The 144179-nt window shown below is 38.9% G+C and overlaps 2 protein-coding genes across 10 annotated transcripts; one reads left to right on the plus strand and one right to left on the minus strand.

Moving 5' to 3' along the window:
- Positions 1 to 15641: 15641 nt before the first annotated feature.
- Positions 15642 to 16803, minus strand: LEA14 (Late embryogenesis abundant protein). Its single transcript, XM_006843439.4, has 2 exons — positions 16460 to 16803; positions 15642 to 16144 (listed from the first exon to the last, which is right to left on the minus strand). Exons 1-2 carry the CDS (start codon positions 16663 to 16665, stop codon positions 15895 to 15897), a joined length of 456 nt encoding a protein of 151 aa, XP_006843502.1. The 5' UTR covers positions 16666 to 16803; the 3' UTR covers positions 15642 to 15894.
- Positions 16804 to 42855: 26052 nt separating this feature from the next.
- LOC18433344 (uncharacterized) lies at positions 42856 to 115523 on the plus strand. Of its 9 annotated transcripts, none has more exons than XR_016052635.1 (16): positions 42856 to 43072; positions 54142 to 54214; positions 62132 to 62197; positions 62420 to 62485; positions 62581 to 62663; positions 78865 to 78916; positions 79851 to 79922; positions 80255 to 80322; positions 80403 to 80451; positions 80570 to 80654; positions 80837 to 80938; positions 95011 to 95062; positions 105687 to 105738; positions 105887 to 105965; positions 106531 to 107724; positions 114309 to 115523. XR_016052635.1 is itself a non-coding variant. In XM_011624679.3 (16 exons), exons 1-16 carry the CDS (start codon positions 42894 to 42896, stop codon positions 115071 to 115073), a joined length of 3075 nt encoding a protein of 1024 aa, XP_011622981.2. In that variant the 5' UTR covers positions 42856 to 42893; the 3' UTR covers positions 115074 to 115523. The 9 variants fall into 9 exon arrangements, 8 of the variants coding, with proteins under 8 accessions (XP_011622981.2, XP_088718731.1, XP_088718755.1 ...); XM_011624679.3 differs by having other exon boundaries at positions 105849 to 105965; XM_088862605.1 differs by having other exon boundaries at positions 62420 to 62476; positions 105849 to 105965.
- Positions 115524 to 144179: the final 28656 nt, after the last annotated feature.

Raw genomic sequence — 144179 nt, forward strand, 5'->3', positions numbered from 1 at the left:
TTCGTCTCTCACTGTTCACTCTCCTCTCTCTACTTTCCTTTCTTCTTTCTCTTCCCTAAACCCTCTTTCGTCCTCTCTGTCTTTCTTTCTGTCACTCTTTTATTTCTTTTCTCTCTCCTCTCCGGTCATGCACGGCGATACCGATCGCCGGGCAGGACATTCTCATGCTTCCCTTATCCTCTGGAGACCTGCATAGTGAGTCAGACCTTAACACAAGTGGCGGGCAAGGCCTCTGTCAAAGTTTCCACTTTCCCATGTTGTGCACGGTGATGCTCACCGCCACACATGACATTCCTCTCCTCATTCTTTAATAAAGACACCGAACCGGGCCCGTTCCGGGTCGTGTCTGAGTCCCTTTCAACTATAGTTAGCAAGTCAGGGACTTTCAATAAATCGGCTTAGCTTAAAATCAGGAATAAATCATTTTTATTTTAGAAAGTTGGATGAAAAATTCAATTATAAAATACGGATTGGCAAAAATACTTCATGTAAAGGTATCGCCAATATATCGGACTAGGCTCTAAAAATTGAAGTCAAAAAATCGGATAAATTAAAATGTTAGAAATTTTGAAATTCTGAAAATAAAAATTGCAATACAATTTATGGCATCTTTCTTCACAATACTCCCAAAATGGATCTTTTGACCTAACCATGGTATCTTCTTTCCTGTATTTTAATAAAATAAAAATATTTCTTCACAATACTCCCAAAATGGATCTTTTGACCTAACCATGGTATCTTCTTTCCTGTATTTTAATAAAATAAATATATTTCTTCACAATAGTCCCAAAATGGATCTTTTGACCTAACCATGGTATCTTCTTTCCTGTATTTTAATAAAATAAAAATCTTTCTTCACAATACTCCCAAAATGGATCTTTTGACCTAACCATGGTATCTTCTTTCATGTATTTTAATAAAATAAAAAATATAGATTATATAAGTCTACACATATTAGGGGTTCATGCTCTTTATAAAAAATAAAATAATAAGTTCATGGTAAATGCACCATATGAATTTCTTCATTAAATGTTTTAACAAACATTACACCTACTTAGTACATACCAAAAAAATAAAAATAAATTTTTACATTAAATACTTTAAAAAATATCATATGTACTTAAATACATAGTAAAAAATAGACCATATATTTTTTCACATTAAAATCAAGTAGATCTATAAACATATGGAAATCTTGAAAGTAGACGATGTAGATAATATGTTGGAAAATGCATTATTTCTGAGACTTAAAATCTTTTTATTTATCATAGTCATACATCTCGATGTCGAGATGACCAATCAAAGGGTTTTTCAGTATTAAAACTACCTTTGTTGATGATTTTTGAGGTGCATCCTTACAAAAACTTTTTCCAAAATGTAAACATAAAAGGGAAGGTAAAGTGTAAATCGAGAAAGAACACAAGGTAGAGGTCGTAGCTCTACAATATAAGGTTGCATCCTTACAAAAACGTTTTCCAAAATGTAACCATAAAAGGGAAGGCAAAGTGTAAATCGAGAGAACAAAGGTAGAACAGCGAACTCATCTCCCCTGTTTTTTTAAGGTAATCACAGTTTTTCAAAGAAGGTAAACAATATATGGTTGCATATCTCTCTCTATCTCCCTTGTTTTTCAAATAAGGTAAACCCTAAATCGAATGACGAACTCTACGAATTGGAAGAAAAAACCCAGAAGGTAAACCCTAAATCGAAAGGGCAAATGAAGCATTTAGTCTGATAAGGCATTTGTAAGACAAATGGTTTTCTTTACTCATTATTTTCTTTGCAAAATCAAACTGCACACTGTATTTTATTTTCTTGATGTACACAGTATTTTCTTGCTGCACACAATTTTTGTAGGGCATTGAAGTCATGCTGCACACAGTATTTTTTTTGCAAAATAACCACTGAAATATGCATCATGTTGAAGTTAAAAAGAAAAATAAATAAAAATCATATCTTTCATTTTTTGGATTTTTTTTTGTGGAAATAATTTGTTCTTTTAGAAATTAGATAAATTAGGAAAATAGTTGCTTTTCTTTCTAAAAAATGGCAAATAAAAAAAAAACCCACTTTTTTATCTCCTTTTTTTAGTTCCTCATAAAAACGTGTTTTTAACGGTTTTATGAAAAACCGTGTTTTTTTAGCGAACTTTTCAAAAAGGCGGTGTTTAAAATTTTTAAAAAAAATCTCCGATTTTTTGAAAAATTCGGCGATTAATTGTCGAATTGCTAAGTATGCTTTCGACACGAGCGGCGATGCCTAGCGCAACGCGTGCCTTTTCTCTTTCTCGTTCCTCTCTTTCTCTCTCATCATGGACAGTAGAACCCATCGTCGTCCATGTTCTTTCTCTCTCCTCTTTCCTCTATCATGGGCCGCGAAACCCATCGCCATCCATATTCTTTCTCTCTCCTCTTTCCTCTGTCATGGGCGGCGAAACCCATCACTATCCATATTCCTTCCTCTCTCCTATTTCCTCTTTCATGGACGGTAGAATCCATCGTCGTCGATATTCTTTCTCTCTCCTCTTTCTTCTGTCATGGGCGGCAGAACCCATCATCTTCTATGTTCTTTCTCTCCCTTCTTTCCTTTGTCATGGGCAGCGTCGTCCATATTCATTCTCTCTCCTTTTTCTCCTTTGTCTTCTTTCACCTTTCTTCTTTTCTCCCTTCTCTTCTCTCACTCACTTCTTCTCTCTCCCCCTTTCTTTTTGTCTCTCCTTTCTTTTTCCTCTCCCTTCTCTCTCTTTCCTCTTCTTTCTCTCCACATTCCTCTCTTCTCTTTTTTTCTCTCTTATCTTCTCTCTCCTTTCTCTTTTATCTCTTCTCTTTCTTTTCTTCTAATTTCCTTCTTTTTTCTCCTATCTCTTTTCTAGCACTGTCACGGTAGTCTCGTCGTCTAGCAGTATTGTCGCTGCACCAGTCTAAGTTAATGTGCCAGTCTTGTTGCCATGTCGAACTCACCGTTGTGTCAGACTGGTTGGTGTTGATGTTCTGTCGTCGAGTAATATTACCATCATGCCGGTATGCGTTACCGTGCCTGTCTGTCTTACTACCACATCAGGTCAATCATCATGCCAATCTAGCCATTGTGCTAGACTAGCCACCTAGTCAAATGTCTCTTTCTTTTCTCTCTCTTCTTCCTTCTCTGAATCCTCATCTCATTATTTCTTCTCCTTTCTCCATTGAATGTGCAAGCCTGTGTGCAATTGCCAAACGACAAGGTGGGGTCCCTCGGCCCACTTGTCTTGTAAATTAACCATCTGTGTGTGGTTGCAGAAACAGGAGAATGCAGGCCAACGGAGACGATTCTGAACCAGTTATATGACTGGTGGGCTTTCTTCGTGATCGAAGAGGGCACCCACATGAGCCAGCCCGAGTAAGTCCCGAACCCACCTTAAATTCCTCTCTCATCAGTTGGTATACCTATCCTTGCTCTTGAGCAAGGTTCCCGAGAGAGCAATCTCAAGTCCCGAGTTCCCTTTGAAACCCGAGACGTGTGTCACCAAATAATCCAGATCCGGGGGCGAGATCGAGACACCTAACCAATGAATTCATACAAAGTGGGAAGAGGGGAAGAAGGGGAAAGAATGTTTCTTCAATCGGCCTTTGGGGTCACTTTGTTTTTCAGCATTGAGCTTTTGAAGGCTGTTTACTCTTCTTCTTTTTCTTAACAGGTATGGTCCTACGTGTTTGTGGCATAGATACCACGTTTGCTTGTCGAATGGCCTCCCTCTTGTGGTGTTTTATCTTACCACGACCATGGTGCTCCTACAATATCTTGGGGATTTTTAGGGACTTGGGAGCAGGAGCTTCCGGGGTTTCATGACTAAGAGCATGAACCTGCTCAGCTATCTTATGCAACAAACCTTCAAATTCTTGAGCAACCTTTTGAGGTGGAGGTGGTGTGTTTCTATGAACACTTCGCCATTACTTATAAGCTTTTATAAGATAGCTCAAAATCCCCATGTCCCTTCATTTGATGGTACTGGCACCATAAAAATTTACATTCTTCTTTCAAGGACGTTGGCTTCTTAGGTAGGCAAGGCTTAATCATCTCTTGTTGTACAAGCATATCAAAGATGATAGGAAACATGTCTAGGGACATTTCATCCACACGGACACTGCAAGGCATTTACTCTTGAACTGTGATCATGTGCGATGCCTCCATTGTTTCACCGACCTTCTGGAACTTATCTGATTGAACTCTCTCTTCTTCCTTCTCACTGTGAGAAGTTGAAGGTGCCTTGGTGGCATTTTCAGGGGGTTACTGAATTAGGTGGTTCACGAGTTTGGACTGATACATTCACAATAATCCGTCTATCAACTATGACTCTTATATAAATATCCTGAAAATCGAACACTGAGATATCTCATGGCCCCATACTTAGTGGAATGGACACTAGAGATTTTTTGCTCCCTGAACCAAATGCTTGGATTGTCTTGATGAGAGGGGAGTAATCAACCCTTGTAATGCCAACATTGCAAAAACATCTGGAAGAAGGTTAGATGGTACTTCTTCGGGTCGTAAGGTCTACACTCGTACTTCTTCCACGGTGATCACATGCGAGGTTTTTGCAGTCTCAAACGCTTTTTGCACAGAATGACTCAAAATCCGATGATAGACACACTAATTCTTATGATTTGTGAGTCCCACCTGGTCTGGTCTCCTTAGTTCAAGGAGAACTATCATACCTTGTTCCAACAACATTTTCAACAAAACTGGTACCCAAGCTTTGCTAAAGCTATACTGCTTGTTCAACCTTTGCTTAAAAGGATTAGATTAGTATATGTTTGGTGGTGGAGGCGCCTTGTTATAGGCTTGAGGTTGGAACTGCTGTTGTTGGGGTTCCCCTTGACCCATGAATGGTATTACTCCCTGCGAAGCATCCAATGTATTAAGAGGTACATTGGCAGTAGGAGGTTTGCAAAGAATGGGTGTGGTAGCAACCACTACGTTGGCTGTGTCTTTTTACTTGCCAGGGTGAGGGTTCGACCTGTTATTAGTGAAATTCCGACTTTGACCTCCCCCTGAGGTCTGAGCCTAAGTTCCACCATGGAGCTTAAGTAAACTCTCGATCAGTGTTTTAAAATGTGAGATGAGCCCAAATGCGGTGGGGGGCTGATGCGCCGATGCGGCCCTGATGCGGGTGCATCGCGATGATGCGGTCAATAAATGTAAAAAATTCTAAAAAATCTAAAAAAATAAGTTGATGCATAGAAAAAATATGAAGGTGATATATATGATAGTAGGTATTTTAGTTTAATGATTAACTTCAAAACTATTAGCTGTCAGAGATTCTGTATCTAGTTATCCACTATCCCCTGATATAAACTATAAACTTGAAACCAGCTTCATAAAGCATTCAAAAATCAACAACCATAAGCACAAATTTGCACCATAAGCACAACCATCAACAATCATAAGTACAACCATAAGAACAAAATAGTGATATTACAAAATACAAACCAAAACTCAAGCTCAAGAAGAGTTAATAGTTAATAACTTAATACATTCATCCATTTGAGAGTCAATTTTGAAATTGGAACTTCATTTTTTCAACTATTAATCAGACAAGTTATCTTGAGAATCGTCATGTGCACCATCAATATCATCCTTGACAGCCTCCATGTATTCTTCTTCATCGGTCTCCTCTGAGTCAGCTTCTTCCTCGACCTCTGAAGCTAATGTACGAGTGCGACTAGACCCAGCAGCTCTCTACTCCTTTGTGCTCTAGTGTTAGGTCGATCTTCTTCGTTAACCCCTGTTGCTAGCTCGACATCAAGCCATGTAAGATACACACCATCAAACACACGCTCTTGTCTTGGATCCACGGTCTACTCACTAATGGAATCACCATCAGCTTCATATAATTGAATAGGGTTGAGCTTCGTGCGATTTTCATACCTCTCCCTAAGCCACCCGTTATACCGCACATAAACTAAATCATTCAACTTTTTCTGCTCCAACCTATTTCTTTTTTTTGTATGGAGCTGTGGTAGAAATTTGAAATCAGATAAATTAGATTTTAGATTAGAAAATTGAAATTTAAGAAATAAGGATTAAGGAATAAGGAGTAAAAGACTTACATGCTCAAATGCACTTCAATTGTGCTCCCAACTAGATGAGCTACATGTGAGATTCAACACTCAAATAGCAAGACGTTGTAGATTTGGTGTCTCGCTTCCATATAATGCCCACCATGCAGCTGTATAATATTTAATAATTTAGAATATAGTTAAAAATTAAGGGTATAAAATAAACAATGGAACTATAGATAAAGTAAGAGACAAGTAAGATTATTTTTGGGCTTTTGGCCTTTACCTGGATCTGTAGTGTCCCTATTTCGAGTGACAATATCTCTCAAAGTTTCCCAAGGCTAACTTGAATTTAATCAATTCATGGCTCTAGATCTCATCCTGGATATCTTTGTTTGGCACCAACCTCTCCAGCACATCCAAGAACCCACCATTTATTACACGATCTGACTCAATGGATGGGTGCTTGTAGTGAAAAGATGGGTTTAGAAAATAACCGACTGAATGGAGGTGCTTGTGAAGCTGGGTATCACATCTCCTATCAATAATTTCAAGCATAGCCATACACATCTTTTCATCATCCTTTAAAACATCTTTTATTTCATTTCCTACCCTAGTCATTGCCTCATGTATGTAGCTCATGGTGGGCTTCGCATCACCATCAACCAGTTGAAGCAATTCTCACTAAAGGGTGAGCCACCTCCAATGCAATAATTATTTGACTCCAAAAAGATGTATTCAAAATAATTTTTTCAGCCTTTCTCCCATCCTTATGCTTTGACCATTTGCTTTGACTCCATTGCTCTGAAGCAAAAATGGTCCTCAAGGCACTTTTTTGCTTGGCTAGGCTTCGAAGAGTGAGAAATGACGTGGAAAATCTAGTGATACCCGGTCTCACTAATTCTCTCTTCTTTGTAAAATACCTCATCATGCTTAGGACTATGGTGTGATTGTAAATAAAGCCAACAACAAACATAGCTCTTGAAATCACCCCACTAAATAAAGATATTGTACCCATTTCCTTAAGCATAAGATTAACACAGTGAGCTGCACAAGGTGTCCAAAACATATACTTCCTTTTCAAAGTCAAGAAATGGCCAGCTGCAGCATAGTTAGCACCATTGTCAGTGATAATTTGTACCACATTTTGCTCCCCAACAAAATCGACAATCTCATCCATCAAGCCAGATAAGTATATACCATCATGCGACTTGTCTGATGCAAACAAAAAAAGTACATGTTAGGCAGTTAACCAAAAAATTAATGAATGCCATTGATTTCCCATCGGACCAACCATCACACATAATAGTAGCCCCATATTTTTCCCACCCTTCTCTCTGAGAAATCAAAATTTTATTCACATCAAATATAGCATCCTTCAACAAGGGCTTTCAAACCTCATGTAGTGAAGGAGGAATAAATCATGGGCCATATTGCCCAATTACCTGAACCATACATGCAAAATTATCCAGAGTTATAGTATTAAAAGAAATGTCGACCATGTAAATCCACATTGCAATCCACTTACATACCGACTTCCTTTGTTCTTTCTTATATTTATTGTCAATTGTGGTTTGTTTTGTTTTTTTTTTTCTCCTGAACCACAATTTGCTGGCTAGGGGTGAAAAAAAAATCCATTGGCCCCTTAGATAGAGGTGTTCTCTCAGCACTACCGCCAATATTTATAACCCTCTCTCCTGAGGTGAGAGTATGAGTACCCCTTTGCCTCATAGCAACTTCAAACATATCATCATCATCATCATCATCAACATCATCAAATAATTGCATATCATCAAGTAATTTCCTTCTTTTCTTTTCTTTTTCCTCTTTATCTTTTTTCAATCTATCCAAATATTCTCTAATCTCCTTTTTTATATCATCTGTAGCTTGTGGGCATGCTCTTACATTCCCAAAAATTTCGGCTAAATGCTTTTTTTGTCAAAAAATACCACCCATATAAGTATTTCCACATAGCAAGCATATCACACAATTTCTATCTTTCGGATTTTTTAGTTTAGCACATTTTCAAGCCGGATCCTTGTTACTAGAAGATTGGGAAGAAGACATTACCCCAAAAATAAATATAATAGTATTATTGTATAAGAAGGAATAAAAAGTTACCGACTCTGTGAAGTAGTGCTCGATTTCTTCACGGCCTCATAAATCTCCAATTTCTTATCACAAATTCGCCTTAACATCCCCAAATCAACAATAAAAGGCATCATATCAACATCCAAGTATCAAACAACAGCCAAATTAAAGATTTGGATGAAAAAAAACCGTTCGTCAATTTTTTTTTTTCCTTCTATTTGATGCAAAAAAAGCCACAAAAGTGGCTGGAAATCTTCGATTATGGGGTATAGTAACCCCCCAAATAGTTTCCCTAAACATTGAAACAAAAAAAAGACCATTTTGCCCCTCCCCGAGGAGCAAAATCGATAATAAATTTTGTGGAAACAGCTGCGGGCGAGATGCGGTCTGATGCGGCCATGATGCGGCCTGATGCGGCACATACGCGGCCGCATCTGTCAAAAGCGCATATGCGCCTGAACGGGATGCGGATGCGAGCGCATCCGGCATGATGCGGCCATATATGCGGCGATGCGACCACATTTTAAAACACTGCTCTCTATTTTTACTGCCTTTGAAATCATGTCTGAGAAAGTCGTAAGATTAGAAGCGTCGACATGAAGGGAGATTTCCTTCTTCATGTTCCTAATGCATGTTTGCACATCATCGATCTCAGGCATGGGGTTACTTTGGTATATCGCAAGATCCCTCCATCTCTAGATGTATTCATTTACTGGTTCATTCACCCCTTGAAATTCTCATTCGACTTCATAAAAGCGCTTAGAGAACAGGTGTTTCATCTCTTCCCAGGAGTGAACAGAATTCAGAGGTAAACACGCATACCGTTTAAAAGCAGGACTGGCTAGAGTTTCCACAATCTGTCGAAGAAGCAGTCTGGGATCAAATGAGGACCCTTTCCATGCAAGACATAAAGTGTGCCACATGTTGTTGGGGTGAGCCGGTGTCATCAAAGACATGCAATCTTCCCTTTTGATAACCTGGGGGAAAAAGGACTCGATCAATGAAGGGCAGGTAAGGCTTCTTATAATGAGCATTTTCATTGGCCTTTGAGACTTGTAAGACTTGAATGCTTCGATTGATAATGTTTTGAATATCTTCATGGGTAACCGCTAAGGAAATAGCTTGAGAAGTTGCATTGAGTTGACCATCAGGAAAGACTGGGGGAATGGGAGGTCTCGAAGTCTGAGCTATAGGGGAGGTGGAGGTCTTCACTCTTCTTCTTCAAACTGGAGATCAAGAGGATAATTTGCTTCTCGGTGCGAAGATACCCCGATTGACCGAGCATTTTCTAGCTCTTGAGGCATGTTTAGTATGTTGTTTGGGGTTTCGTTGAAACGCGCTATTGGGTCTTAAGGGCCATCTCTATCTTGGCTGGCCACCATCACGTCAACTCGTTCCTCAAAGTCGAGTGATTCTGGGTTGGAAGTAGTCCTGGTCCTCTTTGTGCCCCGATCCGGCAATCTTGGTAATAAGGGTTCAAACTACACTGACTGGATCTGGGATTGCCTTAATGCTCGAGTAACCCTCTGCTCTTGACGGCCTTGGGGCCGTACTTCAGGTAAACATGGCATGCGATGGCCTTGGGGCCATGGCTCAATTCAGATGGGCTTGTGACGGCCTTGGGCTTCTATCTCCTTTTGTTGTGGCTCGAGACGACCTTAGGGCTGCGATTCAAACGAGTTTGGTTCCTTCTCTCGCACCTCAATGACTGAGCACTAAACAGTGCCACTCATTTCGGGTTCCACTGCACTTTACAGTGGGTAAAATGGGTTCTCCCTTAATAAGTCTCTGGAAGTTGAAGACTCTGACTTCTTCTTTATAAGTGGCACTTTCATGCCCTTTTGCTACTTGATTCGTAAACTCTAGTAAATTCGCTCCCAGGACTAGAATTGGTTGATTGCCCTGTCTCAAGGAGACTAGAGTGAAGTCAATCAATTCAGGTAAAGTATGGTGCCCTGCGAGTAGGGAGCTCAGGGTCAACCTTGGAAGCTTAGTTTTGTTTGAAGAAGTGAAGGACTGCTTCATTGGCTTCGGAGGCGCAATCTTGCCCCATGTCCAACCACAAGGGCCAGCTCGTGCATATGAAGAAGGAGGAGTGGACAAGAGTGTACTCAAAGGGAACTTCTTCAAATGCCACATTATCATGGGCTTTGGGGTAGAAGAGGGCATGTGTCGCCGACCTTTTCCCTTTCCCTTGAAGCCAGCGACAACATTGGACCTGCATGTGTGTGAGCGATCCGTAGAAGTGTTGGGGGTGGCTTGGGAGCCAACCCATAGTGAAGGCAGATGGAATGCCAACCTTTGTAGTTGTAGTAGCCTTAGGACTACTTTGGTTTGCATGCATGTGGATAGTTCTTCGTGACCTTTGACTGAGTCGTAGGTAGTGTGCTCTCCTGGGTGCAGTATTTAGACTGCCCCGAACTGAGTGAATATTATGCAATGCAGTATGAGTGGCTTGATTACCGCTCTTAGTGGGTCTAGGTCCTAAAAGATCCGAAGCAGGTGGGGTGACAACAATGAGCTTCTGCTTGCCCCGATTCATCACAGCGATCGCTGAGCCATTTTTTGTGACATGCGTAAGTGTGTCAATTGGCTTTGGAGCCATTCGAATTAGATGGTCTGGCGACGGAACCGCCAGCATGATGTGTGTGGGGCATCATACCAACATGCGTAGTGCCCATGTCGAGTAGAGACGGGGTGCCCCTAGGGTTACCCGCTGAAGCAATGGTCTTAGAGGAACCAGTTGCGAGAAAAGAGGGAGTGGTTTTAGAACCACTCTTGAGCTTATAACTGGTGGAGGGTCTACCAGTAGTAGTGTGAGCATGAAGGGTGGCGATTTTAGAACCGCTCAAGCAGTTGACACCAATGGAGTTGCCATTAATGCTTGTAGAGACGGAACAAGGGGTTTGAGTACCCTTTCCCAAGTTGTCATGTGCCAGAGCCCGAGTGTGAAAGTCTGAAAGACAACTCAAGAGATAAATGGGAGTAGCAGATTGAAGAATCTTACTTACCATAAGTACATTCACGAATGTGTGGATGATGAAATCCTGAATTCAGATGAGAGATGACTAATTGGACTTCATAGTAGTTTTTAAGAAAGAATGAGATGAGATACTGGTTTGAGAGCAGACCGAACCAACTATAGGGTGGCTCATCCCCAGTGGAGTCACGAGTTGGTTGGGTCTGGATCTACCTCGCTCGAGCTCCCTCGGGGAACCAGGTTCGATTGACCCCCTCTCGAACAACCGCCTGACCTCACGAACGCGTGTGCGGCTCGTGTGTCATGTGCTGATGGGTATGTCCAACTATGAGAGGATTTTAAAGCGATGAAGGGATGGACTCGAGCACCTACCTCACCACGGTTTGAGTTCGTGGGATAAGCCCAGATGTGATGCTGCTGAAATTTTGTCGACCTATTCTTGAGAAAGGTCAGCCCAAGGTTCACACACGGGAAAGAGAGGGGGTGACTTTAGATCCGAATTACTTTTCTTAAAATCCAAAATACCCAAAATACACTCAGAAATTAGTAAATCCCAGAAAAATTATAAAAAAACTCTTATAAACCCTAAGAAATCAAAATAACCAAACTACCATTAGGAATTCTCAGTTCCAAAAACCAAAAACTTCCAAAACCCAAGGGAAAACTCAGACTGCCCATATCTAGACCAGAAAGTTCATGAGCTCGTCGTCGGGAATTTGAAGGTTACACGAGTCTCTCGTGAGCGGTCAACTTCTTTAGTTATTTGAGGTTCCGCTTCATTTTGAACTAGTAGCATGACCAAGTCTGGGCGAGAGGGCTGCCCTGAAATCAAGCGTCGGTGGTCTAAGAGGGGCCAAATTTCATTGGATTTGGGAGGGAACATCCCTCCCCCCACCCCCTCCCCATGCATTTGCTTTTTATAAGCAATAAAAAGATTGATGTTTTAATTATATGCTTCTGGTTACAAGTTTTGTCCACGCTATTGAGTCATCCAACGTGCACATACGAACACCTTTTAAGGTGACACAATATTCTGTTTTAGTTTGACTAATTTTTAAATTTTAAAATTTTAAAGTATCCCTCAAAAGTTTTAAAGTACAAAATGCTCCATTTATATGTGGAAATTACAAAGAATGTCGATCAATCCAATTTTTTTTGTATTTATTCCAAAATTACCCTCGGTCCGAGGACATCCCGAGATCGAATTTTAATTTTTTTTTTTATACTTTTCATTAGTAGAGCACTACTCTAAAGTTTGAGGCACACTCTACTAACAAAAAAACTAAAAAACAATTAAAATTAAAATGCAAATTGAGGATTCCATCCTCAGACAGAAGGGTAATTTTGAAAAAAACTATAAAAAAAGAGGCAAGTTGACTGACCGTTGTAATTTCTACCTATAACATATCATTTTGTATTTTAGAAAAAAATGAGGATCCGTACGTAAAGTACTCATTTTTATTTAGGTAATAATCTAATTTCTTGGTATAGCAAAAACCAGACATCACGATCAAAATCAAGTACATAGTAAATATATAGCGCAATGAGTAATGTAATAGCAAAAATTACTTGGTTGCACATGCTTCTTAAGGAAATTGAGGTCTCCTAGAGTGTCTACTATATTGGCCTAGGATAATCGAAGTGCACTGCCACTGACTACGAATCCTATCTTTCATGCCCGCGTAAAATATAGATAAATTAATTATCACTTTATAAGAGGAAACGTCAAATCTAGCAATATTTCTATGAAATCTATTCCTTCACCCATTAGATTGGAGACATGTTCACCAAAGCAATAACAAAATAAAAACATCTTTAGTTAAGAAACTCCTGATGTACAAGAGACATGCTCAGCTTGAGGGAGGTGTTAAGAGAGTGTATTGTGGTTTATCATTATTTTATATTTTCATATTACCCTTAAGGGTAATTTAGCCATTTTTATTTCTTTGCACCACGGAACCATTTAGACAACGCTTATGGGCGAAATGGACAGTGTTTTCGCCCATAAGCTCATCACTGTCTAAAAAACTTAGGCGGCATACGGTTTTCGACCGCCACGGACCTAGCAGATCCATAGTGGTACCCGTCACAAACATACTAAATCTATGGTGGTCAAAACATTCATCAGAAATCACAACGGATGGCGTTATCCGTTGCGGGTCCATTCAATAAACCACCACAAACATAACAAGTCCGTAGCAGTGCTAAAACAAGTCCGTGGCAGTGGCTGTAGCACTTCGAGGTTTCTCCGTATGTATTACCACGTATATGTATGTGAAATCACGGATGGCACGATTTACAAATTTTCGTAATTCAATTGAGTCTCTCCTCATTTTCAATTTAAGACTCCGAACTTCCTCAATTCCTCATCATACGAATTCAATTGAGTGTCCTCATTTTCAATCTAAGGCTCCAAACTTCCTCATTTCTTCATCATTGTTTTTTATATTATTATTAATTCGTACTTTACAATTTAACCAAAGTTATTAGCTTGTGCTTCGTAGTTTAACAAAGATATCTGTGAAGCTAGATTTCAAAATTGGTTTTAGTATTAAGAATTTGTTTATAAATATCTCATATAACACGAAGCCCTTGCGCTAACGCGCATCCTTTTTTCCTGCATCAAGCAAAGCCTAGCACGAAAGTCGTTGCGCGTTTACGCATCCATTTTCTTGCTTGTCTTCACTGACTCGAAACATTCATAACAGTTTTCTTAGTATTTCTATATTCTTCTAGACTTTGATCATTTATATTCCCTTAAAAAGCTTTGTGACATTATAATTTTTTTTCTACTAGCCTTTTGACCCACATCATTCCCTTATCAAATTACATTATTTAAAAGTCTTTTCTCTTTAAATTCTCCTAAAATTTCTTTTGAGATTTTTTAATACAATCAGCTATCTCAATCTGCGTGACATTAACTTCTTCCTCGTAATTCTATTTTCCTTCTTTCATCAATTTATTCTTGAATAAGTCAACTTCTTTTTTAAATTCTACTACCTAATTCTTGAACAACATTAATGTCACTCCTCTTCTATATTTAATACGAACATTTTAATACGAACATTTAAATCATAAACCTGTATCATGTGGAGAAAATCTCTCATGAAATAATCTTAACTAGAAAAAAGTCTATTTGCTTTTAGATTATCCATTTTTGTAAATTATTAAATGTTCATTTTTCTTTTCAAAGATCAAATCATAACAAAATTGTGAATAACACTATCCATCTCATTTTGCCCAAATCCATACACTTGATGTGCTCTTTCATATATTTATTATATTCTCTTGCATAGCCATTTAGGTCTCTAAAAATGCCAGCCGTGGTTGGTGTTTTTTAGACTAGTACATCCAGATCCTCTTAGAATTATCTTTTAATTATATCTTTTAATCCTACCTACAACACATAAAGCATTGATTTCATTAATATCTCCTCTAAATATAAATTTAACTAATTTCATTAATAACTCCTCTCTAAATACAAATTTAATTAATAAAAACCTATCACCTACACTTCATTTTCCTTTAAATTTTGTCAACCATTATCTATCCTCTAATTTTAAATATAAAACATAGGTACCAACTACATCCGTTCTCTTCTCTGAAGTCGAGTCCAATTAATAAGACCGTCATCTATTCTTTTATTTATTACTTTATCTTTTAAATCTTTGTACTTATCTTGTATACTAAAATTTATATCCATCAATTTTCTTCACTTTTGCCTTTCTCTAAATAATTCATTAAATGTTGTGCCTAATTTTTTTAACGTAATATTTTAATTTTTCTGCATCCATATTTATCTCCATCACACGTGCATCCATATTTATCTCCATCACACGTCCGTCAAAAATATTAAAAACATACTTTAAAAAAACCAAAATCCCCTTCAAATATTAGAGTATTCTCCTCACTTTCATTACTTTTAATCTTTTAAAATTTATTTTATGTTTCAATATTTCTTCGTGCAGATTCATATATCTACTATAATATAAATAAAACTCAAAAACGTCACTTTATGGTACCCTCCAACCCAACATGGAGTCCACTGCTATTATTATTTTAATTTTTTTTAAGTCTTTTTTCAGGTAATGAAGTAGGAAAGACATAACCTGACCCCGTTCTTTCTAGGTAGATTAGGCCGTTCTTTCTAGGTAGATTAGGAGTCAGTTTTTTTTGCCGTTCTTTATAAGTAGATTAGGAGATAGCTCTGTTTTTTTTTTTTTCCTTTTTTTTTTTTTTTTTTAAGTATTAGTGGCGGGAATGGAGACTAGGAAGTCAGGTTCCGAAAGGTACACTATAACTGAATGGCACTTTTAATATTTTTTTCTAAAAAATAAACCATAAAAACAATTATTTTTGAATTTATACGATTCAGATAAAATCACCAAATCTGCACCGCTTGAATCTAATGTACAATATCATTAATGCCATTTAATTGAAGAGCATTAGAGCAGTTACATCTTAAATATATTTCACATCTTGAATCCATGAAAAAGCAAAACCAAGGTGGTCTCATGGATCCATGAATTCAGGTATACACAGTAAATCTTTCTATTTCCATTATCATTAAAGGGAGAATGTACCAACTCAAAATACTTCAAAAAGCCAAATAAAATACATACCATCCATTTTAACTCTGGTTACGTACACACTTAGCACAACAAGAAACAACCCTACAAACTAGCAGACCTCATTCTAGTCTAGATCACGACAAGGGTTCAATTACAAACTTTAGGAGAACAAGTGAACTTAAAACAAAGAGCAAAAAATGCAGCAACTTATGATTCCTCAAAATATATCAGACAGTGTAGGTAACTTCAATTCTCCCTTCTTAGAGAGTGGCAAAGTGAATTTCCCAATAATGGGGATGTGCATGGTGAGACCCACATTCCATTCATAGTCCAAGTCCCAATCCCTGCCTATATCCTTGGCTAAACTCACTAAGAAATTGTAAGGCACTTCCACTGGAATATCAATGGTCGTCGACAATTTCGCTGTTATCGGCCCCGGTTCCGGGATTTTACCCGATGCAATCACTCTGCACAACCCACAGAGAGAGAGAGAAAGAGTCCCACAAATTAAGCATTAATATACACCAAGAAGGTTGTCACAAATAAAGTATACACTCTCTGAATGTTTGAGATACATATTTTTCTCCAACTATTTCTCCATGCAAATTCATTTGGTTAACGTAAGAGAAACAATAAATATTGAAAATTTGTCAGCATTTGGGACAATATTTCTCTTCCACTTAATCATATCTTCTCTTCTATTCAATTTCACCATACTTTCATGAGATCCATATTATCTTTTCCTACAGGTAAGTTGGAGGGCAAAAAACAATTAGAGGTACCTGTTTGCACTCTTCAGAGTATAAGAGATCTCACAGATGGGGAGATCATGAGAGTAAGGATTAGTTATGGAGACGGCACCATGAAAAGTGGCCGAGTCCCTGTTAACTTCCTTGAAAGAGACTCCTGTAAGCTCAGCTTCCGGTTTCTTAATATGAGCAACCTTGTCTGCCACAAAACTCTTTGCCTTATCTACCAACTGAGCCATGGCGCCTTTCTCTCTCTCTCTTCTCCCTCTCTGTCTCTCTAGCAACTTCCAGGCCTCTCTAATCCACCAAATTACATGAAAACTGGCTCATGCTCTAGTGGTGGTGGTGGTGTTGTGTTGTCCTCCACAATAAACGTTGGTTTGGACACGAAGATGGCATACAAAGCTACGTGGTGGTGTTGCGTTTGATTAAGGCACGCTTACTTTAGACGTTCACTTCCACGTGCCATGCCCTCGAAGAAATGACCGATTCCCTTGGAAAGAAATGACCTCTTTACCAACTTGGAGCGGGCTTGTTTTATTTTCATTTTTTTCTATAAATCAATTCTGTTATTAAATGTGAAACGTGTTGCAGATTAGAGGGATTGTTTGCAATGAGTTCATTTATTTATTTTTATAAAGCGGTCATAATTCTTTATAATCATTTGATATGAAATTTGATAGTTTGGATGTATCACGAAGTTTTAAAAAATTCCTTTTGAAGTTTGAATTTGGTCAATGAAATAATTGTAGCCACCCAATTTTAAAGGTATATAGTTTCATCCTGGACTTTCCTTTGGAGAACTAATAAAAAAATAACAAAAAATGCCCAAGTTTCATAGGTATTCTTACCGGTTGGTTATTTTAAAGAGTGTGGTTTGTACAAGGTGTCAACCTTAAACCATCCAAGTAAAATGCGCCCCTAAGTTAAACTAAAAGATGTAGTCTTTTTGTCAAAAAACTATGTGCTGACCTGAAAATTTGTTTTTATACTAACTGTAAAATCTAAAGCTCTAGAAATGGTGCATATCAAGTAGATTTATAATAAAAAAAAGTCTTAAAAATGGACGATCCGAAAAATGCTTTGCAAGATACACAATTTTCAATACTTAAAATCAATTTTTTTACTCATATATCTCGATGTCAAGATGATCAGTTGATGAGATTTACAGTGTCCAAATGATCTATTTTGGCTCATTTTCCAGGTGCGCCTTACTTCTACAAGATGAATTAACACTTTATATAAACTTTTTCCAATCTTTAGTCAATGGTATCGTCTTCTTCTTCTTTTTTCAATTTAATTCCGGTGAGCCCTTAGGAGATGTAAACGCACTCCAAATGTTGCTCAAAATAATTTATAAAATAAAATAATTTAAGGTATACTATTTACTGAAAGAAAGACTAATGCGATCTTGCCGGTGATTTTTGTTTTGGGAAAATTTCTCTATATCCCTTATTTTTAAGTTTCATAATTCCATAGACCCAAGATTTCAAAACATATCTTTGGCCATAGATATCCTAAGTTTTATATCTTCTAACCCTTTAAATTAACTTTTTCTTCTTTGATCTTATTTTCTAACCCAAACAAATTATAAAATGACAAATATTTGTTACCCTATATTTTCACTCTCATCCCCAAACTTCTCCCTCTTTCACTCTCCCCAGGCCCCTTCTCTCTTTCTATTCCGTGCATTACCCCAACTCTCTCTCTCTCCCCCTCCGTATTAGCTCTCTCCCCCGTCACTCCTCAAGCCCTCTCTCCCTCTTTCCCTCCCTGTATGGCCCTCTCTCTCTGTGTCCGTATGGCCCTCTCTTTCTCCCTATTACCCCCCCTCTCTCTCTCTCTCTTTGACACTCACTCTCTCTCCCTTGTGTTTCCCCAAACCTCTCTCTCTCCCAAATGCTATAACTTATAACACCCTTATAATTGAAATTTTCGAATTGAAGAAGCATAATAGCCCAAAAAGGATTGATTGCTGATGGGTTCACTTATGGTGCTTTTGTCATGGTCTATGCAAGGAGAAAATGACTTAAGAGGCAAAACAGGTTATGGCAAAACAGGTTATCACTGAAATGCTTGATAATGGACTAAAACCTGACTGTTATATTTATAGTAGTTTGATTGATCGTTTGGTGAGAGTAGAAGAAATTGAAGAGGCTTTTAGTGTAAAAGATAAGATGGTGACCTCGGTTATTCAGCCCAGTGCCATAACATATAACATTCTTATTCATGGGGTATGCAAAAAGGGTTTGGTGAAAGACACTAATAAGCTCTTGGATGAGATGGTGAGGATTGGTTATACCCCAGATTCCATGGCTTATACTTCGGTTATTGAAGGGCATTGTAAGAATCAGAATTTAGCCGAAGCTTTCGATCTTCTTACCAAGATGAAGCAAAGAAGAGTGAAACCATATGTCTGTGGTAACTTATAGCATTTTGATCAATGAGCTTCACAAAGCATGAAATTTCCAGATGGTCTTGACTGAATTTACCAAGCGAACCTTTAATTCTCCACTGTTGTACTTTCAAACCTTAATAAATCCTCAATTCACCATTGAACCTTTTAAGCCCTAGCCAACCTCCTATAAAACCTGAGTATAGCATCAAACAATGAGACAATTGATCACTATTTTAAGCACTAGGCAAAGATGGAAGGTTTTTCTCTTAAATTGAGAAATTTTGAAGTCGTCTAAGATTCCATCGAAAATGGTAGTGCCTCTACAAATGGCGTGAATATCTGCAAATGGAGATCTTTGTGGTTTGGAACCTTTGCAAATCGACTTCTCTCAAAGAGAAGAGGGGTTTCGGGATGGGTTTGGGAAACATGGGTAGAGAGAGAGTGGGGTAATCTAGAGGGAGAGAGAGAGAGAGAGATTTGGGGTAATAATGGAGGAGAGAGCTTGGGGAGAGAAAGAGCGAGAAATTTGGGGATGGGAGAGAAAAAAATAAGTTTAGAAAGGTTTGTCGTTTTATAATTTTTTTGGGTTAAAAAAATAAAATTAAAATAGAAAAAGATCGCCTCGAGGGTTAGAAGATACAAAACTTAGAATTCCTATGGCCCAAAATATGTTTTGAAATCTTGGGTCTATGGAGATATGAAACTTTAAAAATAAGGGACATGAAGATATTTTCCCTTTTTTTTTTTTTTCTTCTTTTCACCCCTTTTCTTCTTTTTTTTTAATTTTCTTTTGGCAAAGTTCACTTACAAGTAGTTTTATAAAACTAACAAATCCAATATCTTAAAAACCTTGATGTCATTAAACTAATTTTTTTAAACAAAGAAAATCTACAATTCTTATGCTTGGGAATACAAAACCAATATAATTAAATATAACAAGAAACAAAAAGAGAGTGTTGGAGATTACCTCAACTGGGTTTATTACACCCCACTCCGAGTCACCACCATCCGATGGCGGGGGATCAATGATCAACCTTCAATCTCAACTAGGAAAGCAAGTTTAGGCCAAGTCACACCAATAGAACATGAACCCATTTAATAACAAACTCAAACCCAAGTGCATTCCCTTAGTAACCTAGTTTGAAAGAGATGGATTCTCCTTCCTTTTTTCTTTTTTTTTTACTACACCCTAAAACCCTTAGTCACAAATTTATAGTTGAGAGATGTAAGAGAGAAGAACCCCATAGCCTAAAACCTTAGCCCTTTTTTACAATCTGGGAGATAGAGATATCAAAGATGAGAGAGTGAGACATGCCCCTTTTGGGCTTTCATGAGAGAGAGAGAAACTTCCTTAGAAGAGAGATAGAAAGAGACCATCCATTTTTTATAGGCTTTGAACAAGATTAGGGTTTCTTAGGGTTTTCCTCGGCTTTCCTCTTCTTGGGAGATTGAATATGAACCATTGATCTTGGATGACTTGTGGGGTGAGAGATTTGAGTCATTCATTCCATAGATGGGCCATCAACATTATGGAAGGTGTATGAACCATTATCCCCCTTTCCTAAACTATTTTCCCATCAATAGAAATTAAATAAATTAAATCTAATCAAAATATTGTACATACCATAAAATAACACAAGTCTACTCAATCTTTCCACAAATCTCTCAAAGATACATCAAGTTAATATTTAGTCAATATCTTCCAACCATATAGCCACTTGTCATATCACCACAAACGATAAGGATAAGAAAGAGAATAAGGATGGAGCGTGCCACCCAAGGGAGGCACTCATGGACCCTACCTTGTAGAAATATGGTGGGCCTATGTGCACAATAAGCCCCCATGATATTTTTATATATTTAAAATTAATAAAAAAATTTATAATATTATTTGAATATTTAAACCATTGTAAAATCAACATCTTTAATTTTACAAATCCAAAAATTATAAATAAAATATCTAGGGGTTCATAAAAAATCAAATAATAATTCTAAAATAATTTTCATCATAAAACAAACACAATTAAATTAATTTGATGGGAAAAAGATCCATATGATTTAGGAATTAAATCAGCAATTATGGGGCACTCCACCTTCAACTGTGGACTATAGACCACACTTGCTTTGTCTAACCGACCTTGTGTTTCCCATGACCCACAGTCCAAGTAAGGGCTCATTAGCGGGTCACTAAAGTTTGGTCGATGAGCCAAAGGATCGCAATCCCAATCTATGGATTTCAGGTCCTCCCTTAGAGAAGAGTCAATGTCACCTAGACATGATGCGACCACAGCTCCTATGGTACATACGGGTATCTCTCGCACATGCATACGCTTCACCCTGAAAGGTGGCTTATTCATTTTCCTGAATGATCTATTAATATACATGCTGTCTGATGGCATATGGATGAGGCTTTGGCCTCCGTCTCTGTAAGCCATCATCACACACAAGGGTCACACAACCCCTCGGTCACTCATCCGAGCATATGCTCTGACCTCATCAAGGGATGACCTATTAGAACCCTTCTTAGTTTGTTCTCTATGCATAGGTAACATGGGTTTTTCCCAACCGACTGGCTTAGATGGTCAAGCACAGCAGCAAACATCATTTGCTTAGTATGGTCCACGAGGGACCACTCTCCCACTGAGTTCGTGTTCCACTATATCATTTCATTTTAAAAGCACTCATAAGACCTTTAAAGGCCACATTAACCGAACAACTAGGTGCATTAACAATTGTGTCAAAATAAATAAAAATAAAAAATGAAAATAAAAAAGAGAGAATTTAGAAATTTTAAAAAAGTTACATAAAATAAAGGGCAAGCTTTCTATGTTTCTTCTACAGCATAAAACTTATATACTTCCCCTTATCCAACCATCCATTCTGAATGGAAGGTTAAGATTGCCCCAATCACAATGTCATGTCTCGACACTATTTTATTTTTAATTTTTTTTCTATAAACTATTTTGGCACCAAATTTTGGACATCCAATCCTCTATTAAACTAGCACTAGTGAAAAAAGATAAAAAAATATTTCCAATAAAATAAAATGACCAATATACCCTTAAAAATTTCAAGGGGTATTTTGATTATTATATTTTATCAAAAATTTACTCATAATATTTTTTATAGGTGTGCCCCAATGAGAAGATGACACGTACCAAATTTCATATTCATATAATTTGTATAAAAAAAACTAAAAAAAAAATACTTTGATACGTCAGATCTAAGATCAAACGGTGAGTGGCTCTCTTGATCAAAATTGGATGGCTGGATGGTAGGGGAGGATAGTTCTTCTATACTGTAGGTGAAGTATAGAAACCTTTCCCTAAAATAAAACCCATAAAAAATCGATGATGTGATGAATAGAACCTGATGATTACATGAATATTGGGCAGATTCTCAATTTCGATAAAGAATCGATAATGTGATGAATAGAACAGATGATTTCATGAATATTGGGCTGATTCTGAATTTTGCTAAAGAACCAACTAGGAAACTTGACGAATCTGATCCAAATTAGCATTTCCTGATTTGAATTGCCGTACTTTTAGACCCTGGTTGCATTCACCCAAAATTTTGAAAATTGTTGGAATTGGATTGTTCAACTTGGGTCTCATGGTCGAAGTCCACTTTTTCGAGATTTTCTACTTAAAATAACTTAAAGAAATTGCAAGAAAAAAGGTATTATTTCCACGACATGGTAATAGTAGTCAGATTGGACTATGGACAGTGATAGAGAAAAGTGGTCGAAAGCTCCCTCTTCCTCGAAGTTCAACCGCCATCGCTTTCATGATAACCCATGGAAGTGGTGACCTCCTAGAAGCAACACCAACTGATGTTGATTTTAAGCCATTAGAACCATCTAAATAGCATGTTCCACCCCAACGTGGGGAGGCTATAGATCATGGAAGCAGCAGGCTCTTGAAGCTGGGGCTTCCACGAAACAAACACACATTGGGTTGTCAAAAAATAATAACTTGCAAAGTTCATTCCCCATGGAAGTAGGGCTAGCAATGGGCCAGCACTGGACTTAGTCAGCCCCAGTTCCCATAGGGCTAAGCCAAGCACGGCCTGATCAGGTATATCTCTGACTAGGCCAAGAGGCCCACTCCTGACCCTGCCAAATAAGTAGAAAAAAAAAAAACGGTTGGACTGGGCTGAACCTGGCCAGCCATGGCCCAAGCCCCGCCTACCCCGCCGGACACTCGGGCGTGGTTGCTTGGCCCTTGAGCCACATTTTGTGACCCAGACCCTAATATTTTGTGGCCAAGATAATTAGGCCGAGCTGAGCTACCCATCCCATTGACACCTCGACATGGATGTTTGCTTATCCAGTTTTTCACATGGTTCGCCTTTTACCTTCTCTCGCTTCCCATGTCCTTCCGATCCATCTTTCTTGACTCAAAAAATAAAAGAAAACTCCTAGACTATGGTAGTCAAACTTAGAAGCTCTAATACCAATGAAATTTGTGGCTATGTGGAATTCTAGGTTATAAAATCAAAAAAAATTCTTTTTTTTCTTATTATTAAATCTGGTCTCACTTTCAAGTGCCACAAAACACTAATGTAAATAAAAATTAAAACCCTAAATACAACTTAGGACGTTTCCATTTACTGTTAAAAATAAAAGACATAATCTAGAAATAAAAACCAAACTTCTACTATCAATTTAAGTACAAATAGTGCTCTTGAAAATTCAGACTAAACAAGCAAATAAAACTTAAAAATAAAACAAAATAACTGGGAAGACTTACCAAATTATACCTAGAGTCACCCCCATAGGACTTATTTCCATACCAAATGTACACTTTCGATCCTATTGGTCTTGCTGAATTTTCAAAGCATAGAATTTTCTTTAGGCAATACCTCTTAAAGTAGGGTTTTAGAAAGTGTCAAAGCATAATTGTGGTTTGTAAAAATTCCTTTTTGAACATCTAGGGTATGCCTCAAAGGCACCTCTCTTTTTTAAGGATAGGCATGCCCCTCTCTCTCTTCAAACCCTAACTAGGGGTTTAACATAACATCAAGAGAGAGAGAGATCTGACGAGAGAGAGAGAGAAAAATTAGGGGTGGGGAAGAGAGAGAATTAGGAGAGAGAAAGAGACTAAGAATTGTGTGCTATGAGAAGGGGTATATAGGCCTCAAGACTCCCTCTAGGTACATATATCTAATGACTCACCTAAACGAATAGGAATTTAGGAAATCTATCAGTTTAGCTAAATAACTCTGAGACATTTATCCTACAAATCAACCATCGTGATTTAGGGAGGTATATTTGGAACATTATCTTCTTAAATCTTTAACCCATATCCACCTCCAATTAAAATAAAATAAGAACAATTTAAAAACAATTTAAAACTTCGTTTTCTATATATTATAAAAAAACATAGGAAGTTCAAATAAAATATTTTAGACTTAACTAATTCCCACAAAAAAATAAGTACACATAATTGCATACACACGAATCCAAGACCGACAAGACTAATAGAAGTCTAATTTGTATGAGATCATATGGAAACTTATTCATTTAAAAGTGTTGATAGAGATGGGTCCCATCGAATTTAGATCTATGAAGAAATCAATCTCAAACGACCTATTCTTTGTGGATATGCAATTGAACGGGCTTAGACAATGTGAAATCCAAAAGAAACACAAACGAACGAAAAATAAACTACTAGAGAAATAAAGAAAGCAAGAAAACAAGAATAGAAGTAAATAAAGATGAATAAAATATAGTAAGAGGTTAATTAAAAGAAATAAAGATGAATAACAATGAAAATAAACAGATTAAAAGAAGAAAATAAGAAGAACGCAACTATCAGAAAATAAAAGGAAATAATTAAAAGGAAGCAGTAAAACAAATCAAATAATAAAAGCCAATAAAGAAAAAGAATAAAGAACTTGGAAGCTGGGCCCTTAGGCCGGCACCCAGAGTTGGGCCCAGATCATACAGCGAAGAGGAAGTAATTTCTCTTCAATCTTTGAATTTGACGACCATGATTGATTGACTGCACTCAGTGGAAGACATTTTGATGACTAAAATAAGTTATTTTTTATCTCTGAAAATTGCCAGAGCAGGCTTCTAGAACTAGGGTTTGAGTTGCCTAAAGCTAGGGTTAGGGGGCTGCAAGGTTTTCTATGATTGAAACTCAAGGTTAGGGTTTATCTTTGGATCTACGTCCACTGAAATAGCTTGAAAATTGACTTATATAGGGTATGATCCAAAAAAACAATGACTTATATAGTATGATAAGCATATAATGGTGTAACAATCCTAAAATTTCAAAAAAAAAAAAAAAAAAAAAAAAAGAAAAAAAAAAGAAAAGAGAAAATATGCTTTTAAATAGGTGATGTTCTGTTTGAGTATGATGGTCCTTGAGGACCATCACTATTTTCAAAAGGTTTTGCTTTTGCCTTTACTTTTTCTTTTGCCTGCTTTTGCCTCCTGCTGCTTGCAGCTGGCAACGTCCTTTAGCGGACGTGGTTTTCGTACGTTAAAAGCAGACTTTTAACGCGACACCTCAGGTATGAGGTAGAGCGTAATAAAATAATATAATAATACATTATAAGAATTTAAATAGGGGATGTGAGCACTCCCACCCTAAAACAAAATTTTGAGATCTCTCTCTCTCTGGTCGAAACACAGTGAACTCCTCTCTCGAACCGAATTTTTTATCGAAAGCTCCCTCTCAAACATTTGTGGGTAAGTGACATCGTCTTCCTGAAAAATAGTCTATTTCTAATAAATAGTGATATTTTCGTCTAGGATCTTTATTTTATCAGTTTTATGTGTAAGTGACCTCATTGTCTCAAAAAATAATTCATTCTTTTTAAAAATAAAATGAAATAATTATTTATGCTTATTATCATGAATTTTAGGCGCGATAAATTTTATGCGCACGTGACCTCATTATCTTGAAAAATAATCTTTTTGATAAAAATTGTGATATTTTATCTATGTTAGAAATTTTGAATGCTGTAAATTAGAAAAATAAATTTATTTATTTTTCTTGTTTATTGTTAGAAATAAATGTGATATTTCTGCTTTTAGTAAAATTGTGATATTTCTTTCTACTGTTTTGAATATTTAGACATTGTAAAATTCATGTGCAAATGACTGCCTTATTATTTAAAAAATTGACATTTTTGCAATTGATTATAGTATTGTTGTCAAATATTTATTTGTGGATTGATATCCCATAAATTGTGATAATTCTGTATTCTTGAATTTCTATAAGAGTTTTTCTATACATATTAAATTGGCACTTATGCTAGAATGCCTTTACAAACTGCTACCTTTCTAAATTTGAGCCTAAAATATTTGATTGGTTATTTTTGAAATGTTATAGAGAGTGACTGTTATTAATGGTTTAAGTGAAATTCATATTAATGATTTCAGTGATATGTTGAGTACATGATATTGCTGCTTTTGAATGTTTAAAGAGATTTAGAAATAATTTAAGTATGCAAGTGGACTCATCCGGTTCGCCGGTGAGGTATAAGTGGACCTATCTAGGACGCCGGTAGGGATTAAGTGGACTCATCCGGTACACCGGTGAGGTATAAGTGGACCTGCAGGGATTAAGTGGACCTATCTGGGACGCCGATAGGGATTAAGTGGACCCATCAGGACGCTGATGGGGTATATAGGTGACCTACTTGGGACGTCAGTAGGGTATTTTGTGAAATCCTTTGAATTATGTACTGCTGTTAAAAGTGTTATAAGTATTTCAATTACTCGGATTATACTTAATTATGCATTTATTGAAAGTGAAACTGTTGATGCATTTCTGTTAATAGATTTCATTGTGAAAAATATTGATATCTTTCAATCATGATTATTTTTAGGATTATGATGATCACTTACTGAGTAGCCAAACTCATCAAACTATGGTAAACATTTTTCAGGATAACTACGGATTCATTTTGAGTGCTAGTCAAGATCAACCTTGGAAGATACTGTTGTTGTGCTAGCTTTCTTTATTTACTATGTAAGACCTCGCCACTGTAAATTTGTCCTATCAATAGATGTATATATGTTTTGTCTGTCACATCTCAGGAATAACAGTACTGTAATTTCTTGGGGTGTGACAATTATGGTATCAGAGCAATAGGTTTAAGATCCTTAGGAAATTGAAAAAAAATGTACTTAAAAAATCATATTTATTGTGTGTACAGACATGGGATAAAGTCAGGATCCAGAATAGTTGAAGCCAATATGGAAGGAATTCACAAAGCCTTGGAAAATATGGTTGCTCTAATGCAACATCAGATGGAAAACAACAATCCACCCAGGCAGTCAGTTACTTAAAATGGTGGGAGCAATATCGAACAATTTAAGAAATTAAACCCACCTTCCTTTAAGGGTGCTGTAAACCCACTGGAAGCCGAGGGATGGATTATGCAATTGGAAAAAATATTCGAGGTTATGGAATGTCCTGATGATAAGAAGGTGGCCTTGGCAGTTTTTATGTTAGAAGGTGAGGCACAACACTGGAGGCGAATGGCAAAAAGAGTATTGGTCAAAGAAAATAAAACCTTGACTTGGGAAGTATTTCTAGAGGCATTTAATGAAAAATATTTCCCAGATTTTATTCGAGACCAAAAAGAAATGGAATTTCTAGAATTAATCCAAGGAAATAGGACAGTAGCACAGTACGAGGCCAAATTTACTGAATTGGCCAGGTTTGCACCACATATGATTAACAATGAGGCAAGAAAGGTGAAGAAATTTGAAAGGGGTCTCAGGCCAGCTATTAGAAGCAGAATATCAGTCTTGAAATTAAGAACTTATGCTGAAATAGTGGATCGTGCCCAAATTGTCGAAAAAGATTTTGAAGATTACCAAAAGACAAAAAATCAGAACAGTCATGTTAGACCTACATCATCTAATCGACAACAGTTTGAAAGGCCAAACAAGAAGCCAAGGCCCTCGCTATTTCAAAACCCAATAGAACCATGTAGAAAATGTGGGAAAAATCATGGATCAAGCCCTTGTTATTGGAATACCGGAGCCTGTTTTAAGTATAAAAAATTGGGACACCAGATTAAACAATGTCCTAGCTTACAGACACAACAGCTTTCAAAGCAAGGAGAGATAGCTCCAAAGCCTCAGATGAAGGGAAGAGTATTTGCGATTACCGAGCAAGACGCTCAGGCCTCAAAATCAGTGATCCAAGGTACTCTTACTATCTTCCAAAAAGTAGCTCATGTTTTGATTGATCCTGGATCTACTCATTCATTTGTGTCACAACACTTTGCATGCCACTTAAAGGTAGAACCAGAACAATTAGAATACATTCTAGAGGTAGCCACACCGATGGGAGATTCAATTAACACCAATATAATGTACAAATCATGTGTAATAAAGATAGAAGAAAAGGAACTATTGGTTGATTTAATACTCCTGGAAATTCAAGATTTTGATGTAATCTTAGGCATGGATTGGCTCTCTGCATATGATGCAAGTATTGATTGTTATAAGAAAATTGTTACCTTTAGTATTCCGAATCAACCAGTATTTTACTTCAATGGTGTCAAAGAAGACTCCCCATCATATTTAATCTCTTGTATTCAAGCTAATCGCCTCCTTCGAAAAGGGTGTCAAGGCTTTCTTGCCTATATCAAAGAAGATAGGAAGAAAGAAATAAATTTGGATACCACTCCGGTTATCCGAGAATTTCCCGACGTATTTCCTGAAGAATTTTCAGGATTACCGCCGGACAGGGAAATTGAATTATCTATTGAATTAGTGCCAGGGGTAGCGCCAATTTCTAAGGCACCTTACAGAATGGCTCTTGCAGAACTTAAAGAACTGAAACAACAATTGGAAGAATTATTAGATAAAGGTTTTATCAGGCCCAGTGCGTCACCTTGGGGTGCTCCAGTACTGTTTGTCAAAAAGAGAGATGGGACTATGAGATTGTGTATTGATTATAGACAGTTGAACCAAGTGACAGTGAAAAATAAGTATCCATTACCTAGAATTGATGATTTATTTGATCAATTACAAGGATCACAAGTGTTTTCAAAATTGATCTTAAATCTGGATACCATCAGCTTAAGATTAAAAGTGAAGATGTACTCAAGACAGCTTTCAGAACAAGGTATGGCCATTATGAATTTTTAGTCATGCATTTTGGATTAACCAATGCACCAGCTGCATTTATGGATTTGATGAATCGGATCTTTAAGCTCTTTTTGGATATATTTATTGTGGTATTCATCGATGATATTTTAATTTATTCCAAGAATCAGAAGGAACATGAGCAGCATGTAAGAATGATATTGCAAATATTAAGAGAGAAGAAATTGTATGCCAAACTTAGTAAATGTGAATTTTGGCTTGAACGTGTGACATTTTTAGGACATGTCATATCAAAGGAAGGTCTATCAGTTGATCCTTCAAAGGTTGACGTCGTTGTTAATTGGAAATAACCAAGTAATGTGACTGAAGTTCGAAGCTTTTTGGGATTGGCAGGATATTATAGAAAATTTGTAGAAGGATTTTCTCGAATCGCAATCCCATTGACTCGATTGACACAGAAAAATGTCAAATTTGAGTGGACAAGTGAATGTGAGGAGAGTTTTCAAGAACTAAAAGTTCGATTAACTTCAGCACCTATTTTAACTATTCCTGAGGGGAGTGGGGGATTTGTGATTTATAGTGATGCTTCACATAAAGGTTTGAGCTATGTATTAATGCAATATGGGAAAGTAGTGGCATATGCATCCAGACAGTTGAAAGAATATGAGAAAAAATATCCAATTCATGATGTGGAGCTAGCTGCAATAGTATTCGCTTTGAAAATATGGAGGCATTATCTATATGGTGAGCAATTCGTAATATACACGGATCATAAGAGTTTGAAATACCTTTTCTCTCAGAATGATTTAAATATGCGGCAGATAAGATGGATGGATTTCTTAAAAGATTATGATTGTACAATCCATTATCATTCAGGAAAAGCTAACATTGTGGCCGACGCTCTAAGTAGAAAATCTACGGGAGTCTTAGCTCATCTAATGATCCAAGAAATGCGATTGTTAGAGGAAATAGTGGATTGGCATCCAACTCCGTCCATTAATGGTGTGGTAAGTATGATTGCCAATATTAAGGCGGAACCCCAATTAATCCAACAGATTCGATTGGCACAAAAGAAAGACCCTCATCTTATAACAATTATAGAAGAGGTGAAGCAAGGAAAGAGAGATGAATTCTCTATATGTAGTGAGGATTTGCTAAGATTCAAAAGTCGGGTTTGTGTCCCGAATGATGAGAGTGTAAAGAAAGCTATCTTAGAAGAAGCACATCATTCTCGTTATACAATACATCCCGGAAGTATTAAAATGTATCAGGACCTGAAGAAAACCTTTTGGTGGAATAATATGAAAAAAGAGGTAGCACTATTTGTGTCTAAATGCCTAACATGCCAGCAAGTAAAAGCTGAACATCAAAGGCCCGCTGGGTTGTTGCAGCCTTTACCGGTGCCAGAATGGAAATGGGAGCACATCTCTATGGATTTTGTCTCTGGCTTGCCTAGAACAAATTCAGGACATGATAGCATTTGGGTCATTGTGGACCGGTTGACCAAAGCTGCCCACTTTCTACCGATTCGCACGACGTACATTTTGGATCGACTGGCTCAATTGTACATTAAGGAAACAGTGCGATTGCATGGAGTTCCTGTCAGTATTGTATCGGACAGGGATACTCGATTTACTTCTAAATTTTGGGCTAGACTACAGTCAGCCATGGAGACAAGACTCACCTTTAGTACTGCCTTTCACCCCCAAACGGATGGACAATCGGAGAGGACCATCCAAACCTTGGAAGATATGCTGAGGGCCTGTGTTATTGACCTTACAGGAAGCTGGGATGACCATTTACCCTTGATTGAGTTTGCTTATAATAATAGCTTCCAAGCCAGTATTCAGATGGCACCATATGAAGCCCTGTATGGAAGAAAATGCAGGTCACCCATATGTTGGGACGAGGTTGGTGAAAGAAAGCTTTTGGGGCCAGAAATTGTCCAGATAACCACAGATAAAATAGCATTAATTCGTGAAAGGCTCAGGACAGCTCAGTGTCGGCAAAAGAGTTATGCCGATAACCGAAGGAGAGATCTTGAATTTGAGGAAGGTGATCGAGTTTTCTTAAAAATCTCACCAATAAAGGGCATTATGAGATTCGGCAAGAAAGGAAAGTTGAGCCCACGTTACATCGGACTATTTGAAATCCTGGAAAGAATCGGAGGTGTCGCTTATAGACTTGCCTTACCACCCGAATTGGCAAATGTCCATAATGTCTTTCATGTATCTTCACTACGAAAATATCAGCCCGACCCGTCCCATATCTTAAAATATGAACCTTTACCGATCAGGAAGGACCTATCCTTCATTGAGCAGCCAATTTTGATACTGGATAGAAGGGTGCAAGTGTTGCGTAACAAGGAGATTCCTTTAGTCCGTGCATTATGGCAGTACCATTCAAGAGAAGAGTCGACATGGGAACGAGAAGACGAAATCAGAGAAAAATACCCCTATCTTTTTCAGTAATCAGGTACACAAATTTAGAGGACTAAATTTCTTTAAGGAGGGAAGAATGTAACAATCCTAAAATTTCAAAAAATAAAAAATAAAAAAATAAAAAAAAGGAGAAAATATGCTTTTAAATAGGTGATGTTCTGTTTGAGTATGATGGTCCTTGAGGACCATCACTATTTTCAAAAGGTTTGCTTTTGCCTTTGCCTTTACTTTTTCTTTTGCCTGCTTTTGCCTCCTGCTGCTTGCAGCTGGCAACGTCCTTTAGCAGACGTGGTTTTCGTACGTTAAAAGCAGACTTTTAACGCGACACCTCAGGTATGAGGTAGAGCGTAATAAAATAATATAATAATACGTTATAAGAATTTAAATAGGGGATGTGAGCACTCCCACCCTAAAACAAAATTTTGAGATCTCTCTCTCTCTGGTCGAAACACAGTGAACTCCTCTCTCGAACCGAATTTTTTATCGGAAGCTCCCTCTCAAACATTTGTGGGTAAGTGACATCGTCTTCCTGAAAAATAGTCTATTTCTAATAAATACTGATATTTTCGTCTAGGATCTTTATTTTATCAGTTTTATGTGTAAGTGACCTCATTGTCTCGAAAAATAATTCATTCTTTTTAAAAATAAAATGAAATAATTATTTATGCTTATTATCATGAATTTTAGGCGCGATAAATTTTATGTGCACGTGACCTCATTATCTTGAAAAATAATCTTTTTGATAAAAATTGTGATATTTTATCTATGTTAGAAATTTTGAATGCTGTAAATTAGAAAAATAAATTTATTTATTTTTCTTGTTTATTGTTAGAAATAAATGTGATATTTCTGCTTTTAGTAAAATTGTGATATTTCTTTCTACTGTTTTGAATATTTAGACATTGTAAAATTCATGTGCAAATGACTGCCTTATTATTTAAAAAATTGACATTTTTGCAATTGATTATAGTATTGTTGTCAAATATTTATTTGTGGATTGATATCCCATAAATTGTGATAATTCCGTATTCTTGAATTTCTATAAGAGTTTTTCTATACATATTAAATTGGCAATTATGCTAGAATGCCTTTACAAACTGCTACCTTTCTAAATTTGAGCCCAAAATATTCGATTGGTTATTTTTGAAATATTATAGAGAGTGACTGTTATTAATGGTTTAAGTGAAATTCATATTAATGATTTTAGTGATATGTTGAGTACATGATATTGCTGCTTTTGAATGTTTAAAGAGATTTAGAAATAATTTAAGTATGCAAGTGAACTCATCCGGTTCGCCGGTGAGGTATAAGTGGACTTATCTGGGACGCCGGTAGGGATTAAGTGGACTCATCCGGTACGCCGGTGAGGTATAAGTGGACCTGCAGGGATTAAGTGGACCTATCTGGGACGCAGATAGGGATTAAGTGGAGCCATCAGGACGCTGATGGGGTGACCTACTTGGGACGCCAGTAGGGTATTTTGTGAAATCCTTTGAATTATGTACTGCCTTTAAAAGTGTTATCAGCATTTCAATTACTCGAATTATACTTAATTATGCATTTATTGAAAGTGAAACTGTTGATGCATTTCTGTTAATAGATTTCATTGTGAAAAATATTGATATCTTTCAATCATGATTATTTTTAGGATTATGATGATCACTTACTGAGTAGCCAAACTCATCAAACTATGGTAAACATTTTTCAAGATAACTACGGATTCATTTTGAGTGCTAGTCAAGATCAACCTTGGAAGATACTGTTGTTGTGCTAGCTTTCTTTATTACTATGTAAGACCTCGCCACTGTAAATTTGTCCTATCAATAGATGTATATAAGTTTTGTCTGTCACATCTCAGGAATAACAGTACTGTAAATTCTTGGGGTGTGACAAATGGTAACCTTAATTTTCATAGAGAGTTGGGCAGAGCATTTGTTGATTGAGAATGCATTTGTGATAAATGCAAAAGCAAGCCTAATTTTTCCTTCAATGCTAAGTTTAAAAGATAGTTTTAGTCTCCAATTAGATATTTGTTTTGTTTCTTTTTTATTTTTATTTTATTTTTTATGTTTTCTATCTTTTTATGAACTATTTTAAATATGTCAATCGATTGATATTGAGCATTTAGGAAGCAGTATTATATATATATTTTCATTTGGAGAGGGAGAGACACTTCCATTTGAAGATAGAGAGGTAGAGACGAGGAGGCTCTCATGGTGGAGAGAGAGAGGTTCACGGGAGCAAGAGTTTCATTGGTGAAAAGAGAGGGGTTCTCACTGTGAAAGTGAGAAGAGTGATTACTCAAGGGAAAGTTTTCTTTTGATTTATTTTTGCTTTTAGACCATATTGGTATTAAAAGAAGGGACTATATACTTTGAGACCGTTATCAACGTTACAAGAAGGTCACAATTACTTGTAGGTACTAGATTTCAAACTTGATGGTTGTTGGAAGAATATGTCTAACGGCTGAAGCGGAAGCAAAAATTAAACAACTGGGAATCAAGTATCATACCTGAGTGCTCGCAAACCAGTTTTAATGACCAAATTTGAAGAGGAATGCTTAACTCGAAACATGCAAGTTTGATAACTAGTTGAGCTGCCAAAATCAAATTCACACCGCAAATATGATGCAAGGTGGAAGCTCATGAATACTCTCACAAATGAGATATGAAAAGCAGTTTGAATTCGACTCTCTCACATACAAGTCTTTATCTCTTAGAGCCAAGTCTCTCCTTAGAACTCAAATGGGAGAGTAATTGTACTCTCTCTATCTCTCAACCTCTCTCTCTCAAGCTGAGCTTTCACACCTTTTGTCGTATATGTTGTTTTGTATGTAGAGACCTCCACCCCTCCCCTTTTAATAGTGAGAAAACGAGTCATCTCATTCATGTGGGAGTAATAACCTCATGAATAGGCACCATTAGAATATATGATGCGTGCCATTCATGAGATGGTAACCCCCTCATGAAGATGTACAACCTCTCCCTACCTCCCTCTCATGAAGTAAAGTAAGTCATGAAGGGAGTGTGGTCCACATGTGTGTGCCTTCTCATTAGGGGCACACCCTCATATTTACTTCTCTCATTCATCTCGTATGTGGGAGGGGTTACAGTCCCAAATAAGAGTTATCGTTCGTTATTGTATTGTGAGTATTCTTTCATACAAAGGGAAAATATGGTGTGCAACCTACTGGAGCGAACATTCTGTTAGTGAGAACTATATCAAGTTTTCAACCAACTAGCATGGAATACCTTATCTCTACAATACCTGCAAAATAAAAAATGCTCCACCTGCCCTAGACCCGATTTGATTACACCAGATTAAGTTCTCAACTAATCCCTTATGAGTCCAGCTCAGAAGATTGCTTAACCCATTCCTACACAATTACTTTCAATGCGCGCCCAATATATAGTGTTTTTTTATAGTACCAAAACATAGTGTAATATCAAATGGTCTTCTCTTATGACATTCATTTTTTACTCTTACCTAACCATTATCTCAGTAATGTCCCAAACGAGTCTCATACTTGACCCTAAGGAGTACATGCCAAAATGAATGATCAAAACAAAGTTTCCTAATGTAGTCTAAGGTTTATGACGAAATTATGGGTCACCTACTTATTAGTCTCGCACAGTAGCAAAAAGGAGCATGGATCATCTTTTTCTATACGATTAAGTGTTTTGGTCGTTAATATAACATATGTAATATAAATCACATGTCATGGTGGATCACATCAATTGTGACTCGGAGTCCACATCATACAGGTTATAATTTTGCCACAAGTCGCCAATTGGTAGACACCTAGTGCCCCACAGTCACATCTATGCGTCAACCTAAACATCCTTGATGCTCAGCTCTGACTACTTACAGGATACATGATTAGAGATATCAATTTGAATAGATCATGGTAATTCCCTTATGGAATCTCATCTCGAACCTTTGGTCAATGACATAAACGCAATATGTATATCTGATCCTCTAACATCCTAAATATTGAGAGTAGCTCGTGCGAGTAGTGAGTTTTAGCCTATCGACAAATTAAATAATAATCTCGCACTACTATGTGCCTGTGTGTATTTAAGTGTACAAATCATCCATTATAACAAAAAATAACATCCATAGTCCATTATAATACGGTATCAATATCCTATAATATGATATAAACTCATAAGGTCATGAGGTCCATAGTTCTTACATGAGTATGATGCGCTGCCCTGACAATTTTCTTAATCAAGGGGATCTACCATTATTTTAGCTGTAAGAATATGAGTTAACACCACATGTCCATGTGCAACAATGTCTCGAACATCTAACACCAATTTGCTTTGACTTTCCATGGTACTTGGGATCTTTTGCAAAAGCAAGTGTCATAGTATTATCACAAAATACAATGACATGCTCATTAACAGTTGTGATTGCACCAAAATTCCTTAAGAATCTCCTCAACTATATGGCTTCTTGTACTACTCTACGAAAAGCAATGTATTCAGACATCATAGTGGAGAGAGCGACAGATGATTGCTTATTGTTACACTATTAAATTGCACCACCTCATACCAAGAAGAAATAATCTGAAGTCGATTTATGCACATCTACGTATGCGTCCAATCAACATCACTATATTCTCGTAATTGCAAATCATTCCTTGGAAATATATATTTTTTTTAAGGTTCCCCAAAGGTATCGAAAAATCCTCTTCACTATTTGTTATAGCTTTGTCCTGGATTACTTTGGTATTGGCTAACGAAACCCATTGCATAAGTAATATCTAGATGCATGCAGAGCATTGCGTACATCAAACTACCGACCACACTTGCATATGGAACACATGAAATTTTGTTCCTCTTAGCTTCTGCCTGTAGACACATAACACGACTGATAGTCTGTCCTTTTTCAGCTGGAGCATTTATGAGTTTTAAGTCTTGCATACAAAATCGCTCAAGAATCATTTGGATATATGTTTCTTGTGACATAGTAAGATACTATTGAAAGTGAACACAATGTATCTTAATATCGAGTATGTAACTCTCTTCACTAATATTATTCATCTCAAGTTTAGAGGACAACTACTCTTTTGTGGCAACAAGTTGCTCCAAGTGATTCCTACCTAATAAAATATTGTTAATGTATAAAGACAATATCTAGACGCTTTTTTTATACTTCTTAATGTATACACAACGGTCTTCTTGAGGCATTTCAAAATCATAAGTTATTATAGCCTTATGAAATTTAATATACCACTGATTTGATGACTGCTTGAGACCATATATGGACTTCTTGAGCTTAGACACTTTGCACTCAAGGTCAAGGGTTACAAAAACTTTAGGTTGCCCCATATAGATCTCTTCCATCAAGTTACCATTTAGAAAAGTAGTCTTTATAACCATTTGAAAGAGTTCTAAGTCCATATATGTGACGATTATTAAGATTAGGCGAATCGAAGTCATTCTCACCGATAATATGTCATCGTAGGTCATTCCCTCAATTTGGGTAAACTTTTTCACCACCAAGCAGGCTTTATACTTATTTATAGTTTCATCTGCCTTCCTCTTGATTTTTAAGATTTACTTGTTTTCAATTGATCTTCTATTAGGTGGTAGATCCACGAGTTCCCGACTTGATTATGCTCTATGAAACTAACATCGTCTTTCATAACAAACATCCACTAATCCACAGTAGGAGAATTCAAGATATCTCAAAATGAGCTAAGCTCATCGGCATCAAGTGAAATGCATGTGAGACCCTCTATTTTGAAGTGTCTGCGAAGGAATTTTTTCTCGTATACTCCTTTGAAGTTCTTGTACAACTTGCGATTCAGTCTTAATAGGTACATCTAGCATGGTTGGTGGCTCAATGTGCGTCATTTGTTCATTATCAGCCTATGACTCACTCCCACTATCATTGAAAATCATGGGAAACTCCCACTATTATCCTCAAGTGACGGAACCACCTAATCTTTGTATGAGTTTTAGGTTCCTCATAGAGCTCTTTTGACAAATGAGGCCGCTTCCTATTAGGGAATTTTGTCTCTATAAAATCTATATTATGAAATTTTGTTTTCTTCTTCCTAGCACCATCACACCATTACGTTATTGATAGAACATATATCCCTTCTAGTGCTAAGAATATGTAATAAAAATATAATCAGCTGACCACATGTCCAGTTTTTCTCTCAACTGAGAAGGTATGTGAACATATGCAGTTGACCCCCAATGACGTACATGAGAAAGATTTGACTTTCTACTTGTTCATAACTCATAAGGGGTCTTAAGAATGGATTTTGATAGCACTTTGTTTAGGACATACATTGCAGTAAGGAGTGGATCTTCTTAAAATGATATTGGGAGGTTGACGTGAGCCATCATATACCTTAATATGTTCAACATAGTATGATTCATTCTTTCTGCAATACTATTATGTTACGAAGTGTATGACATTGTTTCTTATCTATAGATTTCCTTATCCTTATAAAGCTTCATAAATTGGTCAGATAAGTATTCTTGCCCTCGATCAGTGGGAAGAACCTTAATTCTTTTATCCAACTAATGTTCAACCTTTAGCATAAAAGGGTGAAAACAATCTATTGCTTGTGATTTATGTGAGATTAGATATACATACCCATAGCAAAAATATTCATCGATAAATGTGATAAAATAACAGGCAGTATCACATATTATCTCATTAAATAAAACACAAATGTAGGAATGTATTATATCTAGAAGATCAGTTGCTCTCTTCGCTTTAAGAAAGCGATTTCTACTTGATTTTCTGGCTATACATAGTTTACATATAAGTAGGTTTATTTTGGATAAATGTAACAATCATTCTTTGGCTAATTGGATCATCATATCTTTTATTATATGAGCATGACTAGTATGTGTGTGATAGAAGATGTGGGAAAAGATGAAGTTGTCATATAAGAAGAAGGAAGTGAAATATTAACATCATCATTATCCAAAACAAACAAGTCATTCATAATACAACCATAATACTGACAACTATCATGAAATGTAAATATAACATAATTAAGCATACAAATGATAAAGCAACCATATCTAACTAAACATAAAACTGAGAGCAAACGTTTTCTCATTCCGGAAGTATAGAGGATGTCATGGAGAAGAAGCGTCCGTTCATTTCGGAATCGGAGTTGGTAAGTTCCAATCCTTAACACATCCTTTGATGTTAAATCTTCTAGCTTCCAATCGGTAAGGTTTGGAGCTCAATGAACCCTTCTCGATCCCTCACTACATGATTTTTTTGCTTTTGAATCCACAATCCATGCAGTAAATTGTGAATGAGCAACAGGTACTTAAGTGCAAACATTTGTATAGCTAGGGAAATTAGTTTGTAACTTTTTAAGTTCAAGAGATTCAAGTATAAAGTGGTCATTTTTCTCGCAATTGTAGTAAGTTATCTCTTAAATGTGTCCCTTGTCCGCCTCTTGCATTTATGCTTGGCCTTTTTCTTTTAATCGACCTCTTGTTTAGGTTTTTCCTTTTGTTGAGGTGCCCCATTTTTTGACTTACCTCGAGGTTTATGCCCTCGAGGTTTGGTTGTTTGGGCAACTAGAGAAGTTCCAGCTTTAGAAGATGAGCGGCACTCATCGTCTATCTCAAGATGATGGAAAGCTTAGAAAAAAGTTGTTACAACTTCATTGTGTAACATTAATGACTTGATATTTTCTAGGATTCTATAAGAGGCCTAAGCAATCCGAGCATTTGTTGCTCATGACCGAGTTTATTTTCCAACTGCTTCAAGGACATGTATCATTTGAGACATTTTTTGTACATGGTCTGCTATCGACACATTTGGAGGCATTTTATATGTCTAACAAGCCATCATAGATGAGGCTTATAACCTAGGAGTACAAGTATTAACATACTTCTGTCGGAGGGCATCCCACGCAGCCTTCGTTGAAGGGAATCCCCCAAATTCGCGAATGAGGTCACGACCATGGCACTTAACAAAGTAAAGTGCATGTTACGGTCAACATTGTCCTATGCCTCATATTCACCTTTGCAGCACCTCGTTCAGGTTTTTACTTAATGGTAGTTAGATGTTCAAGAGTACCTTGCTCATTTAGAAGGTATTGTATTTTTCTATGCTCTATAGGAAAACCCACTCAAAATTTTATCTTTAGTGAGATCAGCAATCACATTTTTAAAAGTTATTCCAAGTTCAAAACAACAAAATTGCAACTATTAATATGGATGTCTTATGGTTTGTTTGGTCCATGATTGCACTTAGATTATCATTTTAAGCTTGCTCATTGTCTAGCTACTTAAAAGCTTCTGATGTGAAAATTTCGTGTAGCCACATTTGATCTCTTGCTTGTAATCAACACCAAGTTTTTTTTTGAGATCTAGCATCTCAATGCCTCACAATTTGTAAGTGGTTCACCTTCTTAGATACACTCCCACCAAAAAAATAAGTCCTTATATGCGGCTTTAAAACATCAATTTTTTTTTTTTTTTGAATAGGGCGTACCATATATGGCTTAGCATGTGATGTGATGCCTATAAAGATTAGTTAGCCATGACGCTCTTGGTTTAGGAGACATCAACTTGCATAGCCTATACATAAGGCTGACAACTCCTCAATGTGTAAGGTCTGCAGAACTATGTGGTCAATACATAAGGTTGCATAGTACACCTACCCATGGTCTTAATATAACCATCATGTGCACTTTGTAACATCATAGGCTAACTATAGCCAAGCCTTCAAAATTGAAGCAGAAATGATAATGAGAGCACAATCGGGAACCCGGTTCCACGATGACTTTGATATCGATATTGGAAGAATCAGTCCAACAGTCGAAGCGGAAGCAAAAATTAAACAATAGGAACCAAATATCATAGCTGAGTGCTCGCAAACCAGTTTTAATGAAGAAATTTGGAAAATAATGATTAACTCGCATAGGCAAGTTTGACAACTATTAGAGCTGCCACAATCAGTTCCAAACCACAAATATAGAGCGAAGTGGAAACTCACGACTTTCTCACTCATAACTCTTTTTCTCTTAGGTTTGGGTCACTCCTTAAAACTCAAATGAGAGGGTAATTATACTCTCTCTCTCAACCTCTATCTCAAGAGGAGATCTCATACTCTTTATCATGTATGTTGTTTTGTATGTAGAAACTTCCATCCTTTTCCCTTTAATAGTGAGAGAAAGGGCCTCCTCATTCATGTGGGAGTAACCACCTCATGAATAGGCAACATTAAAATGTATATTTCATGTCATTTATGGGAGGGTAACCCCATCATGAAGAAGTGCAATCTCTCCCACCTCCATCCAATAAAGTAAAGTAAGTTATGAAGGGAGTGTGGTCCACGTAGGTGTGCCCTCCTTTTAGAGACGCACCATCATGTCTACAATTATGAAGTTCAAGAAATTTTTTTTCTTTGAACTTTGAATCCATTCAATGACACATTTATAATTATTCAATTTAAAATTTCACGGACAAAAGTGATCGTGACACCTTCTTGTACTAAAAATAAATAGCCTCTTTATATACTTTTCCTTAAAAGAAATAAAATAATAAATTATATAATTTTACCGGAGGAACATATAAGATCAGGTTCTATGTCTAGAATTTTCGAATTAAGTGAATCAACGGGCTTTTTATAGACCCAAGATGGGCCGTGGGACACCTATTACCTATACGGGGTAAATTTCTTTCCCTAGAAAGGCGGGAGATGGTCTCTTACTGTTTGTGTTGATATAAAGGATGGGGTTTCAGTGATAAGCCGACTCGTATGTATAAAATGCCGCCTCCCTCTAAAGTCTATTTTAAAGATGGATTTTTTATCATATTGTTTTATAGATTCAACATCTAGGGCCAAGATGACCATGCATATGAAAAAAATAAAATTTTTAATTATAAATATAATTTTTTTGTAAACCATTCACATATTGTTTACATCAATGTTTTAAAAATAGGGAACCTGATCTAGACTCAGGTGATTCGGATTGGGTATCACCCAACCTGTCCTAGATCTGAGATAAAAACAGGATTTGGCTTAATTGGTTGTGTGACATCATCAACCAGACACATCAGCGAATCTTGAGATCCAGTTTGACACAAAGGGTATCTTCGAAGTTTTTTTGTAAAATAAAGGCTCTTACCACGTTACGATAGGTCGGCGTAGCCAATCAACATCATCCCCCAACCGTCCGTACCCCTACTATGTGTTCATATGTAATATTTAAGTCTATTGTGAGTAATTTATAGTCAATCAAACTTTTCTAACTCTTAGATGTGGGACAAATTGTCCCCCTTTCTCACTCACACTCTCTCGTCTTTGCAGAATTTATCTTGTCTCACTCTCTCTCCCTCTCGCCTTCTCTCCCTCTTGAGAATATGTTCAATGTGGCTTTTATAAAGGCAAAATTTTAACTTTAGGTCTCTTACTCTCTCGCGTTGGCTTCTCTCTCTTACCTAGGTTTCTCTCTCTAATATCCTACTCTATTAATAATATCTTTCTTGTATCTTATTTATTAATTCATTTGCATTATAAGTGCATAATGTATTGATTTTTTTGCTATAGTTGTAAATAAGATTTTTTGAATTAGATGATACGATAAGACAAAAATTAAATTTATTCTAATTTCTATAGTAAAATAATAATAAAATATAAATCAATAATTTCAATTTCAATTTCAATATATAATATTGTAACTAGTTAGGTTGTTATAATTTTGGATGAGAAAAAAGAAGTATTAGATATTTAATGTGATACTAATTCAGTTTAGAAGGGGTATTATTTTTTTAGCCAGCCATATAAAATGGAATTTCTTAAATGCTTTTTGAATCATTTTGATGCAATATTATAATATTGAATTATACAATAAATAATTATATAGACATTCAAACAGGAAAACATCTAAGTAGTCACATATTTATGTAAAAAATGAAAGTACATAATGTAACACCTCCAATTTTTTTTGATACTTAAAAAATAATAAATAATTATTACAAATACTAACAAATAATTTATTGTTAATTTATTATTATTACAATAACTTATTTTATAGTACAATAAAAATTTTATACAATTTTTAATTGTATTAAGTTTTTATATAATTTTTTTAATCATGTTTATTATAATTAATAATTATATATTAATAACTAAATTTTATATTTTATTTATTAATTATACATCCAAACAGAAAAATAACATCTTCGAGTACTCATCTATTTTTACAAAACAATTAAAGTACAGAATGCCCTATTTTTAATTTATTTTAGAAACTAAAATAACACTATTTTTTAAAATTTGTAGTGATTTTTTTTAAAAAAAATTACCCATTTTTCCATCCAATCCACTTATTTTCGGATTCGACTCACGTACGAGTGTGACTGATTCGAGGGACGGATCCATTATTTTGTAAAGCTTGGTTTATGTACACTTTATTCGACGTCCATTTTAGGATGGACGTTTGTGCTGACATATGCAACAGTTTTCCTTATATAAAAGCTGTAAAAGGGGGAAAACGAGAGAGTGGGAGACTTCAAAAACTAGTGTAGAGAGAGAGAAATGGGCGCGGGTACTGCTGTTAGTGCAGCAGGGGTGGCAGCAGCAAGTGGGGTTAAGGGGTCGTCGTTGTCCGCAACGGAGTGGCTGCGGCGCATAATGGATAGGTTGGTTCGCATCCTCAAGGGAGGCCCCATGTCCAACTCCCATGAATTCTTCCAGCTCTGCATCTTGCTCTCTAGGTCCTGCCCTCTCTCTCTCTCTCTACTTTTTTTCTCTCTTTCTCTTTCTCTATCTCTGTCCTCCTTAACTATTTTCCCTTTCTTTCTCTGTTTATGTATATGATTTTATCTTTGCGGTTTGTTTTGAGCCTGGTTTTCTTCTGAGTTTATAACCTCGTGTAATCATGGACTTGTTGATGGTTGTCTTAATTTGTGTTTCCTTTCTTTCTTGCTTCATCTTTAGATCGGTTTCTGTTTTTTGTCCTTTTTTCCCCTGTGGTTAGCTTTTAGAAGTACGGTTGTTTTGGGTCCACAATTTCTGCATTTTTCTTCGGATTTTATTCATGATTTTAGTTTTCGTTTTCCATATCTATGGTCCTATTTCTCTCTCCCTCTTTCTATTGTTTTATTTTTTTCCTATGTACGATGTGAGGAGAGGAGACAATTGAAGAAGAGAAAAAAATGAGATATTTTATTGGCTTGTGGACCTATGTAAATGAATTTTTGGTAGATTTTAAGACTTTGAGATTGTGGATTTGGAACCCACTCTCTTCCCTAAGCAATTGAAGCCTACATAGATGGAGATTAGGACATATCAGTTTGCATTTTGCAGTGAGAAGAGTTTCTGGTTGTTTATATAAGCTAGGGTTGATTTTAGTGAACTTTTTCGTGGGTAATACTGCTTCTTTTGATGGTTATAAAGGCCCAGTTTTTGTAACCTGGGTACATGTTACAGGTTGTAGCGGATAAATTATTTTTGGTAGTACTTCTGATTGGGGAATTGCTCAAAGAGAGAGGGAATAAAGACCTTTGGAGGTTCTATGGTTCAGTTTGTATGAGTTTTTGAAGAGGGAAGTGGAATAACATTTTGTGATTCTTGCTACATTTTTTTTTCCTTTTTTTTTTGTGTGTGTGTGTGTGTGTGTGTGTGTGTTGAAAGCAGTTTGTTTGTAGATTTCTTGAAAATGTGGTATTTTCAGGTGTTTTATGCAATTATGTGGAGTACCAAGTGTTGCAGACATCAAGTTGATGTAAAAATTAAGTTTTTATGTGATTGATCTGAAGTTGGTCTCTTGTCCAGTTACAAGATTGTCCAGGGCATTTGATTTCATGTGTTGGGGGGGTTTAGGTCTTAAGTCTAGTGTCACTTTGACTAGATGCATAATGGGGTCTTAGAATGAGCTCAGTTCTACTTTTCTTCCCTATATAAAAGCAAACAAGGTTTCCTACTGGTTAATTGTGTAAAACGTTTCAACATTGATGTCTTCACTTCTCCTTTATCCACCCAATAACACTCACCTCAACTAGAGGTTCGATAGAAAAATAAAAAGAACTCTGGATTAACCCAAGAAAGAAGTGGGAAGAAGATTGATGGGAGACAGATAGGAGGAAGATTGATTCCTTGAATTCAAGCATATATCTTGCAACACATACCCATGTTTAATGTGAGAGCATCTTAGCTCCCTTTATGTATAGCTAGATGAAGGATATAGAAAAATAGTAAGAGCACCTTAGTGAATGTTTTCCTCATTTCTAGACTAGCAAACATATTCCCCCCCTAATCAAGAGGAATTTGGTAGGTTTGCTACTATCTTTCTATAAGAATTTTTTTGGATGCGCTTCCCTTTGGCTGTATCCCTTTTTAAGTATGGAATCCTATCCTAAATAGTTGGGAAAAGGCTTTGATGATGATGATGAAGAAATATGGAATCAATGTTCGAAAATTCGTTCGCCCAGCTACCTAGGCGGTCGCTAGGCGCAAAAATTTCAAAAATGGCTAGGTGCTAGTTAGGCTATTTGGCATCTTGTGTCTAGGTACCCACCTAGGCGCTACAGTCTAGGTGGCCGCCTAGGCGTTGGCTTGTGACAGTTTGTCAAATGGTAAAAAAAGCCTCGGCGAGGGTCTAAATTTGTCATTTCCCTCTCTAAAAATGGGGCAAAAGGGTTTTGGGGGGATATTCTAAACCCCAAAACCAAAACCTTGTCTTTTAGAGAGAGAAAAACTCCCCAAAAACCTCTTTTGTGATTTATTGAAAGATCGACAAACTTTTGATTTTTTTGATCACTTCTCAAAACAAAGGCAATAGTTCGTGGGTGTTTAAGTATGGAATAATACATAAGAAAGATATGGCGACTTATGGATTCACTAAGGGTATGACCCTTGATAGAGCAGAATGACGGACCAAGATTTGTGTAGCCTACCCTAAATAGTTGGGAAAAGGCTCTGATGATGACGATGAAGAAGTATGGTATCAATGTTCGAAAATTCGTTCGCCCAGCGGCCTAGGAGGTTGCTAGGCACAAAAATTTCAAAATAGCCTAGGTGCTAGTTAGGCTATTAGGCATCTTGCGTCTAGGTACCCGCCTAGGCGCTATAGTCTAGGTGGCTGCCTAGGCATTGCCTTGTGACAGTTTGTCAAATGGTAAAAAAAGCCTCGACGAGGGTCAAAATTTGTCATTTCCCTCTCTAGAAATGGGGGAAAAGGGTTTTGGGGGATATTCTAAACCCCAAAACCAAAACCTTGCCTTTTGGAGAGAGAAAAACTCCCCAAAAACCTCTCTTTTGTGATTTATTAAAAGATCGACGAACTTTCGATTTTTTGATCACTTCTCAAAACAAAGGCAATAGTTCATGGGTGTTTTTGGTGCTTCTAATAGTAAATTTTGAGGTCTTTTGGCGACCCAATAGATAAGGTTTGCACCGACATTGATTTGATTTTGATATTTTTAAAGTATTATCATATTTGAATAAGGGTTTTGATTTGATTTTGTTATAACGTTGTGAATCATTTGTTTTTCTTTTATTTTTTCTTTTGCTTTTTCTTTTACGATATATCTACATGTTAGTGATTTATTGAATTTTCCTCATTTGGACGATGAAATGGGGCTTTTGTGAATGATCATAAATTTTGGATTAAATTGATATTTTGTGAATATTTGACATCCAAAACCAAATCTTATGGATATTAATTAATAAATAATAATTATAATATAACTTTCGTCTTAATTAATAGTCCACCCATTCCTGTTCCTCGTTGGGCGCCCAGCCACCTAGCCACACGCTAGGCGCTAGGCCTCCAAAATGACTATGCGGATGCCTACGCGTTTTTGAGCATTGTATGGAATGGTACATAAGAATACTGGGTTAGGGAGAGTTCCCTTTTTTTTTGAGTAAATAGGGAGAGTTCTCTTGATGAGAGCAATATGACCACCAGACTAATTGACTCTTCCAATAAATTATGTGTCTTTTGTAAAGCTCCACAATAATTGAGGCTTTGTCAAGCTTTCCTATACCCAAAAATGCCAAATGAGCATTAGGGAGAGAGGAAGCCCAATACTCCAATTTGTTGCACATGACCTTCTATTATTGTGCTTTTCCTCATACTAATTAAAACATTCAAGTATGGTTGTTGGAAATGCTTGTGATTCCGATTCGTTTTATGAATCGGGATCGCAGAATCGCATATGCCAAATGATTCCTAATCTCGAAATCGCCGTTCGTACAAGGAAAACCGCCAAAGGTGTGATTCTCAATAATAGGAATCACGATCCAATAAAATAGGAACCATGATTCTTACATGTAGGAATCAGTACCCAACCTTTCAAGAATCGCACATGACCACATAGTTCAATGACTTCCGGAATTACAATTCGACGAAATAGGAATCGTGAGTCCTACATTACTGAAATCATTGCCCCCATAAATTGGGAATTGGGGTTCCCACAATTCAGGAATCGTGCACCCATTCCCTCCGGTATAGGAGAGAAGTATTTTGTGAGAAAGGATTTAAAGTTTTACATAGATGATTGGGGATAGACATAGATGATTCCATAGCTTGACCCAAATTATATATGTAAAACCAAGCAGAGCTTGAAAGACCAAGATGTTGTATTTTCCTCAAAATCCAAAGGCCACAAGTGGCCATGAATTTTGGTCACCGTTAACCTATTTCCTTTTTTTTCTTTTAGAGGTTTAAGTCCATGCCCCCCCAAATATACAATGAGACAATGAGCGATAAGTATTTTACTTAGTACCGTAGATGATCATTAATAAGCATTTTATTGATCACCCACCAAATATGCCTCACAGAATCCTTTACTTGGTAAATGATCAATAATAAGCATTTGGTTATTGCAAGCATCCTATATGAATATACCTTGACGTGGGGCAGCCACCCGAACGTCTTACCTTGAGGTGGGACTGCCACCCACTTCGTGATTTAGAGATACATAATTTGTTGGGTAACTTGATAGAGATTATTATACATGCATTCATCTTCAAAGTTTATTAAGTCTTTTTGGCTCTCACAACATCATAGTATGGAAACCCAGATCATTGGTATTTGACCTTGTACAAAATTGTAACATGGTACGAAAGGATTCCTGGAACTCTCTAGTAACATAGAATCGATTCCTGAAGTTCCTCCTGCAACATACAATTTGTGAACATATTTCATTCAACATTTGCATTTGAATCTTGATTTCGTGTCATTAGAACATGATTTGATGTTGATTGAAATATTGTTCGGTGCATCTAAGAACTGTGCCTTTCGATACTGTGGGACTTGCTTCCAAACAATATGGATTCACGATTCCTAAAAATTGGAATCAATGTCTCGCATATATTGAATCACATTGTTGTGCAACTATGAATTGCAGATTCTGTGATATAAATTCTAGATTCCAACCTTCCAATAATCGAGATTAAGATAATAATATGGAACACGTTCCATGAAACTTAGATGTGATTCCTATATTCCAGATTCATATTTCATCCTGAGAACCACGGAATCGTGACTCCGACCCGGAATCTTGACCTTGGTATGCTATTCGGGTAGACTATACACTTGAGTAGAAACCAAAGGTTGTCAGTCTTAAGAAACCCTTGAAGGACCATCAGGGGTTTCTGTTGGAGTTATGGCCTTTCAAGGGCTTGACCTCATCTTTTTATAGCTCTTGATACTCTTGGGCACAATGGAGTGATTGAAAGCAATGTGATTCTAGCATCTTGGCACACTGGGATCAAGAGTCATATAACTCTGAGTGCCATGAGGCCGGTGCGTATGAGAGGCACTGAGAGGGTTGCCTCAAGTCAGGGTTAGTGTGATTTATGCGTCATAGCTGTGTGATGGCCAGGGCATTGTGTATGAGATTGGTTGTGATTGTTTGGTGTGATATGAGCTCGAGCATTTTGTGTGATTTTAACACTATATAAGAAGGTCAAGGCTTTGGAGGACATAAGTCTCAATCCTTGAGCTCATAACCTTATCATGGCATGTGCATGTACAGTTGTAAATCGGAAGCCACTCTTCCATAGCATGTCCACTATGAATAGATATGCACATGTGCTGGGAGGGGATCCACGCATCTACTCCTCGGGGGTGCACCTGTAATTCAATACAACCTGAGAGCCCCTAGCTACATATTGGATTGACTTTGATAAACCAAGCATGAGCCCCTACCATAGATTGTGGGTCATGGGTTTGTTGGGTCATTTGAGAAGGTGACTTGGATCCGAGTCAGTGTTTTAAAATACGGGATGCAGCCGAAAGCGGTGGGGGGGCCAATGCGACGATGCATCTCAATGTAGTCCGGATGCGGGTGCATCGCGGCCATACGGTCAATAAATATAAAAACTTCTAAGAAATCTAAAAAAATCTAAAAAAATAAGTTAATGCATTGAAAAAAATATGGAGGTGATAAATGTGATAATAGATATTTAGTTTATTCATTAACTCCAAAAGTATTAGCTGTCGGAGATTCTGTATCCACTATCCCCTGATAGAAACTAAAAACTTGAAATTAGCTTCATAAAACATTCAACAATCAACAGTCATAAGCACAAATCTACAACCACAAACTTTCAAGTTACAAAATACTATAAACTAGAAGTTCGTGAAGATTAATGAGTTTTAAGTCAAGCTCAAGAAGGTTCAATCCTAACTTCATCTTCACGGCCCTTGAAACCCTCGATTTATTGGCACAAGTTCCCCTAAACTTCCTCAAATCAACACCCCAAAAGATACAAATCAACAACCAAGTATCAACACATGCACAAATCGAAGAACTTTAACAAATAAAATTTCAGCCCAAGATATTTTTTTGATGCAATTGATCCAATAAAAGCAATGGATGTGGCTGAAAAATGTTGTTTGCGGGGGTACTAACCCCCCCAAAACTCGTTCCCCCCATTTTCAAAGGCCAAAATGACCTTTTTACCCCTGCTCGAGGGGTACAACTTTGAAAAAAGTGGCAGACAAATTATGCAGCCTGATGCGGTGAGATGCAGGATGCGGCTTTGATACGAATAGATGCGGCGCATCTCTCCAAACCTCATATGTGGGAAAGTTCGATTTCCTGGGCAGCACATAATGCATGATGCGACTGCATATGCAGTGATGTGGTCGCATTTCAAAACAATGATTTGGGTCTAGCCGAGTAGAGTGCTCTGATGTCCAATTCGTCTACATAAGATTTTAATTTCCCTCATCAGTGGTCGATGCTAAATTTTGTGATTAAGATGGAGTATGCTTTGGAGGATTTTATGATTTTTTAATAAATTTTATGGATTGGAGCAAAAATTGAGCTTTGATAAATTGTTTTGGAGAAATAACAATGAAGGACTGTGCCCCGTATGGTCTACACGAGACTTCCAAATGGCAAATGGGTGCCACGTGTGGCTGACATGCCTCCATGTTATTGCCACATAGGCATGATATAGAGATGATGCCACCTCCTATGGGGATCTACTTGTCATTTGTGAATTGTTTGAAATTGGAATTTTGAATTATGGATTATTTTGTGAATTTGAGAAATTGCGTTTGAGCACATCTTTAATTTGTGAGATTGGTGGTTGTGTGCATATGGGGAGATCTTCTAGAAGGGGTATAGGGTTTGAAATTATGATTGAAACTTTAAGCGCATATTGAATTATAATATAACTATCTATCATATGTGGCATCATATGATGGGGTGCACATTACACCATAGTGACATGGAATTGGAGGGAATATTCAAATTCAAATTGCTTCTAAGAGTGTATAATTATTACATAAGGGCATACCCCTACTTATGCTTTTTCCATATTAATTCATTGAGTTATCATGGGCAATTATGGAAGCAAGTTGAATGTGATGTGAATATGTATTTAAGATAATAATGGGAAATTTGGAGTGAATTTAGGATAGGAGGATAATGATGTCGACTCTCATCCACTCGTCACGATGACATGATGATCGATGAGTGGTTAGGATCAAGCCCTCTCTCATACCTTGGATGACTTGTGTTAATGGCCAAGATGAACTCATCTATAAGCATCTACTATACAAGCCTATAAAAAGGTATCTTACACACTTATTTGTGGAGAGAATTCTTCTATAAGTGGCGCCCCCCCCCTCCCCCCCCAACACCCCTAGAAATTCTCTCATAGGGTGGCACACCCCATGTAGACCTCTCTCTCTCTCTCTCTCTTTCTCTACATGTGAGTGAGATCTCAGTATGAGAAAGTAAAAAGTAAAGTGTGAGGATTAAGAGGGAGAAGGTGAAATTGAAGCTCCATAAAAGCTTTGTCTCAAGTCTTGAAGGTGAAACCCTAACTCGATTCAAGAATTCATCATCAAGCCATGCATCATTAGACATTTTTGGTGTCTGTAAACTTCTATTTACAACAAGAAAACATAGCCCCTTACCTCCTTGTTTCATGAGATTTTGAGTTCTATTTGATCCTTGAGTATGAACCCTTGATTCCTAGTTCATTGACTCAATTTTAGAGAAATTTTGATTGAGAATTCTTGAGCTTTAATTGATTGATTTCTCTGCAATTTTTGGGTTCAAATCAGTTAATTAATTCACTTTCTAGATGATTTAATTTTGTGAAATTTTAAGGGGAAATTATGCCAAAGTTTTCCATCTATTCTACTTAATTCTTTACCAAATTGAGATTGATTCGAGTCCTTTTCTTCCATGGTTTTTCCCACAAATGGATCCAAATTATTGAGCCTCTCTTCTGTTGAAATGTGCCACAACGTTAAGATTAAATGATGCTTAATTGCAATTTTAAACAATTCACAAATGCAAATGTGCCACAAAGTTGAGATTAATTGTTCTACCGAGATGTAGCTGCTGACGAGTTTGTGAAGAGACAGGGATTGTAACCCTATGTTTTCTTATACGTATGGAACTGAATCTTCATGTTAAGATCAGGGTCTCCACAAGGATAGGGGCGTGATTTGATTATTTAATTGTTTCTAGAGTTGAACACCTGGGAACTGTATTTCATGATCCAATGACACCGTGTACCGGTGTGCTTTGGAGATGCGTATCTGTTTGGTCGTTGGAACCAGTTTAGCACCTTTGATGGGTGGTAGATACGTAAGGCAATGGTGTCCGAAGAAGTCTGCAACATCCTGCATGCTTGAGGCACTTTTGACTCCTTTTTATTTGAAAGGGCATTAGTTGACATTCAAACTTAACGTCAAAGCACCATTTGTCTTTCCAGGACAGAATCACTATTGTGAGTTCCTTGGGTTGTGGTTTCCCCCCTATGTTTTTGGTTGGAAGAATAGCTCCTTGGGTTGTAAGGGCCATAGACCGAGGTTAAAAGACATGTAAATTACATAGTCATCAGGGAGACGTTGATACTCTGTGGAGACTGAGGACTGGCCCCAAATGCCCCTCACTGTGTTCGCTTTCTTCAGCAAACATCGGTTTCATAGCAGCAGAAAATGCCCCTTTGGATGGGCTTTCCACTAAATCTCTATGACAAATATGCCAAATCAAGTTGGGTCGACCTACTTCCAACTTGGGTTCCCAGACCCAAAAAAATGTCTTATCTGGAATTTGCATGAGGTTTTCACTGCCTCTCTTTTTAGCAGTCATCCCCTCATCCCCCTACCTTTCTGCTATCTTCTGGTCTCCTTTGTTCACCTTCTTCTAGTTAACGGAAGAGGACACAGTCACACTTTCTTTTGCGTAAGTGGCACAATCACATCAGTAATGTTAACATACACAAACGTTGATGCTATTGCAAAATCCATTAGTCAAATACATTTTTAACTAATAGAGAACAAAAGAAACCACTTCAATGCTCCCTATGAAAACAAAACACCATGAAATAAGGTCTTCCATAACAAATTACAACGAGATAAAGAATGTATGTGTTGTGTTAAAAGAAAATAACAAAAAAGTGCACACTGCTACATCATCACTATTCATGAAATTTTCTGATAAATTATCAAATATTAATTTTCTGACCTTTAATACAATGTTAGCAGTACAAAAAAAAATCAAATATTAAAAGTTATTTAGCATTAATCATTTTGTTCCTTGAAACATGGAGTACCAATGGAAAACAACAAAATGTGAACTGTAGGGCAATGAAAAGAAAACATAGGTGGTAGAACCTCATCCCTAGCTCTAGCTGGTTATCTGCCTCTTAACTTTTCCATATTCTCTGCATTGGAGTTCAGCCGGGAGATACTGCAGCGTCAACTCCTAAAACTAGAGATGCTAAAGGGCCTGTCTGGCTTGATGCCTGTAGCTTTGGTTTTCTGTTACACACTATGGGGAAGTCATGCTAGTATAAGGCAAATAGTATAAAGTAATATTTCTTTTATCATAGCAAAGAGTTTTAGTATTATTAAAAGAGATGAGGAAGAATGGAAGGGCATCAAAGAGATGTGGAAGTGGCTTCTCAATGGCGAAAGAAGAAGCTCACCCATCAACAATGAAGCTGTGCAATCTTGTACCTTTCCTGACTGAATACAACAGTGAAGCTGTGCAACATTTCCACTGGCCAGTGTATAAGCTTCAGCATTGGCTTTTCTCCTTACCTGCTTAAAAGAGAGGGGTTTGTAGGATCATAAGTGGCTAATTGTCTCAAACAACACCACTAAGCGCTTGGGGGAAGGAAGAGATCCATCAGCCCACGTAATAACACTAAAGGATTAGTTCCCCTTTTTTTTTTAAAAAAAATAGGAAAAAGATTAAAGCATTCCTACATGAGCTCTGGTGCCTACACCCTCTGAATGCTTGGAATAAACCACCAATGGTCTGATTGACTGTTCAAAGAAGGAAGCCCAGACTGTGAATGAAAATGTAGTTCTTCCCTCAAAGGCCATTAGAACACCCTGACCACCGCCCATCTGAATCTAGATTACTCCATTATGATCCTTCCCAATTAAGTTTCATTGTCCTCACTGGGTGTGGGAGTGTCCACCGATCAGAGTGCCGCCATCCACCATCCTTCGATGAAATCCAGTGTTTGGATTCTATGTGATTGTGGTCTCAATAGAGCCTAAACAACCACCCGGTCACAGCACCCCCTATGCAGGATCTTCCGCCTAACACCCTCACCTCTAACGATCTGATTACCTACTGGCTGATGACTGTCATAGTTGCCACTATTGGTAGCCTGACAAGGGATCATAACCAACCTTGAAATCAAGCAGGCCAGCATACCTGCTTTCACCCTAGTCACAGCCTTAAAGAGTTCCAATAATAAGGATGACAAAGTCATCGTGAAAAACCAATGGATGAAGAGGTGGTGCAAGGACTCAGCCTCCTCTCTTGACATACTGAACTATTGGACATGTGATTGCCCCTAGTCTCTGGATGTTACAGTTGGAGTACAGTCCCTGCTGGCTAGCCAGCTAAAAGCAAGGACTGTTATCACACCCTGGATGCTCTACACATGCCAGAAAGGAGGTAAATGTGAATCACATCCTGTAAAGCCAAGTGAAAAAAGCACACAGAGAACTCCCCCAACCAACCTGATCCAAAACCTCATGTCTGCACTCCTAGTGGCATGTGAACCTCCCCCATGGCTGTTGCAATACCTCTTTTCCAAATGAGAGAGAAAACATTGTTTTCCATTTTATGTGTTTATTATTCTTTTCTTATTCTCTATTTAGACATGGATAAAATTTTTTCCTCGCATTAGTCTCAAATTCATGCATAGAAAGTTTTTATGTTTTAATGGAGATGCAGAATGACAGCAATTTCGATATGTTTATGCATGCAATATGTTTATTTATATGTGTGATATCAATCAAACAAATTGACAGGAAGATTGCATTTGTTTGTCTATGCAGGGTTATTGATTCTTCTATTTTGAGCAATGAGATTCCTGCTGTTGTCCATGATTTGCCTCAGCTGGTAAAACAGGTATTTTTGCAACATAATTTTTGGGTTATGTGCTTTTTATGATGCAAGAACCACTTGAAGCACTTTTCCTTACGCATATACATTTAAAGTTTTTTGAAATGGTTTAAATATTTGAACAAATTTTTTATCGAATATGTATTCTTTTGAGGCATGTTGTAGACTGAGGACTCAGAAATCTCGTGGGAAGTTCTCTTAGAAGTTTTTCATTTTACTTGGAGGTCCTTTGAGAGGAATAGTTAAGAAATTCCTATGAGAGAGAATCAATAGTTTCTGGACATAGACCCTTCTGGTCCATTGACATATGCAATCCACAATCATGCTGTGCACCACATCGGATCTATAGGATGGGTTATATATTTTCATTCAATACACGGGTTAGTGTAGCCATAGTTACATGAGTGTCCTTACATGAGATACAAACTATCAACGTTGGCAACTATTCCACATCTCAATCCAAGGTTTGTAGAATTTCTTTTTTTGAGATTCTTATTGAGTATATTAGTGAAAATATCTTTATGTTCCACGAATGGAGTTCTAAGGAAATCCTTCAGATATTTTTCCTTAAGATGATACTTCGCTTCAATTGGTTTGGTTCTTTTGTGAGCTTAAAATTTTCAACAATATAAATGGCACTGATTTTTTTCACGGAATAAGTTAATCAGTCTGATGTTATCAATTCCAAGTCTTCCAAAGGATGCTTTGTGTTCAGCATTTACATTTGATTTTGCAGCACTACTCTCTTTCTTCCTTTTCAATACCACCAAATTCTAAGAATTAAATAATGATTGTTTGTTGCTCTTTGAGAACTCAATTTCTGAAAGCTAATGGAGCTCTAGGATGAAAGATTTATCCTTCATCTACAACGTTACTTGAATGCCTTAGGACTAAATAATGATTGTTTGTGGCTCTTTGACAACTCAATTTCTGAAAGCTAATGAAGCTCTAGGATGAAAGATTTATCCTTCATCTACATTGTTACTTGAATACCTTAGTACTAAATAATGATTCTTTGTGGCTCTTGGACAACTTAATTTCTGAAAGCTAATGAAGCTCTAGGATGAAAGATTTATCCTTCATCTACAACGTTACTTGAATACCTTATGACTTTACAAATGAAAGCATCTAATACTTTATATGACAGCACAATGTTAATTCTAGAGTTCTAGTAATAGTCAAATAAACGAACCTTTCTGAAAGCATCTTATGCAGATTTTTGTCATGAAAATGCTCCTCCTTTTCAGTTTCATTGTCTTAGTTTTTGACCCGATGTGGAAGGGTTGGAATCTTCTTTAAAAATGCTTATTTCCTTTCTTTGAGGTGACAATTTCTAGAGTTTGTCAGAATTGAGGTGCCTGAGGATTTTAAGTGCTTCTTGGAGATCTGCTTATAAGGATGGAGAGACTAACTGTGGACAGAAATATTTGCATCCGTTGAATCCATCAAGCCTCAATTTGAATGTACCTTAACAATCAGACTGTGAACTGTCAATCTGCATGATCATCGGTATTTTCTAGATCTATTTGTAGGTAATTCTTCATTCTCCTGACCTCAATCTAGATTCTAACAGTTCGTGGTTACCAAAGCAATGTGTAGTGTTTCTCTCCCTTTGAGAAAACCACCCTCATTGGGTAATGTAAATATTGCCACCGCCTACTTAATCATTCTCGGTAACATCGGCGATATGTTGTATTATCCCACTATAGGGCTAGTAAGCCTACTGCCGTGAATGTTTGCAACTCTTACTTTTGGGTTTAAAAGAGTCAAAATAGGATTATTTCTGGTAGTTATCCTAGGTTAGCATTGCTGCTGGCCATCATCAAGTTGTCTTTACAAAAGCCCAGAGAATCTTTTAATATGTTGCCAGAATTCATCATGGCCAAGACCCTCTAGGCCTAACTAACACCACACTTAACTCCCCTCTTGGCGAAGGGTCATTGTAAGAAGACCGTGCTGCTACTTTGCATAGACCTTAGGTTTGCCCTGTCCAGGGAAGTTTTGAGTCCCATTTCCAACAGTATGTGTCTGAAGAAACTTACTGCTGCCCCATCAGCGATTTCTCTATCCTCAAATAACCTATTCTAGCATTACTTTTCTAATTTCTACATTTTTGATGGAATACTCTAGCATAACCTTATCTATCACATTCTCTGCACTTAACTATAGGCCAATTTATTAAAGACCGCAGCTTTCATGATCTCTCTATCATGGAATACAGTACTTTTGTGGCCAATTAATCTTCTCTTGTCATAGCTAACCCCCAATAAGAAGCTCTCAAAGTTATTTTATGGCCATGCTCCTCTTCCACGAGCGCTCTTATCTTCTTCTCCGTCAAAATCTCAAAGGCTTGTGAGAAGTGCTGCTTTTCTATTTTCTACTGGGCAGAATAACTTTAAACCTTTAAATTCTGTTTCATCCATTGCAGCTTTTCAAAGGGAAGCCGGAATGTCTCATCTTTGCTTACTGTAATCCACTTGGTCTCAGTTTTATTCTTTTTCAAAAATAGGTGCTTGAACTGTATTGACTCAAATCTAAAGGAGAAAAGGTCCTACCTAACGTATCATTCTTTAGTAGTAGAGGCCAAGGGATAGAGAATTAGGGATAGCTGGATAGGTTTGTCTGGAGATTTTTCGATGTGTTCTGTCACACGTTCTAATTTAATGAAAACTGATGGAGTCTAGTTGTAAAGGAATCCCTTTCATTGTGCATCTCATTCATTGAAAGATCCAATTCATGCCAATCCATAAATTCTGAAACTTCTTCATGGTGGTTTTGGTTCTTGTACCTCTATGCTTCGTGATCCTTGACAAATGGTGTTAACCGTCCTTCTCTAATGCTTGACAACCTTACCCAGAAATTTTCTTCAGGCTTTGCTCTTTTAGGACCATATAGTGTTGTCATAGCCACTGAAACTTCAATCTCTGATGCTCATTGCTTTTACGCAGAGGCTTCTAAATATTTGTGGCTTTCCTCCACCTTCCCAAGAATTCAAAGAACCAGAGACATGGCCATTCTTCCATTTCCATCTGGTACGTGATAGATGGTCTCTCTGGATCTCCAATAGTTGTTCTCAATATCAATAATTGTCCCCTGCACCAGCATATTGTCAAGTGTTTCATATTGAATCCAATCCCTCACATGCCTTCTTTTGTTTAGATTATTCCAACTACCAAATATGCATCTCAAAAGATGTGTTCCTGCCCCTTCCAATATGGTTGCTTGTACACCACTTCCATAATAATTAATAATTTACTTCAACTTGCTGAGCTCCTAATTTTTCTTTATCCTTCAGAGAATTCCTTCCTGGAATCCTTTTGCATGCGATACTGCTTCGTTCTCACTACATTATATTCGCATTTGACGGCTTTCCAGTCTTGAAAATTGTCACTGTTCTGATGCCACCCATAGTTGTTGGAAATGCCTGAGATTCTGAATCGATCTAGGAATTGGAATCGCTTAATCGTGGCTGGTGAGAAGATTCCGGTTGTCAATATCAATGTCTATACATGGGGAATTGCGGGAATCAAGATTTGACCCAAATGGATTCGAGATCCCTACATATATTGAATCGAGGTTCTGTCCTCTTTGGAATTGAGTTTCTGACCTATTTGGAATCAACCCATATGGAATTGGGATTCCTTCATTATATAGAATTGAGATTCCTATATCTTTGGAATCGGGTTTCTGATTTGATGCTTCTCATAGGTTTTGAATTGTTTATTTTATCGTTCATCGCCCTATGTTTGTGTTTCTAATTTGATGGAGAGAGTATAATTATATGTGGAAGGATCTACTTGCTTTGAATTTGGCTTCACATTGGCCGAAAGTGGGAAGAATCCTATGGAAAGCAACAGTGGCAGCAACGCTTTGGATTCTCTGGAAAGAAAGAAATGCTAGAATCTTTCAGGGACAGGCGTGCCTAGCCCCTTCTCTCTTTCACAAGGTTACATCCCTAGTAACCTTCTGGGCGTCAAACCACCACCTATTCAAAGGTATCCCAACGAACTCTTTCCTAACTCAATGGGAGCATATCCTTCTAAACAAACCAAAGAAAAAGAAAATTTCAAGCGCTTGCAAACCCCCCCCCCCCCAAGGAGCAATCAAATTAACCTTTGATGGATGCTCTTTTGGAAACCCTGGCCATGCAGGTGGGGTTTTTAGAGATCACCAACACAACATCCTTTTCACCTACTCTGAATACCTTGGCATCCAAGATTCACAGTATGCTGAATCATTGAACTTCCTAAGAGGCCTGCAAAATTTCGATCGATCTTGGGGACAAAACCTATTAGTGGAGGGGGATGCCTGAAACATCATTTCTTGGGCATCCAGGAAAGCTATTCCCCCTTGTTATCTTGCGCCTCTTTATGATGAGATTGTACACCTTTGCAGGGATATACCTGTCTCACGGATGCATACCTCGAGGACGTTTAAAGAGGAGATTGTACACCTTTGCAGGGATATACCTGTCTCACGGATGCATACCTCGAGGACGTCAAACGGGCTCGTAGATTTGCTGGCCAAGGACGGAGCCAAGGCCCATGATGATGACTAGGCCCATACCACTTTTTTGCATTGGGCCGGCCACAAAGGATGAAGACTAGGAGTACCCCTCTACTGGAATGGGCAAATTTTTGATTCGCCTTTTTTGTAAACTCATTGTATACTTTGTAAGGGGGTAAACTTATAACCGCATTTTGTATAGGGTCAGTTGACCTATTCTTTTTTACCAGGAGTCCTGTCTAGTAAGGCACTCTCGACCTATCCCTAACAATTTGTACTCTCATTCTCAAAGCAATACAAATGTCAACATTTCTAAAAAAAAAGAATTATATGTGGAAGGATCTTGACTCATGGATCTCTTGGTTCGAGAAATAAGAGGATCAAACCGTTTCTTTTGACTCTTTTTCAAATTCAATAAATTCAACAAATGCAAAATCGAGATTCAACAATTGCGAAGTCAAGAATCTCTAAATATTAGAAACGATATTTTGTAAGTTTTGGAATCAAGATTCTGAAAATAAGGAATTGAGATTCTTGACTTTACAAAAATGGATTCTGTCCACATTCATTGTCAGAATCACATAATCGAGATTCCGAATCAGAATCGTGCCTTTAGTTGAGAGGTTGCGCCATTGCGGTAACTTTGGTGTCACCAATCCCTATGCTCTAATGTCTTTCTCCGCATAAATAAGCTTTATTCTCCACACGTTGCAGTTCAGTTCTAATGCTCTCTTCTAAGTCCTGATAGCAAACTTCTTAAGTCCTCCTTGTGGGTCCTTTCTGTTCTTCCCAAAGAGTCACCAAGCAGCCATCAGAATTAATTTTCCTATTTTATGGGAGTGGAAATTTCATCCTCCTGCCTTCTATCACTAATATGAGAGCTACCTATTGGTACTTGATGTTGGTTCCCATTCTCAAATTCTAAGGAGAAACATGCACATTCTTTTTGATAATTAGAGAGCCACATTCATTGAAAGCTTTCTCTGCCTGGATGTATAGAACGAGACCGGCAGCGTTTGTATAAAAGCCCTGTTTGGTTCCATATTCCCCTTGGTGGTCCCTGGGCATTCTGCTCACTTCTCTAATACCTCATGGTAGTTTCTTGCTCAATAACTTTCTTTTGGCTGACTTCAGGTGACTACTTGGATTTTGTTCCCCCCCTTTCCACCCCTTCCCTTCTAATTTACTCTGCAAACATGCACATATATCAACACTAGCCTTTATATATGTTTTATCTGATGTCATATCTTACAACATCCAAATAACCTTGATTGCAAGGAAGGAGAAATATGACGACTTAATAATTTTTTATGTCATTTGGTGTTCATCACTTCATCTTTCATCTAACATCAGATGTGTATGTTCCTATTTATACGCTTATTGGCCCCTTGCTCTCTCTTCATCTTGCACGCCATTGATGATATTCTTCCTTCGGTTTCACCTGCTGTATTGGTGCAACCTGTCCTCTATGTTATCATTTTTATCCCTTTCCTTTCCCCATCTTGTTTTCCTTGTATTCTATGTCTATTTTCTCTTGCCCTTTGTAGTTGTTTGCTTCTAGACCCTTCACTCATTGCCAGATGTAATAATAATACCTTAAAGGTATACCTGTTCCTCACCTGATACAACATTCTTGATGAATAATTTGATGCAATCTTTAAAAAAAAGATTGGTGACCGTGAGGGCCTATCCCAAAAACCAGTCTGGATCGACAGTCCAGATCCATGGATTAGCAGGATCGGCAAGATCTAACAGATCTGTGGATCAGCAGGATCGACAAGATCCGACGTTAAACAAATTTCAAAAAATTCTAAAAATTTCTTAAAAATCTAGTGTTTTGGGTTCCCCCCCAAAAAAATAGTGGTATTGCATTATTATTTTTATTATTTTACAAAAAATACATAAATATTGAGAACTTATCTCATGTCTGAGTATTTGTTATCTATTACACTCGAATCGAAGAGGCAACACATTGCAATAAAATGGATCTCTCTAACTCAAATTTTGAAGCGTACAATAGTTTATCTTTTTTTTTTGATTTAATAGAAAGATTTAATAGATATAGAAAAAAACTATGACCGTTACAATGACCTATCATGCTTTTATTAAAACAAAATAGCAATTGGGGAAAAAGCTTAAACCCTCCATTTCTGCTTTCTCACCACACATGCTTTCACTATTCCAAAGTTTATTTTTTTGAAAGTTTTTTTTATTTGTTGTTAAGTAAACAACTTCAAATATCAGATTAATTAAATCATTTCCAAGGTCTCGCCATATGGTTCCAACAAAACCCTTCCTTTTTTAACCTTAAAACAATAGAAAAAATCCACTGCCCCTATCGATATTTCCATCGTTGGTAGGGGCAAAAGATCAAGAAACATGCCATTGCCATGCATTTCAACCACATCCTTCTTGAGCTCATCGTGAAATGTCTCTCTAAACTGCCCACTACATGAGATTTAGCAAATAATAGTATATGTTGCCATGTAAATTAATCTAAGGTGTAATACTTAGTATACATAGAAATATAGAATTGGGGACCATGAATTTGCAGTCACATTTTAATAAAATTGAAAAAATAAATTATATTGGCAATGAAGAATAATGGATAGTGCAAGGCTTAGGTTTAGAGGTCGAAATCAGCTCTACTTATTGTCCGGTGGTGCGCAAATATTCATACCTCAAAACAAAAGTTTTTTCACCCCAAAACAAAAAGTGGCAGAGAGAAGGTGCAAGAAGAATTGTCCCACATCGGGAACAAGAGGGAAGAAATGGTTGCCATGCTTGTATAAAAGTGGTTCCCACTCACGTTAATAAAACAAATATAAGGTCGTACGCTCGCATGGGGTAAAGTGTATTTATTTGTTTGCAGTGGTTGGGTTAAAAAAATTATCAAATATGGGGTGGTTGCCACCTTTCTTTTAATTAAAATTTTTTTAAAATTTCTAATAAAAATATTAAGAAAATCGAAGAACTGTTGAGTCATCTTGTTTACTTGGTGAGCTGATCAGATCCTTTATAGAACCGGCCAGTTCTGTCAGAGAATGAGATGATTCCCTATAGAATTGGCCATTTCCTGATATACTACGGTGACCAGCATAGTTCTATTGATTTCGGATCTAGATCGGGTGATTCCGATTTAGATCGATGGTTTTTAACACCTTGATTTGATGCAAATACTGGACAGCTGAATCTTTCTCATGTTGTCCTACATTTTCCACAAAGGGGGACCAATATTTTAAAAAAAGAAAAGTCACCACAAAAAGTTGGACCACTTGACTTGAATTTCTGTGATGGCCCTTGGGATATATATAGGAGAAGATTGCTAGAAGAAAACATTAGATTTTCTTCTACTTGAGTATTCTGAAGTAATTGAAATCTTCATTCATTGCTTTAAACACGATTTTTTTTTGGTAGATATGTGACCATAAAGACGATCGTCACCTTCTGCCAGCTATGATGGTGCTTATGTTTTCTGTGAAGGTATTTCTGTTACTTGAGCTATTGTTTGATATAAAGTATAGAATATAATTTCTTATGCATGCCTTGTTAATTTCTTTACTTACATGTTTTTGGTTTTATCCTGTCAGGGAGGTTTTAATTTGAAGTCCGTTTAGTACTCTTCACTTGTTTCTCTATACTATTTACCTTTCTATATGCTGCATGGTAAGAGTTCTTTACTGATGGTTACCTTCATTAGTTCAGAATGCTTGCAGCAAGGGATGGTTCCGTGTTCTGGACACTGAGGAACTACTTGTTTTGGTAAATGAGGTCTGTTAGCTTGCTATATATGCATGCTCTCTCATTTCATAGAGAAACACGTTTGAGAGTTATATTACAAAGTACGGATCTTGTTAATGTTGCAGATTTCAAGTTGCTTTTGTAATGTTGGGAACAACATTTTGCCATCAAGCAGTGCTCTTAATATCATTTCAAAAATTATTCCCAGGTGCGTCTTGCAGTCATTTGAACAATTTTTAAGTCAATAGAATTGCTTTATATATTGTAGAACTCTGGTGAACCTAATAGAATGGCATGAAGTCACTGTGGGTTTTTAGTCATTAATTAATGCTGGATTGCTCATGTTCTTGATTCTTATATATTAATGTATATTGTTGCATGCATGTATACCTACATGTACATGGTGTGATACCATACATATGGCCTGTTTATAAATATAACTTGAAATCTTACCCAAAGATACAATTACAATGGGAAAACAAAGGGTTCTCATAGTAACAAGTACTAGGGCTGTTTTTTTTTTTTTTTTGAGGAAGTGTTAATTTTTATAACTGAAAACAGTAAATTACAGTAAAATATTTAAAGAAGGCATCCTACAAGATGGGGGCTCAGAGTACAAGAGATAGGGGTTGGGAGAATAGACAAAAGATGGAAAAAATATAGAAGAAGTCCAACATAAAGGGGAAGCACAAATGGGTGAGACTCTGCGGAAGACTGGCTGTCTTGATGTAACGACTCTGTGCAAGGTGGCACTGGGAGATGGATACGAGAGAGGAAGGTGCTGCTTGGATGGACCTGCAGGTGAGCTGAGAGTCCATGGAAGTGGAAGTCTTTAGTGAAGAGCCCGTTCGTCTAAGGCCTGCAGAGGTTAGTTAATCTAGACGAAGTGGGGGAGGAAGAGATGGAGACGGGGAAAGAGGGGGGCTGAAAGGAAGGCAAGACGAGCTAGAATGGAATAGAGGTAAGAGGGGGAGAAGCGGTGGTGAAGAGAGGGTTAGAAAAAGCAGATTGAATATGACAAATCAGCCTTTGGTCTGCGCATGGATGATTAAAATTGTGTGATTTCCACAAACTTAAAGTGTGGGCTACATGGTCTCCTACCGCCTCAGCAGTTCCTCTTTCAACATGATTGTGATTCCACTTATACAGAAGGCACTGTCAATAATATTTCTAAGATGCCAAGATGTCTAAGAAGGGTGAGGACCTTAAACTTTCCCTTAACTCGTCCCAAGCTCGGGTAAACGAGGTGGATTGTGTTAGGTTGACAGCCAATGTAAAACTTTGTCAAAACTTTCTATGAATCTTGAATCCACATTATCTGCTTATGCTAGGGCGTTCCCCGTAAGCGACGTGCCGTACTGAAACCCGGGTACAATGAGAATGAGCAACGGTTAGCTAGGGTGTTTCCCGAAAAAGACGTGCTACGATGTCACCCGGTTGCAGTAAAAAATAGGCAAGGGTTCCCGTGACATTTTGGACTAGCGTGGGTAAATAAGCTAGTTTAAGAGAATAGGATTCGCTTAGCACATGGAATGTAGGAATGCTTACGGGTAAGAGTATTAAGTTAGTGGATACAAAGCGACGAATGACAGTAAACATAACTTGTCTACAAGAAATTAAGTAGAGAGGGGAAAAAGCTAAGGAAATATATGGGTATAAACTTTGTTATACAAAAAAAGATAATAATAGATATGGTGTAGGCATAATAATAGGCAAGATTTAAAAGATAGTGATTGGGCAACGATTAAGTCATGAAACGAGTGTATTAGAAAACCAATTTGGTTTATGCTAGAGAGGTCAACAACTGAGGCTATTTTCCTATGTAGGCAATTGATTGAGAAGTTTAGGGTGAAGGAAAAAGACCTGCACATGGTCTCTATTGATCTAGAGAAAACTTATGATAGAGTACTTCAAAACTTGATTTGGTGAGTGTCAAAAAAGAAAGGAGTCTCCAGATACTATATTGACTTGGTCAGAGATACTATATTGACTTGGTCAGAGATATTTACGTGGGAGCGCTATAACTAGTGTGCGAACAGCTAGTGGAGAGACGAGTTTTCAGTGACAGTTTACATAAGGGGAAAGCATTGATTCCACACCTCTTTGTCTTAATAGTGGACAACTTAACTAAGCACCTATAAGATGAGGTACCGTGGTGTATATTTTCACGGATGACATAGTTTTGATTGATGAGACTTGAAATGATATCAACGCAAAGTTAGAATTGTGGAGGAATTCCATAGAATCTCAAGGTTTTAAAATTAGCCGGCTAAGGCAGTATATGGAATGCAAGTTTAGTAATAATTGAAGTAGAAACGAGGAAGTAGTTAAGATGGTGGCTAAGAAATACCAAAAAAAGTGCACTTTCAATATCTTGGGTTGATAATCCAGGAAAATGAAGAGATTAAGAAAGATGTCACGTATAGTATTAGAGCTGAGTGGACTTAGTGGAGATGTGCAACCAGAGTTTTATGTGATCGTAACATACCAATGAAGCTGAAAGATAAGTTCTATAGGACAACTGTGAGACCAGCTTTGCTTTTCGGGGTGGAATGTTGGGCGGTCAAGAAACCACATAACTATAGAATGAGTGTAGCCGAGTTGAAGTTGTTGAGATGGATGAGTAACATGACAAGAAGGGATATATTCAAAATAAATACATTAAGGAAAATTTAGGTATGGCACCAATAGGTGATAGGATGAGAGAAAATAGACTTAGTTGGGTTGGCTATGTGCAGCATAGACCTATTACAACACCTTTTAGGGGGTGCGAGTTAGTTCAAGTGGAAGACTAAAAAAAAACAAGGGGTATGCTCAAAAGGACATAGTTGGAAGTAGTGAGACAAAGATGGAGACTTATGGTTTCATTGAGGTTATGACCCTTAATAGAGTAGAATGACGGACCATGATTCATATAGTCAACCCCAATTAGTTGGGAAAAGACTCTGATGATGTTGATGATGACGATGACTTCCAAGATGCTAAGAACGCAGCCTTATTAGCATTAAACAAACGATCTTGGTGTTGTTACCTTCTATGCTCCTATCAATAAGCTCTCCCGTAGCATTTATCTGATCTCGTTAGCTGAAGTATTTTATAATTCTCTGTTATGCTTATTCTTGGTCATCCTCTTATTTGTTCCTTAGAGCATTGGAGAGAAGTAAATTCACTGAGGTAGTGGGATGAAAAATAATAGAAGATAAGTATTTCATATCTATTGATATTTGTCTTTGACAAGAATGTATCAAAGTCCAAAGTAAAATAGCAAGGAGATAAATTGTAGTTAACCTATTTCTGACACTCCCTTCAAGCTGGGTGTATGCTTGTGCAATGGAAACTTGGAAGAGCAGTTCATGTCGATCTTTCGCTTTTGGTTTATAATGGAAGGAATGTAATATGAATAATCTTCTTAGCGAGCACTTTTTTCCATATAACATTATAGAATCAGCTTTAAAGTGTTCGGTGTTAGCATGAAAGATGGGCTTCTCCACCAAAGATCGTGCAAAATTAATGGTGTAGTGGCTGTGAGGCTTGTACCTCATACAAGAAATGCGGCCAATTATGCTGTATAAAATGCTTCTCAACATTGGAGAAAGCTCCAATCCGATTGTTTCTTTGCTATTTGGGCCAAAATAGTCACAAAAGGTGGTCTAGTCAAACTACCCTAATTAAAATTATAATATGCAAAAACTTGAAGAAGGTTATTTTTAGAATGGTAAAGGCCATGAGATATTATATATTTCAAAGTACCTTATGTGTTATTGCTACAAGATGGGATCATAGCAAATCTAACGAATTGTTATGCAGAGGTCTTGGTGCATAAAATATCTAGTAATGTTGTCTGCTATGTTGGGGTTTTGTGGCCATTTAAAGGCCTTACAAGAGCATGTAAAACTATGACTATGGTGATATGATAACTCCAGTGGGAGTTTGGTCCATAGGGACCAAAGGATTATTGTCCAGAGGAGCCGAAGTTGGTAATATTGATGCCAAGACTCAAACTAGGCTTGACAAGCTAGGCCTGAGTTCTAAAACCCTATGCGACCTTGGCATATAACACAACTTGAGAAGTGTTTGTAGGGTTAGCCTTTGATGAAGTCGGAGAGATGCCCAGGGTAGTTGGCCGAGGGACTTAGTGACCCTTGTGTGTGATTGGTAGGCCAGAAGGGATAAGGGCCAAATCCTCATCACACGGCATATACTTATGATAGCTATATAGGGAAGTAGGTACCATTGAGGGTGTTACAAGTACATGTGCGAGAGATAGCTCCTTGCATCAGTTGTGATGAGTGTGTACATGTCTGTATGACCTAGGCTTGACCCTAGGGGAACCTATATTCCATAAACTAGGATTGTGTTCTCATCACCTAGTGGCTGGCTTTGGTAGTCCAATCATGAATTCCTGTGATGGACTGTGGGTCATGAAAATTACTTGGTCAATTTGAGAAAGCGATCACACTCACTAGTAAAGATGGAATGCTTCAGTTTTTTCGCAGTTTCATTCACAAAGTTGGATCCGATTTCCATCAAAGTAATTTTAGAATAATTAATTTTGTTTTAAATGATTTTTATAATATTAAAATAAGTTTTTAGATATCTCTGGATATTTTATTTTATCAAAATTGATTTCAAATTAGCTAAAACTGAATTTTCATGTATTTAAATATTCATAGAGGAAAATAAAATGCTCAAGTATGTCTAAAAATCATGTTCTTTCTTCTAAAAATTATTTAATGTTGTGGGGGGTCAAAATTTATTATGGCCCACTACATTAGGCCCACTTTGAATGGGGCATGGGCCCCACTATGCTTTCTATAGGTGGGATGCCCCACTTTCACGTACTTTTTATGAGGTGTGGCTCGTTGTATAAGCCACCTAATTGATTTGAGAATAAAATTGAAAGATTGATTGAAATTAAAAAGAATATTGTAGAATATTTTCTCTACACAAAATATTTGATATGATTAGGTTAAGAAAACTGAGGAATAAGGTTCTAACACCTTCCATTTGATCATGCTGGCTAATCTATGGATTGTATGGCTAAGATCTCTCGCCGCACATGTTACCTATGATCAACGACCTTGATCGAATCTCCATAAGGATGTTTAAACGCTAAACCCTAACCCTAGCCTCACTACTATAAATATATCTCAACGGGTCACTATAATAGAATAGCCTAGAGCTCTCTCTGTCCGCCTCATAGGTGGCACTCCACCCTCTCTCTCTCTACTCTCTCTCCCATACTCTCTAAATTAAAAAAGAAAGAAAAGAGGGACACGCCCCTAGGTCCAAGCAGAGGAAGGGGCACACCCCACATAGATGAGAGGTAAGAGAGGCTCCATGTTCCATGTGCATGTTCTCAAGTTCTTAATAGAGGGTTTAGCCGAGCTTTCCATTTGTTGAGATTGAAGAAAGACCAAGATCTCGTATGCTATTGGTGGAGGAGACCCGGTGTGGGCTGTATAAAGTCCATTAGAGGTGATCTTTTGGCTTATTGTCTTGTTTTATGCTTTCTTGTGCTATTCTTGTTGCCAATCTCCTTTAATGTAATTTTACTTTTGTAATGAAGAAGTTACAAAAAGTGGCAGCAAGTGAGAATCGAAATTTGTTTTTGCTTATTTATTTGATCTTTGATTGTAATATTTGAACATATGTAAGCGCTCTAGCCGGTATCGTGAAAGAAAATTTTAAACTCTATAGACCGTGCTTGTTGACATCGTCCATTCACGCGAATCATCCAGAGATAGAGAGAAAGATCAATTAATAAGTGCAGTCTCCTGTTAGACCTTAAAGCTTCTAATTTAGGGCTATTAGTGTGAGCCACCATACGACACGCCATGGAAATCCAATGCACCTCAGATGTATATCTATGTTTTGCCATACGCATCCACTTTTAAAGTATAGAGAATCACTGAGATCTTTCCTTTTTTTTTTTTTGGAATCTGTTGAGGGAAAAAGATCCTTCATTTTGAAGGTCATTTAAAAAAAAAAAATCATTTGATTTCTTGTTTCATCATCCTCAGTGGTACCAAATCGTCTATATAGTGACGAAGTTTGACATCTTGAGTACTGTGATGCGAGAAATGCTAGGAGTCTGCTGAGCTTCTATAATAGCCTTGCGTATAGAAGCCATCCAGAAATGCTCAAACAGATCTCTTAAGAGCTTTGCTTTATGAAGCTGACACGTGCAAAATTTTGTGCATTGAAATCGTCAACATATGCTTTAGTTGTTTGTGTGCTTACCGTTGTACGTATGCTGGGGGATTCTTTTGAAAGTTTTAGGTTTTGAACTTCCTAAGGTCAAGTTAATCCTTCGCAGAAATGCCTGAGACTGTGTTCACTGAAATCATCTAGTTAGAAGGCTGCTGAAGTTACTTGAAACACCTTTGGATGTTTGTGGGAGAGGGAGAGAGTGGGCAAAGAGAATTTTCTGTTAGATTAAGTCTAGGGACATAAAAGGATTCTCTCTAAAGCGATCCCATAATTAGTCGTATCCCTCGTGAACTTCTTAGAAATGAATGTGAATTGAATGAAGCCTTTGGATACCGCAATTCTAGAACTCTCATCCCAATCATTATCATCATCATTTTAACCTTTTCCTAATTAATTGGGGTCGGCTACATGAATCCTGGTTCTCCTTATCAGGATTCATGATGAGTTTTAGCAAAATTTTACGTTGGCTGCCTACCTAACGCAACTATGCCCTTTTTACCCAAGCATGGGATGGGTTAAGGGAAAATTTAAGGTCATCACCCTTCTTTGACTAGAACTCTCATCCCAATAATAAAGGAAATATAAAACTTGGTAAATGATAAATCTACCCCTTGAAAATTAGATAATACATAATAAGTCTAAAATTCATCACTATTTTCGTGTCTATACTTTATAATAAGATTTGAGGTTTGAAATAGAAAAATTATGAAAAGTATCCTACTAGTGACCTTTGTAGGCAATTGTAAAATTTCCAAAATGCAATTTGGGGCACTCATATCCTTGATATGGATGAAAAGTTATGAATCCAGCTACATTTTCATTATTTATGGGTTTATTCTTGATGTTTTCCTCAAAATTCAACTGCTCATCTGAAATTTGTTTTTTGTAAAACCCAATGCTTCATCTGGGTACACATCAATGATTGGTGGTGATCCCAATCCATGTTCATGGTAATCATAGAAACCAATTAATGATTGCGCTCCTCATTGATGAAGCAGAATGCTCGAGGATTTTTCTCCATAACAATCAATCTTGTACTCTTGTATCCAATGCTCAATATCCTTCCACGTTGCTACCAATTGAATCATGTATGAGTTGTCCTAGTTCTTGTGAGTTCTTGGTGACGGTTTGTTACAACTGGGGAAATCCGTCTTGATCTATTGCAAATGTTTGTCTTTGCAATGACATCTTTGATTTGTTACTTAGATGCCTTGGTAAAGCAGTGCTCTGATACCAACAGATGCATGCGCTGATATTTTATTCTTGAAGAGAATTATCGGATTACAAAGTAGTCTGAGAAGGAATTCAACACAAAGAAATCTTGACAAGTTTCAAATTTTCTTCCATGGAAAAATCTCCTAAAAGAATAAATAATCCAAGTCTTCTTACAACTCTTTAAGATGAGTATCTGAGTAACTCTGAGCCTTAAAAACCGTAAAAAAGTTCCTATAAAGTCCTAGGGCTAGGTAATGTTTGTTGGGGTTTTGTGGCCTTTAAAGGCTTAGAGAGCTTGTAAAAAATGATGTATAGTGGAATATGAACTTTAGTGGGAGTGTGTGTTTACTGACCAAAGGTTGGGTGGTTTATGGTCCTAGTCATGTCTAAAACCCTTGGCCCTGGGCATGTGGCACATCCGAAAATGGTTTGAAGTAGGTCATCCCTTGTTGAGGTCGAAGAGATATCAAGAGATCATGTTTGTAGGTCAGGAGAACTTTGTGGTCTCTTGTGTACGGTTGTAGGCTTGTGAGAGCAAGGGTCAAACCCTCAACAAACTTTCGCACAACATGTATATATGACAACCGCATGGGAAACAATCCTTTTTTTTACAGGGACACGTGTACATGTGCATTGAGAGAGCCCCCCTTTGTACTATAGTGACAAGTGCTAGACTTGCTCTTAAATGAGCGAACTGTAATCCACATTCCAGGATCATAGTCCCACTGTTTTATTATCCAACTTTGACAAGCCAATCTTGAGCCCCTGCTAAGAGACTGTGGGTCATGGGACTTTGTTGGGTTGGATAAGAGAATATTTGTGGATCATGGTTTCTGGGGTGAGTGGAGCACCCTTAGTGTCGCTTATTTTGATCCACTGGTACCAGTCCACTCCTAGTATATTTTATTTACGTATTATAAATGTTTCTTTGATTTTTAAATATTTTTTTTAGAATTTGAAACTATTGTTTCTATCCTAAATTTTCACAAAAGGGTACTAATGAAAATTTTAGAACTTTAAAAATAACACATGTGAGACCAAGGATCCAAACCCACATGTGGCACACGGTGCACCCTAAGGACCACGCCCTATTTTTTTATGTCATATTTGGCATGCCTTATTTTTTTGCTTAAGGGGGAGCATGCCACCTTTCTAGCTAAAAGGTGGCCCGCTAAATATTTTAACAAAGTAGGGGCACTCCCTAATTTTTTGGACGAGTTTTTTTAAGGGGGGACACGCCACTATTTTTAGTAAAATAGTGGCACACTATTTGTAGGGGGGACACGTTACTTCCTGTGGCACAATCCCCCCACGCCATTGTTTTGGGAAGTAAGGGAATGCCCCGTTATTTTTTTTAAATTCAAATTTAAACATGATAAATTTAGAGATGAGAAATACATTGAGATATGGTTTCCCAATATTGTGGGAAATAATTTAAACATGATAAATGTAAAGATGAGAAATCCATTGAGCTATGGTTTTCCAATATTGTGTGAAATCTAGATTAGATTTATCTAGAAGTTTAATTTCAAATTTAAAAAGATAAAGTTTGAATTTGATTGGTTTGATTTTAAATAGGAGAGGATTGGGTCAAAGTGTAAATAGATAATGTTCCTAATCTTTACACCCAAAATCATGATGGCTGATTTTTGGGATGGATGGGCTCTAATTAACTCTCTCACCCCGTGGATTTTCTATTTATCCTAAAATGGTGCAGCTGGAAATTAGATTAGGCAAATCCTATTTAAACTAGAAGATTGTTTTCTCTAGATCTCCTTCTATTTATAAATCCTAAAATAAATATAGTAGAACACTATACTGTTATACTCCTCCACAAGTTCCTAGAAGTCCACTTTGATACAATGTACATCCCATGATCCCCTAGGCTTTAAAATCAAAGTTACTTACTACTTGAATAGTTGTACAAAATCCAAGTGAACTATTATACTAAAAAACAAAGTTTCAAATAAAATATCACATCAATTGAAATAAATAACCAATAGTCATCATCTGGATTCCCATCTTTTTCATATTCTTGCTCAGCATTTGACTCCACAATACTGAACTGTAGGACTTTGTCATCCACTTTACCTATAAGAAAGTTTACATATTGCTAAGTATACATGAGATATACTTATCTATATCCTTATATTGTATATGGTTAAAAATGACGAGTTAAAACGTAATATAGTTAAAGTAATCGAATATTAAATTTACCTCATTGTGCTGGTTCTTCCAGCGTCATTCAATTATCTAGTTGGTCTTCAAGACCTTCAAGGGTGGGCTTCTCTTTCTCCTCTACCATTCATCCACAATGTCAGTCTTTTCCAAGTCTATGGGTCCGTTCACATTGGTTTCCCTTGGATCTTGCATCCCATTCGAAATTATATATAATTGTAAATAGAAAACTTGTAAACATAAATATCATAGTTGTTGGAGGTGGGAGCGGGATTGGGATCGGGATCAGTTTGGGATTCACCGAAGCGTGCTCTATAGTGGAAGCTCCGTGGGTTTAGGATCGGCGTTCGTACAATGAACAAGACAAGGAGCGAGATCCTTAGGTGTATGGGGGCGATATCCGATGTCAATGGGTTTAATATTTTGACTAGCGGGAATCTAAGCTCCCCTATATAGAAAAATGAGGTTGTAAGTATAGTTAGTACGAATTGCCTTGGTTAAGGAATCGAGGTTTAAGTATGTCATATAATGGGGTTCCCCCTATTCTAATATTGAGATTCTTAAAGTATAGGAATCAAAGTCCTCAGCTGATTTGCCCCGAGTTCGCAAGTGTGCCATTTACCAGGGATCCCTTATAAAGTGCCTCCTGTCCTTGACAATGGATTTATTTATTTTTGTGTGAATAACAACGGATTAATTATTCAGCTCTATAAGTCGGTCTTTCTTATGACCACTACATCTTCGAGCCATGACACAAGTTTGGCATGCACCATTTCCTTTGATTCCCCAGCAGCCCAGAATTCTATCACTCAAGAGTCATCTTCTTCTAATGTACTCTCTCTCTCTCTCTGATTGATGTAAAAGAAGTTTTTTAAAGCTTGAAATGAAATCATATTTTCTCATCTCACAACTGTAATCAGATTTTAGACTCTAAAACAATAGGACATCATAAATATAAGATTTTAAATGAAAAATATATTCTCTCAACTAAGTGGGGTGGCTTATAGAATAGGACTTAATAAAACAATGGGTCATTGGATTTTAACATCATGGAACTTATGATTCCTAAATAATGGGAACTTTGGACAATGGCAATCTCTAACTTGGTATGATCCGTTAATGAAAGTAGAACCCACAAATATGGAACCCAAGATTTTTATGTACCAAAACCTTGGACCATGGTTGTTAGGAGTGGGGATCTATTTTGAAATGAAACTTCATTCCACTGATGGATGGAACATGGTCCCCTTTTTTTGGGAGCGAGATCCCTTAACAAAAAAACGTGGTCTCTACAAGATCCCTTGCAGGAACCGTGAGATCGAGGTTCCATAGCGGGATCGTCACCCTACCCACAAGGTTCTCTTAACTATGATGAATATCACTATAGAAGTAAGAAGGGATACTAAAATAAAGAAAGTCATATTCCCTCTTTCTCAAGGTTAGGTTGTATTGCATAACGACAACCGTTTAGTCTTTTGTCCTCCAACATGCTTCCTTTATCTGTATTGGCACATTGGAAAACACTCGATTTCTCTGACAACCACAACAATGCTGGCTGAGAATATGGATACCGAAACTCTGAAGGTTTGGAACTTCCCTATCAAATGTGACCACCAATCCGCTGAAATGAAAATTGAATAATATAGAATATTGGGTTACAGATAATCACTTACTCAAGAAATGAACGTAATAGAGAAAATAAATAAAAGAAATTAATTACTTGGGAGGATTTCACCATGTAAGGCAATTGTAAACTATTGTCCTAATAGAGCATCCTAACATGCACACATCTGCTTCCCAATCTTGACTTGTATATTTATATCCGGGTCTAACTTTTTGATAATGATGCACCAGCCCATCAAAACCTGAGGATGGGTTAAAAATTTGGCTTTGCTGTAGAAGTATTTGGGGTTACGATAATAGGCAACTGTCTATCCCATCTATCATCTATAATCTTCTAATATTTCTCATGATGAGTCTTCTTGTCCTTAAAAGTTTTTTAAATGGCTTCTTAGGCTCTGTCTATTGCTTCATATATATAACCCATTGTAGGTTTCATAGTTACCAGGATCTTCAAAGGAGGGGGTCGCTTCCCCTCCGTAAGCACGATCCCGCGCTCCGAGATTTGGGATCTCGATTCTGGGTGATTACTTGATATTCGGGATCTCGATTCGGGAAATCGGGGAACTTGATCCCATCTAATGGGATCCAGATCTCTATGCCAAAGATCATGGTTCCATGAGTAAGCAGAACCGCGATTCCACCAAATTAGAATCAAATATCCTCTAATTTGCGAGCCAGTTTCACCGATTCATTTTTTTGGTTTGTTTACAATCGAGTGTGGACCTCCAAATTTTTACGACCTACAAACTTTCTGAACTCTATGATTTCCAACATATTTTACAATTCACAATTTTACATACCTTGTGAATCGTGATTTATGTCTAGTTTCGGCGAAAGGCAACAAAAAAGAGGACAAGGAGAGTAGAAGAAGATGGAAGGAGCTAATATGCTCAACTTCCTTGGAGTTAGTTCTCTGGGTCTTGTCTACCTCTTGCAGGACTTCTATTGCTAAAGTGTTGATCAACCAAATCGAGCCACTCGCGAGATTGCCTTATGGGTGAAGGAATAATATGTATGCGTGGAAATGTGAGGTCTGTATATGTCTTTGAACCCTTAACAATCTTTGACAAAGGAGAACTATTGAGAACTATATATGGCAATGTCTTTCTTTTTCCTTACTTTGTAAAGGAGAACTTAACTATTGCGGTATTTCTTTGTTGGAAATAATCTATCACAACATTCTTATATTAATCATCAATTGATATTTGAGTGGGAGTTGCCCAATCCAACTGATTGGTGCCAAAACTGAGGATGCGTTCATTTTAGTTAGACCAATGTAGGTAGGTGTGCAGTTTTTTTTAGGGACCCATATGATTACTTTTTTATAGTGATTCTTTCTTAAGTAACTGATTTTATTACCCTCCATTCCCATTCTTAGCATGGGATCGAGGACTTAGGTATTACATCACCATATTGGATTTCTATTATCGCTGTGTATAAAATCATACTCCAATGACCACAAAATGTTAAAAAGAACTGCAATGACATGAATTTTGTTCACATTGATATTGGGTTTGTGAATTTTAAAGAAGTTAAAAATATTGTTCAATGGAATTTGCTCCTAAGTTGCAATACAATTGATAAGTGACTTCGGGAACCTCGGTCCTTATCATGGAGGAAAGCAATCCCATTTAATAAAGAATTCGCTTCTGTGAAGATATGGAATGCGTTCACTAAAAGTCAGCGATCTCGATCCCTTTACCTGACCATGTATGGACCTTGTTCCCCCAACCACGGATCTTCGAGCCTATCCCGTTCCGTGCTTTCGCTCCCGATCTCGAAGCTCTCATCGCTCCCGTTCCCGGTTATTATGGTAGGTTTAGAGCAATGTTTGCCAAATTGAGCGGTTCAAATTGCAATCGCCCGGTTAGATCGGAACTAGTCACTGGTTGGTTCCTATTTTGGCCGGTATTGGTGATTAAGCCAGATATTTTAAAAAAATTCAAAACAAAATTATATAAAATGCCAAAAAATAAGGAATTTGTTTGTAATGCATTTTTTTAAATGTTTTTCATCATTTTGGAAAAGATTGGAAAGTGTTTTGGCCATTAATACTTATTTTTACATTCTTCCCATCTTTTTTGAAAAATATCAAAAATACCCCTGGGCACAAATTGATTTTTTAAAATCTATTTTTATTCACTAATTTTCAACTTCATTTTGATGTGCTTTGTTTAATCATGCTTTAAATGTCCTTTTTATGTTTTTAATTTTTTTTTTATTTTGTTTATTTTTTTTGACTTGTTTTTATCGGTTAGGAGTTTCTTGGTTAGGTCAGTTGAACCGGCTGGTTTACCGGTTACTCGGTACAGGCCCTTGGTCGGTATCCGTGGCCGGTTCGATTTTTCGAACACTGGATTAGAGTCACTGTCTACAACCCTTAAAATCTTCACCAAGAGCTCTGTAATTCGAATTACATTTGGCAACATTGGTAAATTGACTCAGCCACTTTCATCATCTCCTTCCTACTACTCTTGCCAACTATTTGGAATCCTGCTGGTTAGCTGATGTAACCATGGATCTGAGGCCATCCTTTTAAAATTACATACTCTGCAAAGTGAGGAATTTAGTTGCAAATCTAGTAATGACAGGCCTCAATAACTCCGTCCCCTGAGTATGCTTCCTCGTAAGATTGAGGACCAATCCATGGTTGTATATAGATTTTGGTACTTTGCCTTACTTATGGCTTTTATAACATGTTTCATCTTCCCAATCTCCTCTAGCATTAAATCTATACAATGTGCCGCACTTGATGTCCAAAATATATATGGATAATGTGATTGTAGCAACTGCCCCTAAGGCGTAGTTGAGTGTATTATCTGTAATAAATTGGACTATATTCTCTGGCCCCACCTCCTCAATGACCTCCCTAAACAAATCAAATAATGCCACCCTTGTTTTTGTTATCTCAAAGGCAACAGCTGACTTCAAGAAGACCATCCCCTTTGTACAATACACCGAAAGTCAATTAATTGTCTTTGACTTTCATCTTTCTGTCGATCAGCCATGATAGAATATCCTTTACTGGCCCTTATCTCCTTGAATGATTCTGTGTCCTTCCTAATCTTATCCGTATTCTTTTAAGTAGTGCAGTCCTAAATCATGATTAGAGGGGCTTTTATACCTGGACCTATGGATGCCACAACAACAAACTTTGGTTGGAAATCGATGCAGTTTCGGGCATTGAATGTGATAATAGTTATGATAAATCCACTGTACCATACACATGTTCGCCTTTACTACTGCTTTCTACTTGACCACACACTTTGATGGTTGGCTGGGAGCCTAGTTTTGTTCTAGATGGAAACAACTATGTCACCACCTGGAGCCATCCTCTTAGGCTTGCTAGACACATGAGTGGAAGACATGGGCTCTTTCCCAAGTGTCCTCCTTCTAGCTTGAGGAGACTCCTCATCTCCTTCCTCATAATCAATATCATAATGCTCCTCATCTTGGGTAGGGTAACGATCCTTATGTTATCGACAATTTCTTGCCTCCTTTGCTTCTCTACCACATGATATTCGGTGCTTTTTTGGATCTCGAACATTGCATGAGAGGAACCTTGGGGCATATGGCCATGCTCCCTATTTTTGGGCCAACGCTTCATAACCCTATGGATCCGATGTCCCTTTATTTTGTTTATCATAATATATGCACAAAGTTCCCATATTTATCACCTTCTGTAGTCGTATTTACACCTATAGGACCTATTTGCATGGTCCCATGCTGGATCTGATTTTCCATTTGTAGACCTGAAGGTGTTGTTTTCCCCAAACAACAAATAATCAATCACAATGACAACACCCAAACCCCCATTCACAGTTCACAAGTTCACAAGAATTTTAAATTTCATAGCCATACATCAAAAACTAAACGCACAAAAAATCCCATTGAGTCTTGATTTTTGAGTGGAAAAGTAGTTAAAAAACTGAAAATACCTAAAATAGATAGCAATTCATTATTTGTAATTTTGTAAATTTACATACAAAGTGTAAAATCCATTTAAAAATTAAAACTGAAAATGCAAGAAAATTGCTCACAAGAATTTGTTTTATTTTTAAGTTTTTTCTTCTTTTGCATTTTCAGAGAGTAACAAGATAGATGTCGAGAAAGCCTCTAAAAATTGGGTTTGATAAATTTGCATCGATTCCTCAATATATATTAGGATCCATTTCTTGAGAAATTATTTTTACTACAAATAGTATTTGAGTTAACAAAGAAGAAGAAGGTTGAAGAATGCAGTTTTGATGATAAATTCTTCTTAGCTCATTTCAAAACTTGAGGACGAGTTTTCTCCAACTAGGGGAGAATGATGGAGGGAAAAATTATACTTTTTTAATTTCTATTCAATTTTAAAGGATGCATATTTTGATTTTAGTTTTAGGATTTATGCTTAGGATGTTAAGTTGTTTTTGGATTTTAGGGTTTTTTTATATTTACTTTATTTAATATTCACAAGTACTATTCATGGTACTGTTAAAGTTACTGTTCATGCATTATTATTCACACGTTACTGCTCACATGGGTATTTTTGAAATTTTAGTATTATTAAATATTTACTTGGATCGCAAGTTAAATTAAGGTTTCATGTGCTTATATATGTTTGGATTTCATATTTTGTGAGGCATATTATATTGGATGAAATTTTTTTTTATGAAATAAGAAAGTTTTTCTTCTCTTGGCTTTGATTTGCAGCCATGTTCTTTCTCTAGTATTGCTGATTTTACTTGTTTAAGGTTCAAGAAAAATGTGTATTCAATTTCCTACCTTTCCTAGGATGCAGACATTTGACTCCTTTCTATACGTTCCTTACTAGAACACATGTGATTTACATGTTGCGTAAATGTGTTTATAGATCATGTTTCTTTGTTTGTGTGCCTTGGTCACAACATTTGCACTTTTGAAGCTGTGGATTGATTGTAAACTGTCGATAGTAGTTATTCCAATTTTCAGAAAAAAAAGAGAGTAGTTATTCGAACCAATTGAGTTCGTGGGGTTTCCTTACTTCTCTATCTGTTTTACCTGATTTTGGCATGTTCCTCTTTTTTTCTTGTAATTAGTATTCGTTCAATTCAAATATTTTAAAACTTTCACCTGTAATTTAAGTTGTATACATTCTATATGTGATCCTTGAAGCTGTAATAGTGTGTCTGGATCATATTATCATAGATCCTTTTCAGGTATTATCCCTGGTTGAAGTTGGGCAGCATCCTTGTTTCTCTTGAAGCCAAGGTTAGGTGACATTCTATGTTTGCTAATGCTAGTTTTACCTCTCATCGCATTGCTTAACATAATTTGTATATGATTAAGGCTACCTTCCGTGTATCTTCACTTCTTTACATGATCTCGAATTGGAATATGATATCTTTCAATTTATTTCTGTTGCTGGATTGTGTGAGGCATATGCAGAGGCCCTTCTGACACACATATTTTGTGATGTAAATGATATACGGATCATCAGTTATGTAGGCTTCAAAATATTTCCTGGCTAGATTACTCATTAATTGTTAGTTTATTGCATTATATTTCTTGATGTTGATGTGTAACTATTCACAGGCTAGCTTCTGTATGTCTTCACTTCTTTACAGGATCTAGAATTGGAATATGACCTTTTTCAATTTATTTCTGTGCTGGATTGTGTGAGGCATAAGTAGAGGCCCTTCTGACACACATATTTTGTTATATAAATGATAGACGGATGATCTGTTATGTAGGATTATTTTTTCAAAATAATCCCTGGCTAGATTGTGCATTAATTGTTAGTTTAGTGCTTATATTTCTTGATGTTGATGTATTCATCCCTGTACTATTCACAGGCTACCTTCTGCATATCTTCACCTCTTTACATGATCTAGAATTGGAATATGATCTTTTTCAATTTGTTCTTGTGCTGGATTGTGTGAGCCATAAGTAGAGGCCCTTCCGACACACATATTTTGTGATATAAATGATATACGGATCATCTGTTATGTAGGCTTCAATATAATCCCAGGCTAGATTACTCATTAATTTTTAGTTTAGTGCATTGTAGTTCTTGATGTTGATGTATTCATTCCTGTACTATTCACAAGGTATGTGTTGATTATAGTGTCCTTCAAAGAATTCTCTTGCTGTTTTTTTTGTCTTGGAGTATGATGGTTTTCAATGTTTCTGTTCTGTTTTGCAGCCTGGTTATGACGCTCTAGTTTCAGATTTCCATATTCCCAAGAATCCTGTTATGGTTCCACAGGAGAAAATAGTAAGTATGCACTGCAGTTTCAGCTGTAATTCGTTGCTGGGGAGTGTGTTAGTATGCAACCTTTTTAGTCTCACTTATGAATACTTGGTGAGCACATGAAGTGCTGACCAGCCATGTCATTTTCAGGAAAAAATAAATTGTTTAGCACATCTAAATTTTTGGATGATCCGTTGTATGTTTGTTGGGACCCTCTTGTCAAGTATAAAAGCATAAAGCTTTTATTTAGTACAAGTAATTTAATTTCATTAGTAGCTATTTTTGATTGTTTTTGGGAAGCCATGGACTAATTAATTGCTTGCAATTGTGGGGGTCTTTCCTGTTTCTGTCTGCAGCGATTATTTGTAGTCCGGACAGATAATATGGAAACAACATCATGTATTGTAACTCCACCACACGTGAAGTAAGGACTTTTCTTTACTGAATTAATTGAGGGGAATTACCTTATAAATAAATCATTTTTCAATATGCTTGGTTATGCAGTTTCTTGTTGAATGGGAAGGGGGTGGATAAAAGGATTAATTCATCATTGGTAAGCATGTGTTTTTAAGCCTTGTGGTAATCTATGTTCTACACTAATAATTTCCGATATATGGTTGATTCGTTGAAGGAACTCATGTTGTGTATGTCTAACTTGCCTCATCGATTAGGATACCGGCCCACAATTTCCAACTGATGTAACTGCATTGCTAAAAATGGGGACCAATCTTTTGCAGGCTATAGGGGATTTCAATGGTATGTTTCAAATATGCAGGTTGTTTATATCATTTTCCTACTTTTCTTTATTGTATATATAAGGCTATCAATATTATGTTCCTTCTATACATAATGTGTTCCTATTGTTTTGCCAGTGAATATAAATACTAACATAGAAATTTGCATGCATTAAAGGAATAAGTTTGTATCTTATTTTACAGGTAATTATGTTATAGCCATAGCTGTGATGGACGTAGGTCCGTGCTCTGATAGTACCACACTACAAGATTACGTCCAGCCTGCTGTCTCAGCAGTTACTCAAGGTATAGCGAATAAGTTATTCAAAAGGAACACTACCAAAGGGACTTGTTGTGTATGCTTGTCAAAACTGAGTGCCTTTATCATGCAATACTTCTGTGTGTTAGTAATGTTAACATGATATTTGTTTTAGCATGTCGATATTTTTTTATTTTTTTTTTAATTTTTGCTTTTCTAAGTTCTCTCTCAATTCATTTCTTGCATTTGCGCCCTCTAAAATTTTGACCTCTTTTGTAAGTTTATTCTTCAGGTTACTTCACAAAAACTTGTTTGCATTCTCAATATTAAAATGTTATCTGCTCGATGTTCATAAACACAAATGGGGTTTTGAGGGGTTATAGCAGGTTGGTTAAGGTGTATTCTGGAGGGTCTAATTGCTTAGGATGGGATTCGATCAGGAATGTTTTTTCAGCTCAAGATGTGACTTAATTCTGGATCGCTCTTTGAAACAGTGATTCCCCTATTGAATGTGTTTCTTTCAATAAGCAAAGCGATGTTGTGGTATTGGTTTTAGTAACTGGCAGGACAGTCTGGATACCCGGTAGGACAGTCTCGATACCTGTTTTCCCCTATATATTTCAAGTAATGTATATCTATTTCATTTTCAGTTGTTAGTAGTCTTTAGAGAGTTTGAAGTCTGATTTCTTCGAGTTAGAAAGGTTGGGCTTTGATCCAAGAAGAAAAGGTGGGAAATGAAATCCAGCCCCTTTCCGATCCCCAAACAAGTAAAACTTCGCGTAAATCAAACCAAGAGAAGAATAACTTTCTTCTTTCCTAAAATAAATTTTCAGTCCCAAAAATAACATATGCTCCCTAGTGGGGCATTCCACCCTTTTTAATACAAACTGAATGAAAAATAAAACGAAAGTAGTAGAGCCCAAATATATCTTCCACCTTTCTGTCTCACACCTCCTGCAAAATCCCTATAATTTCGGCCTCCAATTGACTTCCTGCAATCCCTATAATTTAGGCCTCCAATTGACTTCCTCTCTTCATTTCTTTTACCCCTATTTTGTCTCCCTTGCTCCATTAGTATAGGACCTCAAATCTCTCTCCATGGCAGTCAAGTGCCTCTCTCATCTTTTCCATTATTTCCTTCGCTTTTAACTATCACCAGTCCCTTCAAAATTGGACCCTTCTTTGAGGATTCAACGTGATCCCCATCTAAAAGAAATAGAATGTCAAGAGAAGGATTACATAATTCCTATTATCTCTTTTCCAAATTCATGCATCCAGTGTTTCAAAAAAACGGACCGCCCAGCACCTGGGCAGCTGCCTAGGCTGATATCCCTGGGCACCTGCCTTAACCCTCCTAGGCGACCGCCCAAGCCTGCGCCCCACCCAGGGGCGAAAATGCGGCTCCTTGAGGGTAATTTTGGATCTTTTTTTAATACTAAAGGGGAAAAATTGTGGGTATTAGGTTCATTTGAAACCTAAAACCCATTAGTGGTTATTTTAGAGAGAGAAAACCCCAAAAAAAAAAAAAAACTTCTATTAGGCCGCCCAGGTTTTGGGCGCCCACTTAGGTGTTGGGCGCTAGGCCACCCCGACCGCCTAGGTGCCACTTAACGCTTTTTGAAACACTATATGCATTCATACTAATTCCCATTAAAATAGGGCCCATAGGATCCCCACATGATCTTCTCCCAATTAAAAACAAGGAAACCAATTAACTAACTAAATCTTAAAGAAAACCTCATCTTAATTCTAACAACTAAGAAATTTACCAGTAATAATAATAAAAAAGTAAGATTTTGAATGAGCCATCTCTTGATTTGCATCAGTCTTGAAACATGTTGTAATATTTCTCCATTAATATTTTTGTACTGCTGCGACATAAGGTTCATGCGTGAAGATGAAAAATTTCCACGTATATTTCAAGTATGTCAAGCTTGATGTCCATGATGAAAGAGGACGATGTGATCTAGCACAGTATATATAGTTTAAAAATTTTATTCTCTTTCTTTTGCAGTACCGGCTAGAACACTTCATATGTCCGAGAATTACAATTTTAAGAACACTTCATATGTCCAAGAATTACAATTTTAATTCAAATAAAGAAGCAAAAACAAGAATAGGATTCTCACTTCCTACCACCATTAGAAAACTTCTTCATTACATAAAGGAAATTACATTAATGGAAATTAAGAGCAGGAAAGCAAAACTATCAAACTAGATGCCAAAGGATTACCTCTAATGGACGTGATATACCCCACACCGAATCTCCTCCAACAATGGCGCACAGGATCTTGGTCCTTCTTTGAACCTTAGTAAATGGGAAGCTTTGGCTAAACCCCTCACACAAAATACGAGAGCACAGGTATGTAGGATGGGCCTCTCTTCTTTCTCTCAAGCTTGGGGCATGCCCCCTTTCCTTGCATATTAAGGGCGTGCCCCCTCTTTTTCTTTCTTATCTTTTGGAGAGGGTGATAGGGAGAGATGAGAGTTGACAGAGGGTGGCGTGCCACCCTAGGAGGAAGAGAGAGAGAGAGAGGGAGAGAGAGAGAGGGAGAGGGTCTAAATTAGGGTGTAGAGAATGACCCCCGATAATATGTATTTATAACACAGAGGCTAGGGTTTTGGGATTTAGGGTTAGCCATTATTGTAGACATTCAATCTTGACCGTTGATCATAGATGACCTGTGGGGTGAGAGATCTTAGCCATACAATCCTTAGATCAACCATCATATTCAAATGGAAGGTACTGGAACCTTATCTCTTAACTTTTTTAACTTAATCCCATAAAATATTTGTGTAGAGAAAAATACTATGTATTTAATTTACACCTTCTCTTAGCTAATTTATTTTTCTCTTGGAATATTTAAATTCTTACAAAATCAATTTTAGCTCTTTAAAAAGTCTCTTTTAATGAAAATAAAATATCTAGAGCCATCTAATATTCTAAAAATCAATAACTTAAAATTAATTATTTTGAAATTATTTTGATGGGAATTGGATCCAACTATGTTAAAGAAAATGTGAATATACTGAGGCACTCCATCTCTATTAGTGATTTTGTCCTACACTCACTTTCTTAAACTGACCCAATAGTTCTATGACCCACTGCCTGTCGCAGGGATGCATGATTGGACTATCAAAGTCAATCAATCGGTGAAGAGAACACAATCCTAGCCCATGGATTACAGGTTCCCCTCAGGGACAAGCCTAGGTCACACACACCTATACACTCTTATCACAATTGGTGCATAGGGGCTACCTTTCACACATGTATATGTCACACCCTTAATGGTGTTTGCTTCCTAATATGGCTATTATATATACATCCTGTGCGATGGTCATGATGAAGATTTGGCCTTGTCCCTTCAGGTCCCCCAATCGCACACAAGGGTCACATAGTCCCTTGGCCAACCACTTTAGGCATTTCTCTGATCTCATCAAGGGCTAACCCTAAACTCTCTACAGTTGTGCCTCATGCCTAGAAATAAAGGGTTTTAAACTCAACCCGGCTTAGCTCATTAAACCTAGGTTGAGTTCCAACATCAATATTCCCATCTTTGGCCCCTCTGGATCCTAATCCGTTGGTTCCTCTGGACTGTACTACCACTAGAGTTATCATATCACTATAGTCATAGTTTTACATGCTTTCGTAAGGCCTTTAAGTGGCCACATAACCCCAACACTTGGAGCCTTCCATTACCCTTATGCCAACTGAGTTGTGGCTAATTTACCCGTCTAGCTTCTATGGTGGAAGAAAGGATATGACATTGGATTTTGATCTTCCGAGGCATAGGTTCCGATCTTATGTAGTACCACGGAGCTCTGGCCGACAAATAGGGGATTTCATAGAGTGGGATTTTATTGTCTCAAAGGGTCTCTCTCTCTCTCTCTCGGGATCAGTCTTATATTAGATATTGGTACCTTTATAGGTTGGCAAAGGAATGTCTGCGGATATCACTTCAATGGAGCTTCACTTTTTGGAGTATATGTTTGATGTGGTGCACTCTAGGATTTGTGCATTGCTTTCTAGTTTTGAAGACTAGATTTTGGCTGTGATAAAAATGTTAGAAGTAGTGTCGCTAAGGATGCTACTACTATGAAGGTCTTGTTTTGTGTTCAAGGGTGTGAATGGAGGATCTCATTTTTGTTTTTGTTTCTATGCTTTGTTTTGCTTATGTGATTATCTTGATGGTGAAGAGGACATAAACTGGGATAGGTTTATTGTTTATTTATATGAGCTTGAAGGGGAATGTTGGAAAGAGAGTGGGGATAAAAATTAAGTCTTGTGGAAACATGCCATGCCTGTACTACTGGCCATCCATCAAGTGGGTCCTTTTAGTAACATCATGAGAGTGGGAACATCATGGGGGATTTCTTGAGGACAAGTGTTTGGGCTGCAATCTGTTGTATGCTATTCCTAAATAAGCAATGGCCGTGATGGTGGTAGTGATGATTTATGTTAGAACATGGTTACCTGGATCCACCTACCAAGGGGTTGATTCCTCTCTGGAATCCCAATCGGGCATGCTAAGGAAGTGAATCATGCCCCTCTGCGATTATTAATTTTGGAATCTCGATCCTTGGTATTATGGATCGAGGTCTTGAGCTACATGGAATCATGGTTTTTTTACTTTGTAGTATAGTATAGCAGTGTAGTATGGTGTAGTAGTATAGTATAGCAGTATGGTATAATAGTATATATTAGAGTATAATATATATTATATTATATATAGTTCTATATAGTAGATTTAAATCTAGTAAGTAGCATTTAGAATAATATAGTAGATTTAAATATAGTAAGTAGCATTTAGTATAGTATAGTAGAATATAGTATATAGCATAGTATTATAGTATAGTATAGCAGTATGGTATCGTATGATAGTGTGGTATGTTATTGTAGTATACGCTATACTGCCGGTTAAATGCTCTTGTGGGCCTCGTTTTTAACCAGATGGAGCTGGGTTCTTTATAATTTATCATTTGATCCCGATTAAGTTTGGATTGAAATCCCCCGCATATTGGGATCTAGATCCCTAAATTTTAGGGTGTGTGGACTGCAATCCTTACCATAGGGAGCTGTTTGCTTGTCATGATCTTGCGGTCCTATTCCCGATCGCAGATCTGATTCAAACCCGTTGCTAGTAACTATGTGTAAGAGATTTATGATCCATGCATAATATCTTTGTACTTGTCCATTGGCTGGTAAGAAACTTCAAGCACCTTTACATGTGGATTATCTGTTTGATGAGATTATGAATGCCATTCCCTCCCTCATCCCCTTGATACTGTCTTCCCCTAGAAATGACTTCCAGGCTATGATAAATACTGCACAGAACGGGCTGTGCGAGTGCGTACTCCTTCCCCTGTGTCATGTCGCAGGCCACGTAGAATATGTCGGGACGAATGACGTCTGCCCCTCCCGGTAGGGCAAATTTACATATGAAGAGCACCAAGTAAGCCGCCATGAAGATATGCTCATTCTCCTTCCCCAACTCAAAAATTGGTGGGGTTTCCTTCTCCCCTTTTCTCGGGGACGGACCAACTTCATTTGTAAAGTCGTCGTAGAAGAATGTTATCCATTTGGCGAAGGTGACTCGCCCACTTTTGGGCTCATCATAGAGTTGTTGGTAGATCTCGAACAATTCTTGAAGCCCAGCCGGTGGGGCTTCGTTTCCTACCTTTTCATACACAACACTAAGGAGTGGCAGCCCACCAACGAAGTGTAGGTTCATCAGTGATATCCCTTCCTCCCCATGACCAAGCAGCCATGTGTTGCTAACATGGCTCCAAGTTTCCAACAACATTTTGACCGTGTTTGAGCAACGATCATAGTAGCCTGCCGAGCACTGGAGGGCGGTCGGCAAGGAAGCCCGTCTCAAAGAATTTCGAAAATGCCTCAGCATTTTCATGGTCCATGAGGAGTACCCCTTCAGGTATTGGTGTTTAACTTGACCCGCATGCCAGCGGAAGACCACTCCTTGCTCGGCGTTTGTACCATCCGCTTGCCTAGAGTCGGCAAGTTCCCATTAGAGGTTACGTTTCGGTGCAGGCAGTGCAGGAGGCCTACCCCATCCTCTACACTCACATTGCCATCATTATCGTCCCTTGTCACCAGCCGGACAGGGTCACTAACAAAAGTGACGCTCAAGGGCCACCTCGGTTCACATAAGCTGTCTGTGAGCCAGATTGGCTCACCTCTCACCAAGCTGTTGCCGGTGAATTCATCAGTGCCAAGCTTCCTCGCTTGCAGGAGGTTCTTCACGTTTGGAATAGCGCCTGAAGGCCCGGCCATTAGGTTGAAAGCTTCACGGTCAAAGGACACTAAGTGGTCGCGAAGAACTGCTCACAAAGGCTGAAGGCAGAAGAGGATGCTCTCATGCATGGAAGGGGATTTTACTTGGCTTATTTCATTTGAGAGGCAATGTACAGTGGAATATTGGAAATGGTCAGTTGGTAGATTTCTGGATGGACCCATGGCTAGTAGGTCAGCCACTTTCAGACCTCCACGATGATAACATTCAGGAGTATATGGGGGTTGCTATAGGGAGGAGGGTGTCTGACTTATCAGAGGAGTTCCTCTAGCTTGGGTTTTACCGCATCCCGCATCTGATTTTTTGAGGATTATATGGAGAGAAGTTGAGAATTATACTCTTCCTCTACAGCTCAAGACGGATTTACTGGTCTGGATTCATTTTGCTGATGAATTATTATCTATTAAAAGGGTATGGGATTTTATTAGGCATCAAAGTTCATCACAGCCTATCTTTCGTGCACTTTGGTCCTCCAAATGCCACCCAAAGGCGAAATGGTTTTCATGGTTGGCCTTGCATAATCGATTACCCACTTCATTCTTACTAAAGCAATGAAGCATGCAACTGAATTCTTTATGTCCCGTTTGTAGTAACCATGATGACAATCTTTTCAATCTATTATTCCATTGTGCCTTTGCGCAGGGTGTCTGGAGATAACTCGCTTGGAGATGTGGAAAAGGCCTTGTCCTTGGTACCTCTGTCCCTGATTTACTTAGGTGGTGGTTGCTTTTCAGGTTTAAATCATATGGACTTCGTAATATTTGGTCTTCTAACTTTTTTACTACTATTTGGTTTTTATTAGAAGAGTGCAACATAAGAGTTTTTGAGTCAAGACCTACCTTGAGAGAGCTTATTGTGAAAAGAATTATCCTGCATGTTCAGGCACTAGCAGAGGTTAAGAAGTGGTCTTCCATTTATCAGAAAAGGCCATGATTGGTAAGCTTTGGATAGCTTGGCAGTAGCAGAGGGCTGAGCCCTTTACTTCGGTAGTGTGGTCTTTTTCTGAGACTCATTATTACAAGTTCAATATTGATGGTGCTTTCTTGAGAAATCCATGTTTAGTAGGTGGTGGTGGAGTTATCAGGATCAGTGCAGGTGGTTTTATTGCTACTTTTTCAAAGCATTTTGATTTTGCTTCTAATAACCATGTAGAATTCTTGGCATTTGAGGAAGGAGTTCAATTGGTTATTCAAAGTAATTGCTTTCCAATCCAGATTGATTGTGACTCGGCCTTGCTTGTGAATGCTATTCAGAATCGATGCAATGCTCCATGGAGACTTAAGACGATTGTTGATAATTGTTGTATCAGACTATCTTCTCATCGATGGTCCATCACACGTCTTTCGTGAGGCTAACATGGTTGTTGATGCCATAGTTAAGAGGGTAGCTGCTGGCCCCGGTGCTACTGTGTGGCGCCATAGACCACTAGATTTTCTTTCCTCTCTTTTATTACATGATCTGGCGCAATTGCCCTACCATAGGGTTGTATCTTAATTGTTTTTCTCTGCTTTTTTATTAGTGAAAAACAAGTATGGGGCCTTGTCTCCTACTGACTTACCCAAAAAAAAAGGATCAATCACTCTTGCACATTCAATGGTCAATTTAGCCCTCAGTGCATTACAATTTTGTCATAAATTGCGTGAATCCTTGGAGCCAATGTTTTACAAGTCACCAAGTGAACTCGGGTCTCACATGATTCCTCTCAGCTCTGGCATGTCCCCTTGTTATTTGTGTAGAGCTCTGAAAATGGGAAAAGTCATCTTCCTAAAAGACTTGGATGTATCATTATTAGTAGACTCAGCGGTTCCGGTACATAATTGGGCCAGTCTAGATGCCATAGCAACCATAGCAAGTGTCTTGTGACTCATTGAATTGGCATCTTTATTGTAGTAAAACATGTCTGGAAACAGAAAGATGCAGTTTCTAGTTTAAGCAGTTTCTTTCTTAATTTAGAGGGTAAGGATGGATCTTTTGGTCTATTACACCCTTTTCTTATTATAACACTTTGGAAGCCCTAATAAATGACAAAATCTATAGTGTGAGATTTTCGTGTTAGGGTTACATTCTAAAGAAAAGATTGGTGAATCGCCAGATCTCATGAGTCATAATCTGATCATTTCCATTATTTTGGATGAGGATTTCAGGAATATTTAGGCTTATGTGATTGAAAAAGAATTTTTTTGTCATTGGGTACCCTTTGATTCCATATCAGGTATATTATTTTGTCGTATTGTCCTCTTTGAATATTTTTTCACAAACCTTTCAACCTAGAGAGATTTAGGGTTTATTTTGTGGATCCTTCAAGTTTTATAATTCTTTAGCTATTTTTGAGAAAAATCTTGAGATAAATATCTAAAATGTCAAAAAATTATTGAACAACTAGATTTTTTCTAACTTTTAAAGAAAATCTTTTTATTCCAAGTTTCATTGAAAGTGTTAATGTTTTATTAATATAAATGCAAAGGTACAATAGAGAGAACCCCCAAGGTGGGGCCAGATACAAAACCAACTAGGGCGGGTAAACCCACAGGGAGCCCATAAAGAACACTTTAAAATATAAGACTCCTAAGAAGAACTAGCAGGTTCTTCAAGATGCAATCCTAAACTTCTGTTGTCAAGGCATTACAGGTACCTTCTTTGGCAAGGGTGTCCGCCTGTGAGTTACTGCTGCGTCAAACATGACTCCATGAGATCGATATCCCTAAACTAAGATGGGCAATTCTTCAAAAATAAGAGCCAAGGCCCATAGATAGGGAGCTATCGCTGAGGCCCATTTGATGACATTGATGGAATCTCCTACTGCAATGAGAGGATAAGTCCATTGCAAGCTGTATAATCGCAGACCTTCTAAAAGGGAGAAGGCTTCCGCTGATTGGGCGTCGGAGTGACCAGTTAATTTGGAGAAGGAAGCAAGAATGTGGCCCTCATTGTTCTGGAAGAGACCACCTATGCCTGCCTGACCGGGATTATCTAGGGAACACCCATCAAAGTTGAATTTGGTGGTTCCTAAGATGGGGGGCGACCAGAGGGGAGACTGGGAAGCCTGGGTTGCGAAAGGTGGAAGAGGGGCTGCCAATTGAGCTGGAATGATGCTGACCGATGAATACCTTTGAAAACTTTGTGGTTGGATGCCCAAAATGAGACAAGGAACTTAATCTGATCGAAAAGCACTTTAGGGGACTTGTATATGCCTTGGAAGATCCGATTGTTTCACTCAATCCAGAATGTCCGGAGGAGAGCAAAGATAGAGGCCTTCCAAAGCAAACGATCCGACTCCGCCCACGGGTGAGGCTGCATAGAGGAAAAAAGACAAGGAATAGATTGGCGTGTTACCCACTGCCAGTTGAAAAGGTTGAGGAGAAGACCCCACAAAGAGTATGCAAAAGGACAGTGGAGAAAGAGGTGCATTTGTCTCCTCCGCCTCGAGACACAATGTGAACTGGTTTGGAATGGGGATGCCTCTTCTCTGAAGGAGGTCGGCGGTTTGAGCTCTTTGGTGCAAGCCCAACCAAGTGCAGAACTAAATTTTGCATGGCACCAAGGAGAACCAAGTCCGAGCAACTAAGGAGGGGGGTTTAGGGGAAAGATAGTAGGTTGAGTGAGCTTGTGGTAGAAGGATGAGACCGAGAAGGAACCCGAGGGGGAGGGACACCATATGAGCCTATGGTTGCCCCACAAGGGGATGCTCATCCAGAAGAGCAGATAGTTCTATGAATTCCTCCATTTCAGCATCACGAAGGCATATGGGGCTCCGTAATTCCTCTGTGGGCAAGAATTTGGAACACCTCAGCCACTAACTCCTGTTGGTTCATCGAGCGACTAGGGATGGGAAGTGATCACACAAGGTTGAGGAACCTATCCATAAGTCCAACCAGAATTTGGTATGGCATCCGTCACAAGCAAGAATCCGAGAATTCAGTTTGCAGGACTTAAGGGTACTTTGCAGAGTACTCCAGAAGCCGGAGGTCCTACTGTATGGCCTCGAAGGGGGGAGCTCGGAAGAAGGTTGCAGGTTGTATTTCTAATTCAACACTGACTTCCAAAGAAGGTTGGGTTGAGTGGCATAACGCCACCACCAGTTGCCCAAAAGGGCTGTGTTTGTGAGCTTGAGATGACGAATACCAAGGCCTCTGGGGAGTCATGGAGCACACACTTTGTCCCAGGTCAATAGGCAGAAGTTATGCTTCTTCCTGTCCCCTTCCCAAAGGAACTGTTTCATCAAGAAATTAAGATGCTTGAGGATCGGTGAGGGCATCTTGAAGAGGGTTGCTTTGATGAGGGTCGATCTTCTAGCTGGGGATAGAAAGCGACCTTTCCAAGATGCCAGCCTCCACTCGAATTTATCAATTATGTGGGCCCAGGCATCGAGTTTTGGTCTTCCTATGCAAAGGGGAAGGCCTTGGTATGAAGAGGGGAGGGTCTTAGTCGTGCATGCCCAACTTTCGACCAAGGATTATGTTATGGTGGGATTGAGCGCTATCCCAATCATTTTGGATTTTCCCAAGTTCATCTTGAGACCAGTGGTCCACTTGAATAATTTAAGGAATCAGAAGAGGGCATTGGTTTTTTGAGGGGAAGCCTCACAAAAAACCAGGGCGTCATGGGCATGTTGTAGATGCAAAATTGAAGTCCCCTAGACCTGCACTTAACGCCAGGGAGGAAACTTGCATCAAAAAGCCTGGAGATGGAGTGACTGAACACGTCTGCCACAATTGCTAACAAGAAAGGGGAAAGCGGATCTCCCTGGCATAATCCCCTCGAGGAGGGGAAGAAGCCCTTAGGCGAGCCGTTAGTAAGCACTTAGTAGTGGGGACTGGAGATGCAGCTCCAGATCCAAGATCTCCACCTATGGCTGAAGCCCATTCGGCGTTGAGTTTCATCAAGCACAGCCCAATTGACGTGATCATAGGCTTTGATCCAATCCGGTTTTAGAATAAGGCCCGAGAGCTTAGCTAGATGCCTAAAATGGATACACTCGTGGGCCATTATGGCCCCATCTAGGATTTGTCGATCTTTCACAAAAGCCCCTTGCTAGGGGGATGACCTGGCCTAGAACTTCTTTCAAGGGGACGCCAACACTTTGGCCAAGATTTTGAATGATCTATTGAGTGGCTGATTGGGCGAAAATCCTTGAGTTCCTCAGGCCCTTCGATCATGGGAATTAGGGTAATGAAGATTGCATTCAAGGGTTTATGGACAATGCCTCTCTCATAAAACTCCTCAAAGAAAGCAAGCGTATCATGGCAAAGAACACTCCAAAAAGTGGAAAGGATTGTAACAGGGAAGTTGTCTGGGCCAGGAGCTTTATCCTGGCCTAGGTTGTGAATAGCCTTGATAATTTCCTCTTCAGAGAAGGGTTGTTCCAGCCAAGTGGCCTTCTCGGGTGGGAGAGAAAGGAAAGGGAGATCACCCAAGGTAGGTTTGGGACTGGGCGGAGCTGAGAAGAGGTTCTGAAAGTAGTCAATGATAGCTTGTTGAATTTCAGCAGGTGTTCCAATGTTGCGTCTCCCACTTTGATGCGAGTGATAGTGTTGTCCCGCCTCTTGCAATTAGCTGTCTTGTGGAAGAAAGCTGTATTGAGATAGCCAAATTTCAGCCATTTGATGCGTGACCTTTGGCATCAGTATATTTCCTCTTTTTTGAGGATAGAAAAGTGTTCAAGCTTTAAATTGGATCACAACAATCTCTTAGCTTCCGATAGAGACCTTGATTCCTCTAGTTTGTCCCACTGTTGTATGGGCGCAAGACAGGGCGTTTTCAAGGTTCTAAAACTGTCAGGAGAGTTATTCCTCCAACCCTTAATGGAGGCTTTGAGGAGTTGGATCTTTCTTTGTTGTTGAAAACCTACTCGCCCTGAAACCCGAGTTGAGAAGGAGTTCTATCATTCAGGGATCAACTGACTAAATTCAGCATCTTCGAGCCAACATAACTCGAACATAACTCGAATATGAATGGATTGGGTCCTCTCGGGGCCGGGTAGGTGTCGAGCATGATCGGGCAATGGTCAGAAGTCGGCTTCGGGAGTGCCGAAGCGAATGAGCCCGGAAAAGCGCATCCCATTGGGGGCTGAGAACTTACACCCCTAGTTTGGGTTTGTGGTAGAGAGAGAGAGAGAACTCCAGGTTTTTGAGTTTAGTTGGAGAGCGCGAACATATTGAAGGAACATGTAATTTTGTGACTGCATGGTAAACATTTTAGAATGTGGAATTAAGGATAATAGGAGAATGTCGGATGGAAGATTTGAAAGGGTTGAAATATTGAGGCGCACACACAATGGACTGTGGTATCTTCTGCGAAATGTCATGCTTGAAATTTACCAGTTGGATGCCTAAATGAGTGGTATTTTGTCATTGAAAAGGTGCTGAAGTACATAACTATATTAGAAATTCTTCAGAGCTTGGGTATGTCATGTTTGGTTGCTCACGTTGAAATCAAATTGCCTACTCTGATTCTTATTGACTAGGATCTTTGAATGTCTGGGATTCTATAGTGTTGGGTATCGTGTTTCTCATGGTGATAACTTTATGTCTTTAGGCAAGAGGAAAAGTCGATAGGTTTCCATTCTAAACATTGACTGCATGCTATATTTTATAACTCAGGTGTTTGTGCATGTGCATGACCACCTTTACTTATTCTGTGCATTTTGTATGACCACCTTTACTTGCCCATGAGATTGTTACTGTGCATCATTAAGCATTTAATCCCTTGGCGTCCTCTTTAAGCTTTCCATCCGCAAATGAGCATTCCTCTTGGGGATTTTGGTATATGTGGTACTTGCCTTAAATTTTTCGTCCAAGTATGCATTATCGTAAAGGTTTACCTAATATTAAGCTATTGATTTGTTTGGGCTATTTTTGGATTGTGATATAATAGGACATTGCTATAAGCTGCCTAGGACATTGCTATAGGCTGCCTAATGTACTCAATGTTATCTTTAGTGAATCCATACATTACTGTTTTGCCCAATGTTGCATGGGCAGTAGGATGTGTCTATGTCTGACACAGGTGTGGGGTGTTAGATTTCTCGTCCCATGAAGAAGAGGATTTGGTAACACTGTTATATTATGAAAATTGAAATCCAACAAAATTTTACTAATATTCCATTTTCACGATGAGTCACGGGAACTACTCAATTGTTCCTTAATTAGCTGAATCCAAACAACTTTTTGAAGTTCCATATTCTTTTGAAAGTTCCACTGACACTTTTAAAGTTTTCGTTTCTAGTCGGAACAAAAAAGAAGATCTTCTCTAAACTGATGTAATCAATGTTAAATAAACAACAGGAAGAATTTGTGTCGGAATGCATTTCAATACATGTATGAGATGGGTATGGCACCCAAATTGAAGAGTCTATGTAATATAGGTTTTGCTCTAATTTGTAATATGGGTATGAGTCTAGTTTTGTCATGGATGTGCAGCGATCTTGGTTTGAACTTGATCTCTCTTGGATGAGGCGTTTCCTTGCTGCATTATGTTATGCTTTTCTGACACATCTCATGATCTCGTCATGCCTTTCATTATGTATTTTGTTTTGGTTAAGGAGAGCGCACTGGTGTCTCCATTAATGACAGTTGTTATTTACCATGTTTTTGTGGTCAACTTTTGAGTGATTTATAATGCCTCAAGAATGACTTTTGAGGAGTAATTTCCTGCAAACAATGCCCCCTTTATGTCAGTTTTATTGGGTATCCGTGCAATCATGCAGATATTTTGACTTGAGATCCTTTTTTGTGTGTAAGCACGCGCGTGTGTGCGTGTGCGTGAATATTTTGAAGTACTGAGTGTGCTGTCTTTTATTCGAATGACAGATGATGAGCTGCTTGAAGGCCCCTCAAGAATATCACTCAGCTGTCCTATAAGGTGTGTGGCTCTACATTAGTACTGTTGTGTGGTCTTACATGAAGCTGGGTGTTCGTGGCCTTCAAGTTTATTGATTGTCTGTCTAGTCAATATTTCATATGATTCATAAATATGGCTTTGTGATTATACATTCAAGTTAATTGATTGTTTGTCTACTCAATATTTCTTAAGATTTGTAGATGTGGCTTTGTCATTATATATTTTTGTGTAGGGCAGTGCATCACCATCTTTTGCATAGTTGAATATCCTACATGTCAACAGCTCGGACTCGGATCGTGGGGATCGCCGGAATACTTCATATGAAACTTGTCAGTATCGATTAGATCCGAGATCTGGTTCTGTTATTGAATTGCTCGTTCAGTGAGCATTATCAATGCCTTGAAGAGGACTTGAACCTCCACGCGTCATTAAAATGACTTCGATTTTTTTTATTGGAATAGTGATGCATCTAAAATCAACAAAAATAGTGATGTATGGTTAATTTGTAGGGTATGAAATTGATGAATTTGATGCAAGAGCTTCGAGCATATATGAGCTGGAGTACTATAGGGGTGAGATCTTTAATATCAAACCTGACATAAATCAGGCTGCATTCTGCGTTTATGTAGTTAGCCACATGTTTCAACTGACTTTTGTGTCCTCAATTTGCCCCTGCTTCCTAGTTCATAAATTTGTTAGAAAAATGAATCAGCTTATGCTACCCCACTTTCTACGAGAGCTACCGAGAGCACCAAGAAGAGAACTTGTTATGAACATACACACTTGAAACTACTCAAAATGGCCTTAGGACTGTGACTTAGCTTCTATGATCTGATTTTTCAAATTTACCAGTGAAAATCAACCGTAAACATCCCATATATGAGTACCTAAGGTCCAATGAAGCAGACCCTTTTAGGGTGCACAACGACGACAATGACCATCCAACAATACTTTGAAATCTTTATGACATCAATACCCCTTGAAGCGTTATTACCCTGAACTCCAGTTTGGGGCTGGTGTTGCGTGTTAGCATGTACTTGGCTATATAAAAGTGGTTAGAGTTGCTCAAAACAAGTTTCATAGCATAGTTGGTGGAATCTCCTAACATACGCGGTGATTTTGTGCTGAATCTGACTCTTTAAAGGGTCTCGATTTTAGATTTTGGGGTCTCTATTGTCACCATTAGGGATCCTGATTCGTACTATTAGGGATCTCGACGCCAACCTTAAAGATCAAGATAACAACCAAACAGATAATTTTCTTAATTTATAGCCGGCTAGCAACACAACTATCCTTTTAATAAACTTGCATTGCTTGTTTCCTATAAATAAAGAGATCCCTACCTTAAACAATTTATATAGTCCTAGACTATATATACTCTTCTTTAAGGTTGTGAGCAAGATCCTCAAATGGTCGGGATCAAGATCCTCAAATGGTTGGGATCAAGATTCAAAAAGGTCAGGATCAAGATCAATATTGTCATCTCAATCCCTAAAATTTGGGATTTAGATCCCTAACCAATGTTCAAGTAGGTGGAGGTGCTCGTCTAGGCGGTTTGGGGTCATGGACGTCTAGAAACACCTTTGTGGGGGGGAGGAAGGGGTTTGTTGGGGCAGGCATCTTCTACACCTTGGCTATGGTCTATTTTATTTTAAACATAGACATTATTTTTTGCGCTAGAGTCTATTTATTTCAAACAACAATATCCCAATAACTTCCACTTTCAAAAATAATATCCCAATAACTTCAATTACATACATGACGGAATATACGAAATAATTTTTTTTTTTTTGTCATACGAATTCTTTATTTTGTAATATGAAAACATTATTACATGGAAAAGTTTGTATAAGGTTGCAACTTTAAAATGTAGAATTAAAGATGCACCTCCGAAAATCCATTGGAAAGAGTTGTTTTAACGTTGAAAAACCCTCTAATTGATCATCTCGACATTGAGATGTATGAATACGAAAAAAAGAGATTTTGAGTTACAGAAATAGTGCATCTTGCAACACGTTATTTAGACTGTCCATTTTCAAGATTTTCATATGTTTATAGATCGATTTGGTTTTAACCATAGATCTATTTGGTTTTAACCATTTTTGGAGTTCAAAATTTTATAGTTAGATATGAAAATAGATTTTCAGATAATCCTAAGAATGTTTTACACCAAAATTACATACTATGATTAACTTTTGAGGGGTGTCTAATTGGATTGTTTAAAGTTGCAACCTTATAGAAACCACACCCTTATTACATTGATCATTAGTCAGATTTTTTATATTTTTTTGTGGGATTTAGCTAAATTTCTTAATTTTCTTATAATTAATCTCCCATCTAACCAAAACATGCAACTATCCCTAATTTGTGAGGGTCCCTTGCACATTTAATACCAAATATCATTGAGACTAGTCCTTTTTATCATCAACGATCATTTCAAAATCATGTTTAAAGAATAAAAGAAGTTATCTTTCTGAAATAACCAGCGGAAGGCACAATTTAATTTCTCAAATTAACCATTAGTTCCCATTAGAGCAGCTAAAAATCAGTGATATCATCCCAAAGACCGTAAGCCCTTTATTAAGGGGGCTCACACTTTTTTGGGGTTTGGGGGACTAGATAGCCACCCTAAACCCCTTTTTACCTAGGTAGCAAGGACGCCCAGGTAGGGCTCGGCAGCTAAATTTTTGAATAATCTCCCTAACATATGCATTATATTGACGACACTCCAAGCATGTGGATCTTCTAGCATTTCATGATTCCTAGCGTCTAATCCTGTTCTCACTCCTAAGCTCGACTACCGTAGTTCAACTATGGTCTTGACCGCCTTAGCAAGCGCCTAGTAGCAAGGATACCTTGGCAGCTGAATTTTCGAATAATGTCCCTAACATATCAATTGTATAGACTACACTCTCAATTATGTGGATCTTCCAGCATTTTACAATCCCCCGCGCCTGATCCTGTTCTCGCTCTTGATCCTGGCAACCATAGTTCAACTACGTTTCGTACTCAACAAATGATGGGCAACTATAATGAGTTATACCATCTTCCTAACCATTTCAAATACACATTGCTAAAATTTGGGTTTGAAAAATTCAATGACGCACTGCTGAAATTTGGGTTTCAAAGTAATGGGGCTCATTATACACTCTTTGTAAAGAAGAGTAGTGCTGTGATTACAACCCTTATAACGTATATTAATGATATTCTTGTGACAAGGGACAATGTGAAAGACATTGAGGATCTTAAGTCATATTTAAGCAAGGTGTTCCATATCAAAGATTTAGATCCCCTTATGTATTTTTGTATATTGTAGTGGCAAGATCAAAGAAAGGGAAAGCTATCTCCCAAAGAAAATATGTACTGGACCTATTATAACAAACTAAGATGTTGGGATCTAGACCACTTGATACTCCTTTAGAAAATTATCATAAACTGTATGGAGAAAGGGGCGAGTAACCAGTACCAATGATTAGTGGGCAAGCTTATATACCTCACAAGCACTTAACTAGACATCTCTTTTTGTGGTTATTGTGGTCAACTGATTTATACATGCATCATGTAAACCCTATCTCGATGTAATATATCAAATACTAAGATATCTCAAGTCTGCTCCAGGGATAGGGACATTTGTCTATAATTAAGGGCATTTTGATGTTGCTATTTACACTAATTCTTATTGGGGTGGATGTCAAACTGATAAGAGATCCTCAACTGGATATTGCACCTTTCTTTTAGGAAAAATGGTTTCTTGGAAAAGTAAGAACACTGTGACAATCAAGCTTCCATTCATATCTTCAAGAATCCTATATTGCATGGAAAAGACTAAACATATTGGAGTAGATTGTTACTTTATTAGAGGGAAGGTTGCTGCCAAGATCATCCATACTCAATGTGATCTACTTGTAGATATCTGTACTAAAGCTGCCGAACGGGATAGACTGCAAGATGTTACAAGCAAGTAGATTGTTACTTTATAAGAGAGAAGGCTTTTTTTTGGGTAAGTCAGTGGGGGAGAAGGCTCTCTACCCATTTTTTATTAATAAAAAATCAGAGGAAAACAATTAAGGTACAACCCTATGAAAGGGCACTTGTGCCAGATCATGTAATAAAAGAGAAGAAAGAAAATCTGGTGGTCTATGGCGCCACACAGTGGCACCGGGGCCAGCTGCCCTCTTAGCAAGGGCATCAGCAACCATGCTAGCCTCATGAAAGACACGTGTGATGGACCATCGATGAGAAGACAGTTTGATGCAACAATTGTCAACAATCGTCTTTAGCCTCCATGGAGCGTTGCATCGATTTTGAATGACATTCACAAGCAAAGCCGAGTCACTTTCAATTTGATTTGGAAAGAAATTACTTTGAATGACCAATTGAACTCCTTCCTTAAAAGCTAAGAATTCTGCATGGTTATTGGAAGCAAGACCAAAGTGCTTTGCAAAAGCAACAATAAAACCACCCGCACTATTCCTGATAACTCCACCACCACCTGCTAAGCCTGGATTTCTCAAGGACTCACAATTTGTAATTGTGAGTCTCAGGAAAAGACCACGCTACCAAGGTAAAGGTCGCAACTCTCTGCTGTTGCCAAGTTATCCGGAGGTTACCAATTATTGCCTTTTCTAATAAATGAAAAGACCATTTCTTAACTTCTGCTAGTGCCTAAACATGCATGGTAATCCTTTTAACAATAAGCTCTCTCTTGGTGGGTCTTAACTCAAAAACTCTTATGTTGCGCTCTTCCCATAGAAACCCAATAGCAGTAAAAAAGATGGAAGACCAAATATTACGAAGTCCATGTGATTTAAATCTGAAGAGTAACCACCACCTGAGTAGATCAGGGACAGAGGTACCAAGGACAAACCTTTTTCCACATCTCCAAGCGAGTGATCTCCATACATCCTGCGTAAAGGCACATTGAAATAACAGATGAAAAAGATTGTCATCATGGTTGCTGCAAAAGGGACATAAAGAGTCCAATTGCATGCCTCGTTGCTGTGGTAAGAATGAAGTGGGTAATCAATTATGCAAGGCCAGCCATGAGAACCACTTCGCCCTTGGGTGGCATTTGGAGGACCAAAGTGCATAGAAAATAGGCTGTGACGAACCTTGATGCCTAATAAAATCCCATGGCCTTTTAATAGAAAAGATCCATCAGCAGAATGAATCCAAACCAGTGAGTCTTTCTTGGGCTGTAGAGGGAGAGTATAATTCGCAACCTCTGTCCATATATTCCTCAAAGAATCAGATGTGGGATGCGGCAGAACCCACCTTGAGGAGCTCCACTAATAAAAGCTGAACCCGCCTTCCTATTGTAGCCCCCAAAGCTTCCTGAATGTCAGCTTCGTGGATAAGAGGCTGACCTGCTAACCAGGGGTCCATCCAGAAATCCATCAACTGACCATTACCGATATTCCACAACACATTGCCTCTCAAATGAAATAAGCCAAGTAAAATCCCCTTCCATGCATGAGAACATCCTTTTCTGCCTTCAGCCTCCCAAATAGAGGAATTTCTAAAATATCGATGTTTGAATAATCGTTCCAACAACGCAAATGGAATTTCCAAAATCCTCCATGTTAACTTCATCATACCTGCGATATTGAAATCCGCCATATCCCTTACCCCAGGACCTCTTTCAGTCATAGGGAGGCACATTGTTTTCCATTTTATCAGATGAACACCTATTAGAGAGAAGGTTGCTGCCAAGATCATCCATACTCCTCAATGTGATCTACTTGCAGATATCTTTAGTAAAGCTGTCGAACGGGATAGATTGCAAGATATTACAAGCAAGTTGGGCATGATTGATATCTATGCACTAGCTTGAGGGGGAGTGTTGGAAATAATTAAATATTGTTGTATTTGATGAGTATAAAGGAGAGGAACGTTGAAGAAGAAGGTGGTTCGATAAGAAGGTGGTTTCGATAATCTTAGACCCAACGAAATAATCTTAGACCCAACAATATTCATCTTAGCATACTTCAAAACTCGAGAACGAATTTTCTCCAGCCTAGGGAGTGTGATGCAAGATAGGATAACCCCTATTTCTAGTTTTTGTTGGGTTAAGTTTAGTGATATATATTTTGGAATTTTTAAGGTTTATTTTAGGTTTTATTAAACTTTTCAGTGACTTTAGGGGTTTTTTTTTTCTTCTTTTTTTTTGTATTTTAATTTCTAAGTATTTTACTTGCTGCTTGAAAAGTAGTTAAGTATTCGTATAGAATTATCTATTTTATCAGTAGTAAAAATGTCATTAGGAGTATTGGTCTAATTATTCTAATTCAATTAGAATCAGGACTTCTTGGGTCCTAAGTTAGGTCTTTTATTATGAATGGGTCTTGTATATATCTTTCAGAGTTAAATGTTATTTGTTTAAAGTCTTGGTTTCATCTGATAGCTAGCTGCCTGAATTTTAAGTTTCTCCTTATTTCAATCAATTCATTAAATCTTTGATTTCTTTACTCCTGTGGTTTCTCTTTCCAATGCATTAGCTCATGGTCCTTGAGCTCTATCATCTCAAAACAGATGGGCTTATGTCTCTTTGGAAGAAGGGTAGTTTTGAGAATTATTAGAGTATGACATATGGTGGGTTTGGGTAACAGTCTGAAAAGGGCCCCTAGGATTTCTTCTTCCCACTTGGATGACATGGGGAACCGATCGAGTTTGATAAAACTGTTTCCATGGTTGAACCCAGTGTATAGAGAACCTTTGAGGGAAAGGTCAATAAGGTTGTTCTGTAACATGAAGTCGGAGATACCAACAATGCTGGCCATGATGCAAGTTTCCCTATTACATTTCAGAATTCTTTAGGTAACATTAAAGCTGCAATTGATGCAGCAAGGGTGGGGTGGGAGATTGGACTTTATGTTTGGGTTATGCCCATATTCTCTGTATGACATTTGGTCTGTTTGGGAGATGGGGATCAGTGAACTTCCATTAGAAGTTGTTATAGACCCTCAAATTGGGGTTTTAAGAAATACATTAGATACCAGACAACCCAAATACCTCTTAATGGCTGCCTGTGCCGGGAGGGCTGCTTAGGAGCAGGCGCGCGGCATCAAATCAGTTTTACCAAAGGTAGCTTTGGGCAGTCCGACTTTGTTTCTGCAGTGGTTAAATTCTTAGTAGTATGAGGTATTTGTTGGAGATGTGAAGAACATAATTCTGTGGAATCGCTCAAGCCCTGTGCACTACAAACAAGAACTTCCATTGAGGATGGGCGTGTTGGGGCATTGGGATGCCTGATAGAGTGTTTGCGTTGGTTGCTCCTTTGAGGATAAGGATCATAGGGTAGAGGGGCCCTGATTCTGGATTAGTTGCTTGTTGTCCATGTTTCAAGATAATTTTTTTAGCTCTTTACCACCTTGGCTTTTTGCTCTGATTTCTTTTCTAGCATTGCTTCTGAAGATTTCTATGATTTCTCTTGGTGATCTTCCATACTCAAATCTCATCACTCAACATTTTATCTATATTGCTCTTTGCTTGGTCGATCCTTTTGATTTTGACCGAGTCTACTTATAGAAGGATGCATCGTCTAGGTGGATTCTGAATTCTTCATCTTTGTAGGGTAACAGGGGTATGAACATAAGGGAAGAGGGATGTCAACGGAGAATGATTTGGCAAAGGGGTTGATGGTGTATGTGGAATGGTCAATGGAAGAGATGAGTCTGGAGGGATAGGGCTTGGTCCATTTGCGAGGCAGGCAGTTTGAGAAGTTGAAGGGAGGAAGTGTTTAGAAGGGTGGCATAGGTTCTAGAGGAAGCCTCTCGGTTCCCATGGTTTGCTAGGTGTTACTTTTAAGCGGGTAGACGGGCTGTATGGAGGGAGGGGGGAGAACTTTAGGTTGGGGATAGGGAAAATCTTTTGACTTGGGATGGGGGCAAATTTCATTACATGTGGTTGTAGGGCGCTATTGTGTTTGGGGTGCAGAGTGGAAGGACCCTTTTTTATTGATCATAGATGCTTTGGATCGCGAGGATGGGGCAAAGGGCATTTTTGTGGTAGGGTTTGATGGATGTGCTGACAACAATGCTTTTATTGCAACTTTGGGGTACAAGGGGTATGGGATTTGGAGGCAGCTGGATGGTGAAGAAGCACATTGGGAAGACCATACATAGAAAATGGAAGATGCTCACAAAGAATATGTATTGAGAGTCAATGCACGGAGAGAACAAAGGGGAAAAGGAGAAAACATACAGACAAGAAAAGCACAATTAGAGATATGCAAGGTGGAAGGAGAAGCATAGAACATATAGGATGCACAGAGAGAAGATTTGCACTTTGCACTAAGGGAAGAAGAGTTGGGAGAAGATGCACAGAGAGATGCGGGGGGATTGGAGGAGTAGGAGCAGAGCGAGAAGGAAAGAGGGTTGCACTTGGGGGAGGACAAGCAAAGGAGAGAGGAGAGAGAGGGCATTTTGTTCTATCCTTGATGTTTGATTTGGTTGTCAGATACGGATGGAAGGCCCAGATTTCATTGAATGAATGAATAAGACTTGTTTTGTGGTGATGGGTTTATCTCCACCATTCGCTCATCTATATGGACTTTTGGAGCATTCAATTTGGTTGACAGGTCACTCATCTGACCCGAATTACTTGACCGCTTTTGGTAATGTTGTTGGAGGTTGGCTGCATGGAGCGATTTGGGTTGTCTGACATACAGTTGTTTCTCGGGCTTCTCTAGGTTAGACATTAGGGTGAGAACGGGTCGGATCTGACCAAATCCAAATTCGGATCTAAATAGTATACATAGGATCTGGTTTATATATATATATATATATATATATATATATAAATTTACTAGTAAGAAAAATGGGTGGAATCCAGATTGGATCCACCTTCACCTAGATTCGATCTAGATTTTAATTTGGATCTGGATCCGGACATTGGATCCAAATTTTGGGTCCATACCCGGATCCGAATAGGGTCCGAAATCCAGGTATCGGATCCGGATTGGGTCAATTCTTACCCCTAGTAGACATGTATAGTGGTGGTGATTGTCCGCTTGTTTGGTGTAAAAGCCAGGTGGGTGTAGGTTGCATACAAAGGAAGCAAGCGTACCCTGGTCAACTGTTAAATGGAGAGTGGTGATCGGAGGATGAGGCACCTCGAGATTGAGAAGGGATATGACTGGTATTTAAGAAAAGATTTGTTTGAGAAGCAAGAAATGGATTGGGAGGAGGGCCTAGGGAATACAAGACGGACGATGGGGATTTGGGTTGGCCCTTACACTAGACTCTCCCCTATCATGATTTAGAATTGAATTCAAATTTCAATTTGAATTTGGGAAAAAACTTTGAGATTCAATATATTATTGGCTGTGTGGGTCAATTTGAGCCATCTGAAACTGCATAGGTAAGCAAACTGGGGCAAAGTTGGGGCTTTGGCTAATCAATAGTTGACACCTGCGAAGATATTGGCTGTCTATATGGTGGGGTGTATAGGCTTTGGGGGATAACATGCAGGGGAGGCTATTGATGGTGGAGGGGCAGCCATTTGATGAAGAACTGACATAATGGAAGGTATTGATTGAGGGTAGGAGTGCCTCGGGGTGGGTGTGTGGGGTTTCAGTGAAATAAAGCATAGCGGTGGGTTGATCAGGGCCAGGTGGGACTGAAGAATGGCTGGACTCAATACCAAAGTTCAACCAACACCAGCAAACTCCGTGGATGCATGCGAGAGTCTTTTCTTGTGAAATGTTGACATTTTATTTCTAGAAGAAACTGATTACAAAAAATTGTGGCAACGCATAGCCAAGGCGCTCACAACTATGTTAACCTTTGCAAAAAGGGGTGCTAATGAAAGCAAACTGTACATGTAATAAAGTAGCTCAAAACTAAAAAATCTCAAAAGATACCGGAATCTAGTCAAAAGGTACCAAAAAGGTTCTGGTCTCGCTCCATCTTTGGCAAGGGTGTCTGCACTAGAGTTAGCCTCTTGCCAAGTATGTTGACACTAGGTGTGAATATGTCTGCATGGATAGGAAGTTCGCTCGAAAGTATGTTCAAGTCACCTAGGACAAGCAGAGTCACCCAAGGCCCATGCTGTTATGTTTTCTGATTGATGTAATTGATTGAGTCCCACTGGTGTATGCAACTCATTCTTGGATGCTATTGTTTGTCTTCCACAACTGAGAATCTTTCCCTTGTTTCTGTTCTAATATTCACAATGCACGGTTGGTTTAATTTGGATGAATATGCAGTCTTTTATGATTAAGCAAGCTTGCCATTTTTTGGTGTTTAAAATTCCACACAATATTTTTGAAAATTCAAAATTCAAAATTCAATTTAAGATTCATCTTTAATCTGACCAATATGTCATCTCTGACTATTGAGTTGGCATGTCCGTCTATAGCATTTTAGCTTTTATACAAGCCCCTGAATAATTATGATTTGTTGTTAGAGAATCTTCACTTTGATTTTCATTACTTTCCTGCAATTCTCATGCCTGCTAGTATACATGCTGCAATAGTGAGTTTATACTCCAGCAAGCCAAGTGGATTCACTAATAAATTTGGTTTTTGAGATAGAAGTTGTTTTCTTATTCCCTGGATCTCATGTATTTTGGGCTTACCTATATAAAAACAAAAGTGTCACATATTTGGGCAAATTAAGTACTGTATTCTGCTTGTTATTGATAGCTTCAAACGTATCAAAACGCCCGTCAAGGGAGGCTTGTGCAGACACCATCAGGTGAGATTTCAATATTACTGTAATGAACCTTCAGAGTAGATCTTGGAACACTTGCAATTATTTTGTTTGGGTCAGTAAATGTTCGTTGATTTCATTGAGTTGTGTTACAGTGCTTTGACTATGAAAACTACTTGAAAATCAATTCCAGAAGGCCCAGTTGGCGGTGCCCTCACTGCAATCAAGCCACCGGTTTCCCGGACTTGCGCATAGATCAAAAGATGGTCCAGGTGAAAACATATGTTTTGTGCATGCTTATTGTATAGAGTTAGAACATAGAGCAATGTGACAAGGGTTTAGGTAAAGATAAAAAAAACATCAGTAAATGTTCTCTAAAGCTACCAAAGTGGTTCTGTCTTTTTAAAGAAATTGTTGCCTATCTGCACAGACTCTCTCTCTTTCTCTCTCTCTCTCTCTCTCTATCTATCTACAACGATGGCACGGTGTTTGGTGTGTTATAGAGAACGCGTGCAGCCCAACCATTGTTTGATTCAGTAGTTCGATTGTTTGGATGGTAGTTTGTGCTTGCCATCTATCCATGTATTTTATAGGGAATAGTGATGTTGTGGATATTGTCGTTGTGGCGGGAGTCCTTTTTCTTTCACACACAGGCACACCCTCACATTTGAGGTGGTGGGGCTGTAGTGTTATACCTGTGAAAGGTAAGGCTCGGCTTCCCGCAAGGAGCAGTTTTGGCCGGAGAAGTCAGCAAGATATTTTAGTTGGTATAAATAATCCTTTTGCCGGGTGTTAGGTGTACAACTGTTTTACTTAGCTAACCTTTTTCTTTTTCAGATCTTGGGAGAGACTAGGGAAGATGTAGCCGATGTCCTCATCTCTGGAGACGGATCTTGGAAAGTTGCGACGGATGATGATGGCTCTACAGAACACATGAATGGTGGGACTCATAGAAACGACCAGGATAGTTGTGAGCATAATGTTGGTTCAAATGTTTCAAAAGACGTAGTGGATCTCACCATCGAAACGGAAGAGACCAATGAGAGGATCATTTCCATGGAGGTTGATTCTACGTCATCAAAGAATACTATCAGCCATGAGACAATCAACAATAGTAATGATTGTGAAGAAAGGAAACCTTGCCTAGAAAATCTTCAGCGCTTATCTGTCACTGAAACCCTTTCTGGGCCACCAGTTACCAATACGGCACGTCAGGCAAGTCAGGTAGCTGATTACCAATCTCTGCAGAACTTCTGGATGAGAGCACTTTTAGCTTCAGCTTCTATAGGTCCTAATGCTCCTGTCAATGTTGGGGCTGTCTCTCGAGTTGGGGTATCGGAATCTCTCGGAAGCCCTGTTGCTGGCGGTGTTTCAAGAGTTGGGGTATCTGAATCCCTTGGAAACATTGTCTCTAGAGTTGGTGCATCTGAATCTGTTGGAAACCCTAGTGTTGGGAGTGTCTCTAGAGTTGGGGTACTGGAATCGGTAGGAAACCCTGTTTTTGGGGATGTATCTAGAGTTGGGGTACCAGCAATGGTGGCACCTGTTCTCACTGATGCCATTTCCCCTGCACCTAATCGTGAACCCTTGGACACTCAGGTTTTAGCACAAGCCTCAAGTTCATTTCAGAGTGTGCCAGTGCCTCAAGGAAGGCAACTTTTGCCTACTGAGAACTGTGATGTTGTTAGTCAGCTTAGACAGCTGAATGCTGGTATAGTTGGTGATACTCATAGGATTCCTAGAGTACACAGAACACCCATAGCAATTCAAGCCTTGCCTGCACAGTCTCAAGGCGCAAAATCACTTCAAAGGATGAGAGGAAGTCTTCCAAATTCAAGTTCTGTGGCACTCAATACTTCCAGCTCTCCGAATAGTTCTCTTTCGGGTCCTTTCGGGACAGCAACTGTAGATGGTGTAGATGCAACAAATGTTGGCATGGAACGGCAGCATTTTTCTTGGCAGCAAATTAATGCCCAGGGAGTTGCGGATGTGGCTGCAGCACCTACCTTGCAGTTGCAATCGATATCACAGGTGAGGTTTTCTTTAGTTTCTTTGTTTCATTGAGGGGGACAGAAAATACTATATGCTTTAAAAGGAATATGCCCATAAAGGTGGATGAAATGTTGAGAAAAATATGATAACCTACCAAATTCTCTTATTGTAACGTCACGAATGCATTCACACACTCAGTCATGGACACTCACCTCCAGTGACTCATACATCAGAATGCATTTTGCTTATGTTGTATTCAGGAGGAGGACTTTCCATCAGTGTGTTTTGCATTCAGTAATGTCTCTATTGTGTCTGAAGGAAAATCATGTATTGATTTTAATCTTTTGTTTTTGACTAAAAGAAATTAGTTGTTTTTATGCCTTGCTTTCTATGTATATGTTTGCACAATCTTGTCATGGAAATCATAATCTCCAAACTGCATACCAAACCCTAACATGGTATCAGTTGGTTAAATACAAGGGAAATAAGCGGAAAATTGGAGTTTTTACATACCCTAGCTTCGTACTGAGTCAAAATTCTGATATTCACAGAATTTTGAAGTTTTGAGACTTTGCCTCCCCTGCCACCAGTTAGTTTGGTATGTTGAAATTGAGCCAAAACAACCAAAATGCACGAGGCTTGCAAACGTTTTTCACAATAACGAGGAAAAATCTGCTCATGACCTGTCTGCTAAGTGCCTTACAGTAGTCTCTTAGCATCATTAATGATTGTTTGAATTCTACTCCTGTGTGATTTGGAAATATCATATTCTCTATTTTCAAATAGTAGATCAACCTTGCACAAATCACGTGTGAGAAATATGTTGACAATCGAAAGTGTGGAAGGTCTCTAAGAAGTAAAGACGGGGTTGAAAAACTAGAAGCTAGTTATTTTGTTAGTAATGAATGGCATTTATATTCTCTTACCTGCACGCAGATGATTGACCTAGGCTTATGCTGGGAAACGTATCAAACTTGATGTTGTTCATAGCTGAAACGAAAATGTTACTGTTGTTTACACTTTACTGTTACATCCTAACTCCTGTTGTAGGTAGAATTGGTCAAATTCAAAGAAAAAATAAATCGAACAAATTCCTATCTTGAGTGCCACTAGGATTCACTCCAGAACTCTGCCCAAGATCACTTTTGTGCATACACCCACTGTCCTGGATACAGGGCCTGTATCTAGGGGTCAAAACCCTTTCACTTCGAACTCATGTGGCTTGAAGACACCAAGCTGCACACTTCAATCTTGCATTGTGGTCTACTTTTCTAGTCAGTTGGTAGTCTCAGGGCAAAGGAGGCCCATCTTCAGGATATATCTGATCCAGACTCCCTTGAAGAGTCAAGAGTCCTTTCCTCCTTGGATAAGGGCCTAGAGGCGCTGGAGGAAAAAATTGAACTCAGTTAGGTGGTGAAAAAAGAAGAGGTCTATTGGTACCAACAGTCAAGAATTAAATGGAAGGTGGAAGGCCATGCAGTGCTTCAAAAAAGGGGCTGCCCAACACTTAGGCGGGTGTCTAGGTGCCCAAAGGGCCCTTGGCTGCATGCCTAGGCTTGAGCGGCCTTCTCTGGGCGCCAGTTCTTGGGCACCCACCAAGCGGCCGAGGTGGGCTCCCAAGGCTTGTGCCCTTTTGACTGAAAGAGTAGAAAATCCTGTGAGGGCAATTTGGGTCCTTTTGACCCATGAAATAGAGTGACAGGGGTGCTTTGTGGTATTCTGCAACCAAAGGGAAAAAACTCAAACCTAAACCCCAAAATCTCCCCAAATCAGTTGATATTGCAAACATTTTTTAGTAAAAAAAAAGATAGTTAAGTTTGAATAAACATCCAAAAGCTTACCCTTTCTTGTTGGAATTATTTTTAGTCTTATACTCTTATTGGAGAAAGTGGAAGGCTCTAAAAGGGCAAGGGGAAGGGCCCCAAAAGACATTGATGGAGATAGTAGGAAAAGGTATGGTGACTTTTTGTATTAAAGGTATGGTCCTTGATAGTGGAATAGCATAACACGAGTTGTGTATCAGACATCAAATAGTTGGCATAAGGCTTGGATGATTATGATGATGACGATGATGATGCTCTTATTGGAGACTTGGAGTCTATGTGACTATGTCTATATGTGTGTAACTGTGCGTCATGATTGTATGCCATTATGGAGTATGGAGAGTTGGAGACTAATATGCTATGGACTTTCTTATGTTATTCACTAAAGTTTCAATAATTTGAAGTTTTGAATGTGTTTCAACAGTCATGCATATATATGTTCATGAAAGAAGTTAGAACATATAAAAGAAAGAAACAAAATTACAAAATTGACATAAATATCTCCATATATGTGTGTTTGGACAGCACGTATATACATATATCTGAAAATTTTTCACTCTAGGTGCTTGAGGTCCTTGGTGCTTGCCTAGGAGCTGGGATCTAGGAGCCAAGGCGTAGGGGCCGCCTAGCATTTTCTGAAACATTGAGACCATGACATGTCGTTTCATAAAATATCTAATTGTAAACAAAGGTAGGACCCAAGCCTCCAGTTAACAGAAGGGCATTAAACCTACTCGGCCCCAAAACAACTGAATAGCACCATCATTCACTTCTTTGAGAAGTTATTTACTATTGAAACTTAGATGAGATCTAGCTTCACCAACTTGTGCTTCAAAACTCTCTCTCGACACCAGGCTGCTTCCTTGAAGTCACTTCCAGAACAGGAAAATGGAAGAGTTGTAGCAGAGCTGGGGAAGGATAGGGCCCTGGGCCCTGACGGTTTTTTGGTTACAATTTTCAATCAATTTTTAGGATTTTTACCAGATTTACTGGTTTTCTTCTCCGAGTTTTGTCACTGAGGCCTCACCCAAACGGGGATGAATTCCATGTTCATTGCCCTTGTCCCAGAAATAGAAGGCGCATCTGAAACCAAACATTTAAGGGCATTTTGCATGTACTTACAAAATTCTCATTAAATTCATGGCCAGCACCCTTTGGGAAGTTCTTGATGATAGCATTTGTTGAACTAGGCCATTTTTAGTCAAAGATCGAAAAGGCCTTGATGGGGCCTTGATCTTCCTTGGCTTGGTCCCCATATTTGACTCGTAAAAGACCTATGACCTAATGTAGGCAGCTTTGTGAGCAGTGTGGCTTCTGCAATGCACAACGTTTTGCTTGTAGCTCAAAAATGGGCTTGTTAGTACTCTATAGAAAGCTCCTGTAGAGCTCAATGTCATCTAGCTTGTTTCGCCAGGTGTTGTGGCAGCTACAGTAGTGGCTTGAAATTCCAGATTCAAGATGCTGTTGATCTTATTTCCAGTATTCAATCTTGATGAGGCATATCAAATTTGCATTAAAGGCTGAGGTGAAGTTGAAGAGAAGTATTGTTGTTCGCTTCTTTGACTGAGGTTGCTTTTGGCCACTGAAAGGGTGTACTGCTAATTATAAGGGTATAAGGTTTCTATTTTCCACCCAAAAACATGATGTCTGATTTGTGGAATGGATGACTCAGATTAAATATCTCTCACCCTCCTAAATATCCTAATGATATCGCTGGAAAATAAAGAAAAGGCATACCTAGCTGGAGTCGTACTTCAAGTGGGACATAGATTTATTCCTATTTAAACAAGATTTGAACCCCTTCTCTCTCTCACACACCCCAATTTTCTCTCCCTCTTTCTCCTTTTTCTCCATGCCACTATTCTCTCTCTATCGCTCTCCCAGATTTTAAGTCACGTGCCTTCGTTCTCTTTACCTCATAGGGAGGCACACCATCCTCTCTCCTCTTATGTGGGATGTGCCAAACTAAAGAAAAAAAGAGGTGGTGCCATAGTGAAACTCTAGAGCTAGGGTTTGCTATATTTTGAAGAAAGAAGGGAGAAGCCTAGTCTAGAGAGAGATGAACTCACAAATTCTGCCCTACTTTGTTCTTATAGGGTTGTAGAAGCCCTAGTTAAGTTTTTGAGTTATCTAAAATCCTGGATTGAAAGATATTGCTTGAAAAGCTTCCCATCTCATAATTTTCAGCAACACCTAAAGGACTAAAAGTGCACCATTGATCAGGGAATTGGGTGTTGGGTGGATCAAGACCTGTGAAGATAACTCCAAGCACCTTCTATTAAGTTTTCCTAGTAGATTTAAATTTTTTTTTAGTCATATTTAATATTATTTTGTGAATATTTGGGTACATATATTGTACTCAAAACTATAGTGGAAGTTTTTTTATTTCTCCTGGATGTTTTTTATTTGCTTTGGCACTGAAAATAAAGATCCTATATTGTATCTAGGGTATTAATTGTGATTTATAGCAACATGTATTGGCCCATGTAGGTGGAATTCAGATATATTAAATAAAAGAAAAGAAATTTTTTTGTATTTAATATCTTGAGTTCCACATAGCCACTGCTTGCACTACAACCCTTGAAAGAGGATGCAGATGTCTATGGTCAATTGACTAGTAAAAATTATGAGGGAGGTGTTGTGGTTGGGACCATTTTGTGGCCCAAAAATGCACTTCGTTAAATGGTCCACTGTGTTCAAGGCCAAGAAAGCTGGAATTTGGGTTTCAGAATCCTTAAAGATATGAACACTGCCCTCATATCTTTAATATATCCCTCATTCGAGTGCAGATGTCTATAGTGAATTGACTAGCAAAATGATGAGGTACTGTGGTTGGGGCCATGTGGTAGCCCAAAAACGCACTTACTTAAATGGTCCAGTGTGTTCTAGTCCAAGAAAACTGGAATTTGGGTTTCAGAATCCTTAAAGATATGAACACTGCTCTGCTATGCAAGTGTCTTTGGCGCTTTGCTACCCAAGAGACTTACCTGTGGATGAAGGTCACCCAGCAATATGGTCCACTTCTTAGAAATGGTGCTCTCAGCATAGACTCCCTTGGCTCCTAAGGTTTGGTTGTTACCAAAACGTGGGGAAAGCATTTGATGTGACTAGACACCTGGTTGAGAGACTCGTGCATCAATGATCAGTTCCGATCTTTGTTCTCAGTGTCCTCTAATCAACCATGCTTTATTGTGAAGGATATGGAATTATTGCAGAGCCACCAAGTTTGGACCCCAAGATTCCAAGGTGATTTCAATAATGAGGAACTGCTTGAACTAGAGAGGCTACTCCCTACTCTTCAAAGCTTTATCCTGCCTGGGTTTGAAAGGGATAAATTCGTTTGGTGCCCTGCCCCATCTGGTCCATTCAGCATCTCTTCTTTCAATCATAATCTCAGGAACGAAGCTCCTACCAACACGGTGGTCAGTTGGGCCTGGTTTCGTCCTGCCCCAATCAAAATCCTGCTGTTTGGATGGCTGGCAATACAAAAACGGATGCTATTAGGGGACCAGCTACGAAGTGTGGCTTCAACATGTCTAATTGATGCCTCCTTTGCAAAGACCGCAAAGAGATGGTGGACCTCATTTTCCTCCATTGCCCTGTGGTAGGGCACATTCGGAGCCAATGTTTAGAACTGTTTAGGGCAGAATGGGTCATGCTGGAAACCCTTGAACAACATTTCGGGGCCCATTTCTTGCGCCCACTACCAAAGGCTACACTTTGGAGGGTCTCAATCCTTGCTTTGTTAATGTATGGCTAGAGCATGACAGAAGAACCTCCAAAAGCTAGAAGAGAACAATTCTAAATGTGAAGAAGAATATCAAAAGTGCTGTAAATGAATGGGCAAGACAGCTTAAAGTTTTCAAAAGTTACACGACCTTGAACTTCCTACTAAACTGGGATGCCATAGTTAGATCTGGTAGGCACTCTAACACATGGTCCTTGTGCTGGTGACTGCCAGAACAGGGCACCATCAAGTTAAACATTGATGGGTGTTCACTTGGTAACACAGGGAGGAATATTTAGGGAAAGCTAGGGATCCTCACTTTTATCCTTCTCGGGGCCCATCGCTACTGCTACCTCATATATGGTTTAGGCATTTGCCCTCCTACAGGTAAGAAGCTATTTGATGGAATCTATAGTACCTCTTTAATTGTCATAGCGGATTAAGAAAACACCATCAATTGGGCCAATAGGGTTCTATTTGCCCATGTTATCTGGATCAGATTTTTTAGGAGATATTTTTTATTAGGACCTAACTTAACGTCGGTTCTCATCATACTTGGTGAGAGGCGAATAGCACAATGGATGGCTTGGAACAACAGGGGGCTCTCAACACATCACTAGTCTTAATTCCTCCTTGTGATTTTATCTGCAATTTTTTGTCTTTCTGGTTGCTTAGTCCTTTTGCTAGACTGAGCAGCCTCCTTTTATGTAGAGGCTCTTTCCAATTTTGTACACAACAAACAGTATACTGCAATTGGTATATGTATCAGTTTACATGCCTATTTCAAACAGTTACCCCTACTAATATATATATATCATCACTGCCACATTTTCTCGTTCCTCATTTTGATTCCACCTACAACTCTTGTTTTCCTCAAATTCCATATACATACTGAAAGTTTTCTGATTGCTTTTTTTGTCCTACTACCTTTTGTATCAATGAATTTTACATGCTTTAGAAGTTTACTCCCCAAACTTACTTGGATATTCTCTCTAGAAATGTGAACATTTTCATTAATTTCTATGCCATATTGCAACTGTCTAACCTAAAGATCTTGATTTATAATCCAACAGAATCGTCCAGAGCAATCATTCCAACCAGTTGTCAGTCTTCAAGCCCCGATCCAACACAGCACCCGAAGCCATCAACAGAGTCCTTCAGAGCAATCTCTTCCTAATATTGTTGGCTTGCAAGCCCCAATGGTAATTGGCACCCGAAACCCATTGGAGCAGCAAACAAGGCTCCATCAAAGCTCTCCTTACCCAAAACTGACTCTTCAAAACCCATATCAGTGGCCACCCCATCAAATCTTAAATCAATCTGAGCCCTTCCAAAGACAAATCCCACACCATACATTCCACACTCCACAATCCAAATCGAGCTCTGGTATAGGAGCAACCATTTCGGCGGCTGGTATTCCCACCATTAACGCACCCCTTCTCTCACAATCCCAATCAAGTGGTGGCATGGCAGCAACTATTTCGGCAGGTTGTTCGCCCAATGTTAGCTCACATCCTCTTATTTCCAATCGTTCAAGGCCAAAATCGTTCGTTCCTATAAGGCCCTCCGCCCCTTCTCTTCAAAGAAGCACAGAGAGCTCTAGGTTTCCTATTAGTGAGCAAAGATGGAATGTGCAGGTTCAATCGGCGACAAGGCCTGAGGAGTTGATATCTGAGCAGAACTGGAGACCCAGTGGTAGGATGAGAGGGAGCCTGAACATGACCCAGTACTTTGCTCAGAGCTCTGTATTGGGATCAGCCACATCACCACCTGCCTCCACAAGTCAACAACAAATGGACAGTCTCCATGCTGAACAGAGATCCCAGCCCTACTTGTGACCTAGTTATGATGATATCAATGAGCTGGTGTCTTTGGGTAAGAATGATATAGGCATTCATTGTTCTTGTTTTTTTCCTGACGATCCGTTTTTTATGGACGTTCATGTGCATATGGGGTGGATGCAATGTGGAGCCATTGTGATGTGAATAGTTAATTTGTCTTGCATGCTTAAAGTGTTCCAGTGGATTTCTTTTTTAATCAAGATCTGGGGTTTGGTGCTGAGAAATTGCCAAACTTCAGGAAGTGATGTGTCCTATTCAGACGTGCACATCTTTTTAGTGTGATGCAGAGGTTTTTCTTGTATCCTCTCTCCCATCGAGGGCGATTGTGTAAAGCACTCTAGTTATTTCACCTCTGTGATCAATTGTTCGAGCAATCTGTGGCTATGATGTGATGTTTTGACAATGGATGTCAGATATAAATACCCTTGATATGATTAAAATGTGAAACTGTGGCGAATGTAGCTGGTAATTTTTGTTGGTTATTGGTTTTGATGGAGGCTTAACCCAGAGTTCTAATGGGTCTTGTGCATTTCAGAACTGTTGTTGGGTTTTGGGAAACTCGTTTTAATTAAGGAGGCTATAAAAATTTTTAGTATTCTTTTGCTTTCGATCTATTTGATGGTGGCTGTCTTTTTTTTGTCTGTTGTTTAAATAGGGCTTATCCCTTTAGCCATAATACTCCGGTTCTGCATATGGATATCTTGGATTTCCACTCATCATACATTAATCTATTTCTGGTCTTTTATCTGCGTGGCCATTCTTCCATTGGAGTCCTGTATTAACCAGGTTTATGAACAGCTTTGAGATAAGATGCTGGTTTTGTTTTTTTGGAACTATTAAGATGCTGGTTGAGTTAAGATGCTGGTTTTGTTCTTCTATTCATCTTTTTAGCGAGAAGGTAAACCTTTTTATCCTTGTGACGTGTCTTTTTTATTTTCGGTTTTATTTTTTTTAGTTTTACATTATAGCATTATTACCTATTGTTCTGTATTGTTATCTTCATCATTCAAAACTATCTACATCTTTGTCTCAATTTTTATCTCCACAATACTCTTTATATATACATATTTACAGTTTAATTTAAGGGTTGTATACTATAAGATCATTTATCTTTGTTATAAAGGTAGATGTCAAATTGGATGATTTGTGTTGTCATGAAGTTCGAGAAATCTTTTTCTGAACTTTTGAGTCTAGTAGCACACTCCCTACTAGCTGATTTGAAATCTAATAGAGAAGAGTGCTTGTGACATCTTTCTACTAAAAGGCACTGGTCTCTTTATACACTTCTCCTTTTATTTTGTATGTATTATTTGTCCCACTATCTCTTTATCACAATCTATATCTTCTCATCACATTAAGTAGTACAATTTCTCTTTACAACTGTATTTCTGCGTCCCAATCTGTTTATGAAAGTTATTTCATTAATTTTCCAAACTCTCCAACCAACCGATATCCAAACTCTCTTTTCTTGGATCTTGACAATGTTATTTTACAGTGAGATCTCATATTTTGTCTCTAATTTGATGCAAGTGTTGAACAGTAGTTTTCATGGGAGGTATGCTTTATTTGGATTAGTTTAAGGTTGCAACTTTATACAAACCACACCTTTTATATTTTATTAAATAATAACTATTAGGCATAAAAAGATAATATAAAGCTAGTTTCAATTTAGAACAAAGGAACGATGTTCAATGAAATAAATGAGGTTGCGAATTAATCCTCTAAAAAAGTTTCTTGTCATTAAAGTCAATAAAAATAATCTACAAAACAAATATCTTAATAGATACAAAAATATGACTATGTAAAGCAATTTCTAAAAAAAAAATGATTATTTCTCTATAGATCTTAGCTATAACTCTAGATTTTCCTAGACGCGAAGGAAAATAAGTAGAATGACATTTAATATATCAAAACAAAAAACAACACAAGATAAACAATAAAAATTATATTTATAACCACAATATGATACTAATAATAAATCACTTAAAATTGACTAGTAATATTCATGTGTGTTGCATGTGATATTTAATATTAATCACTAAAATATATTTATCATTACAAAATATTTTCAATAAAACATGGTCTTAGATATCATTAAATTTATCCTCACATTTGAATAACTTTGTTAAATAATTATAGATTTGATATTAAATATTATTTTAACATAATATTTGCAACAACTTGAGAAGAGTATAATTTATTTAAAACCATGAAAGAAAGAAATAATTCAGATATACTATTTGTGATAAAATAAGGTCAGAGGGTGACCATAAAATTTTAAATGCTATTTTAAAAACATGAATAAAGAGAGACATAGTGCAAATGAAAAATAGTGAAAAAAGCTAGAGGAGATGAAATCAAAATTCATAATTAAGAAATAAAAATTACTTAAGTGTCTCAAAAAAAAAAGAATTAAATCTTATATATATATCATCACATATTTTTTGTTAAAAATATAATATTGTGATTACAAAAGGAATGTAATTCAGATATACTATTTGTGATAAAATAAGGTCAGAGGGTGACCATAAAATTTTAAATGCTATTTTAAAAACATGAATAAAGAGAGACATAGTGCAAATGAAAAATAGTGAAAAAAGCTAGAGGAGATGAAATCAAAATTCATAATTAAGAAATAAAAATTACTCAAGTGTCTCAAAAAAAAAAGAATTAAATCTTATATATATATCATCACATATTTTTTGTTAAAAATATAATATTGTGATTACAAAAGGAATGTAATATTCAAATAGACAAAGATTTTAAATATAAAAATGGGAAATGATCATATGTATTTTCAACACACTGCTTTAAGATGATTTTAGATTGAAATCATCCCTCCACAAGTTAAACCCATTCAGCATGTCACCTTCAAGTTTATCAAATTTTCCCTTAAATCTTTTTACCCACAACCATAAATCCTGCACTTTTCTTCTTCCTTTAAACTCACACTTTCTCTGTATTGGGTAATTAACTCGCGCTCTCTCTCTCTTTCTATTTTGGGTAATTAACTCATGCTCTCTCTCTTTATAGAAACACCTCCATTTATTACAAGTAAACTCACGATTTCTCTGTTTCGGGTAGCATTCTCAGACTCGGCCAAGTAACTTGGCCTTGCTCTACCAACGAAGCAAGTATTAGGGGAGTAGGTGGTACATCATATTTTCTAGTTTAATTACAATAATACTTAAAGCTTTAATTAGATGCGTTAAAGTGGTGTTTCAGTTAGTGCTGACCCATACAGTTCGAGCATGTAAGCGTTTGAATCCTATGATAGACCCCTTTTTCACAACTTTGAAAAAGTAATTTTTTTTGAGTTTTTTAAACATAAGTAACCCCCAACATAATGGAGCTTGATACCTCAACACTTTCAAAACCACTTTTTTTTATTTTGTTTTGAGCTTTAAAAAAAAGTAACCCCCAACATAATGGAGCTTGATATCGCTTGCAGAGAGGTCTGTTTTTGCAAGGAGCGATAACTACAAGGATAATCACAAAACCAATCTATTGCTAAAGTGATAAATTGTGGCCATCATAATATGTGTATATGAGTTGGGTGTACTTTTGTCTTATATAAGACTAGATATATTCTAATGAACCTTTGATGAATATTGAGTTATGAATGACCCATGAAGAATTATTAATATACTTTGCCTTGAAAGTATATTACTTAGTCCTAATGCAAGACTAAGAACGACCACTTGAGGACATGCAACAAACATACGATGGATGACACCTTTAGTAGATGGTCAAGAATAAGGGTTGTTCTTAATGACATCATTCTAGTGTGCCCATTTGATGATATTTTAAGTGTGGCTTAGTCTATGAGTTTTGAGATTCAAGAATAATGCAGTCTCAACGGCAGTCTTAAAGCTACCAAGAGATGGCTTAACCCATCTCAGTCTCAATGGCAGTCTTAAAGCTACCCAGAGATAGTTTAACCCATCTCAGTCTCAACGGTAGTTTTAAAGCTGCCAAGAGATGGCTTAACCCATCTCATTCTCAACGGTTGTTTCCAGCTGCCCCGAGATAGCTTAACCCATCTCAGTCTCAACGGCAGTCTTAAAGCTGCCTAGAGATGGCTTAACCTATCTCAGTCTCAACGGTAATCTCAAGCTTCCCAGAGATGACTTAACTCATTTTAGTCTCAACGGCAGTCTTAAACTGTCCAATTATGGCTTAACCCATCAACATCATTGTCCGACACTTAATCCTTTAAAAGCTTTACGGTTCGTATGACATTCAGTTACCAACGGGGAAATTTCTCCCTCAGTACAAGAAGTTCTCTCATAAGATCAACACTATTGAACTCTTTCCTCCTTGCCTTATCACACTTAAAAAGTGTAGCATGGATTGAGTGGAACAACATAAGTGGTTGCAGCCCACTGACAACACTGACGAATCCCCGATTTTTCTCTAGCAAGATCATGAGATTCGAAAGTTTGAAATTCAAAGACAAGTGCCAGCGATTGTATATGCATGAATGCCCACCAGTGAGATCAATAACATGAAAAGATAAACACAAGAGGTAAACAACATTATGAAGATAAGGACTACTAATTGCAAAATCTTTGATTCAAATGAATGGATCAATCCAAGATGAAGTTGGAGGGTGAAGATTCAAATATGTGAAATGCATGGTTATCCCTTGAAAAACTATAATTTACCAGTATAAAAAGGGGACTTCTTAATTAAAGTGGGGTCGTACATCTTCGGATAGACACAACTAAGTAGAGATAAAGTGTTCTTGTGAGGTTCTGCCTCAATAAGAACTAATAGTAGAAAAGAGAGTGAAATATTCAAGACAGAGAGATAATTGTTTCCTACGATTCATTTGAGACCATTCTCTTAGGAAGACCAGACTTGAAGGATAACACCCCTACGTACATTCCACAAGTATATGGGCCGATGTGCCCTCGATTTTATCTTTTTGCTTTTGATATGTATGTGTATTTTCTTCATTTTGAAACGAATGTATAGGTTTCAAGGCCAGAATCAAGGTTTTCGGCTTATTTTCTTTACTTCAGTCAATGTAAATTGTAATAGAGGATTAAAATTTTGGAATTATTCAGTACTCAGTATAAACATAAAGCTTGTGTTTCTGATATGAAGTGCATGGGTGAATTTTGCCCCAAATATGATATCATCTGGTTTTCTATTTGGAGTCTAATGTTTGTCTAAATATTCCCCATTTAAGCATCCACATTTTGTAGAGTCCAAATCTCTGACGACTCCATGGGGAGCAATTGACCTTTCATCTCTTGTAGAGTCTAGGAAGTCGAATTTCTCTCTCTAAGATATGTCTTGATTCACAATGTTTTCCACACTACTTTTGTTTCTTTTTTATTTACCCTAACGAGTGAACCCCTGCATTAATCACATGTCGTCAGAGGTAACAATGGCTGCAGTAATGACATCCTTTTAGGTAGGAGCCATGGAGGTTCTGCTGCACTCCTCCCTAACTAGGGGCCAATATGCTTTCACTAAAGCTGTGGCTAGGCCATATGTTGTAAAGACAGAGATCGCATGACAAGAGTCCAAGACGCGAACTTCAAAGGCTAGGACGACATAGAAATCTTGAACTCAGGTGGACCTGGTTCCAGCTAACAGACCATTGAGGTTAATACTGACTTATCCTAACCAGCATCTGCAGACAAGAGCCGACAACGGTGCTATGGCTCGCTCTTAGGACAAATACGATCGTCGCATTCTGCGAACCCAGCTGTTAATGCGAGAAAGAAGGGTAGTTGCACCACTCCTACGAGGTTCAGACGACAACCCACGCCGTCTCAGCCTTCATTCAAACCCCTCAGGGCTCTCGTTTCTTACCTTTAATCATACTGGTTTTGCGATCAGCTGTCCATGATGCTCATCAACTGGCGGTTATAAATCCTCGTGATACTAATCTGTCTAGATTGCCGTACGCAGCCCATATGCCGACGGTTAGGTATTTTCAGAATGCTAACTCCCCTGATTCGCTTGACACTCATCAGATGGTGGTTAGAAATCCTTGTGATACTAATCCATCTAGATCACCGTATGCATCCCATATGTCGGCGGCTAGGCGTTTTGGCAATACTAACTCTCCTGATTCGCATGACACTCATCGGCTGGCAGTTAGAAATCCTCGTGATACTAATTCGTCTATATCACCGAAAGCATCCCATATGCCGGCGGTTAGGCGTTTTCACAATGCTAACGCACCCTGATTCGCATGACACTCATTAGCTGGCGGTTAGAAATCCTGATGATACTAATCCATTTAGATCGCTGTATGCAGCCCATATGTCGTTAGTTAAGCGTTTTCACAACACTAACTTGTTTGATTCGAATGATACTCATTGGCTTACGATTAGAAATCCTCGTGATATTAATCCGTCTAAATCACCGTATGCAGCCCATATGCCGACAGTTAGGCATTTTGCAAGGCTAACACGTCTGATTCGCATGACACTCATCGGCTAACGGTTAGAAGTCATCATGATACTAATTCTTTTAGATCGCTATATGCAGCCGATATACTGGTGGTTAGGTGTTTTCGCAATGCTAACTCGCCTAATTTGCATGACACTCATCAGCTGGCGGTTAGAAATCCTCGTGATACTAATCCATCTAGATAGCCGTATGCAACCCATATGCTGACGGCTAGGCGTTTTTGCAACGCTAACTCACCTGATTTGCATGGTACTCATCGACTGGCCATTAGAAATCCTCATGATACTGATCCATCTAAATTGCTATATGCATCCCATATGACGTCGGTCAGGTGTTTTCACAACACTAACTCACCTGATTCGCATAACACTTATCGGCTGGTGTTTAGAAATTATCGTGATACTAATCCGTCTAGATCACCCTATGTAGCTCATATACTGGCAGTTAGCCATTTTCGTAATGCTAACTCACCTGATTCACATAACACTCATCGCCCGACGGCTAGGAATTCTCATTATGCTGAGCCATCTAAATGACTGCGTGTCATTCGCTCTTAGATAGCCATACATGTACCCGACTTGACACAAGATGATTACGAGCCTCCCCGTGTCCCCAAGGCAGAATCCATGAAGTACAACCAAGCCCAAAAGGTGCATGTTAAGATAGTCCTTAAGCACGTGCACGGAGTACATCCTTGACAGAGAAAACCCGGTATTGGAATCTCAGCATAGGACAGGCCACTCCACTCCCCGAAGCCCAAGAGGTGCTCATGTGCATTAAGAACATGATATCTCACATCGCAATACCCTTGCACGCTTCCAAGCCCCAGAATTTCAGTGACTTGGTGACTAATGCAGTGAATCTTGAAAGTCTTCTGAAGGTTTTGAGCTCAGCCCTAAACCGATGACAATCAGGAGATATGTGGATAAGGGTAAAACCAAAGTCACTCAGACCAAAACTTCTATGACTTCTTCTGTGGTCATCCAAATAGGGAGAAGAAAGAACTACGCACTGCCCAAAAACTATGATTCTTTGCAAACATCAGCACGAGGACTAAGAAGAGGAGGAAGAGGCGGATATCATGGACGCATTGACAGAGAGTATTCTTTTGATAAAGACCAAGCTCTTGAGATCTTGGAAAATCTTCTAGAGGCTAGAACCATCATGCTACCCCTGCCAAGATACCCTGATCATTGGTCAAATAGACCAAAGCGGTTACTGCGTGTACCACTGGATGGTAAGGCATGTGGTAAAAGATTGCTATCCCTTTTAGTATATCATCTAAAATCTCATCAAGGAAGGAAGGCTAAAACCTGCTAAGTAGGAAAACACCAGCTGTTGAGATTGTGGCAGCCAATACGGTTTCCTTTATGATTAATGAAAGAAAACCTTCGTAAACAGCTAGGGGCCTCTCACATCAAGAGTCATACGACTTTTATAGGGCCATGGTGCTAGAAATATATGACCACCCCCTCATCGTGGGGCTAATCACACCTTTGCCGAAAGGAGCTCCTTATTGTTGATATTATGACTCCCGTACCCACGGGTTGGAAGACTACTGGACCATGAAAGATCTGATACAAGAACAAATAAATGAGGGGACTATAGTCATCGGTGTTGCCGTTCCTAAATGCCAAAGCCACCAGGTCTCTATATTGGAGAAAGATAAAGGGTGCCTCCACCCAGAACTCTTTGAGCTGTGCTCAGAGTACTCTGGGACCATCAACTCTTCAGTTGATACCGAGGAGGTTTTGAAGCATGGCTAGACCACTTATGTAAGTCACAACGAAAAGAAGAGCATGCAAGCTGAGGCTCTGAAAAGATCCGGCTTTAAAGCATTAGAGATAACACTATCACAAGCAAGGATAGTTGCGAAAGATCCTCCCGTGTCTCAAAGCATTACAAGCCAGGGTAGGAAAAAAAAGAAAGGAGGTAACATAGGTTTTCAGTCAACAATACCGCCATATTCCACCTTGAATGATTTTATCCTAGACATCTAATGATGAATGTCCTTCATGTGCCAAAAGTAGCAAATGAAGTCTGCCAATGTGATTTGGGAAGTCAAAGTTGAAACGAAGCCCCAAACCATGCAGTTGAAATTGGGATCTGGTAGGAGAATTGGAAATATCAAACCACCCAAATTTGGTGCCCCCAAGAAGGTGATGCCTGTGGTAGAGGTAGCTGGTTAGTCAAAACAGACAACAGATGCAAAGTCTAGCGATTATAATGTGGCTTCACATTTAAGGAGAATCCCGGCTGCCATACGTATCTATGACGCTCTCATTCTTTCAAAAGAATTCCATGCCGCTTTGATACAAGCCCTTTCATCTCCCAAAGAATTCCAGACCGAAGCGATCAGGTTGAACTCGACCCAGCTGTTTTGCCTGGCACTATGCCATCACCGTTTCTAATACAAACTTGTAGCTGGGGACAAAGTCTCATAACCGCCCTTTCTTGGTTGACGAGATTCTATATGGCGCATGTATCAATCGGATAATGATCGATGGCGGATCAGTTGTGAATTTTCTTCCTCTAAGACCATTGAGATTCGTAGGAAAGAAAGTTCAGAATTTGCAAGAAGGACATAGTGTCATACAAGATTTCAATCAAGCTACCCAAAATGCTCTAGGGAATATCATGTTGAAGCTCAGGACTGGCGAATTAGAGGCCTAAATGACATTTTAGGTCATTGAAACTAAGGCTTCCTACAATATATTATTGGGGCACCGATGGTTGCACGACGACGTCATCCCCTCGACCCTACATCAATGCTTCAAATATTTCCATGAAGGTAAGCAATATACGGTCTATGCAGACCAAAAGCCCTTCACTGAGAACCCTAATACTCACTGTGCTGAGGAATCAGAAAGCGAGAGTGATTCTAATGAAGATCACGGGAATGGGCAAGCATTGCTTAAAGATTTAGAAGGCCTAGACATCGAAGAAGGAGCCAGGCCGCTCACTGCTATCTACTATATATCATTTTTGACATACTTGTACCCCTGAGTCACATAAGGAGAGAGCTAGTAACAACCTGGTCCTGCCGGTACCCAAGACACCACCAGACCATAGGAATACTGCAAAATAAGCTTAAAATTGGACAACGATGAAACGAGCACTAGAAAAGGCATAAAAATGGCAGTTTGAGATGCCCAAAGGATGCTCACAATGTGTCATTACATTCTGATAAGTTTTGATATGATCAGGACGAAACTTGATTCTCAAAACCAGCTCGTTTCATGCTAAAAAGGACCTTAAAATTACAACCATATTTTTCAGGGTTTCAAAACAATAGCAAACCACAACCATTCGATTTAGAATGTCAAAACCCCCCAGGGACCTAATTTGGCCTCGATTGGACCTTCCAGGACTATTCTGGGCAAAAATTACCATAAAGGTGGGCTTTACACTATTGCTGTGAGGCCTCGGTGAACCAGTTTCCATTCATGCAAACTGTGTTTTCAGCTCTCGGGATGATTTTTCAAATATTCGTAACTCGTTTGTGTTGATTCAAAACATGCTCAAATTCAGACACGAGCTAGGTCTCGACTACCCGATCGTTTTGACATATGGTGCGCGTCATGACGTGTCATGACCTCGCCCCTAGACCCTAAACCGTAAGAGCCGGCGGCTACAGGGTGCGGGACCGCGACATGAGGTGGCAAACGCCATTTAGGTGGGAGTGGCACAATCGCATGAAAACACGGAATCAAGAGCAAACCATGAAAGTTAAACTAAAATCTACACATAAGAATAGATATCATTCCAAAAGAACAACCATTTCCATTACACTAGATATCCAAAAGTTCTTACAATTTTCTTCAAGGCACTAATAGCCCGAAAATACAAAGTGTAAAGTAACCATCACAGTGGTAAGACCACAAAAAAATACTATTGAATGCTTCGAAAGACAACTCTTCAGACTTCAAGCTTCAACCACCCAAGCACAACATAGCTACTCGCCTTCAGTTCAGAGATTAACAATTTCTCTCTATAGTACTTAAGGTTCTTATGGTCGGTGAATAATTTAAGTTGGGCTCCATAGAGATAATGCCTCCAATTTTTAGGGTGAAACCACAGCCGCCAACCCCAAATCATGAGTGGGATAGTTTTGTTCATATGGCTTTAACTGCCTGGAGGTGTAGGCTATAATCTTTCCTCGTTGCATCAGTACACACCTAAGCCCTTTGTGCGAGGCATCCATGTAGACTATAAAATCTTCATTCCCCTCAGGTAAGGTCAGTATCAGGGCTGTAGTTAGTCTTTTCTTCAGTTCCTGAAAACGTCTTTCGCAGTTATCAAACCATTCAAAATTCATTTCTTTCTGGGTCAGGCGGGTCAGGGGAAGTGCTATCTTCAAGAACCCCTCTACAAAAAGTCTATAATACCCTACCAGTCCCAGGAAACTACGGACTTTAGATACATTCGTTGGTCGTTCCCACTTAAGCACAACCTCAATCTTACAAGGATCAACTACAACCCCATCTTTGGAAACAATTTGCCCAAGGAAAGCCACGCTTGGGAGCCAGAATTCACTCTTACTTAGCTTGGCATATAACTTCTCAGTTCTTAGGGTCTGGAGGACCATTCTTAAATGTCGTTCATGTTCTTCTTGATTCTTAGAATATACCAAAATATCATCTATAAAGACCACTACAAACTTGTCCAGATAGGTTTAAAAACTCTATTCGTCAATTCCATAAAGACAGCCGGGGCGTTTGTTAACCCAAAAGGCATGATTAAGAACTCGTAGTGGCCATAGCGAGTCCTGAATGTGGTCTTGGAGGTATCCCCTTCTTTAACTCGCAACTGATGGTAACCTGATCGGAGGTCAATCTTAGAAAATGCTTGGGCCCCTTGTAGTTGGTCAAATAGGTCATCAATTCTGGGCAATGGGTACTTATTCTTCACTGTGACCTGATTTAACTTTCTATAATCAATGCATAGTCTCAAGGTTCTATCTTTCTTCTTAACAAATAGACCGGTGCGCCCCATGGTGATACACTAGGTCGGATAAACCCCTTATTCAATAATTCTTGTAATTTCTCCTTCATTACCTTTAATTCAGCTGGGGCCAGCCTATAAGGGGCTTTAGAAATAGAGGCAGTACCAGTGGTCACTTCTATTTCAAATTCAATCTCCCTAACTTGGGGCAGAGAAGTTAACTCTTCGAGGAAGACCTCTGGATATTCTCTCACCACCGGTATCTCTTCCACTTTGGACTGGACATTCTGGTTTTCTACTACATAAGCCAACTATCCCACACATCATTTGGCTAATAGACGCGAAGCTCGAAGGGCTGAGATGATGTTTAAAGGAGAAACATCCTTAATGCCCTTAAAATTCAGTTCGGGTTGGCTCGGGCATCTAAAAGTTACAGTCTTATTAAAACAGTTCACTTTAGCATAGTGGGTGGACAACCAATCCATGCCCAAAATAATGTCAAAGTCTTGAACATCTAGGAGTACCAAGTCTATAGGCAACATATGCTCTCCAATCACAACCCCACACTGTTTATACACTATATCAGTTTCTATTGACTCTCCCAAAGGTGTACGTACTACCAAAGTCCAATCAAGTTGTGTAGGCTTAACATTCAGGTGACATGCAAAATATGGTGCAACAAATGAATGGGAAGATCCAGGATCAATTAAAACTCTTGCTTCAAATCCACATACAAAAAGCGTACCTCGGATAACAGAGGTTGATGCCTGGGCTTCTTGCTCTTTCAGGGCGAACACTCACCCTTGATCGGTCGATCCTCTGGTCCTTTGACGGGACAGTCTTTTACAAGATGGCTTGGCTTGCCACACTGGAAGCAGGCCCTAGTCTTCCTGAAGCATTCTGCTGCTGTATGATTACCCAGACCACAGTGAGGGCAAATTGGCCGATCAGTTGTTCCTTACGTCATTTGGAAAAGCCCTTGGACCCTGGTTATTTCTCCCCTTCAACTCTTTCTTGGGAGGCGGTCGCGCTTTCTTCTAAGCCTTTCCAGGTTGTGCGACACCCAATCTCCCTTCTCTTCTAGCTCGAAAGTATTCACAATATCTCTTTATATTTAAGGTCAGGTCCACTAGCGGGGAGAAGGTATTGAGATTTACTGAAATAATCCTCCCCCTTATATCGGGCCGAAGGCCCCTCTCAAACTTGCTAGCCTTTCACGCCTCAGAATTAATAATATGTGGTGCATATCTAGAGAGTGCAGCAAATTTCGTTGCATATTGTTCTACGGACATCGTTCCCTGTTGCAGCTCTATAAATTCTACCTCTTTCCTTTCCCTTATGGAGTTTGGAAAGTACTTCTCATAAAATACTTTCAGGAAATTCTCCCAAGTCGTTACAATTCCTGATCTTTCCTGCGACTGCTTTACTGTGCTCCACCAGTGCTCAGCTTCTCCTTCGAGCATAAACATACCAGCCTAACCTTCTGCTTGTCTGTACAATTTAGAACTTCAAAGATATTTTCTATATGTCTTCTCCATCTCTCAGCCTTCTCTACTCCCTCATTCCCTACAAAGTTCGGAGGTGCCAGCCTCCTGAACCTTTCTATCAAACTGTTATCACTCTGGTCAAGGGCCGGCATAAAATCTCTCATTATTTGTGTCATAGCCCCTAAGGTTCTGAAGAATTCACCGAATTCCTCGGTGTTCTCATTGCTTGAACTCGTGTTGTTAGTACGATCCTCGGCATCTCCAACCTAAAACACAAACATCCAGTTACTAGCCTATCAAGGAACTAACCTACAGACACTCCTAAGACTTCCTAGGCTAAGAATCCTATCCTGATTGCTCTGATATCATAAATTGTCACAACCTCGCCCCATGACCCTAAACCGTAAGAGCTAGCGGTGACAGGGTGCGGGGCCGCGACGTGAGGTGGCAAACGCCACTTAGGTGGGAGTGGCACAATCGCATGGAAACACGGAATCAAGAGCAAACCATTAAAGTAAAACTACAATCTACACATAAAGATAGATATCATTCCAAAAGAACAACCATTTCCATTACACTAGATATCCAAAAGTTCTTACAATTTTCTTCAAGGCACTAATGGCCCAAAAATACAAAGTGTAAAGTAACCATCACAGTGGTAAGGCCACCAAAAACATACTATTGAAAGCTTCGGAAGACGGCTCTTCAAACTTCAAGCTTCAACCACCCGAGCACAACACAACTACCCGCCTCAGTTAAGAGATTAACACTTTCTCTCTACAGTCATGCAAATAAGATGGAATGAGCTAACAGCCTAGTAAACAGATCTACACCATTGCATCCCAACTATTATAACAGTGATAACAGTAGGCAATGCACACTTATTCACAAAATATCGAGGGGAAGCCCTCTACAATGCCTTTAAGTATTCTAACAATATAATAAGAAAAATAGTTCAATACACAGAGTATAAGTCATGAATTATTTTACTTTAGGCAGAACAGTAAGGTTAACATATCACAATTATAGGAACTAGAGAGGCCTACTCCTGAAGTAGAAGTTCCATTGCTTAAGCTAAGCCAATCCTACCGCCTGAAACCTCTACCCTCATTCAGGAGGGAGGACAATGACAAGTGGGTGCCCCACTTCGTAATGCCCTCACACACGCGCACACACAAGCGTCCCCAGTGCGGTTGGCGTGACCCTCTCATATTCCCTTCCAGCTAGAGAGCGTTACACTACCATTGGGTGACCCGATGCATAGTGCCAATAATAATTGGGGGTTGCGACCCACCCAATTTCTCAGTTTACTTCCTAACCCCAGTCCTATCATTGGGGTCGAGGTACAATCAACAGTTGCCGGCATCCAGTATCCAACGACCAATGGGTGACCCATTGCGTAGTGGTCAGTCACAGTATATCACAGTTGTTAGTTACACAATGTTTTCCTTAATATAACGGTGCCACTACCAATGGGTGTCCCATTACGTAGTGGTCAGTCTCATAATATATCACAATATAACAGTCCGCTAATGAGTCATAGAATAACAGTCCCCACTACCAATGGGTGCCCCATTACATAGTGGTCAGTCACAGAATGGCTTGCAGTATCAATGTTTCATCAATACCCATTATCAATGGGTGGTCTATTGTGTAGTGGTTAGTATTGTATTATCATCCTTTTAATATCACAGTAACAGTAGTAGTATCACAGTAATAGTGGCAATATCAATGAAACAGTAGTAGTATCACAACAGTAGTGGCAATATCTCAGTAACAGCAACAGTATCACAGTAACAATGGCAATATCAAAGTTGAGCATTACAACTCAATTTCCTGCAATTATAGACAATAAAGTGCACTTGCAATTAGTGTCATAACTTTTGGTCCATTTAGAATTTAAAAACGGTTCCAAAACTAATTTTATACTAGACAAACCAATATTTAAAATGAGAGTGTTTGAAGACAACAGGACCCCATTTGGCCTCTTAAAGGTTCAAATAAATGGGGGTTTACTAGCTGTACCCTGATGTGTACATTGAACAGTAACATACCCTGCTTCGTATCATTATAATTCTCAAACCGTGAAGTATTTTGAGACAATCTAAAAATTAAAGTTTAAGACAATATATATATCTTTCTAACAAGGCCAATTGAAAAAACATTTGGACTCCATTTGGTTGTTCAAAGGTCTGTGCCAAACAAGGTGATAATTCTGAGTTTTATCAAAACTGTCCATAGTGACCTATCTTAATAAAATAAAGCATAATTTTCAATCTAAAGAGAATTTTAAAACAATTTCTATATGAAAATTTTAGCTCACTCAAGGAACTTTCAAATGGCTGTGGTTTGATAAGAATTGGACCTCGTTTGGTTAGTCAAAATCAGTAACCACAGCAACATCAGTGGAAAAAACCAGAAAAAACAATCAACAGTGACCTATACGTACATTTTAAAACATAATGTCATTTTTATAAAGAATTTTGACAGTGAGTAGACACGTACATTTTATCAGACTTGCGTATCTTTCCAATGGCAGTGATTTGAGGCCAATCGGACCTCGTTTGGCTATTCAAAAGTCCCCTACGAAGACGTGTACAGTCTTGGAATTTCACAGTAATGCCACACATACCTCAAGAACATATTCCATAACCTCAATTTCATGGTGAAGACGTGATAACAACTATTTCTTACAATGTCCACACATAAACAGACATTCCTTATAGAGTTTATGAATCATACTTTCATTGTCAGCATCCACATTCATCATAAAACAAAAGCCTAGTGAACAAGGCATAATAAATCGCCACATCACATACACTTTCATTACTCATCTCATAAGCATAAAATCCATGAATCCTTATGACTATAATGCAATGGTGACGGATCCACTTACTTGAACAGTAAAGGTTCCTTCTCCAAACCTTCTTTCACCGCCCTCTCTTTACTCCAACAATGGTTGCCTTCCACAGCAGCTTCTCCAAACTTTTTTCTTCTAGAGAGAAGAGATGAGGGAAGAATGAATGAATGGAGTGGGTGAGAGGGAAGGCTTAAGTACACATGAGGCTGGGGTGGCTGTCCATGAGGCGTCAAGCCTGGACAAGTGGCATTCAAAACAACATGCACTCAACATGTGGCACTCATGATCCATGCACGTTAGAGGCACAACCGGTGCTACACTGTTGGCGCTACGTGCACGGCGAAACACAACCAGTGTTGGTCCATCTTTTTCTTCATAGCCGGCGTTGGTCCATCTCTCTCTTCATGGCAGGCGTTGATCCATCTCCCTCTTCATAGTCGATGTTATTTCATCTTTCTCTTCACAGCTAACGCTGGTCCATCTCTCTTCACAGCCTGTTCTAATCCATCTCTCTCTTCATAGCTGACACTAGTCTCCATCTCTGTCTCCACAGCCGATGCTGGTCCATCTCTCTCTTTATAGTCGATGCTGGTCCATCTCTCTCTTCACAACCGATGCTGATCCATCTCTCTCTTCACAGTTGGCGCTGGCCTTGGAACCACAGATGGCAGTGCCCCCTTTTAACATACTCCTACCGCCGAGCGTGATACTGTGGCCGAGAAAGTTTTTGGTCCATACATGACGTAACCCGAAACGAGAGAATCTCTGAAGAGAAGATGAGCCCAAAAGCATGAAAATCAAAATTTTGAAAGAAGACATCTTGTAGTTTTTGAAGTCATAACTTGAGATTCGAGTATCGGATCGTTGCAAATATGGGTCTGTTACGACTGCATCGCGAAGAAGTATAGTTTGGTGTAAATTTTTTGTTTAATTGAGGGCCAAATAGTGTGAATTTCAAGGGGAATGACGAGATTTTTAGGTCACGAGAATCCCATTTTCCTGCGACTTCCCAAATTTGGAATGTGCTCAAATGGAGATCAAATCAGACAAAATTTGGTACAGAATGATCCCATGATAAATTCATCTTTCAATCGTGATCAAAATGAAGACTTGGAACAACATGGATCAGGATGCATTAATGATCGAAGTTTATGCACTTGGCTAGATTTTTTCCCTCAAGGAAAAATCAGTTTCAAGACGATCAAAAGGCATCAAAACTTCGTGATGGATCAAGCATCGATTCTACGATGATTAATCACATGAGTCACTGCCGCAAGGGTCCAAGAAATCTCTTGAAGTCTAGCAATGGAAAGAGACCCCTCAAGAATGGATGGTTTTTCCATTTCCTCAAAAGATCAAAGGGGTATTTTGGTCATTATGCCAAAAACGGGAATTTATTTTAATTCATGCTTGGTTTTGAACATTCCACCTATGTTTGGGGGTTGCTTTATATAAACAAGCTTAGGTCAATTGTAAAAGGGCTGGATCATTCGTAAATGAAATTGAGGCATTAACTTGTGTCCACTTGGCTTTCTTACTCTTGGATCTAATGGTGCGGAGAGAGAAAACTTTTAGAGAGAGAAACTACCCCTAGCCTATACACCCTAGCCTACACCGTAGTCCTTACATGCCATTCTAGACCCTAGACCACCCTACACCTTAGCCGACCTCGTCTTTGATACGCACCAACCTTGATTCATGGCTAACCATTTTCTCTCTCGTGTGCAAACAAGGAGGCTAGGGCGACATACTTAGGATAGATCACACCTCAAGCCTACTCTCTCTCCTCTCTTTCTCCTCTTTCCACTTTCTTTCTCTCCTAGCTACATCATTCCCCCGTAGTAACTCAAAATCACAGCAAACTTGCAGGCCCGTCTCTTCTCCCTTTCTCTCGTCTCTCTCAGTGCTCTTTTATCTTTTATTGTGAACAGAGCCGCAACACCTGCAGCCCCATCTCTCTCTCGTTCTCATGCGCACGTTAAGTCCTGGAGCCGTAGCACCTGCGACCTTGTTTCTCTCTACGTTCTTCTCTTCCTCACGGCAATTTGGAGCCACAATAGAGCTGCAGCTCCGTTATTCTTTCCTCTTTCCCCCTCTCTACTTTGCTTTGTGCTTGACTGCAGCAAACCTGCAGCTCCATTATTCTCTTCGCTTTCTCTTCTCTCCTTTTCTTTGTGCATGACCACAGCCAACCTGCGGCCCCGTTATTCTCTCCACTTTCACCTCTCTCCTTTGCTTTGAGCGTGACCACAGCAAATCAGCGGCCCTGTTCGTTCTCTCTTGTAATACAGACCGTTTCACACGAAGCCATGGCAATGCGCAGCCTCAACGTCTAGTAACCCCATTCTTCCCTTCAATTTTCCTCGTTCTTTTTTGTATATCGATAGTATCCTGCTATCCTTCGTACGCTCGACTCGATACCTCTCGGAGCCATCTCAAGAGTTTTAACACTCAAATCACCACTCTAACTTCTTCTATGTGTAGTTGAGTTGAGTTGTGAGAGATATACACGCTCTCGCCCTCACTCACTCGGTTGGAGTCATCTTGAGTTGGCAGTCGAGAGAGTTTTGATTCTTTAGTCGCTCTGATTGCCAAGTTTCGTAGCATTTATATGGATAAAAGGATTTCCGTCATCATTTCTCCTTTATCCTTCCTTTGCCAGCCAATCCCTACTCAAGTGAACCATTATAAAGGAGTGCCTTCGAATTCACATTACATGTTTTGAAACAAAAGAACGAGACGACGTGTTGAAGTTTGAGGAGAGTTCATGTCCTAATCATGCTAGTAGACAACCGGAAGGCTTCGTAACTGTTATAAGAGGACGACTTCCCAGGCTTATCCCCAAACCCACAAACGATGAGGTAGGCACTTAAACGTATATCAAAAAATCTATCTCATCGTTGGTTCCTATCCGCATCAACAAAAGTACATGCACACGCTTAAAACACGTAACGTGTGTGGACCCTCCGCGGTTGTTTGTAAGAGAGGGTTTTCTCTCACCAAGAAAACCAGGGCCCGACCAACTGGTGACTCCACAGGGGATACACCACCCTATAGTTGGTTCAGATTGTTCTCAAACAAACATCTCATTTCTTTCTTTTTCCAAACTTGCAATGGAGTCCAAACACTCCTCTTTCGTCCAAATTGGGGATTTCATCATTCCCCTATTTGTGACCTTACCCTTGGGGAGTAAGTCTGTTGAATCCGCTTCTCCCAAGCGTTCCTCAAATGGCCTGGCTGACGCTGCTGTCCTAGTTCAGGTTAGGAAAACTTGGGGAAAAGATACTCAAACCCCTTCTCCTCTCTCTTCCGACATAAAAGGAAAGTCTATTGATGTCAGCAGCACTAGTGGCTCCAAAACCACCTCCTTTCATGCACACCTTGTTACTGGCAGACACTCTGCCAGTCCTAAGCTTGAAGTTGGCTCCGATGCCACTTCTTCTCTTCGTTCGGTAGGCTCTGCTAAGACCACTGTCTCTGTCGAAAACCATAAGGTCACCCGACCCCCACTCTACAAGGGCACTGCTTGTGCTAGCATGTCGCCACACACACTGCACCCTGGCAATTCTTGTGCCAGTTCGAGTGGCTCCAAAGTCACTCCCCACACACTCATGCACATCATGGTCGATAGTTTAACTATCACTGTGACAAAACGGGGTAAGCAACAGCGTAACCCACTCACCTACTTCGGGTCTTTTGGGGCCCGGACCCATCACTAGCAGCATTCGAGCCGCTGATGCATTGCAGAATAATCCCTTAGCTCGGGGTAGCCCAAAGACTACTCCCAAGCGATCACATGACCCTCAAGATAAGCGAAAGATTCCTAAAGAACTGCACATGCATGCTAATGGCACTAAAGCCGCTTCAATCATAAAGGAAGATATTTCAAATACCGAGCCTTTCACTTCACTGAGGGTTGGATCACAAACCACCCCAAGCACTTCTATAGACTATGCACACCTATGAAAGTCCCATGATGCTACTGGCTATAAGGATAAAGGGGCATCCAATGCACCCTTAACCACCTCAACGCCACTAACTGGTTGGGCCTGATTTCTCATCGTCTTGGGTCGGCCCGATATGGAAGACCTGAATGGAGGAGTCCTCTCTCAAACAACCGCAGGGCCCATGCTCGTGTGCACGCGTGTGGTTGTGGTGCAGATAAGAATCAACAAAGAGAGATTTTAATCGGCAAAGAAGGGATCAAGCAGCTACCTTGCCGTGTTGGATTCGGGGGATGCGTTCGGGCGATCCACCCCTCTTAGATCATCTCGAAAGCCCTTCGGATTTTCTTGCAGCGTGGTTTGAATTTGGCTTCCTTGCTTTCCTACGTAGCACTTGGATCTACACACTAGAAATGGCCTTTAGCGTATACTTTTTTGTGGTCTCCTCCTAATGGTAATATGGTAAATTGAGGGTCCAAACTAAAGGCAAGAGGGGTGGTGGAAGTTCTTTACCACTCGAGTGTGAAGAGACTCAGCGATTAGAGCAGTCAAAGAGTCAGAACTCTATGGATTGCTAACCCAAGATGACTGCATCCGAGTGACTGAGGGCATGAGCATCAATATCTCTCGAAACTCAACTTGACTGTACAGAATGGAGGTTAGAGCAGTGGTTTGAAAATTAAAACTCTTAAAATAGCTCTAAGTGTAGCACCAAGTCCAACACACAAAGAATAGAAGAGGCTACCAACACAAAAGAATAGAGGGGTTGTGAAGATGAGAGTGTGCTTTAAACAGTGTAGGTTCGGATGGGTGAAGTGCTAGTGCAAGTGTGTGAGTGGGGTACATAAGAGAGTGAAGATAGGAGTGTGTGGTAGAAAGTGAAGTGAATGTGTGAGTGAGAGTGTATGAGGTGAGAGTGTATGAGTGAGGAGGATATAGACGTGTAAGGCAGAGAGAAAGATTTGAGAGGAAAGTGGCATGAAGAAGATGAGAGAGAAGTGTGTGATGGAAAAGAGCGAGAAGTAGAGATAAGGATGATCTGTTGGGGGATTGAAAGGGATAAAGATGGTTGAGAGAATGGATAAAGAAGGTTGTGAGAGTTGAGAGAAAGAGGGGCACGTGGGAGAGAGAAACAGAGATAAAAGTGGCTTGATGGATAGAGAAGGGGGAACAAATAAGAGAAAGAATAATTGCATGAAGAAAGAGAAGATGATTAACTAAGATGAGCGAGAATGATTGCATGAGGAGAGAGATGATGGGGATTATGCACGAGCATGAATGAGAGATGATAGGGATTAAGTGTGTATGGGAGACTAAAAAGATAAGGATGGATGGGAGCATTGAGAGGTAATCCTTACGTGTAAGAGAGATAAAGAGTTTGAGAGAGAAAAGAGGAGAGAAAGGTTGCGTGGAGGGGAGATAAGAGTATTTTGACGTGCGTTGGGGTGTGCGCAATTTTATCAGAAGATAGGGAAGAAAAGCATGATAAGAGGAGATAAAAGGGGATAGGCGGATGAAGAGAAAAGGAGCCCTGTTGTGCATGCGCGGTAAAGGGAGATAAAAAAAGGAATAGGGTGGATGGAAAGAAAAGAGGGAGCTTGTAGGCACAGAGAGAAAATAGGGAGCTCGCGGGCACATAGAGAAAATAGAGAGCTCGTAGACACAGAGAGAAAATAGGAAAGCTCGCAGGCACAGAGAGAAAATAGGGAGGCTCGCGGGCATAGCGAAGAAATAGGGAGCGCGAGGGCAAAGAGAGCAAATAGCGAGCTCTACGGAAGAGAGAGAGAGAGCGAGAGAAGAAAGAGAAAGAAGAGAGAGAGTGGACCTAAATCGACTTGGATTTTTTCACCTTTGAGGATTCCTTTTGCGCGCTCCTTAGGAAGACGTCTTGACCTTTTGGGGTTAAGGTTGGTTTCTAGATCTAAGATGAATAGAACTAAGTGGGTTAGGGTATTGTATGAGATATGGTGTATGATGTAGGGAGTAAGAAGTTAAGAAGTTTAGGGAGTAGGAAGTTTAAGAATCTCGATAGTTGGGAATTGAAAGTGGGGGGTTTGAAAGTTGGGAGTTGGAAGTAGGAGGTTCCAGGGAAATTACTCAAGGCAGTAAAGTATTCTCTCTCCTCTCTCTTGAAGTTAGAAGCTATGCACAATCAAAGCTTGAAGGGGCAAGAACCCAATTTTTATTATGCTTCCCAACTTAGGTTTACAAATGACTTAAGCTCACTTATATAGAGCAACCACAAAACAAGGGTGGCGTGCTCAAAACAAAGCCAAATTGCAGAAAATTACAATTTAATAGAATTAAAATAAAATCCCCTTTTTGGACAAAATTACCAAAACCCCTTAGTTCTTTTAAGAAAATGACAAAACTATCCCTCCATGAGGGGCCTCTTGCCATTGCTAAATTTCGTCCACTTTAGTTTACGTTTGAGCATATCCCCAAATTGGGAAGTTGTCAGAAAATGGGATCTGCGACTGGGAAACTCTTGCCATCATTAACCTTGAAATTCATATTGTCCGGCCTTTAACTGAACATAAAAACTTACCAAACTTGTAGCCCTTCACGATGTGGCCGCAACAGACCCAGTTTTGTGCGGATTTGACTTACGAATATCGAGTTATGGCTTCGCAAAGTATGGGACGTCTTCTTTGTAAAATTCTAACTTTTATGGTTTCAGGCTTATTTTCACTCTAAAAAATCTCTGGTCTCAGGCTACACCATGACGCGTGCCACATGTCAAAATGACCGAGATGTCGAGACCTCACTTGTGTTCGAATTTGAGCTTGCTTCAATTCCAATCGAGTGAGCTATGAGCACTTGAAAATCATCCTGAGGGGTGAAAACGTAGTTTTCAGAAATGGCAACTGGTTCACCGAGGCCGCACTGCAATAGTGTGACACCTACCCGTTTATAGTAATTTGGGTCCAGAATGGTCTTGAAAGATTCGATTGAGCTCAAATTTGGTCCCTGGAGTGTTTTCAATGTTTTGAATCTAATGGTAGCAGTCTGATATTGTTTTGAAACTTCGAACATGGGTCTGTAGTTATTAGGTCCCTTTTCAGCATGATTAGAGCCGGATTTGAGAACCGAGTTTCGTCATGATCATATCAAAACTTATCGAAATGTGACAAAACTTTGTGAGTATCCTTTGGGCATCACAAACTACCCTTTTCATGTATTTTGAAGTCGTTGCAGTACTTTTTTCGAGGTTGCCCAGTTTTATGCTTATTTTGGACTGTTACCGATAGGACTTGGTCATCATTGGCTCTCTCCTTATTTGCACTAGGGATGTAAGTACATCAAAAATAATGTATAACAACTTGCCCCGATGGATGTTCGCTTCGAGAGAAGCGAGAAGTGCAACATTCGGAATGAGGTTTTGTCGTCGAAGTTCATCTTTTGAATCCTTACTAAGACATGTTTATTTCCTCTCAACAATATTTTTGTTCTCGATCACCAGCTTCAGAACAATCATTGAGGCGGAGACCATGCTAAGCTTTTCTTCTAAAGGGGCAATCGAAGTGGACTCTAGTTGATTGGGCATTTTGCTTAAGGGCTTCCTTCCCAATACTTCTGGAATCCTTTTCTTTTCTTGGAGAACGCGCTGATAGGCAGCCTTGTAAAGGGCTTAACATTCCATGTCGATGATACCTCCTAATGGATCAACTAGTGGGTCCCTTGGTGGGCTTTGCCCCAATCTAGTTGGTGGGGATATTTTGGCCCTAGAGCCGTAATTATTTTTGATTTGGCACTGGGGCCGGAATTTGGATTTGGCACTGAGTCTGGGATTTGGATTTGGCACTGGGGCCAAAATTTTGTTTTGGATTTGGCATTGGGGTCGAAATTTGGATTTGTCGAAATTTGGATTTGGCACCGAGGACAGAATTTTATTTTGGATTTGGCACTGGGGTTGGAGATTTTTTATTTTAGCATTGGGGTCGGATATCTTTTATTTTGGCACTGGGTTTGGGGTTTGGATTTGAACCTAGGGTCAGGATTTGGATTTGACACTGGGGTCGGAATATTTTTTTTTTTTGTTTTTTTTTTGTTTTTTCGCTTTGGGCCGATAACTTTGTTATTACTCTGGGGCCTACCTAGTGGGTTCCCTTGGTGGGCTTTGCCCCAATCTAACTGCTTGGGAAGGGTTGGTCTGGATTTCACTCAGTAGCTTTCAATTTTATGTTGCAATTAGTTGAAGTCGTCTTTGGTAAAAAAAATTGCGTCAACCTGTTTATTAGTCCAAGCGCCCTTTCGGGTTTTTACCTGAACTTGATAGAAATGACACCATAAAAAATGGTTTTCGCCAATTTCTTGTTATTGAGGCTCTTTTACCTTAGACTTTCGAGGTCATGACCACCTTTGATTTCCATTTTTTACTCATGGAGCCCTTTTGGGTTTTCATCATGCCCAATTTTCTTATTTTCAAGATACTCTTACTCATGGCTTCATGCCCATGCCCGTTTGTTAATTGTACTCATGGTGCCCTTGTGGGTTTTCATCATGCCTGTTTTGATTTTTTTATTTTTTTTATTTTTTTTATTTTTTTTTTTGCACTTTTATTCATAACTTTGTGGCTATGTTCGCTTGAAGCTTCTACTTTTACTCATGACGATCCTCATCGGATGCTCATCATGCCCGGATTCCCTTTGGCAACATATAGGACAGAGGGGTCGTATTTGCATAAGGCTTACTGTGGTGAGGTGCGAGCGAAAGTGTGACGGAGCTGCATGTTTTTTTGTGCAGGCAGGAACACCAGGGCTGCGACATGCGTGTATGAATGAAGAGTGGCAAAGGTTCCTTTGATGGAGCTGTGCAACATCTGCATATCCGGGTGTGCACGCAAGGAAGGGAAAAGAATATTTTTGGACGGGGACTCGTGCATGCGAGAAGAGGTGCAACGAGGACACGGTGGCTTGTAGGGGAGGCATGACGGGGCCATAGTGTTGTGTGTACACGGAGATGCATGTATAAGAGAGAGAAGGGGTGAAATGGTGGTTAAGCAAGGACGACCATTCAAGGGTTTAAATGGTGCCTAATGTGAGGTGATGACTCCCTAGGGATGATAAGCGACATGAATCTGTGTGGAAGTGGTAGGCTCAAGAGTTGGGATTTTAGTGGGGAGTGAGGGTTTACTCTCATGGTTGGTGGTGGGCTTACATGAAAGTGGCAGCCTCATGATGGTTGTTGATGTATCAACTCACTGGAGAGTAAGTGGTTGAAGGCGAGCGCTCAAGTAGGGGTGATTGCCCCATTGAGGGAAAGTTTAAGGTCCTCACCCTGTTTAGACCAAATAGCAGTGCTTTTAAAGTCCTCACCTTTTTTGGACATGTGTAGGGGGTCTTTAATTGTCATAACCCCTGATGGATGAACTCGAGGATCTTTTAATGTCATAACTCTTGTTGGACATAAATCGAATAAGGGTGCTTTTATAGTCCTCACCCATGTTGGACTGCTGATAGGGGCACGCATGACATGAAGTAGGATCATGGGGCACCCTAAGGTGTAGGGTCTCAGGGACAACTGCAGATTTCTTAACAGAGTGTAGAATGGCTTATGGAAAAATGGGTCACGCATAGCATTTGAGGTGCCACATGGTTCGGGACAAGGGTAATGGTCCCATAGTTTGCCCCGAAACATGAATGATTGGGGCTCAAGAGAGCCATGAGTGGTGTGACTCAATTGGGGAAATGGAGACTAAAAGAGTCGTGAGAGATGAAGTGGTTGGCAAGGAAAAAATGCTCATAGATGAGGTGATGTGTGAAATGGATAGGACAAAGTCACACAATCGAGATTGTGGTACTCCTCTAATGGAAATATTTTTCTTTCATCGCGAAGAAGCGGCGGTGTGATCGAAAGTCCCCTAGTCAAGGCTGTTGTATGCCTGATTGAGGCTATCACCTCTTTGGTGTTGAGTTTGAGATGATGGTGATTTTCTACTGGGGATATGGCTTTATGGAGAGGCGATTACATGCTTATGGGGAGGAGTTTTATTGCATGCTTCGAAGTCACATAATCGAAACTGTAGTACGCCTAAATTAAGGAGAACACCTTAGAGTGATGGTGCTTCTTCACTAGGGAAGTTATGAAGAAGGACATGATTGGGGCTATATGTAGCAAGGTGTCGCGCGGCAACCCCATGGAGACGCAAGACCATGACATTTTTGTTCGTGATGACCTGTAGAATAGGACCAACACATCCTTATTTTGAGAATATGTGTCCCAAAGGGTTTTCACCACACTCCCTTTATTTTGACACTTTTTCCCTTAATACCCTTGCGGGTTTTAATTATGGCCATATTTTCTCTTTTCATTTTGACCTATTTTGCCCATGGTGGCTTTCGGGGTGTACACCATGTCCGTCATCTCTTTTTATTTTTTTTATTTTTTTTCTTTTTTTTTTTATTCTTTTACCCTTGACACCCTTGCATGATTTCATATGCCCATATTTTTGACGGGGCAATTTTAAGGTCATGCCGCCGTGACCATGGGGAGGCAAGTTTAAGTTCATGCCTTCATGACTGTCGATATGGTGTATTTAAAGTCGTCTACCAAGACCTAATGGAGGCAAGTTTAGGGTTGTGCCTTCATCAAATGAATAACTCTTGTGTCAGTTTTGCCACAAGGAATGCATAGTGTCTGGCATGGTCATTGCTAATTGCTCATCATCTTCTACCACTATGAAGGTATTTGATATTTTTCCATGATGTTTTAGCAAGTCTTCCATTTGCACTGCTCTGTCAATCATTTGGGCGAATGAAGAAGGACATGATGCGCTGACATGCATTGACAATTCTTAGTGCATTCTTTATACACAGTATTCCACTTCTTGAAGCTCGCCCACTGGAGTGATAGAATTTATAGCCTGGTTGCTCCAGCTTCTGATGTACTCGATCACTGGCTCATGAGGCTTTTGCCTTACATCAAGAAGTTCATGAAGTTGCTCATTCCTTTCTATGTCATAGAGGCGCTTGAGGAAATCTCTCTCCAATTGTCCCCATGATGAAATTGACCCTGTTGGTAATCGAGAGTACCACTTGAATGCGGCTCCTGTAACGGTCGCCACAAAATGTCTGAGCAAGAGTTGCTCATTGTTTGCGGTATTTCCACAAGCAGAAACAAAGTGAGCTATGTGTTGCTACGACGATCATGTGCCATCATACTTGGAAAAATTGAACCTTTGGTTGTTTTGCGGGAAGGGAGTTTGGCCAACATGAGCCGGGTAAGGTTTTTGATGACGATTCAACTCTTCAACTACTGAGGTATTGTATTCCTTGAATGCTTCAACTACCATGCCTTTCATTAGTTCCTCATCCACAACTTGGGTTGATGAAGAAGGGACTGAGAGTGAGGGAGGCATGAGTGGGAACATCTCTTCTTTTGATGGCTTCATTTCAATGGGCTGACAGGGTGGTCTGAAGGCAATAAAGAGGATTTGGTGTGCCGAGGGAGTATTCTCAACCTCATGGGACACCAACATCTCTTGGCGCATGATTTCCATCATTTCATCTTTTGTCCTCATCTCAGATTGCAATTGCTTTAATTTGGCTTTAAGCTGTGCAATCTCATCTCCATGTAATTCTGACATTTCATTTATCACCATGACATTGACAACGGTCATGCTTGAATACTCTTCTTCCCTTGAAGGGTAGAGTCACTCATCATTGGGGAGTGAAGGGACAATTGCCTCAAAGACTTCTTCTTCATTTGAGGTGGTACTCTCCAACATAGTTTTCTCACCTCATGCCTCTTATTCAATGGAATTTTCAATCACGGGTTCAACTGCTACTACTTCAACAACATCATTGATGACTTTCCCTCGAACCCACTTCATTTTTCAAGGCATGGATATTCTCATCATTGAATGAGAATGTGAAACTCTCACAGGACAATGAGACCACCATCATCGAGAGAACATAAGAAGCTTTCGAGCCATGAAGAAAGCATGCAAGTGTCATCATAAAGAATCATGGGATCTTTGTGGCATGGAAAAACCACTTTAGTGAGGTCACCAATAGAGGGAGTGTGGCACATCCCATCCACCATCAAGGGGTGGTTTTCCTCAAATGAAAGTGACGAACTCTCATCAGAGGTAGGGGTGATTAGATGCATGAGGGTAATGGAAACCGCATCATCAGCATCGATCAAAGAAGAATCGGGTTCATCCGATCTCCGAGATTCCAGGATGAATCCGGGTAAAGGAGTAGAGGGGACAAATGATGGCAGAGCCTCTTCCTTGTTCATTAGGTTTATCTTGGCAATGAGGCTCAAAGCCCTTTGAAACAATTTAAGTCGGGCTTTTAGCATCTTGATCTCCCGACCCCATATTCGAGCTTCACCATTATTTCCCTTCTTGATGGCTAAGTAGAACTACCCTCGAGCGAAGGCGTGCAGTTCTTCTAGACTCTTTCCACGTTTACCCTCAGAACTAGGGGTAATGTTAGACCTGTTTGTGTGTGCACAGTTCGAAGACGTGTTTGAGGCAGCCTGGGGGCCAACCTTTAGTGAGGGAAAAGGTTCGACCTTTGGGATGCCAACCTTAGTGATTGGAGTGGCCTTATGGCCACTATTTTTTGCATCTAAGTTATGTGCACATTTGACCTACGGCTGGGTCGTTGATCGTGTGCTCTTTAAGGGGTGGATTTGAGCTACCTCAAGCTGATAGAATAATATGCAATGCAATTGGACTGGTTTGCGAGCCACTCTTAACAGTGGGTCTGCCCAGGAGACCCAGAGTGTGCAAGAGACTCAGGGTAGCTTTTTGCTTGCCCTGAGAAGATGAGCCAACGGCTAGGCCACTAGTGGTGGTGCATGTTAAAGTGTGTCGAGTGACCTTGTGGTCCTTCGACTGAGATGGGCCAGTGATTGAATCGCTGGTTTGGGGTGTGTGAAATGCGATGTCGAGACGGGCGACACATGTGGGGAAAGAAGAGTTGGGGGTGACCTTCTTGGTACCCACAGAAGCAACGACTTTAGAAGAGCCGATTGCGAGAAAAGGGGGAGTGGCTTTAGGGCCACTCTTAGACATGAAACTGGTGGAAGGTCCACTAGTAGCAGGGTGAGTATGGGATGTGGTCGTTTCGGAACCACCAATGCATTTGGTGACAACGGATTGACCGTTGGTGGCGGTGGAGGGGGAGTAAGGGGTTTGAGAGCCCCTTCTCACCTTAGACAGAGCCCAAGTGTGAGCAGTTTGGTCGCTTCGCAAAATAAAGAAAGGAGACGTGGGTTGAAAACCCTTACCCCCAAGGCACATATTCACAAGTGTAGAGATCATGAAGTCCCCAACCCGGTAATAGAAAGAGTTAGTAAAAAATTCCATTTTTAAGTGTGATTAAGTGTTGTGAAGGTTTTCGAGCAAACCGAACCAACAATAGAGTGGCGCGTCCCCAGTGGAGTCGCCAAATGGTTGAGCTTGATTTCTCATCGTCCC

This window comes from Amborella trichopoda, chromosome 1 (genome assembly GCF_054954075.1).
Source record: "Amborella trichopoda isolate Santa Cruz 75 chromosome 1, AtrichopodaSantaCruz75HAP2 v2.0, whole genome shotgun sequence".
NCBI classification, from domain to species: Eukaryota; Viridiplantae; Streptophyta; class Magnoliopsida; order Amborellales; family Amborellaceae; genus Amborella; species Amborella trichopoda.

Bases quoted from the DNA above. Each gene is read 5' to 3' on its own strand.
- LEA14 (XM_006843439.4), bottom strand. From the start codon at position 16,665: ATGGCTCAGTTGGTAGATAAGGCAAAGAGTTTTGTGGCAGACAAGGTT. The intron at 16,145-16,459 runs GTACCTCTAATT...TGGGTTGTGCAG, and splicing joins ACTCTGAAGAGTGCAAACAG to AGTGATTGCATCGGGTAAAA.
- LOC18433344 (XM_011624679.3), top strand. From the start codon at position 42,894: ATGGGCGCGGGTACTGCTGTTAGTGCAGCAGGGGTGGCAGCAGCAAGT. The intron at 62,486-62,580 runs GTCTGTTAGCTT...TTAATGTTGCAG, and splicing joins TACTTGTTTTGGTAAATGAG to ATTTCAAGTTGCTTTTGTAA. The intron at 78,917-79,850 runs GTTAGGTGACAT...TCTGTTTTGCAG, and splicing joins TTGTTTCTCTTGAAGCCAAG to CCTGGTTATGACGCTCTAGT.